At 37.6% G+C, this 144,179-nt stretch overlaps 4 protein-coding genes and 1 non-coding gene across 5 annotated transcripts in view; 3 read left to right on the forward strand and 2 right to left on the reverse strand.

The window, feature by feature from the left end:
- Positions 1-549: 549 nt before the first annotated feature.
- LOC149087924 (uncharacterized) lies at positions 550-3,088 on the forward strand. Its single transcript, XM_089252597.1, has 2 exons — positions 550-737; positions 1,432-3,088. The coding sequence occupies exons 1-2, from the start codon at positions 627-629 to the stop codon at positions 1,630-1,632; spliced, it is 312 nt and encodes a 103-aa protein (XP_089108723.1). The 5' UTR covers positions 550-626; the 3' UTR covers positions 1,633-3,088.
- Positions 3,089-9,186: 6,098 nt separating this feature from the next.
- On the reverse strand, positions 9,187-91,274 carry LOC149087925 (QRFP-like peptide receptor). Its single transcript, XM_089242708.1, has 6 exons — positions 90,370-91,274; positions 35,664-35,851; positions 32,831-33,088; positions 23,065-23,175; positions 16,133-16,292; positions 9,187-9,691 (listed from the first exon to the last, which is right to left on the reverse strand). The coding sequence occupies exons 1-6, from the start codon at positions 90,740-90,742 to the stop codon at positions 9,528-9,530; spliced, it is 1,254 nt and encodes a 417-aa protein (XP_089098834.1). The 5' UTR covers positions 90,743-91,274; the 3' UTR covers positions 9,187-9,527.
- A 19,478-nt stretch (positions 91,275-110,752) lies between these two features.
- TRNAV-GAC (transfer RNA valine (anticodon GAC)) lies at positions 110,753-110,826 on the forward strand. The gene has a single exon. It is a non-coding gene; the product is annotated as a tRNA-Val (tRNA).
- A 9,401-nt stretch (positions 110,827-120,227) lies between these two features.
- LOC149087927 (uncharacterized) lies at positions 120,228-121,340 on the reverse strand. Its single transcript, XM_089249387.1, has one exon. It carries the CDS (start codon positions 121,338-121,340, stop codon positions 120,228-120,230), a length of 1,113 nt encoding a protein of 370 aa, XP_089105513.1.
- Positions 121,341-139,585: 18,245 nt separating this feature from the next.
- The window catches only part of LOC149087928 (uncharacterized), a 16,742-nt gene continuing 12,148 nt past the window's right edge, over positions 139,586-144,179 (forward strand). The window contains exon 1 of the mRNA XM_089252602.1: positions 139,586-139,710. Within this exon, the coding sequence (XP_089108728.1) occupies positions 139,687-139,710 (24 nt within the window). The 5' untranslated portion in view covers positions 139,586-139,686. The remainder of the gene's footprint in view (positions 139,711-144,179) is intronic.

Below are 144,179 nucleotides of genomic sequence, written 5' to 3' on the forward strand. Positions count from 1 at the left end.
AGCTGTGAAGAAATCATAGAGCTAAGGGGCCGTTCAAGTATTACGTCATAATCGATGGGGGGAGGGTGGGTTCCGATTTGCTGACTTTTGATGACAAGGAAGGAGGGGGGGGGGTTGCATAATCCGTACGTCATCAACCACCCTTTATGGAAATATGAGTTAGGATTCAGAGGGGCAGAACTGATGGCGAAATTTTGCTGTTAGGGGAGGGCGTCAAAAATGGCTAAAAATTTGCTTACGTAATACATGAATGGCCCCTAAAGAATAAATTATTTATTCTATGCCTATGGGAGAAATAAAACTTTCCATTGAAATATGGTGTGGGAAAAATGTAATTACTTTTTTACAGAATCCAGCAGAGCTGTCTGTAAAACCAGAGACATCTCAACCCATGGGACCCTGGGCGTAGCGGGGGGGGGGGACTTGGGGGTCTGGTCAATACCTTCTAGAGTAGAAGGCCTTCGCCCGCGATATTTTCTATGCTGTGACGTCACCACACTCCGGCTTAAACGAGAAAGAGAATTTCTTCTTCTCGGTATTCTCCCCCGATCCACGCTCTGCTTCTCCCAAGAAATCGCCATTAACGAAGGCACGTGGTCGTCGATTAGATATTTTTTTATAGAAATATGTCTGACCCAAAAGTATCTGTATTTCATTTTCCGAAATGTGAAGATCTGAAGAAGAAGTGGTTGAATTCCATCCAAAGAAAGGACTTCGTACTGAATGATCGCAGTAGTGTAAGTGCTCATTTCGTAAACATTATATTGTTTTATTCTTTAAGAAAAATTAAAGAAAAATACAACGGAATGCAAAAAAATCAACTCCGATATTAAGAAGAAATGGGACAAATAGTGATTCGGCGGAATAACCGAGTACCAAATATTCAGATAATGTTTTGGCCAGATATCAAATATTTCGTGGCCGAATATTAATTCCCTTAAAATTCATCACAATTGTAAATGAAATTAGTGTTTTTAATTAAGAAATGAAATTATTGGTAATTTTAAATATTGAATTTTAAGTATTTATTAATTAATATTTATAATTTTAAGTATTATAACTTAATAATTAATTTTTTTATTTCAATAGATATTGAAAAACTGGTAATTGGGAGATATTGCCATGATACTGACAAAATTTGACAATGATACATCATAGTACATTAATATTACCAAATGATTTTTGTTTTTAATTAATTACAATTTCATATCCAATCAAGGAAATGTAAATCATTATTTACTCCTAACTAGTAATGCACCATATAATTTATGAACTAGTATTTAACTAGTTATAATAATAGTATATTATATATAATTTAGCAGCAGGTTATTTGTCCCATCTCTTATGGAGAACAAGTAATAGTCAGAGACTAAATTAATTTCATGTTATTACCAATAGCCATCAGTCTGATTATGCTTATTTTATGTCTAGGTATGTGAACTGCATTTTCTGGCCACGGATTTGGTAACAAAATCTTCGGCTTTTGATGATAAAAGTGGTAAGACTTTAGCAGCTCTGTTGAAAATTAAGAGAAGAAAGAACGCTGTGCCATGCCTCTTCGAAGGATATCCCTCAACTTCTATGACACTTCCAATTAAACGAAGGTTATCTCCAAACTACAAAAAACACTGAAAGAATGAACGCTTAAAAACGGCCCTTGAGGAAAGTGTGACTGATGCAGCAACATTTTCTCAACAGCAACAAATCAGCAGTATGGAAGATCTACAGTGATGTGTTGAAACATTTGGTCTTGACAATTTTTATGAAGTGTCGAATCAGTGAAAAATTTTGTGTTTATCATTTGGATATACAACCATATCCACAGATTTCGCATTCAGTGGTTGTAAGTAATCTTAATGTTTCTGTTTATCTAAAAAGTATTGCATTGAAAAGAATTTCAAAATTTACCCTCCCATATAAGTTCACAAATTTCAATGACTTAATTGATATATTAGACACACTTAAAAGTATGAATCCTATGTGTGAGGAAAAAATTCCTCTAAAATAGATTTCTTCAATGATGCTCTGTCTTCTTTGAAGACTGGTGAAAATGAATTACTGATAAATTTTATAGAGGAACAAATTAAGATTGGTCGTTGTGCAAAAAACAACTTGAAATACTCTAATGACATCATATATTTGCTACTCTGTTACATTCAATTTCGCCACAAGTGCACAAATTTATAAGATCTAGCAATAAAATAATACTGCCTCATCCATCAACTTTGAGGAAAATTAGTCAGCGACTACCAGTTTCACCAACCGAGGAGGTGAGTCAAAATTTCTTGATGTACATAAAAGCCAGAGCAAAATATATTTCTGATGCAGATAAAGTTATTTTTCTTGTTGACGAAATTTACATAAAACCTTATTTTGAATATAAGGGAGGTTCTGTTGTTGGCATGGCCTTCAACACAGAAGAAGCTGCGAAGAGTGCTTTTGTGTTTATAGTTTCCAGCCTAATGTCCCCTTTTAAAGAAGTTGTGCATATTTTACCTGTGTTCAAGATAAATCATGTATTGTTACGTAATGTTATCCTAAGTTATTTTAGGTTTAGAAAATATTGGTTTCACAGTTATTGGGGTTGTCACTGATAACAATGCTATCAATAGAAAAGCAATGAGCTTGTTCACAAAGCCACATAAGAATTTATATATGTATCCCCAGCCTCAGTGTCCATCGAGACCACTATTTTTTGTTATAGTGTGTATTTGTTAAAAAATATCAGAAATAACTGGTTGAATCAAAGAAATGATGGCAAGTGCTATTTTTACCTGAACTTTGATGTTTCAGTTGACAATTTTTGTACAGCATCTTTTGCATCATTGAAACAACTGTATGACAGACTCTGCAAATGTTGTCTCATATGCAAGAGGGCTAACATGAAAATCTCTGACCTTTTAATTTAGAGAGACGAAACATCAAACTTGTACTCAGTCTTCAATTAGTTTGTTTGCGAGGCTTTAAATATATTGGGTCCAGACAGAAATATCCCTCATTTTACTGATACTGCTGAATTTATCAAAGTAATCACAGTAATCAGATAATCATAGTAATTATCATATCACATATAGTAATAAATGACATATAATAATCAGAGTAAGCATAGAGAAGTTCTTGTAAACACAGCTTTTACCACCTTGGAAGAGTTTGAAATTTTAGGAAATGTATATGAATGTTGTAGTGGTCACAGGGAAGCTGATATTGCTCAAAAAATTTTATGGATTTCATCTAATATTTTACTCAAAAATATGTGTATGAATAAAAATGATTTGGTGACAAAGAAAAAAGGGGAAATTAGGAATGAAAAATGTGCAAAGAGGAAACTTGAGTGTTTTGATCAAGTTCGGTAAATGTATAAGTAATGGGCCATTTAACATTTAATTAGTTAGCTCCCAAACTTGAAATAATATTTACTCAATTACTTTTCAATATCAGTCAAACATTTATCCATCATTATCAGCTCAAAATTTCAAATTCACCTTAAATTCATTTTTTATTTTTAAATCTTTGAAATAAGTGTCTTATTACTGGTACATTTTACACCTCCCTTTTTATCTTTGAAATAAGTGTCTTATTACTGGTACATTTTACACCTCCCTTTTTTTCTTAAAAAAAAGTTATACATAAATGATGGTGGTTATGATTTTAGTCGTTCACAGAAAATTGGCATCAAGTTCTGAATATATATATGTGTTGCTCACATGCTTTCATGAAAAAACTTAAATGCTCAGAGTGGAAAGAGTATCTAAGTACTGAAAAAGAAATGTGTTTATGTGTGAAGATGGAAGTTTCATAATCATACAAAATTTGGTTAAAGGGGTTTGTCGTGTCCAACTCCTGTAGTTGTTAGTTATGTTCTATATAATGACGTTGTGACTGAGAAACTGAAAAATGATGTTGAATTCATGTTTAATGCAAATGTTCAATTAAAGATTGTTTTTCAATTCTAGCAAGTTTTATTTCTTGTGTAATTCCATGTGTGTAGTGAAAAACATTGGATAGAATTTTTGCTCCCCAGCCTAAATAAAATATGAACCTGATGATATTTATAATCTTGAACATAGATCACACTTTGCTTCATAACAAACCTCAAAATTAATCTACGTATTCTTGGTTTGTTTTTTTTCTGGCTTATTTCTAAAGAATCTTCGAATAAAAATGAATTTTTAAGAGAAGTTATAAATAATAAAACAATTTTATGCAATGAAGAAAAAAACTATTTTTGAAATGGATTTTTACTACTTGAATGTTATGAATTTTTGTACGAATGAGAATCATGCAATCTATATCTAATCCATAGTTTCCATTGAAATTTTCTGGAAGGAGCAAAGCATATTTGTTCATTCGTTCTTTTTTCTTCCTTTCAATAAAATACACATTACGTGAAAAGTTTGTATATACTGTATATATTTTTTAAATAAAATATATAGTGAATATTACATATGTCTATCTTAATGAAAAATTAAGGATATTTTATATATACTTAAATTTTGGTATTCAATGGATATTTTTTTGGTTAAAATCAACAGAAATGAAATTCCGAAAAATTCTCTTGGGGAAATTTTGATGTCAAATGGTAATTTCTTCAAAGTTTTCGTAAAAACTCTGGCTCTAATTGATACTAGAAAATAATGTTGAATTATGAGTATAAACTCGTCCATTCGAGTGCTAAATTCTAAGGTAATTCAACCTTTTTTTAATAAGAAAAAAATATATATTACAGCGGGGTGGGTCAAAAAAAAAAATATTTGTATATATAACGGCGTTACAGTGTGTGGTGCTGCTGGAAAACGATCTTACAGGGAAGACGATTCTAGGACGGAATTCGATGACGTCACGAATCTCGGGGTCAGGCCTTCTGCTCTAGAAGGTATTGGTCTGGTCCCCCCCCCCGAAATGTGAGAAAATGACCGAAAAAAGGGAAAAAGATGGCCAAATCCATTGTTCTGTCACTTTGGTCCCCCCCCCCCCCAAAATGAAAGTGGTCCTCCTCCCCGAACGAAATTTCTGGCTACGCCCCTGCTGTGACCCAGGGGCTTATAGCGAAAGCGAGCCTACTTGGTGAGATCTCGTACTATGATTTTCAAATATGTGTATGCAAAAATGTAAGATGCTTCTTCCAGCTAAATATGGGGCCCCAAAATATCACTTTGCCCGGAGATCAATGATGTTGAGACGGCCATGCGTACAACGCCCCAAGAGAGAAGCTTACAGAACTGCAGGCGAGAGTGATGTGTCGGGAGGGCCGATTCATTGTATGGGTCCATTGGATCGTTTGTTGCATTTAACACACACTTATTTTCCCCATATACATGTAATTCGGCTCTTGAGAGGGATGACCATCTGTTCCTTTTTCCCAGGGTTCCGGAGATCGATCTTATTTCTAAAATTTTTGGTCATTATAAATTTAATTTTCATTCATTTCAATTCTATGAGTAGAAAGGATTTCGCTCTTTGATGAGGGTAGGGTATTCCGGGTAAGACTTAAAATGCGCAGCAGGTGTCAGGTATTCTCAAATATGAGTAGGAGGCTTGCATAATTATAGAAATTTTCAAGAGGCTTTCGTACCCCTTGAAATGTGCAGCAGGTCACAGTATTCAAAGAAATTCGTGAAGCTTGCATATACTCTTAGCAATTTTCAAGATGTATTCGACCTTTCAAATGTGCAGCAAGTGTCAATATTCTTAGAAATGCGTAGATAGCTTGCTACTCTTATAGACATTTTCAAGAGGCATTCGCACCCCTTAAAATGCGCAGCAGTTGCCAGTATCCTTAGAACTCCCCAGTGCGACCCAACCCGCAAGGGTAAAAGGCTTATATCCCTGGAGGGACAGAGCCTGGGCCTTGACTGGTTTGTCGGAGTATCCTTAGAAATGCGTAGTGAAGTTAAATATCTCTCTTTGTATATTGTACCATGTACCATAACTGAACTATATTGCACATTTTATCATTTTACTCGTTTTTTTCTGCCATTATTGATCATTTTTTGCTTACCCTTGAATGACCAATCAAGTATCCCCTCTTCCCAAGCGTATGCATACCACATGTGAGAAAGCAGGCTTTATCTGAAAATTTTTAATTAAAAATTACAACTAATAAATCTCCAGGGTATAATTTCTTTAAGGTAAATGGTAATTTTTTTTCACTAGCAAACTTTCCTTTAATGGGTTCTAAGCCAAGCTTCAGCCGTTATTTCCTGTATATCCATGGCACAGCAAAATCGAAATTCTATGTTATCAACGTCTTAAGGATGAAGTGTATACTTTATTCAGGAGAATTAAGAAAAAAAAAATTGGGAAAGGTGGTCGTATATGGGAGAGCGAATATAAGCTTCCACCGATTGGCAAGTAGCCGAAGGGCTATCCTGTAGGATAGGATCTGGAATATAATCAATCACTCCCAAGTGGCTGGGCTGTCTTAAAAGAAACACAACAATGGCCTGCCTGACCTGTTCCCAGAAGGGAAAAAAAAAAGCCTATTTCAGAGCAAGCGAGCGGTCAGTCTTTCAATTCCGTAGAAAATTTTTCATCGGGGGGGGGGGGGGGAGGGGAGTTGAACGCAATTCTTCGCTGTCTTCTTTACTTACCGCCATGATTCACTTCATGAAGGATTCGATTTACTTCCATCTCAATCGGAAGAACAACAAGAATAGAGAAGAATCGATTCTCTGTTTAGTGTGTTTCGGTCAGAGAGTTTGGCCAATCAAAGTGAAAAGGTTTTACCACCGAATTTTCTAGAACGATCGCGGTTCACTTTAAGGATCCCTATTTTTTTTTTGTATCTGCTGATAGAAATTATTTTCATTTACGTTCAGTAAAAAGGCGTAAGTCGAAATTTTGTATTTGTGTGGGGAAATACCTCGTCACAAACACGCCATACATATGGGCATAATATTATGCAGGGTCACAGGCGTACGCAGAATTTTCTCACAAGGGGGGTTTCAATTTTTTTTTCTTCTCGGGGGAGTTTACGTTTTCTCCTGCAAAATAACACTATAATCTCGGCTTGAGGGGGGGGGGGGGTTAGGACCCCAACCCCCCACCTTGCGTACGCCAATGTGCAGGGTGCATGTATCACAGGGAGCATGGAATTTTACTGGCGGACCGTTGATCCTAGAGGCATACTTCCAATTAGAAAAAGTACCCAAATAACGTGTAGTATTCAGGTAAGTCATCCATATTGCAAGGTGTTGTATAGTTAGTAAAATAAAATAAAATATATATATATGGGCACCCTTTTTAATTGACAACCAATCAGAATGGTGTTGCTCTGGCTCTTCCGAGTCTAACAAACAAAAAAAATTCCACGATTTTAAGTGCAATATTCGCTGAGATATTCGAATTCATAAAATGGAGAAAAATTGTGGAAAAACAGCATTTTTTTTAAATACGGGTAAACCGGTTTTATTCGCATTCATGTATATAGGGGAGAGTGGGGTTATACCGAACACCTTTGTCCTCGGTCACTGTTTGAATCTGATTAGTGTTGAAGTCTGACGGCTTCCACCATGAACTCAATATGAGGTAGTATGTATTTCTAGCTGTGTGTTATTGCGAGAGGTATGTAGAAAACAGTTTCTTCGGCACTTTCGTTAGTAAATTAGTGCGAATTTGGAGAAGAGATAAGTAAAATGCGTTCGCGTTTAGAGTAGTGAGTATCATTAGATTCTACGTTTCTTTAGCTATTTATATCGTAGGAAGAAAGTTTGGTTGCTTTGTACATTTTAGGTTAGTTTGAGGAATTGCCACGAAGTGTCGTTTGGGCTGATTCGAACACTTTGTTCGATGGACGCAATTAGAGCGCTGTGGTGCAGGAGACTGCAGGAAATTTTATTTGTGATTTTTGTAGGCAGCGTTAGGTTCTAAGCCAGTTTCAACTCTGATGTTGATGTTGTTTTCGCCATTTTTTAATAACACAGATGCAAATGTTACTTAAATTTTTAGAACATGAAAAATATTCATATCGATTGAAATAATTACTAGCGTTATGCTCGCTTTGGTTGTATATTTTCACGGGAACAATTGATTCTAGAGTTGATTATGCCATTCAAGTGAATGATGCAAAAACTGGAAGAAGTGTCCTCAAAATAGTACCGAAAGTTTCAGACAACGCAAAAAATTTGAGCAGAGAACTTGTATTTTTTACAACCAATCACGCCTTTTTTCCAAATTACCTTCACCGCTTCAAAAAACGAGGAACAGATCATTGCCTTTGTGGTGAATTCGACATCCCCATCCATTACTTGACAACATGTACATTAACTGCACATCTAAAGCACATGGCTGTGCCCGCTACTGAAAATGCCACACTCTGGATCAGAGAGATTTTTAAAAACAAAAGTATAATAAATAAAGTCAAGAAAATAATTAGATGGATAGAAGACAATGAAGACACAAGTGATCCCACGGACGCCATATCAACCAATAGCACAAGTACAAACTGCGCCACCTCGCCGTTCATAAAGAAAACAGAAACTGATCAACTACAGTATAAAGAATACTGACTGATAGCACAAGAACAGTATAATGCCGCGGAAATCGAACGATTTAAATTGAGGATGAAATCGATTATGAATTTTATCTGATGTATTATTGACTTCAATATGTCATTTAGGATTTTATATTCGAATTAAGATTTAATATGGAATATATAGGATTATATGCTTGATTTCCGATTGTATACGTAGATTGTGATCTCGCAACTGATTTCATACTTAGGTTATGATTTTATAGTTGTTATGGTTGTAATGTATATTTTGTAATGTATGCTTTTTTATGAATAAATTGCGTTTGTAATTGTATCCATTCCGTTTGGACAATGAGCCGATATTGCCATATGGCGATGTGGCCCGGGTATTTTTAGGTTTGACGGTACATGCGGGAATGTGCGTGTACGTGTAGTGAAACCTGACGTGAAGTTTGCTTCTGTGTAATGCTTGTTATGTGTAGTGTGTTGCCATCTGCCACCAGTTTTTCTAACTATGAGTGAAGTGTAATGATTGAATAATTAATCATTGTAGGCCTGTTGCTCTCTGTGGTGAGACTTTTTAATGAGGACATCGGCTCTCATTACTAAGATGATTGGAAAGTATGCATAATAACCGATTGATCGAATTCATATTAACGCATATACATAGGAAATTTGGATTTAAAACAATATCAGTCTGGACTTAGAAGTAAAAATTAAGTGTTATGAGATAAAAAATTTATTTCACAACGTGTTTACATACATTGCGACATGCTCAGACGAACGAAACATACGTATATATGCCTAAAAACACCAATTTGAAAATTTCCAAATTTAACAAATCAAGAGAGAAGTCCAGAGAAGCACCTTTTCGAATAGTTCTTATATGAGAGAAAAATTGTTCCTATTTACACAAGACAAGTTAAGCTCAGTAAATGCTTTCTTAAAACACGAGACCGTCACTTACATAAATATTATAGCTCGTAAACACATGAAGTGGGAAGAGATGATCATTTTAATTCGAGATAAGCAAAAAGAACCGTTAATGACGTCGTCATTATAATGTCATCTCGCCTTCGCAGCGGTTACAGCTGACGCTGCTGCCTATAGGCCGTAGTTCGAACGTCTTGGTTGGTGTTGCTGCCATGCCATTTAACCTGCAGCTCGACATCGTTGGTGTGAATCCGGATGTCAGGGTAGCTCGGGATTTGTGTGAGTTCTCTACGAGACAATAAAAAGAAATATATACAGAGTCTTCTAAATATTTGAGTCATTACTTAATTTCATCGACACACCGTTATTTAGAGATTCTAATAAGTTATTTTTTAAATTAAACAAATTTAATCACAGATTTTAGTCCTCATTTTTACAAAACTGATATAACTTTACCGATTCTCCTGCACTGAAAGAAAAATGTTTTATGTTCAGGATGTCCCACAAATTCGTGAATTATTAATATTCATGAAAGTTGAAGGAATTGGTATGTTTTTGAATGAGCGAAAAAATTGTTCTCAAGAAAGGTGATTTGTTTTAGTTCAAAATGTTAAAATTATGTCGATCGAGAGCGTTACACGGAAGTCCTGCGCAGGTGAGTCGACCTGAACATTTCTTCATTCTCTCCTGCATCGGAAACTTTCGTAAAGCTTCAGCCGGTGATTCGTCGCTGAGGTAAAACAACTCTAAGCTATAGTACCCGACGCTGCCCGGGTTTTCTTCAACGAGGCTTTTTGGATCATGTGATATCTCCTTCTTTCTTTGAGGAATTGGATTGGATTTTGAATTTTTTGGCGCAAGGACCAATTTGGCCAAACTGCGCCAAAACATGACACTTTTTTGAGGAAAATACAAACCGTGTCTAAGTTAACCAATACGGCGACTTCTTGTGCGACTCACGAAATAAACAAATCTAGATTTAAAGAAACGTAGAAATGAATATATATATTTTTTTCCTTTTTTCAAGTGGTGCTAGTTATTTCGATTTCTCCCTCCCCTTGAACTTCAAGTTATCGATCTCTGCCTGTTTCTGCTTCAAAAAATGCTTAATTAAAGCTGTGGAATTTCTTCGATGTACTTTTTACGGGCCCATAATCAATTTTAAAGCAACCTAAACTATACGAATTTATGCAGTTGAATATCGAAAGACAATATGGAGACATTAATTTTCATTCTTGACAGGACATAAATAAGAAGTTGAAATCAATGTTATTGCATGGATATTGCGTTGGATTGGCATCCAACTCAATAGTTGGTGCGGCTAATTACTTCATATTTAATATTCTGGGTTTCGTATAGCTCTAAGCGTACTCAATATTTCAAAAATCAAGAATTTAGTACAATTTTTAAAATTATTGATGTGGTGGAAAAGCCCGCTAAATTTCCGCATTTATACAGTGAAATCGGCAATTTTAACACACACACAGAGAGAGAGGGAGACAGAAATCAATTATATATATATATATATATAGATTGAACAATGTCAAATGATTTTTTGAAAATGTCTACATTGGAAGAGCGCAGCTGTCGTGGGGGGATATGATTGAGGTGTTTTTAAAAATTTCTACGGGATGGATTCCATAGAATCAATAGAATGTAATAGAATGTAGATTCCATGGAATGTAATAGAATGTAGATTCCATAGAATGTAATAGTTCGTAGCTAATTAGTGGAAATTAGAGTGTTTTTAATCTTTTTTTCTTTGGGATATATATTTTATTATTACTTAATTTTTCTCTTTTGATAATCCTGATTGTTTCGTGCTCAATGTTTTCTGATGGATTGTTTGCATAGAATGTACATATTTATTTCATTTGTTGAATAAATTAGAAGATGCTCTCCGACACGACCCAGCCTCTCAGGAGATGAAGTTGTCTTGCACAACAGCTCTGGGCGTGAGTAGCAAGCAAGCAAGCAACGTTATGAATAAAATTGATAATGAGTGATTAATACATTGTTAATCAACTGCTTCGACGAGGGAACACCAGTTTCAATTGGTAAGGGGAAATTCTAGGTTGTGATGTTGCAGGGAAATTTTCTCAATTAATGTTGTAAATAAAATAGCTTACCTCCGGGGGTCGGGAAATCAAACTCAATTAGTAAATTTAAAAAGAAATATGTACAATAAACATATTGGGATGAATCGAGTAGCTATATCTATACTTAGATGAGACAAGCACAATTTTTTTTTTGGGCAGTAGGGGCTATATTTATATTTAATCATAATTATTGGTTTTTTATCGCTCTTATTGGGTTGCTGCATTTTTGAAGTTTAGATGTAGGTATATCAGGCAACCATATTGTTATGCGCATCTTCTTCAGACACATCGTTGGGTATTTTGTCAGTTGTGGCCTTTGTATTTGTATTTAATATCAATCCTCACCATAGATGCTGGGACTTTCAACTGCAGGGGTGAATTGACTGATTATGATTAGAGAACGGTGATAGGAATAAGGATTTGCGATCAATAGCAAGTGTTTCAGAATGATGGCACATTTTCATCGCAGACTGCATGTCGAGTTCGCCTATAGTCATTCGAGCAGGTTCAGCTTTGCTACGTTTCGGAATGGGTAGAATAAAGCATGAAAGTTTGATGATAACTGAGTTACGAGAGCTACAGAATATCACGAAGGAGGAAATGCCAACAACAATGAACCATGTGGAAGGTAATTAAAAAAAAGATACAAATGCCACATTTCCAAAACCTTTAAAAATGTGCTAGAAACTCTTCGTGATTACAGTCAACCCCCCCCCCCCGTAATCGCAATTCTTCCCCTTTAATGGGATTCTTTTTTGTTGCAACACTCAGAAATCGTCATTCATGTGTTTTTTTACAAAATTATTTTACTTTGGTACAGTACAGTAGAGCTTCGATAATCCGAGGTGGACGAGACCGAGGACACCTCGGATTATAGAAAAACTTGAATTATCATCCGGAAAAAAAAATGCTGGTTTCACTTCGAAAAAAAAAAAAGACTAGCATACTTACTGAATTTTTATTCTTGAATATATAAGGGGCCATTGAAGTATTACGTCAGCATCGGGGGGGGGGAAGGGGGTTTTGGATTTGCTGACTTTTGATGACAAGGGTGGGGGGAGGGGGGTTTGAAAGTTACTTACGTCATCGACCACCCTTTTTGAAGATATAAAATATTCTAAGCTGCTGACGAAATTTTGCTGACAAGGGGGGGGGGGAAGGGGGTCAGTGTTTTGCTGACTTTTGCTGACAAGGGGGGAGGAGTGGGCCCAAAATGGCTAAAAATCTGCTTACGTAATACTTCAATGGCCCCTAAGATACACAGATGTAACGATCTGTTTCGAAAAATGAAGAAAGTGAAAAGGGCAGGCACATGAGGTGGTGTTCAGGTTGAGTTGTGAGTCGTGGGATTGATGGTGAAAGAGGCTGAGACGCTGGTAGCTTCCACCTACCTTTCCAATGATTTTACGTAAGCAATTAGGTGACAATGCCATTGTCGACCATTAAAAAGGAAACGGTCGAACTAGCTTCTCTTTCACAACAACTCCCCCTAAAAGTTCTGGTGTACGTTTATCCAAGGGAATCTAATATTTTATTCCATTATAAGGCTCGGAGGGGGGGGAGGGGGCTGCCTTTGCACTTTGAAACACAAATTACTGTACAATACGTACGTACTACATAGCATTCCTGGAAAATAAATAAAAAATTTAGACTCTGAAGGGGGAAAATAGAGTGGGGGGGGGGGTCTCAAGAAGGAAATTCGAAAAATTTCAGTGAATCGGGTTATCCGGAAACTCGAATTTTTGTGGCTCGGTTTTTCGAGACTACTTGCATATATCAATTTCCAAACTATATATGTTTAAAGATGTATAAGTGTTTTTTTCCACTCTCATATACGCCTATCTCACTTATAAGTTTTGTTTTGTCTTGTTACTTTGCACCGGCGCATAAGTGAGGAATCACTGTTGTTGAAGACCTTTATTTACAAAAATATTATTATTTTTTTATTAATTATCAAGTTCTGAAATAATTTCTTTCACCAATTCTGAAAATATTTATGATCAATTACTTCTTTTAACTATGCTGAAATTACTCTAAATGATTGTGAAACTATTATTGTGCTAGTGAGTGAGAGACTCTACTGTATTAAAAAAAAATCGCTACCAAGCATATGCCAAAAAAAACGCTATTGCAAAATATCATTAGTATTTCTCAAAATGTCTCCACGTGTATCAAAATACCACCCACGTATCACTCCACCTGTCCACCCATCATGTCACATTAACGAATGAATAGTATGTTGTAAAATATATCTCCGCGTACTTCACATTAATCAATTCTCATATTCTTATGAATCAGAATTAATATCCTTGAAGAATAGTTATCGAACACATTTTTTTGTTAATGAAAAATGTTCTTTATCTCTATAAGCTTCAAATCAATTCAGGATATAATTATTATTTTTTTCCAGGCTCCCAAGTCCAAAACATGCCTCATTTTTATCAGTTTTTTTTGAAACATGAATATAAATAATATTCATATTACATGATGAAAACAAATTCCAGCATCAACAAAAAAAATTAGTATATTAATATGTTCTCATGTCTTTGATCGGTATAATCAAGTTGTTTTGTTTGAAATTTTTTGAAAATTATATGAATGGGAGAATATTTCTCTTGCTTATAGTTGAAGTATTTCCAGCATAATGAACATTTCAACGATGCGTTCATAATTATAGATAATGGAGGGTAGAAAAAGAAGTAAATTCTAAGGAATTATATAGAAAAACAATGAAATGTATCAAGTTTAAATATTATATGATCATCTAAAAAATAATTTTTATCTATGATGTGGGTATAAACTTTCCGTTATTGTTCCTGGGGTTTTCACACACAAAACATGCATAGACATTTTATGTGATGAGCAAACATTTCATACTTTTTCTTATGAACGCATTTTCTCGTGACATTTAACAATATAAAATTAATACAGCGCATTAAATGTGATATGAATACAGAAAAAAAAAGATGTAAATACAGTGAAACCTCGATATAACGATACTCTGCGGAACAAGGAAAAAAACCGTTGTACAGGGATTATCTAGAGCCGCCCTCAGGGATGTGCGACAGGTCACGACCTCCTATATAACACATTCACAGCATTCCTGATCACGTGTGCAGAGGCCGGTTATCTAGGTGGTCGTGGACAGGTGCGGTCGTACCGGCCCCATGTTTGGGGGGGGGGGCGCACTTACGAAGAGAAGTGGAAAAATATACATCTTATACATATAACAAAACAATTTTTTTTTCTCGTAGTAAGCAAGGTGTTTTTGAGAATCAACTGATTTGATTCTGGAATTTAACCAATCCTCAATTTCAATCTATTCTGCAATTATTATTCTGATTGTTTCCAAATTTTCATCAATTCTGGGTTTCTTCCTCTCTAATTAATTCTGAATTTTGATGAATTCTGAAATTTTTTTAAGATTAATTGTGGATTTTCATGGGTGATAGATATTTTTCCCCATTGCTGTATATTCTGTGATAATGAATGAATGTTTAGATGCCCGATTCTCTCCCCCACTCCCACCACGAGATATATGAAGTCGGAGCTAAGAAATCCCGAAATTATTATCGCACCGGGCCTCGCGTCTGACGTGGACTGGCCTGGGATTATCGTTATACCGGGAGGAGGCATTACCATCACGTGACATCAAAGTACCACCAAAAAAATGTGCTCTTATGCATTTATTTGCTGTGAAAAACTGGAAAATTGATAGATTTATTAATAAAACTCATTTGGATGCATTAACTCGTTTATTAGTAGTTTATTGTCCTGTGCACTTTTGTATCTTGCACAGAAATTAGTGATAGCAATAGCTTTCATAGCATTTTCGGTGTTTCTGCGGTGCAAATTACCGATGTTATTAATCGCCTTCAGAAGAACGAAAGTAAGTGACGAAGTAAAAATAAAATCCAAAACATGAATTTGAGCAAAATATAAAAAAATTATCGTTTTACAGCAATAATCTCCTAAAAATATCATTACAGAAGTATTTAGCGAAGTAAAGGTCGTCGTTGTATCGACAGGAGTTTACCATTGGAGGAAAAAATAACGTTGTAGAGGAATCGAGTATCGTTGAATCGAGGTTTCGCTGTATACAAAAAAAGGAAAATATTTCCTTTGAACAATCATTGATGTCTTATCATATTCTTGAATTTTACATTAAGGCATTTATTTCAAGTATAATGGTAATGTGTGAATAAAAGCGCATAGTTAGCGAAATGATCAATTTTGATTTTTTTTACGAAGAATTTATCAGCTGTGCGATAGTAATTTTCTACCCAATCTCAGCCGAAATTGAATATACGTGACGAAAAAAATAAAATTGAAGATAGTTTAATTCTCAAGAGCTTCTGAGTTAATGCTTTAATCATAGAAATTTACATTCGGTAATTATTTCAGTCTGGAAAAGGAAATTTCTTCGTAGATGAATTCCATCACTTGATTGACGTAAGATTAAAAATTTATACGACTTTAATCTTTAGTGATTTAATGGATTATAAGACTACGTTGTTAATTGTCAGGAAAAATGAATTTTGAAGCTTCCGTTTCTGTGAAGTCTCGAATTTATAATGAATTAATTTTTTGAGCTGTGATGACCTGAACTGTAGAGTATGGTTATACTCACGTGGTCTTCTTAAAGAATTATTATAGTCGCACTGCAGAACAGAGAATACGCCTTTCCGGAAATTGGTGTTGAAGCCTCCGTATAATACAGGATTAAGAGCGCTGTTTGAGTAAGCCAAAAATGTTGAAAAGTACGCCAGAGCCTCGAACCATTCCGGGAGCTGTGAGTAACAAATACACACGCAAAACGGTCATTATCATTTTAGATCTCATGCAATCAGGGTGCAATTCATTAGAATAACTCCATACACGAAATAATCGCATTCCATCACGTTTCTTAATTTTTTTTTGATAATGAAATAATGATATGCCGGAAACTACGAGTTTTGAAGTAATGATATCTTGCTTAAAAATTTTTAGAATTCCTAAAAATTCTGTGGGTATTATCAAGCAACGCTTTACAACTTTATATTTATTAAAAATTAAGGAATTGAAAGACAGTCGACGCTCGATGTAACGACCCCCTGCGTCATGTCGAAAACGGGCGTTATATTGGGAGGATCGTTATATCAAAAGTAAAACATTTTCCTCCTTTGCATATGTTTGCGTGTGTAAATATTTTATTGATTTTTTTTTTGAATTTTGAATTTTTCACCTGTGAAGATCCTAATGGCCTTGTACAGGTTTGCATATTAAATGAATTAAATAAATAAATATGATAGTCGCTCTATGAAAACATTTGGAATTTATCCTACCTGTCGTTGTAATGGGATGCTCGCTATAAACGTGTGGTGGTTATAACGAGCGTCGACTGTATGATGAAGTGTTTAACTTGAATAAATTTCTCAGTGGAATAAATGGCAGTAATTATTTACTTTCATGCCTTTCAAAACTCTTATGAGCGTTTTATTTACCGTACTCTCTCTCTCATATTATTCTTTTTCTTTATTCAGTCGCAAAATTTCAAGCAACAGGCAATTGAGACAGGCGTGGCAAAATATCGAAAGACGGAAGTATTTATGAGAAGAAGTATTGAAGAAATGGTTTTCTTTTACTCAAAAAGATCGATTTTGAATATAAAATGTACCTTATAAAAAATTAACGAATATGAGAAGTTATAAGGGATTCAGCTGAAATAAGTATACTTTTTATATACCTGGCTCTTAAACGATTGTCTATTTGAAATGGTCTGGTAAATTATACCAACAGATAAATAAAACGATATTCACGAGAAAGGAATATACATGAAATAAACAGATGTGGGATGGAATAATTATATAAAAATATATTAAAACTTTCATTAACTAATAGAAAGTAGGACAGCGCAAGAAATGTAAAACAGCAAAAATACGATCAAGGCAAAAACATTGTATAAAAAAGAGACGATGTAAACAAAACACCAGATAAAAGCAAAAAAGCGTATAAAAGAAAAACACAATAAGAAAGCATAGTATATAGACGAGAACACCAGAAGGTGGAAACAAGGCAGTCTTAAAAGCATCATGGGCCCCGGGGCCAAGTGATTTCTTTGAGGCCCTAGCTGGCAAATTTTTGAATATTTGAACCGGTTCTCATTTTTGTGACGGCCCCCGGGCCGTGCTGAGGTAGACCCATGCGTTAAGATGGCACTTAGGTGAAATATTATGCAAAAAAAACACTAAAAAAAATGGCAAGAACGAAACATAGGGAACGAAACGCGGCAAAGACGAAAACATTATACAGTGAGAAAAAGGCGAGTTGTGGTAAAGAAAATATAGTAAATAAGAGAGCAATATGAATTAAATGTGGTAGAAGAAAATGGAACATAGTAGAGAAAATATAATGAAAAAGAACTTGTGTAATGTAAAAATAAAATTATAATACAGAAAATATAAAAAATACATATAGAAAATACGATAAAAAAGAAAGTACGTATAGAAAATGTACGTATATAGAAGAGAAAAAAGGAAACACGATAGTGAGAATATGATGGAGAGAAAAAACAAAAAACGTGACGAAAAGAAACGATAATTGAAGAAAAACAAAAGAAAAACATAAAAGAAATAATATATAATCGATAATATTATAATTATTGGGGATTTAAATATAGACATTTTCACAAACAGTATTGACGTCCTTGATTACCTGAATTCTCTAAGCCAATATGGTTTTAAGTGTCTGATAAATAAGCCTACTAGAGTGAGAGATACATCCACTTGCATCGATCATATTTTTTTTAAATCACAAAATAACCCATCCACTATTTCTTCTGGAATAATTATATTAATAATCTAATGATCATTTTCCCATAGTTATGAAACTGAGCCATGATACAGTTCCAAGCTCAAAAATTTCTGACTGTAGGTATTTTACAGTAATCGACAAAAATATGCTTTCTAATTTTCTAAATAGTTATAAATACAATTGGAGGGATAATGTTGATATCGATACGCAATATAAAACTTTTGCATTTGCATTGAATTCTATTAAAAATAATTTCAAATATCGCACTAGGAGAACGCATAAATTTAATAATAACTGGATGACAAACGAATTGTTACGTATGGTTCGTAGAAAAGCAAACAGCCAATGAGCTTAAAATCCGTATTAAATTAGTTAAAAATGAATATTACAAGCAACAGTTTATGAAATGCGATACTAATAAAAAGAAATGGGAATTTATTAACAGTATTGTGGAGAAACAAAATAAAGCTATTGTGTTGCCAGATTCTACTCATACTCTAGAACTTGCAAATCAATTCAACACCCACTTTGATCATATAAGCCACAATACGTCTTTATTTGGTAACAATGATGATTTTAAAAAATACCTTGCGCCTACCATAAATTCCTTTGCCTTTTTTGATGTAGTCGATCTTGAGGTACATAGCACTTTAAATTCTTTTTCTAAAACTAATTTGTATGATTACGATGGAATTAATATTTACTTGATTAAAGAGTTTGCTGCAAATAATGTCGCATTTATCACAAAGTTCATAAATACCTCATTTCAACTTACTGTATTTCCTGAGTAACTGAAACGAGCCACTATCACTCCTGTTTTTAAAGCTGGCGATAAAAATTCTCTGCTGAATTATAGGCCTATCTCAATTGTACAGATTTTTTCTAAACTTATTGAAAAAATTCTTTCAATTAGAATATATAATTTTTTGTATTCTGTGAATTTTTTTGCTAAAAACCAATTTGGTTTTCTAAAGGGACGAGGTGCTGAAAATGCCCTTTTGACCTTTTCGAAATTTATTTATAATGGCATTGACAAGAACAAATTTACTGTTGCAATATTTTTAGATATTTCAAAGGCTTTTCGCAATGTGAACCATTATATTCTCAGTCAAAAATTTAATTCAGCTGGTATTCGGGGTCATATTTTAAATTGGTTCACTTGATATTTATATAATAGAGAACAAAGAGTCAAAATACAGGATAATTTCAGTAATTATGTCCATATAAATAGAGGAGTCCCACAAGGATCTATATTGGATCCTTTACTTTTTCTGATTTTCATTAATGATCTTTGTAATTTAGAATTTGACGGTTCCATGATCACTTATACCGATGATTCTGTTTTAATGTATTCGTGTGATGATCTTGACAGACTTAAGAATCATATTAACCACGATCTAATATTAATTCAAAAATGGTTCTATGCTAATGATTTAAAATTAAATTTACAGAAGACAAAATACGTTAATTTCAATCTTATGCAATCTGATTTACATCTTAATCTAAAATTTCATACCCTCGCTTGTGATTTTCAACCTCATTGTCATTGCGATGCAATTCAAGAAGTAAATAGTATTAAATACTTGGGTTTAAATGTAGACAGCAATTTAAAATGGAAATCTCATGTTCATGAACTACTTAAAAAACACCGTTTTGTTTTATATAATTTTTATTATATAAGTAAGAAAGTTTCCGCTAATTTCTTAAAAGACCTTTACTATGCTTGGTGTTATTCACTTATAAATTATGGTGTAATTATATGGAGTGGTGATTATAAAACTAATTTATTGCCTTTATTTTCAATACAAAAAAGAGTTTTCAAAACTTTGAATCGGGGTCAGCCTCATTCCTCTACAATTTTTAGAAATCTTAATCTACTTCCTTTACGCCATAATGCTATTTTTCGTATTATTCTGTTCTTAAACCGTAATAAAGGCTTATGCAGTTTGAAAGATAATGTTTCCGAGCGTAGACCTCATATGATTTACCGTATTCCTACTTTTAGGAAAGAAATTTTTCGTAAACATTTTTATTATTTAGCTCCGAAATTATATAATTCACTACCGCTAGAAATACAAAATATACCCACACACGCGGCATTTAAAAAATCATTATTCAAATTATTAATTGCAATAGACGATGTAGACTCTTATTTTGACCTTTAGGAGGAGCAATAAAGTTTATTCAATTTAGCTTTGCCACTTTAATTATGTATATTTTTTCAATAAAAAAAAAATTTGTTCTTGTTTGTGTTTGTCTATGTATGTGCGAGTTAAATTTTTTTCCTCATATATTTTTTATCTATAATGTTTTGTTTTATTTTACATTTCTCGCCATGCATTAAGAACTTTGTCTTTTTTTGTGTTGTGTATGTTTTTTCGTTCTTGATTTTTTTTTTAATCTTTACGTATTTTTTTATTTGACAGTGATAATTTTGTCTCTTTTATGTTGTATATCTGTCTCTTTTTTTTTTTTAATGTTTCTGTTCATGTCGTATGTTTTTAGATATTTTATTCATTAATTATGTAAATTTTCAATCATCCGTACATCATCACAGCCTCTGGATGATAAATATGTTTTGTTTTGTTTAAACTAATCTAAATCTCTGTATGTTGTAAATGAATAAATTGATTTGATTTGAAAAAAAAAAAAATATGATAATGAGACAATGTCCAGAAAGATACAAAATGGGGGAAAAAGAATGACAAGATAAAGAAGCGATGATTGAAGGAAACACAAAATGAAAAAAAAAAACTGCAGAAGGGCACGATAAAAAAAAATGACGATTCAGGAAAAAAGAAGAAGAAACCACAAAATGAAACCATAAAGAATAAGAGGACAGGATATGGAATATATCATTTAAAAAACAAAAAGGGAAGAAGACAACGTCCGAAGATGACGTCACTCTCCGCTATCCATACAAAGGTTTTTAACATCTAACTGATGCGAAGATATATTTTGGAAAGAGAGAAAATTCAACTGCCCCTGCAGGGAATCGAACCCACGTCCTTTCACTTTCCAGGTGAACGCCCTAAACAGCTACACTACAGAGGCAACGAACATCACAACCTTTCCTCGGAGCTCGTGTGCACTGAACGGGAACGTACTGAATGGACGAGGAGAGTGAGATCATCCTCGGATGAGTCGCCATCTGGCGGCATTGCCAGCAATTGTCAGCTTTGGCCTGAGTTAAGCCCGACCGTCCATGTACGGTCCCGTTCAGTGAGCTCCAGGGAAAGATTGGGATATTCGTTGCCTCTGTCCGGAAAGTGAAAGGACGTGGATTCGATTCCCTGCAGGGGTAGTTGAAATTTTCTCTCTTTCCAAAATATATCTTCGCATCCGCCAGCTGTTAAAAACCTTTGTAAGAAGACAAAGGTGAAGAAACGATGATTCAGAAAAAAAAAGATGGAAACAATAAAAAAAAAAGAAACAATAATTCAGAAATAGACAAAATGAAATCAATAACGAAGAAAGAAGAATATGATAAAGAAACTAGGGTCGAGGAACAAAAACGCAAAATGAAACCTAAAACAAAACAAAAAAAAAGGAACAGGATAAATAAATGATGAATCAGAAATACACAAAATGAAGGCAAAAACAAGAAAGAGGGACACGATAAAGAAACGAATACTAAAACAATACAAAACAAAAACAAAAAGGGGAGAAGGGCACGGTAAAGAAATATAAAGAAACGATGATTCAGAAATACACAAAATGAAAGAAAAAGAAGGAAACGATAAGGAAACAATGATACAGGAAAAGCATAAAATGAAAACAAAAACAAGAAAAGGAAACACGATAAAGAATAAAACAGGATGAAAAGGTTTCTAGAAACAAAAACCAGACTGTTCTTTTCGTGTTTTGCCATAGACGCGTCAGTTTTGACTCGCATTTTATTGAAATATTTTCGGACAAGTTCGGGAAAATTAAGGAAAGTGCTTCTTTGTCTTGAAGATCGGCCGTTAAATTGGATTATCCTCCGAACGAAATTTCGGAGATCTGAAAACATCTCACGCAAGATGTATATACATGATCAAGTTTTTAAGACTTTGGGCTAACGTTTAAGGTTAAGGAGAGGAACATTCTTTAAAGAATACTCCCGGAGTGTTTTCAATTCGTAAGAGTTTTCACATTCGATCTTTTTAAGCGTAAAAAGGAGTGGTAGCTGCATCACCACTAGCATCCTTAGCTGTGCTGCTATTCGAGCACATGGCAATTAATCAAACAGGAGCTGTTTGCTCATCATAAGACGCGCAAGGGATGAAGTTCTACTATATTTTGCTGCTCCTACTACTCTACTTTCTCTCTTCCTCTCTCTACCTCATTCTTGGGAAGAGAGTTCGAGGTTCTAATGTGAAGGAAAATAGATGTTGACAAGATGTGCTCAAGTACTTGGAAATAAATCATCGCTGTGTTTCCTGCGGTGTTAAGTACGTCCCGGAAACTTCCGAGCTCATAATGTTCTAATGTTTTCTTGATTTTTCCCCCCACCTGTGCTCACGTAAATTACTCGCTGCGAAAGAGCAAAAGTAACTCGTAAAAACAGGAGTTAGCATGGCTAACCCGAGCTATTATAAATTAGAAGATAATAAGTGAAATGAGTCAAGTTTCATTACAGGAGACGTATTTTTCATGCATGTTGTATTGATGGGATACACGTGACAATATTTTCAACCTGAACTCTGCAAAAGAAACCTTTCTCAAGTAATAAGTCATATAAACATATAAACACAAACTTCAAAAGCTAAGAGAGTGTTTGTACATTACCGTGCCGTTGATTTCGTTAGAGTGTCCGTATTGAGAATACAATAGAGTAACTTGCATCGGAGTCCAGCAAACGACGAAACCGAGGAGAACCACGCAAACCATTTTGATAACCTAATAACATTTCGTTTATGAAATAACTGAGTACTTCGAAAATCAACATTAGAAAAAGTATTCAACATCACACACATGTATGCAACAATATTTCATTTTAAAAAGACTACCGCTACTCTTCATAACTGTTTGAAATTATCACTACAGTGGTGGAAGAAATTATAGGGCTGGGGGAAAAATGGTGATTAAAAAAAAGTACGTCAGAATTTCTCGAATATTTTTTTTCAGAGATGACGAGTACAAGGAGAAATGATAATTTGAAAATTTATTCAAAAATTCACAAAAAATTTTCATTAAATATTTTTAAATCTCCTATCATTGCTATGCAAATGGAAAAACCACTATAAGGCCACATCCCTTTATCAGAGGATGATGTCACTCTCCGCTATCCATACAAAGGTTTTCAACAGCTTGCTGCTGCGAAGATATATTTTTGGAAAGAGTGAAAATTCAACTGCCACTGCGGGGAATCGAATCCACGTCCTTTCACTTTCCAGCTGTTCAAAACCTTTGTATGGATAGCGGAGAGTGACGCCATCCTCGGATAAGTCGCTATCTGGTGGCATCGTCAGGAATTGTGTGCTTTGGCCTGAATTGTGTCCGACCGTCCATGTACGGTCCCGTTCAGTGCACACGAGCTCCAAGGAAAGATTGAGATATTCGTTGCCTCTGTAGTCTAGTGGCCTATGGCATTCACGCTGAAAATGAAAGGACGTGGGTTCAATTCCACGCAGGGGAAGTTGAATTTTCGCTTTCCAAAAATATATCTTCGCATCAGCCAGCTGTCAAATACCTTTGCACAACCCTTTTACTTGCGTTAGTTACCTTATTTGCATATTGTTTTCGCTAGGCAAAATTCCTGCAAGTCTCTCGAATGATTCAATGTGCTTGTGTTTTGCAGAGCGCGATTCGTAAAGATGAAACGAGATGGAAGGCAATCCCTTTTTGAAAAAGATAAGATTCTCGTGTTAAAAATGTTTAGATTAATTTCTCGAGAAATTTTTTAGAATATGTCTAAGGCATTGTTTAACAATTTCCTGAAGGACTACGAATTTTATTCTGGGTGTAAAGAACGGTTAGGCCATTTTATTCAACAGATTAGCAGAGAAGAATAGCAATAATCTAAGATGCAAACAAAAAAAAATTGCTTCAGATAAAATTACGAACGTTTTAAAACTTTCTTGGACCAATAGAAATGACCACAATAGAAAATTAAAATGTCCATATACCGTGTTTGAAAGTAAAGGTTTCCCTGATCACCCTTTACGAACACACTCAGTGATGAGATTAGAGTTCGCTAAAAAGGTATTTAATACCGAGAAAATAATCGGTAAAATATTGTCTTTTCAGACTCACATAAAGACTACATGCAATTTCGAAAGTTTATCCCTTATGAAATTGATGCCTTTTAGCGATTTTCAATCACATAACTGTGCGCTCAGGGAAACCTTTAATTTCGAACACACGCTATATGCACATCCTAATTTTCTATTGTGGACTTTTCTACTGGTCCACACAAGAGAATTCTGAAACGTTCGCAATTTTCGCTGAAGAAATTGTTTTTGTTCCCATTTTCAATTATTACTATTCTGCTCTGCTACTCTGTTGAAGAAAACGGCGGTCTAACCGTCCTTTTATACTCTGAATAACATTCGCTGCTGTTCAAGAAATTGTTAATCAGTATCTTAGAAATATTAATATTCTATGCGATTTCCCGAGAAATAAATCTGAACTTCCTCAAGAAGAAATAGCCTTACACCTCGTCTCATCTTTACGAATCGAGCTACGCAGGAAAACAACCACGCCGAATTATTCGAGAAACTCTTAGAAATGATGCCTAGCTAGTCATAACGATACGCAAATAATGTAAGTGACTCAAGATAAGTCCAGTGGAGTTATATATATATATTTCTAATTGCATGCAATGATAAGCGATAACTTTTTCCTTTTTAATCAAAAAAATATTGAGAATTTTTGATGAGTTTTCAAGGTTTCATTTCTGATTACATTCGTCATCTCTGAAAAAAAAAATTTCGAAAACTTCTTACTGTTACTTTTTGTTTAAATCGTTATTTTCCACCTGCCCCTAAAATTTCTTCCATTACTGTACATGTAGTACAACGAAATGACGTGATCTTACTAACAATTACTCTATTTTACTTTTTTTCTCATTATAATTGAAGATTGGCAATATTTTCAGCGACAATTTTACTTTAAGCCAGTTATAAACACTTCTTACTATTCTCACAGCCATAAGGGCAGTTTGTAAGTAGCCAGACCGTGCCCTCGGGCAAGGCAGCGACGAGAAAAATTAAATTCGGTCGGTTCTCTTACTATTCAGCAGGACTAATAGAGAAATCGTATTGAATAATTATTTTGCTAAAACAGTCAAATTGCTCTGCCCGCATTGTGACGATGGTCAAGTATCGTTAATCGTCTATTGATGATTTGAATTACTATATCTATATATATAAAATTGATTTTCTGTGTGTGTGTCTGTGTGTGTGTGTGTATGTTCTCTATACAAATCTACAATTTTAGATCGATCGTCGCCAAATTTTGCATATATACCAAATGGGACCAGACTTGAACGATAGGCTACTTTAAAATTTCGTCAGACCAGGGCAAATGCCCCAAATGGGCAAAAAACCGTAGGGCAACAATGGTTTTTGGGCCTCAACAATCACTTTCCGAACGTTTACTTTGGTTACCGTGGTTCCCTAGCAATGCGTTTCAGACGTGTATGTGCCTTTACAACGGTTTGTCACTTCTTTAATCCTGTTAGTATATGTATAATAGTTTATGCCTTTATAATGGTTTGCCACATTTTCAATATACTCTCAGTAATGAGGCTTTTTGAATAGATGTCATAATCATTATCAGCATCGCTTTGAGAGTCAGGAAAAGGGTGATCCTCATAGAAATCAGTGCTAAAATTGTCGATTTTACTGTAGAAATGCGGAAATTAGTGCTATTTTCCACCCCATCAATAATTTTAAAAATTGTATTGAATTCTCGATTTTTGAAATATTCAGTTCGCTTAGAGATATACGAAGCCCAGGAGATTAAATACGAAGTAATTAGCCAAACCTATACTTTTGAGTTGGATATTCGAGCAATATCATTGATTTCATTTATATCTTCTCAAGTATGAAAATTAATGTCTCCATATTAGGGATCGGTGTTAGGCCCGATCTTATTTACTTTGTACACTTACGATATTACTCAGGCTGTGTCACCCATCTCTCTATTGCAATTCGCTGATGACGTGAAGTTATTCTCTCCAGTGGAAAACACTAGGGGCTTAAGAATTGCATGCCAACAACTTTTCCAGTGGAGTTGTCAGTATAAGCTACCTATTTCATCATCAAAAAGTGGATCAATGCATTTAGGTAGACGCACCGATCCTGAATATTACCAACTAGGTAATGAAACGTTACAGCAATTGGATACACGCGTGGATTTAGGTATTGCAATGAGCCGCATTCTGGATTTCACTGATCATTATCATGGCATAGTCTGCAAAGCTAATAGAATTTCATATATGTTACGTACGGCATACCGTAAGTGTGATGCGCATACGTTGTCATATGCTTTCTGTGTGTACGTTCGCCCGACCCTGGAGTTCTGTTCGCAAGTATGGAGCCCTTACAAAATCAAGGACATACAGCTCCTCGAAAAGCCACAGAGGTCGTTTACTAAACGAATACCTGGCATGAGCGGTCTATCTTATTGCCAGAGACTTCAATTTCTGGGTTTACACTCACTGGAATGGCGTAGAATCGCTGCAGATCTGAAGATGTGCTACAAACTAGTCCACCAAAATGTTTATCTACCATCGAGAGAGCCTTTCTTTGAGATCATAGACAGGCGAGTTAACCTACGTAGGCATCGCTTCCAAATAAGAATACCAATGGCTAGAAGGGATTGTTTTTTCCACGGATATAGATGCCGTGTGGCAAGAATATGGAACAGTCTTCCATCAGAACTTGTATGTGCCTCCTACGCAAGATTTGCTTCCAATATTGGGGATTTCGACCTGGCTCCGTATGCGAAGTGCTTCCCGTACTGACTATTATTATTATTATTATTTTTTTTTTTTTTCTTCCAGTATAAGTGCATTTCATGCCTTCTGGGGTTATTGTAAATAAATAAATAAATATTGTCTCTTTTGATATTTATTTGCATAAATTCATGTGGGTTAGGATATTTTAAAATTAGTTATGAGCCCGTGAAAAGTGCATCGAAAAAATTCCACAGCTTTAACTAAGGATTTTTGGAAGCTGGAACAGACAGATGGATAACTTGAAGTTCAGGGGGGGGGGGGATCGAAATACCTAGCGCCCCTTAAAAAAAGAAAAATATATATTCATTTCTACGTTTCTGTGTAAATCTAGATTCGTTTATTTCATGAATCGCGCAGGTCGCCATATTGGTTAGCTTGGACACGGTTTGTATGTCTCTCAAGAAAAAGAGAGGGAGATATCACGTGATCCAAAAAAGCCTCATTGAAGAAAACCCGGGCAGCGCCGGGTATTATAGCTAGTCTATATATATAAAATTGATTTTCTGTCTGTCTGTCTGTGTGTGTGTCTGTGTGTATGTACGTTCTTTATACAAATCTACAATTTTAGATGGATCGTCGCCAAATTTTGCATATATACCAAATGGGACCCGACTTAAACGATAGGCTACTTTAAATTTTTGTCAGAGCAGGATAAGTGCCCCAAATGGGCAAAAAACTGTAGGGCAACAATGGTTTTCGGGCCTCAACAATCACTTTCCGAACGTTTACTTTGGTTACCGTGGTTCCCCAGCAATGCGTTTCAGACGTGTATATGCCTTTACAATGGTTTGACACTTCTTTAATCCTGTTGGTATATGTATATGTTTAAAATTTTTTGCCTTTATAATGGTTTGCCAATACTTTCAATACTACACAATACTACTATTCAATACAATTACATTTCAATACTCTCAGTAGTGAGGCTTTTTGAATAGACGTCATAATCATCATCAGCATCGCTTTGAGGGTCAGGAAAAGGGTGAGACTCATAGAAATCACTGTTAAAATTGCCGATTTTACTGTAGAAATGCTGAAATTTGGTGGGGTTTTCCGCCACATCAATAATTTTAAAAATTGTATAGAATTCCCGATTTCTGAAATATTGTGTTTGCTTAGAGGTATACTAAGCCCAGGAGATTGAATATGAAGTAATTAGTCAAACCTATACTTTTGAGTTGGGTATTCATGTTATAACATTGATTTCAACTTTTTATTTATATCTTCTCAAGCATGAAAAATTAATGTCTCCGTATTGCCTTTTGATATTCAACTGCATAAATTCATACAGTTTAGGTTGTTTTAAAATTAATTATGGGTCCATAAAAAGTACATCGAAAAAATTTCCACAGCTTTAATTAAGCATTTTTGAAAGCTGAAACAGGCAGATAATTAACATGAAGTTTGGGGGGGGGGGAAGAAAACCCAGGCAGCGCCGGGTATTTATAGCTAGTATGCTATAAATACTATATGTAAGTACTTGGAATCAGACATAGACCGCCTATGCATATATATTCCTAGTCCTCATCACTTATCTATTAGCCTTCCTCTAAGTTGACTGTTGGTTAAGAAAACTGGTTAATAAACAGTGTATACGAAAAATCTAGACATAAATGCAGACATTCCACGAATGTTGCTTGTCCTTTCCGAAATCCATTTCAGTCCCTGGAAACAATCAAATATTTATGTTAGTTTTAGCAAATAGCTCTATTAATTTTAAACTCAATTATGTTTAAGAGCACATAAAACGACTCCAAATACAACTGCTGAAATTCTTTCTTGTTATTTTCAATCCACAAACTGTTGGAAAGTCCGGAAAAGAACTATGAAATGTGACCGTAACTATTATTATATTAAAAAAATGCTAACAAACGCAAGGGTTAAGCCATTTAAATATTTTCCGTGAGATTTTTCCAATTACAAGCTAACGACTGACATTATACGACAGACGTATAGATTAAAATAAATTAGGTATATATATATATATATATATATATACACACCCATTAATGTCGCAATACAAAGGTTGAAATACCCGCTTCTCAAAATGTAATCTCCTCGTGTAATCCTTCGTCGACTTAAGTATAAAGTGTGTCGAAACGTATTCGCCGAATTGTATTTCGAAATGACTGATTGCGATGAAATTTCGCTAAAGGAGTCGTCTAATTACGCCGTTAGATCTCCATTCGTATTGATATATAGGCCAGTATTTCTATAATTGGACATTAAAATGCAGGTTGTGTGTGTGTGCGGTGATATCGGGATGTTTTTAATGAACATTTAAAAAAAAAACCATTTCATACTGTGTGTATGAAATATATATGTGTATTTGTTTGGGATGCTGATTGAGTAGGTTTGATAAACGCATACCTGACTTCACTCTAATTACAAGACAACTTGTCAACAATCACAACATTAATTTATTTACAAAAATTCACACACACACGAAAAGACAGACATGTTATATGTTACCGCTAAAGCTCGAAATCCGTTAATGTGCACCTAGCTAATCTGCCGATTAACTGATTTGATACTTAGATAATCTGTAGAATAACTGATTTCTGCACTTTAGCGGTAAGGGGCCATTCAAGTATTACGTAAGCAGATTTTCAGCCATTTTTGAACCCTCCCCCTTGTCAGCAAAACACTGACCCCCCCTCCCCTCTGTCAGCAAAATTTCATCAGCAGCTTAGAATATTTCATATCTTCAAAAAGGGGTGGTTGATGATGTAAGCAACCTTCAAACCCCCCTTGTCATCCAAAAGTCAGCAAATCCGAAACCACCTCCCCCCACCCTCGATGATGACGTAATACCTTAATGACCCTAACATACACACTGAGACAACAACCGTATATATTTTTTCTTCTTCCGGTCGCTTGGCGCGCGTAATCTGCGTAGTCACTTGCAACGCCAAGCGTTGGCGAAACTCCGCCACATTTATACTATAGTAAATATTTTTAGTTACGATGGTTCCCAATTTTTGTTTTTTTTCAAATGAAAATCAACATTCATATTTTACTTCCCTGAACATGTTAACTACACTGCCCAACACTGATTTTGTTCTTAAAGATATTTTAGTGATTTTAAGGATGATTTTAGGACTCTGATTTCGAACCAGGCATTGGTTTTGTCAGATTTTGGCAATATAAGTGAAAATCATATTTCAGTGGTAAAGGAAAGTTTCCGAAATCCGTTCCCCCTTCTCTAATTTGCATGTACAGAGCTGCTATCTTACGAAAATGCCAGCAAAACTTTTCAGAACCATTCAGTTGACGACTTGCAGTGGCGCACACAGTTGCTTTCCTCTCTTTATTCACGCTTTTCAAAAATAGGTTTTCTTCCTAATTTGTTACAATGCGAAATCGACTTCGAACAGTTACATTTAGCTTTACGAAATGTTTTTTTATTAGTTAGAGATTGATAATTATGGATCATTATGGGTAAGGAATACCCATTACCGGTCTGAGGAAAACTCATCATGCATATTTTTGTGATATATTGCATTTTTTTTCCTGACTACTTAGATTCATTTTGATTATTACATATAATATAACTAATGAATGCAAGCAACTAAAATAAATGCGTAGATAATAGCTGGAAAGGAGGGACAGAATTAGGACATCTCTGATTAAAATCAGAGGTATTAAACCAAATTTGCGTTGTTTGATTATTTATTTTTGGTTAGACAAAATTTATTTAGCACAATCACACTTGTAATTTTAGGTATGAAATCGAGTTATTTAAATTAGTTTTCAAATTAGATAGATAGAACCGCTTACAACTGATGCAAAGCACCTTACTTTCGTTACCTCAAAAGAGGCAGAGTTGTGTCGGAAAAGTTCGCAAAAATTTACAGTGGTGGCTCCTCTATGAGTGAAGTGTAATGTTTGATGATTTTACCGTTGTAGGCCTGTTGCTCTCTGCGGCGAGACTTTTTAATGGGGAGATCGGCTCGCATTCGCACTTCGAAGTTGGTAACCACAGAAAACCAACTTCAGCCGACCACCACTGCGGTGACGGTAGATACTATATTTGACCGAAAAAACAAAGGGACATCGAAATTTCTCGCCAAATATTTTGTTGCCAAAATTGTCACATATTGTTTCAATGACAAATAATTCTTGGCAAGATACAGCACTGCAGCAAGACTGCAGTGATTCAAGATGTGTATTTTAGGAAAAATAAAATATACTGAGTATGGCAGGCATGAGAGATGAATATTTAGTCATATTCATTATAACACAATTTACAATTTCTGCAACTTACTTTCATCCCTGATTCTAGTGAAAATTAAAGTTAATTAAAATCTAGTTAAACTAAAGTAAACTTGGTTAAAAAAAAAAAAGGACATATTTTTTATTTAAAAAAAATCGAGAATGCAAAAGTTCTGAGAAATTATGATAATGCCCCGTACATACAGGTCATGCCAATTAGCAAGTTCATAGTCAAAAATTGTGTTTTTCTCCATTGCACATCAATAGAGCAACACGCAAAATTCCCCTCAATGTGATTAGTTCTAATGCTAGGGAATTTCTTGGAGTAAATGCCTTAAAAACGGCAGCGAAATCAACGAAAAACACGTCGTTATATCAGAGGTCATACAGAGGACATACAATTTATGAATATCAGTCCAAATCTTCAACTACTGATATTTTATAGACGTGGTGTCGTTTAAAAAAAATATCATTGTCATAATCCGAGGTCGTTATAATCGAGTTTGGCTGTAATTTAGACTATTACTTCGCCTAACACCAACTCCGGCCATATCGCTATATTGCAGTGCGCTGCCATTAACGAAACGCGTTTAACTGCCATTAACGATCGCGTCAAGCTCATTAGGGAAAATATCTTATCCATATTCTTCGCCCGGTTCGGACCTGGGACCTGACGGCAACCTTCACTGTGGTAGACGAGCATTTACCACCACTGAAATGTCGTAAAAATCTTATATTACGTTCAGGCCCTGGTGCTGTAAATATGTGGCTAAGTTTCCTCACTACTAAACCACGCATGTTCACACCTAATCCATACTAATCTGTGGAATTTCTAACGAATACAGGTAAATGTTGCAATGTGCGTGTTGTGAAGTTTTTCTCTGTGCATTGCTTGTCATAGAGTTACCATCTATTATTCGAGGTATGAGTGAAGTGTAATGATTGAACATCTGTACTGCTGTAGGCCTGCTGCATTCGCGACTCGAAGTTGGGAACTACAGAACAAAACGAGCACGACCAATCTCTGTCACTTATGCGATTTTAGCTCATTGCGCCGGAGAAAATTTGGGGGAAAAGGATGATAACTACACGGAAACTCAAGTTTGGCCGACCACCAGTGGGGCTCGGACCCGTGTCATTGCGATGCTGGTGGTCACCATGATAACTCGACCACCACAGCAGCAGCTTTTTCTCACTGTAGAATTATTTTTTTTTTTTCTGATCTCAGGGAGATGAAGGATTGTGTATGTTAATATGGGGAATTTGAGTTGTTAATGCATTTTTGTGTATCAAAAATGCAAAAACAATTTGAAAATTTCCGAAAAATCAATGCTCTAGTCTGAAAAGGATACTAAAAAAAAAGAATTAAATACTTGCCTTCTTTTTGGCTCTGTGCTGCACGACTATATTCGCGATGGTCCTCTCACCAGGTGCTTTGGATTTCCAAAGTTTCCAAATGACCAAAAAATACGCTATGGTCATGATGGCGACGGGCAAAAAGTACAACGTCAGTGCGACAAACGTGTAGTATACTTTCTTTGTAGGGTAACGTATGATGCAGGTCTGAAGCTCGGGATTCCATCTCTCTTCTTTTGGCCATTTGTCTGAGCAATGCGTCTCGATGATGTCTCTCCACTGTTTATCAATATGCAACATAATAAAACGAGATTTATAACATTTCTATTGTAGTTATTGCTACAATAAAGTATAGTCCGTCTCAAAAGTTTAATCACAAGATGGAAATGCCGATAAAATCGAAGACACAAATTCAAAATACTATTCCAAGTTAAATAATTAAAGAACAATCTAAATAAATTAAAATAAATACATTTTACTAGATGTTACCCGCGGTTTCGCTAGCGTGGATTTGGTGACCTGGAAACTACTCGGCAATGATTCACCCACATACTATTTGAATCTATCATGATCCCCCTTCGGGGTTGAATTTTCAGAAATCCCATCTGAGTGGGTGACTATATTATAAAATACTAGCTGATACCCGACGACGTTGCCCGCCCCGTAGAAAATTTATATACGTATATATAGCTTATTAATTCTTAATCAAAAATTTTTCTGCATCAAGTAAGAAAAAATTACTTTTATTTCGAAATATTTTAATTAAATACTTCAGGCAATCGCTTGTGGATACACAATATTTTCTGTTTTTCCATCTGGTGTGTATATGTACAAATTTTTGGAATTACTAACACGCGAACAGGTGACGTAAAGCTGTCCGTGTGAAAAACAGGGCTCAAGTAGGTTGATACCTGCCATTACTAACTGGCCTTGCGCTTTGTTGATTGTCATGGCAAAAGTTAAACGAATCGGGAATTGTAATCACTTGAAAATGAATGGTGATATTCAGTGATAATTGGGATGCGTGGAATGAAGACGTCTTGTCCTTTGGCACATGCAGTTAAAATCGTTGCTTCAATAATGTAATTGTGCAATTTCTTCACGCATAGTCTGGTGCCATTGCAGAGTCTCGGTGTCTCCAAATTTCTTAAAAGCATTATAGGTGCTCCGACTTTGAGGGTCTAGTTGTGTGGTGGCACAGCCGGAATATCCAAAGAGTTCAGAAATTCTGCAGGATACAGTCCTGCTGTCTGTCCTGTGTCTGTGACAGTGTCAACCGATTTGTAAGATGTGGAGTCTCCCGGAATAATTTTTAGGATTTTTTTGTTGATCTTGTTCACTGTCATTTTTCGGTGCCAGAATCGCACTCTCACAAAGCCACTCATGGTTTCGGTGATTTTGTTGAATGTTTGGGAAGACTGTCTGCAAGTTCTTGAACTGAGTTTATATATCAACTGGTAAAATCCACTTGGGAATGTAATCAGTCTACGGGAATTCTTTCATTGCCAAGTTTGACCAACTAATGTGAAAATGATAGCAGCGCTGAGTCATTTTGCAGTTGAACTCACATGTTGGTGGATAATGATATTTTTTTAACTTCGTGCTAGAGTTTTGATGACAAGAGTTTGAGGCAAGCATTGAGTTTATCAGCTGGCGTTGAACATATTTATTCTCAGTTTTGTCGTCGTAGTTGTTGTTCTCTGTTGTTAGTGATGTCTTATGTGAATCAGTCAGTCAGTGAATCAGTCAGAACATGCTATTTTATGTACAGGATGTTCTGTAAGTACAAGTACAAGTACAAGTACAACGCCACAACAGGCAAATTGCCCAACGAGGTGGCTGACTTAAGACCCTCATAGATCCCCGAGCCATTTCCCCCCCCCCCCGGAACCCCCAATGAATCGGTCCTGTAAGTGCTTGCACGGACTTTATCTCCTCAACCTTCCGTCGTAGAGGTATGATTCCAATATGAAAAATGCTCAACAGGCGTTCAAAAATTACTTTGTACAAGTTTTGAGAGTGAAAATACAGTGAGTAACAAATTTAAAAAAAAAATTTTAATTTTTATAGGGCACTCTATGCTCTTACTTCCAATTAGAAAGTGGTTTCCCTGTCTCTTCTGATGCTAACAACAACAACAACAAAAAAAATCCATTTTCCAAGTGCAATATTTATAGAGATATTCGAGTTCAAAAAAACGGAAGAAATTCGGAAAGGAACAGCGTTAAATGCGGAAAAACCGTTTTATACGCATCTAACGCTGTTCTTATTGTCCGCTTACAGTCCACGTACTGTCATTTGGCACAGATATCGAAATTCTGTGCGCAGAGAAGAAACACGCCATTGCAGGTGAAATAATAAAAGGATGTGCACTCTCAAGAATATCAGTGGTGGATAAAAAAATTTCCAAAAAATACCATTGTTTTTACAACTTCTAATATTTCCTAATGAAACGAAGATTCTTTTTTGAAAGCACTCCTGGTTCCGGGATTTCTTTGAAAGCACTCCTGGTTCCGGGATTTTTGAGGGTTCCGCAGCATTTGATCATGCGGGATGCCAAAAAGGCTATCACGGAAGCCCAGGGGTCTGCGGTACAATCATTTCAATTCCATGAATTAGAGCTCCCGTTAGACAGAATGTCATTTGACCGGGTCCACTGTCTTACCTATTAAGAAGCTACTACATAAAAAAAAAACCAGGTTATTCACAACAATATTAGGCGGGTCATCCACTGGGAGCTACCACGAGCGAAAACAAGTCGTGTGTATGTGCATGGCTGCTATAGTAGTCCTGCGCATACACGCGGCTTGTTGTCGCTCGCGGTAGCTTCCAGTGGACGACCGGCCTTACTTACCTCAATTATGACCTGCTCGTTGAAGATCAGGAAAGGCAACGCGACCAAAGCGGCTACGATCCAGATGGCCCCGATGATAACACTCGTACGCTGCTTCGTTATACGGACATGGAGGGGAAACATTATGGCCACGAAACGATCACAAGAAATCGCAGACAGCGTCAGCACACTTGACGTCAGGCAGGTCACTGAAAAATACACAAAAAAGGAGAATATATAATAAATTTGCAAAAGAATTAATACAATTTGAAACGATTGATTTGATACATACAGTAGACTCTGGACTATATGGCCTAATGTGGCGGAAGAGTGAACCGATAACAGAAAAGCCGAATAGGCCGACAGAAGTTCTGTATAAATGCCACTTACCATCCTCCCTCACCATCAAAAACACTGTTTTTTTGCCAAAACCCACACTCATTTAAACAGTATTTTCCGACCTCTTAAGGCAACCTCTTAAGGCAAATGCTTGTTATGTGCTGAACTTTACTTTTAAAACAGAATAAATGATCCAAGAATGAAAATATTGGACACATTTTAGGATAAATTCTATTATGTTTAAGGGGGTCCTTCAAGTATTATGTGAGCAGATTTCCAGCCATTTTGGACCCCCCCCCCCTTGTCAGCAAAAGTCAGCAAAACACTGACCACCCCCCCCCCCTTCCCTGTCAGAAAAATTTCGTCAGCAGTTAGAATAATTAATATCTTCAAAAATGGGTAGTTGATGACGTAAGTAACCTTCAACCCCCCCCCCCCTCCCCGTTGTCATCAAAAGTCCGCAAATCCGAAATCCCCTCCCCCCTTCTCGATGCTGACGTAATACTTAAATGACCCCTAACTTGATTACAGGGAACGTAAAATCATATATGTTACTGCCAAAACCCGAAATTGCCCTGCTAGTCACCTAGTTGCGCCCGAGTGGCGTGGTGGTAAGATGCTCGTCTACCACCATGAAGGTTGCTGTCACGGTTCAAATCTGGGGTGAGGATATAGATAAAATATTTTCTCTAATGAGCTTGAGGTGACCACCGATAGACAGCGCCTTCATTTTTAACCCATTTCATTAATGACAGTAAATAGCGATACGGCCACAGTTGGTGTTTAGCGAAGTGACCAGAGTGTGATAAAAGAAGGCATGATTGAGGGGGTCATCGCCAAGTTGGCGTATTTTTTTCGTGAAAATTATGTTCACGTTAGCTGTGGCACCCCTCAAACCACAGTTTTCTTTTCAAAATTTGACAGAGAAACCGTAATGATAATATCAATAAAAACTATGTCTACAGTAAAAAACCATGCATCTATATTATTATATTATTATATTCCCTGTCGAATTTTGCTTTCCCCCCCCCCCCCCGTCACATGGAGCTAATCTAGTACAGCTTACTATATATAGTCATGTAGCACACGTTGACGATGACAAAAATGGATTTGGCGCCTTCCAGACCGTCTTACATCAGCACATCGAACTTTGACCAGGGGAATCTCTGGCGACTTTGCGAATTGGCTGGCCAAAGCCCGAATCATTTCTGTCAATTCGTGAACTGGCCGGCCACTTCGCGAATTAGTCACACTTTGGGCTTTGGCATACACTGCACGGTATGAATAAATACGCTATTAAAATAAACAAAACATTAACACAAACCGTAGGCTTAGTATTTTACTAAGATTATTTAAAGTTATTCCACTGTCCATTCATGAATGATTACGCAAATGACAAAAGGCTTACGTAAAAGGTAGGCCTAAGATGAAAGACTTAGAACTCACAATGTGTAGTTTTTGAAAACGTCCCTGATGTAGATCACTGTTTCCCAACCTTTTTTGTCCCGTCGCCCCCTTCTTCAGAAATTTTTTTCTCCCATCGCCCCCAATGCAATCTAACCCATAGAATCATCCTATGTTATACTCGTAGCTTCTACCGCCTCCCTGGAACATTCCATCCCTGAAGCTTTTCATTAGTTCCAGATAGTATTCGACTGCCATCAATTAATCATTCATGCCTGCATATAACCGAAGTTTTGAAGCAGTCAAAGAACATCACTTACCGAAATTTCCATTCAAATTTTCCACAGAAGTTTCAAGAGAAGTTCCGAATACAACCTAATTATTAATAATGCAATTTCAATGTATGTTTACCTAATAAACAAGAATAACGCAATTTTCCTCGGTGATTTCGAGAGATGTGCTGTAGATATAATTATTACAGTAGAGAAGACCATATCCTTGGCATATTTGTCGGTGATCATACCACTACCGGAGAGGTCATTATGATGAGAAGTAACAATACGCTATTCGACATTATACCATGATGAATAAAATCGGAAAAGAGCAGATTCTATTTAATTAAATAAATTTCAAGTGAGCGCTCATTAGTGATTCGAATCCGCATAATAGTATGTCTATGGTTGGAGAATCGGACTTTTTTGTGGATTTAAAATATTTTTAATGGACAACCTTATTCAAAACTGATAAATTTTTATTCAATAGTTACGTAATTATTATACGGATTATTCCTGATTGTTCTGTAATGCTCCGCATTGTATAAAGTGAAAAGCCCATAAAATGAATTTTCGATGTTTAATGATAGTGATAGGAACCGAGAGACACCCAGGCTCTGTCACATTCGGTGATATAAGCACATTGTCCCTGGGGACTCGGTGCCTCTGGGGAACCTAACCATTTATTGAGCTTGAGAAAGATATGTTACATACATGGGCAGGTGCCATGACACGCACATCGCCAGTAAACAAGTATAAAATTTATGATCGAAATTAAACGATGATGAAAGGATTCAATGTTTAATACACATGGTGTTTGGATTTTGTGTTGTGTATTTTAACTACAGTATAACTTGTCACTTTAGACGCCTCTATATCCTGGGCACCTCCCTATATTAAACGGTTTTGAATGAAACCGGCAATAATCCTATACCAAAGCATGTCCACAGTACTCTGCATCTTGGACATAGGACACCCTTCTGTGTCCTTATCTCGGACAAGCACATCACATCATCTGCTATTTATACGCTGAAGGGGACAACGGACGATCAGAGAATTCATTGAAAAATAACTGCAAAACTGAAATGAGCTACATTTGTCCCCGCTTTTCTTATTTTGAAGAAATCCATTCGTATTTTCAATTCCAAAGTCGTTTTGTTTTTGCTTCCAAAGACGTTTATAAGCATGCATTTTTTTAAACAGACCCTTAAATATGTGTTGAATGCTTGGATAGCGCAATAGAAGTGTTGATGTGAAGGTAGGAGAGTCCCCACCTCTCGAAGGGCATAACAAAACAGGTTTATTGAAGATATTTATTGCTAACCTGCAAAATGATAATCAAAATATGGGGGGTTTTTCCTATAGCTGGTGCATACTTTTATTTTATTTATTTTTATTTCTCTGCTTTCAAAAATTCCATTCAGTTTCCAATAGTGATCTGTGTATGTAGAGTGTCATTTCAAGAAAAAATCAATACGAAACATGGTCTATATTTTCCTCTGTTATCAAAATTTGAACAAAACTTGGATGCATCCATTTGTAGTCGATCTGACGAGACGGGAGAGAGGATTGGAAAACATGTTTGAAGGGCAGGTGTGCTTTGCAAAAAACTTTGGCTTGTGATTGCCAAAATAAGAGGCTTTTAAAGAGGCGAGATATCTCGGCATTGACAATGAAAGGGTTAAATTTACTCGTTGTAAAATATTGTTTGTGACCAAACTAAAAGAAGAGATATATGTACCGTACAAAATTATATTCTAACATCTATTGAAAAGGTTGATGCTTGAAAATATAGTTAATCATTACTCTTTTTTCCAAGTTAGCAATGGCGTAAAATATTCCTTTATACAGTGTACTTCCTCTATAGCAGTGTTTTCCAAAGTGTGCGTCGCGAACCTTTGTCGCGACCAAGCGCGGATCCTGGGGGAGGGGGTGATGGAGGTGTTCGCCCCTCCCAAGAACCAAATAATAATAATAATATAGGGGAAAATTTGTCTATCCAGGAAAATACGGTGTGATTCGATGCACCTGCACAAAAAGTAGCTTCTCCGACACTTCGCCCGGTGCAGGGCCATCCCTTCTTGGGACCCTGGACATTTTCTTGGAGATCCCCTTGAAATGATTATTGTTATGCAAAGCAAGTGTAAATTTTTTGTGTGGGGTGGCTCCATTCATCTCGGGACCCTGAGGCACTGCCCTGTTTATCCCAGCCTAGTTATGCACTATGCCCTGGTTCCACCTTTTTCCGCTTCATTCAGAGCTGAAGATGGCTGCCTCTGCTCATTCACAGCTGAGGATTCCTGGCTTCGCTTCATTCGCAGCTGAAGATGTCTACCTTCACTGCATTCGCAGCTGAAGATGATCAAAGCAACTCACATAATTCGCCCCTCCCGCCACATCGTCTTGCATCAGCGCCTGGTCGCGGCGACGTGGAGATATTTATGCTCTGAAGTGGTTTTCTAATAAGAGAAAATACCTACTATATATAAACTATTCTGGGGAGCTGCAGATGAACCGAGAATTGGGTAAGGGAGCCGTGGGTAACAAAAGTTCTGAGAAAAAGTTTTAGGTTGGTCCATGGCCCCCACATCCCGAAGCGGGGCCCCCAGGCTTTGATCTTTTGCGGGCCACAGGCTAGACTTCCCACGGGCCCTTTCTGTAGTTAATTTATAGCATGAAAAAGCAAAAAATGACGAGAACTGTCCCGGGCTCCAGAGCTAGAGCACTGTCAGCCCCCCCCCCCTTTGTGGGGGCCATGGGTTGGTCACCTCTCTAACTTTCACAAATATCAATGAAACCATAGGTGTCTGACTTAGACAAAATTGTCTTCAATGATAGACGTAAATTGACCACAATGAAAGAAAAAAAAACGAATCATTAAGAAATGCCGTTATCATCAGTAATCATCATTAATAAATGACGTAAAATTGACCTCGGTGACCGCAATAAATGACCTAACATCGACCACAATAAACACAGTCAACGTCATTTCCAGTGTCAGCTGTATTTTTATCGTCTTTCCTACGTCGACATCGTAGCGATTTCTGAATCTGATTTTCCTTTGCCATATAGAAAATTTCCCGTCCGTGCTGACAACACTCTGACACTCCCACTACACCTCAATAGGATGTTATGTTGAATTGTCAAAATTCATCATAACATTACATTAACTTAATCTTAAAATAGTTTTAATTGTAGAGATAAGAAAAGATTATTATATTGAATAGATTTTTGCCTTATGTTTTATTTGTACAGCGGAATCTTGCATAATTAATCATTTGATTGTACCTATATTTAATTGTATATATTATGGTACATATAATAATAATAATAGTGGAAAGAAAAATCTACTCAATAAAAAGTTTAGGCCTTAAGATACAGTTATACACGGTACCGCTGCCTTGGGGCCCCAGATGAGAAACACGGATCGAATTACAAAGGGTTGTAAGAGAGTGAAGGAGATGGTCATCGAGCCATATAAGGTAATGTTTGTTTTTCAGGGGGTGTGATTAAGGGTCCTTGGCAAGAAGAATTTTCTCCGAAGGTCTTAACGGTCCCCTTAAGATTTTCCCCTTTCTCTGTTGTACCTCAATTCCCCCTCTCTCTCCCTTCTCCGCCAACGCTAAATTAAAACGCCGAATAGTGAGTTAGTTCCCTTCAGGACCTGTACTCAGTACATTTTCATATAGTTTTGGATCGCCAAGGGGTCTTTTTAACATACCCTCTGGGAAAATTCGCTCGCAGTCTCTTGAGATAATTTCTACGCTACTGTCGGTGGAGAGTTTTTGCTCTCGCTTGCAATCAACGACGTGAACTACTTTTCATACTATGAGCGAGTTGTATGTTCGCTCGCTGATAATTCGAATTATAAATGTGCTAGTTGATTATTTTTGCCTACCGGAAATGTACGATGTACACGTTTTCGCTCTCCGGTGTCGCGAAAACAGTATGATGTGAAATGTCGTAAAGTTGTGAAATGTGTACATTGCGGAGCGACCACATGACAGCTGACAGCTTCCCGAGGGTTCGTCCACGGGCCAGCACACTGGCTTCTAATAGAGACCCACCACGAATTCACTGTGAACGACCACCGGAGTAAAGACAGAGGGCTTCTTACAAATGTGCAATTCATTCTCGCTCAGCTGCCATCTCATCCTACATTCACTCCAAATTCGTCTATCGACTGGTCACCGTCTTCATTATGGACAAACCTCCATGTTACCCCCTTCGAGCTTCAAACGTAGTCTGCATAAATAGACATGGAATCTTCTGCGGGTCGTCATCTCTTCGAGAGGGATTGATTGCTCACCCGTTAACGACGGACTCCTACAAACGATGATATATAAGTTTTTATTTAAATCATTGTAAAGCGATGTTTTTTTTTTGTCTCGGAAAATCTAACCTTCATTTGGTAGATGTTTACATTTATCTGTATAACCCTTTTAATTGTTAAAAGGTAGCTACCTACACCTATTATTTTTTAATTGTTAAAATTAAATATTTTCTTTTTCCTTAAAATTTGACTCTGATTTACTTGTTCGCGAAAGTGTTGTGTTGTTTTCTTTCATCTTATGGATTGCTTAACCCCGTGTCTTGATCCTGTAATATTTATTTGAACCTGGGTGAATGGATTCCAATTTTGAATCAAAGTAAAATACAAATTAAAGAAGAAAAGGATCAAGACAAGGATAATAGTTATGAGAAATTAATTTTTATCCTTACGAAAAATTATTTCTCCATTTTCGTATGAACTTCCTGCACGTCGTGTACTGCATTATTCCATTGAAACTGCGACAACACGCGAAATACGGATTAAAAGACGTGAGATAAAGACAATTTACCAATTTTATTTCCTAATACCGATCTTATCAGAAAACATTCCCTCGACTTACAGACAATTTAAATTTCCTTTCAGTTTCACGCACACGAATATAAGAAAGCAATTTCGCATTACAAATGACTTTTTAAATCTTGAATACGTGGTCTTTTCATTCTAGGCCTTAAGGGAATGCTTAATCAAGAGAGTGATTGTGAATGGGAAAAAAGAATTTATTTTCTTCAGTTTAAGATATTCATCAAAATCTTATTTTATACGATTTATTTTGAAATGAGTTCCGTATCATGATACGATTTTAGTTTTAGGAAACGCAAGGATTTATATATCATGTCACGCAGCACTTACATGGTATTCATATTTGAATAGTAACACCACTGAAATTTAAATCAAATTTTCTAAACTCAAATCTGAAGAGAACTCAACGTTCTTATGACAATGTATCTCTGGAATGAAATTTTTTAGAATTTTTGAAAATTCAAACTTTATCACGACATTTTAAATTAGCAGTGTCTTCTGTACATTGAAAAATAGTCATATAATCGGTATTATCTTAAAGCAAAGATGCTACGAATATAGCAATGCGTGGATAATTTAATGTTTAAGAAAGTCGTGGAATTATTAATTTTTGTTTTAAGAAAAAATGGTTTATCTTTAAAATTTTATTTCCCTTGAATCTTCTTGTTTTCCCTACTTTGCAAGTAAATCGAAATCCGATTTTTTGATACTCGTATACGTATACGCCTGAGATTACACATGATGGATCATTCAGAGGTATGAGACAGATAATCAGCAATGGCGGAAGAAACTCAGTGAAGTTATAAGAAAAAAGTGCCTAATAACTTGGTCTATGAAGGCCATCAACTCATTTCTTGGAATATCCGAGCTTCCCAGACACGTTTCGGGGGAATAAACATGCTTTCCACTCATCTGTTGAGGGTAAGGAAGGCCTACTACATATTTCAAGTGATTTACATGCTTCTACACTAATGAAAGTTCTACTAAGACCAGTATTAGAACTGGTCTTAGTAGAAAAAAACTTATAAAAGTTTGGTAACAGATCGTTTACAAAACTGGAAAAACATGTCGGTTACATTCGAGCGAATTTAATCTATAAGCTTATGGAGTTTTTTGTATCTTTTGTAAAATATCTTTTATCAGATTTTTTTAGTGTGATCCCGGTCTACGAAAGCCTTCATGACTGCTTTCTTAAGCAACGTCTTACGAACAGACACATCAGTATAGAGTGGGTCAAGGCTAATAACGTCGGCAATGCAAGGGCCGACCTGCTTGCGAAGGAGGCCACGTAACTGCAACATGAGGATAGCTCCATTTTGCCGCCCAGGTCATGGGCCAAACGAATCCTCCAGCAAGACCTGTTCTCGACACGACAGGAGAGATGGACACACACACACAATTACTGGAAGATCCACCTACGCTGTACGACAAAGTGTAAATCTAAAAAAAAAACCATCCGTTGAGACGAAGCAACACTTTGATCGTAATTGAGCATGGGCCTTTCAGGCGTACCTACACCGATTCTGCATTGTACCCACTATAACGTGTGTATGTGGAAGAAAGGGGGAGACCTCAGACACTACATGACGGAGTGCGTGACTACACCGCTCAGGAAGTTGGAAAAAAGTACTCCTCAATAATCCCATCGACTGCAACGAAATACATGATATGATGATTTTTTTAGAACAACACGACGACCTTCTCATCAAAAGGCAGAGTAAGAGTGACCTGCTGGAGGGACTCGCTTGAGGATTCCGAAGACCAGCCCTACGACGCCGAACCACGTCAAGCGAGATATTATGCACGACTCAGTGATGGTAACCTCGTCAAACGAAATTTCCCTCGAAAAAATTTCCCTTTTGACTAAATTTTTCCCCACACATTCCGAAATTTGTGCTGCCATCTATCGGTGGGAAATATGTAGTAAATTATTTTACACTCTAGAAAAGCAGAGTGAGAGAGAGAGTTTTGCATTTATATATTTTTTTCAACAAGAATTCTTTTGTTTCATGACCTCTCAAAATTTCCCACAAATGCCAAGAAATTTCCCATGTGTAGACCAATTTTGTCCAATTTTTCGAACGAATATGGGAAATTTCCCACGAGTTACCATCACTGACACGACTGCAGCGAAGAAAGAAAGCTGAAAATATGGCAGGCACACCCGTGGGGGACAGTGATCTGTGCTGTGACTTTTCGCACGCGTGTGCATATTGATATACTGTGATATAACGCCCTGCTCTGGTGAATGCTAGCTGGATTCTGTTTTTGATTCAACTGAGTCTGGCATTTTTTTTTTTTTCTTTGCAATCGAAAGTGTATGCAAAAGGCACATGTAATATACGTATATAATGTACATAAACTGAAATATAAGAATATCCGTATGTATTTATATCAACGTGTCAATATTTGAGAGCTTGTGGGTCGAGGTATGATGGACTTGACTGATTTGCGCGCCAGTATTTTCCAGCCAGTGAATGTAATACTGAAAAGTTGTAGAATACTGTATTGTTGTTGTTATTATTATTGTTATTATGTTTTTCATATGCAAGAATGTAAACCTCAGGGGCACTAAATGTCTTTTTTTTTTCTTTTCAAGCCGAGCACAACTCAGGTCTATCGCCATGGGGAATTTACTACCTAGTGAGTTGTGCCGGAAGTGTAAGTATGTGTACCTAATAGACTGAGTGCGTGTCTAGTGTTTTGTATAATTTTTTAGTGCTGTCATCAATATCTCAGAAGTGAAGTGTAATGACTGAATATTTGTAATGTTTGTAGGACTGTTGTTCTCTGTGGCGGGTCTTTTTAACGGAGAGATCGGCGGCACTAAATGTCTGCTCGCGAAATGTTAATGCTGCTTCCTGGAGTAAAAAACAGGTGTTTATTTTTCTCCACAATCGAGTCTGACATCAGGCTCTCCGAGACCTTCCATCCCTTTGGGAAAGAGCGCAAACCATCCCAAGATGGTCTCTCTGGGCGGTCATGTCTGTCTGTCTGTATACGGATCGATACAAAGGGGCCGGATAAAGCCCGCATTCCAGCCATTAGCCGGGTCAACTGGGCTGTCTCTATCATGAATTGGCCAACTTCGGGCTTTAGCAATAACACATATAACCTATTTTCGGGTTCCAGGAGATCTGGTGGAACCGGTGGATTCGAGGGACACACTGACACTTACGGCACAACTCAATTGGAAGTAAACTGCCTATGGCGATAAACCGGAGTTGGACTCAGTTTTAATGAATGAATGAATGGCGAAACGTCCATCTGTACCTCTGCATAGTAATCCAGAAACCGTCGTGGGATGATATCAAAGCGTGACTGCAAATAATGCACAAAATTGTAGGGAATATATACATTCAAATTCTCCGTATTAATAACACCAGTTTCACATTCACTCTCAAGATACATTTCGACGTTGCTCAATTTCCCACTAAATGTACGCTAATGAGCTGGAAGCAATATTCGATATCGTAGAACTTAATGAACCCTTCAATTGGATATTTGATTACTGTAAGCGAATGCCAAGTTCAAAGAGGGTTCTGGGGGGTCCACAGCAGTCAATTATGCGCGACTGTTTGTGATAGTTCAATAATACAGTACTACGTTATATTATCCGAAAACATACTCCTATCACGGGCACTCTTGTATTGTCTAAGTTCTATTGTTACTCCCCGGTGTGTGTCAGTCCATTCAGTCACCTGCCGAGGTTTGAAATTACTTGGTTGAACCATATAACGGTTGGCAACAGTCCTGTCAAAGGATTGTTAGGCTGTCACAACGATATACAGTAAGTTGTGAATCGAGGAGGAGGAGGAGGATGACTTATTGTAGTGTTAAGATTTTAAAATGTCACATGAGTCCCATACTTAACGGGACAAAACTATCCCCTCCCTCCATATTATCGAACCACCCCGTTGATTTTGTAAAAATGGGGATTTTTTAGAGATCAAGTCAATGTCAGTAAATCTTCAAGGGATGGAAGAAAAGAAGATTAAGGAATGAATGTTAATGACCAACCGCCGCTATTTCATTTTAACGTTAACAGGAGGCGTCCATCATGGGAGGACCTACTGTACTGCAATTTACTGCCATTACAGAGTTGGGTTGGAAATGAAGGCGCCATCTATTGGTGGTCGCCTCAAGATGATTAGGGAAAATTTCTTGTTATTTAAATTCTTCCCCCGCTTCGAACGTGGGACTTGGCAGTGCAACCTTAACGGTAGTAGACGGGCATCTTGCCATCACGCCACTGGGGTACTACTATTAACGACTAGACCGAAGCTAGAATTTCACAAGGACTGGCAGAGTAACACTCGCCTCTGTCTCAGTTAAGGATCCTATAAAGACGAGCGTGCTCGGGTATGTGTTTGAGCTAACAGGTTTTGCGACTAATCGGAGGTCACTCAAAAAAAGGGGAATAGGGAACAGCGAATGGCAGGAAGCGATATTACTGACGTCACACTTATGTTCAAAGATGGTGCATAAGTAAGCTTGCCCTGTCTAGTAGCTCTAGTTAGTGTCAGTCATCTCTCAACAGTACAAACGGTTTTTCTCTAGCCAACTCCGCTTCCTTCTTCTTCTAAACAAGTGTTTCCCAAACCTTTTTTTCGCCATGCCCCACCTAAGCATCTTGTAAAAGATCCTGATGTCACTCTCCCCCATACAAGACCCCCCCCCCCACTTTCAAGGGGGAGTCTATTATGCAGAAAGTGTGTGTGCACCTACAAGTGGTCTACATAGTCTCACTCACCCTAACACATCCGGTTCGCCGTGGTTTTGCTCGGAAAATTCGCCATACTACGCATACGCCATACTACCCTTTAATGAATACATAATCTGGGGGAGGGGGGTGTCCTCCCAAGATTTACGTTTGTCTAGTGCGCGCTGCTTTGCCCCAGCAAATCCACCAAAGACATGTGCATGTGGACATACCTTTACCGTCTATATGCATATCTAATAGTGTGTGGTGCTGGTACATATACTTCAAATTGTAAGTGAAGTGGATTGAACATTTGTACAGTTTCAAAGTCTGTGTAATGGGTGGAGGGGGGAGGCGAGTCCGAATCTTTTCGTATTCGCTCCTTGAAGTTGGGAGACCGCAGAAAAACAACTTCAACTGACCACTATCGTGCCGCCATGGGGTTGGAATTCGGGAACTCCATTTCCGCTTATACTGGGATATCTATCGCGGACGTGGACGAAATGCTTCGGACTCATGGACATAAACTTGCAGTGAGCCTAAGAAATCCAAGCCCAAAATCGTGATAATATTCAATGTATCTATTGAAATATTCAGCTCAAGAGTAGGTCCTCTTAGCAGCACCATGTCCCCCCCACCCCTGGGAAAGCGATGTTCTTCCACCGAGAAGATGAAAGTACCGGCCTGCCAATTCACATAACTACTGGCGAAAATTGTAGTTAGTGCAGTTAGTGTAGTGGTACTTAAAAGTGTAATAGTACTTAATCTAATTACAGTCGAATCCCGTTATAACAAACTCCAAGAGACTGGAGAAATCATTTCGTTATAACGAAATTTTGTTATAAAGGAATTACAGGTTTCTGCACTGTTCCTATGTAAACTTATCTGGGAGAATAGAAAAGTGTTCTTTAAAACGAGATTTTCGCTATAACGGTATTCGTTAAAACGGGATTTGACTGTATCAGACCGACGCTTCTATGCACGAATACGCAAGAGTGGGTCCCACTCGCCACTGGCTCGACACTCTCCGGACCCCGATGTTTTCAAGACTTTCAATAAGAAACTGATGCCTTTGTATGTAGTCATTTGAAATTCTTCATGAGACATAAAGCGTAATTGTGAAATAATTATCACGCCTGAGGGAAAAAAGGGGTCTTATTACATCCTAAAAACAATTCGATGCATTTTCATACGCGTTATAAATTCTAATTTCTACAATTTTAAAATTCCAATTAAACTTGGTTATAATGATATTCGAGAGACTGAAAAAGTTTGACATAATCGCGATTGAGGTTTTTTTATGCAGAAAAATTCCTTGAAACTACAGCAAAAGTGCTAAAGTGTGTCGTTATATCCGAGCGCGTCACTTTTCTTTGCCTATAATGTGAGGTCCGTTAACATTAATCTCTGTGGAAAATCTTCGGCTTATTATCATTGTATATGGCTGGAACTAGTGGAGGGGCGAATTTGACAACTTCCCACTTTTTAGGAAAATAACTAAAATATTGCTATAAAATTTAACGAATTTTAGAGTGGCAGTGGTGGCAAAATCATTTCGGCCATCCTCACAGAAATCCCAGTTACAGCCCTGTCGTTATAGCCCAAGTGTGTTAAATATCAGTCATTATAACCGAGTTTGATTGTGTCTAGAAAAAGGAATTATATCATATTTCATGAATACCGAAATTTCCGATATGTTCCTCAACAAAATTGCAATTTTTATTTCCGATGTGTAGCAGAAATCGAATTTCATATTACGTACTGAACTCAACGCGAATAATCGATATTATGCTTTATTCGGGAATCTCATTTATTTTCGAGTGTTAGGGTGCTGATATTCTCTACATAAAAAAAAAGTGAATATCTGGATATATTTCGCGAATGTTCTCGTAAAAGCGGAAATTAGAAATTTCACTGAGGCGTATGAGTTGAACAGTAATATCTCAAAGCAATCAGTTTTCTCCCATAAACAGCGCGTATACAATTTCTGTAAAAAAGTGAATGAATTGGTGCAATAAGAAAGAAAAAAGATGTTTACGAAAATTGTATACAAAAATGAAGATATTATTTTTCTCCGAGAAGAAATAGTGAACATTTTCATCATCAGAGGGCAATAAAATCAAGGAATTCTACGAGAAACTAAAGTCCATCTCAAAAGTTTAGACACAGATTTTTTAACTGCGGCATGGATCAGCACCTGCATGGATTACAGTTTCGAATTTTGATTTCATTCTTTCGGATTGTGATCCGAATGCAAAAACCTAATTTAAATTTCGGTCATTGGTCGAGGAAAATGAGTTTTGAATTTTTTAAACTCAAAATTTTGAAAAGTAGCTGTCTCAAACGTCTCTCTAGAAAACTCCCGATTATATATGCAAAATAGTGTAAAAGTAGAAAGCTATCCCAAATTGGTTTTCATTAAAAACAAAAAAAATCCGAATTCATCGCATAATATTGTACGACGAAATCATTCGAGTACTTCATTAGAAAGTGAAAACAAAGATATTGCTATTGCTTTGAGTAGGTAGAAATGAAGTGTCTGACGTGTATTGACTGAACGTGTGTGTGTCGCAAAAGCCAAAACCTGGTTGTGGTAGGCAACGCAGTATAAGTTGAAGCGAAAATAAAACCGTTGGAAGATTCGTTTCAACGCAAAAAGAAATTACCTCGTACGAAAATATTCATTTATTTATTCAATATTGTTTGGCCGAGGCCTATACAAGGGAATGCGGTGGTGAAGTTTGACAGAGAAGATTGATGTTACAAAGGAAATCAGAAACTTTCGTACAATCAATAACGTTCGATGGGAGGCTATTGTTCGAGGAAAGAAACTAAATTTGGAGCAATCTGTGGATGCAAAAGATGGGTTTCAATTTTTTGTGAATGGTTGATTCTTTTTTAAAAGTATGAAGCTGGAGTTAGAAAATTCGAAGTGTCGATATGAAAATGGCCGTGAAGGATTTTGAAGAGGAAAGATAATCGGAAGAGATATATCTACGAGTGAAAATGTTCAGTTGGCGCTTGAGTTCAGTGACGGAGGCAGAGGATGACCAACAGTTAAGAATGAAGCGGGCGGATTTATTTTGAATACATTCTAATATTTGTCTAAATTGGAGAGAGTGTGAGGATTCCAGATTTCACAGACATATGAGAGTACAGGAAGGATGTAGGTTTGGAAGCAGAGATGTCTGAGGTGACGGGTGGAGTTTTAGAGGTTCCGACGGAGAAAAAAAGATTTTTTGGAGACACCTATGAAAGACGTAATCAACATGAAGATTCCAACGGAGGTCGGGAGAAATAATTACACCCAGATATTTATAATTAGAAACTTCGGTGATCAAGGAGTTATTGATAGTGTAAGAAGAATCGAGGGGAAGTCTTGTTTTTGAAGAATTAAGGAGTGATTGCCAGAACGAGCACCATTCAGAGACAATGTTGAGGTTATTTTCGAGAGATGTTTGGTGTCAGATTCGTTGTGCAATGTTTCGTAGACGACGCAATCATCTGCAAAGAGTCTGATATGGCAATTGATGGAATTTGGGAGATCGTTAATATAAATCTATTATAAATAAATATGAAAGATTCTGGAGAGAAAATTTCAACAGGTACAGTTCATAGACAGATCAGAGAAACTGGTATTTGATTCATAAAATAGTGCTTAGGAAATTGCCCGTTACAAGGAAGCACCAAAGAGAGGTGGAGAAGAGGGACTAGAATAATCAGGAAATCATACGCTTTATATAGAAACAAATAGCTTGGTTTGATACATAGTGGTGCAAGAAAGTGGAATTCACATATCCCAGATGGATTTTTCCAGCAGACTGTAAGGTGGAGCGTCGATAATGATACGGGCAGCATCTGCTTCCAATGGTCAGGCTTAACTTTTGAAATTGGTCTTGAAAACTCTGATACTCATAGCAGATCCTCGAGAACAATTTGCTACTGATTGGAGGAGATTTAGGAGGACCGAACTTGACATTTCAACATTATAACGTGTCTATTCAAAGAAGCTGCCACAAAAAAGACCTTTGATCACGAAAATATATCGGTTTTAGACTGAGTGAGTGACTGACGATGAGTTTTGACTCTACTCTTATTAGAAATACGTCGGGCATATCTAAAATATAAATATCTTTGCAAAAATGAAATATAAAGTAACTTTTTCCCCGACTGTTGATGAGTTGACGAGCTCTATTGGGGGAAGCATGTTACAGTTTTGATGTTGAAACCTGCGGAATTTAATTTAATCTCTGGAGAATAGTGTGTTTGAAGTTTTGGAAAATAAATGAAAATCTATTAGCTGTTAAAAGCCTGGAGGTTTTGAAAATCTGAATTTTCTCTAAATTTTTGAGGCGGCCATTTTTTGTATTTTCGATACTAAATATATTCTGAATGGTCTTTCGTAGAAATGTTTTTCTTTCTTTCTGTAAATATAGAAACACTTCAGGTATTACCCATTAAAATGTGCTAATTTTACTCTCCGTATTTTTCTGATCATTTTAAGAAATGTACATTATCTAAACTTTTGAGATGGACTGTACGTTTATTTTACATTCACGCAAATGCTTATGTTTACCTTATTAATAGGTATATTACTGGACTATTGTTATTGTGTCCGTCAGGCTTAGCGTTGTGAGGTAGCGTGTACAGACCCTAGTAAACAGCAATATAACCAATCTTTTTCAACGTTTCGCCCACTCGAAATATTTAGCATACATTCGTAACCATGTTACATCAGTTGTTCTCAACCGCGGTCCCTCTTTTGCGTCCCTGGGACATTTTAAGAGGGGTACAAGCATAGGTGGAGATATGCTAACGCCCTCCCATGCTTCCCCCGTATCACCGCCCATGGGTACAGGTGTCGAAAGTGAAAGGGGATGTGGGCGTAGTAGGTTATTTATGGAACCGCAAGTGAAAAACGAGAAGAGCCGTAATAGAAGATTCGAGGGGGGGGGGCATAAAATCAAGTGAAAGGGGAGCTGCAGCAGGTGATTGAAAAGGAGCAGGTTAAAATTAAAGGGAACCGTAGCAAGTGATTCAGGGTGAACCAATCCGTATCGATCTCCTACCCGAAAATTATGACTTTAGTAGTCTAAACCACTTCAGTGAATGCCACTTTGTGGAAGCCACGAGTGAAAATCGAGTGAAAGAGGAGTCGTAGGAGGTGATTGATAGGGATTGGGGCGCGGTAGCCCATGTCGATAAGATACTCGCATAAAGTATCAAAGGATGTTGAGAGGTGTCGCGAGTTCGATACTTGGTTCGTCTTTGTCAGAAACTTTCCTGACACAGGAACGGTGATAAGAGCCACAGGAAAAGATTGCTACGCACATCAAATGATTAGTGCACAACCTCTCGGTGAGTATAAAAAAAGAAAGCTGCCGTTCGGATTCGGCAATAAATGGTAGGTCCCGGTCTAATTAGCCCTCGTGTGCAGAAAATGACCGTGGTGCGACAAAAACGATCAAATGATAGGGTTAACGGGCTTTGAGTAAAAATCGAGTAAAAAGGAGCTACAGTTGTCTGATCATACTGGTATTTCTATCTTTGTTATTGTTATTTTTGATTTTTTTTTATTTAATTTATTTAGTAATTTTTTTTCAGTTTTCTTCTTTGTTATACCATATGATTATTATTCTCTATTAATTAATAATCTGCTTTATAACATTCTTACAGAGAAACCGTAGCAGATGATTAGGGGACACATAAGAAAATCAAGTGCAAGGAGAGCAGTAGTAGGTGATTAAGGAAGCCACAATTGGGAAATCGAGTAAAAGAGGAGCCGTGGCTGTTCGAGACACACATGGGGGTACCTCATCAAAATCGAATAAAGGAACAGCTGAAAATTAGGGAGGGGGGGGCCCTCATGAGAAAATTAAGTAAAAAAGGGGAGCCGTAGCAGGTGATTAAGGAGGCCTAAGTGGAAAATCAAGCGAAAAATAGAGCCGTAGAAAGCAAAGGGATTAAGGGGGAGGGTGCCACGAGTAAAGACCTTTGAAGACCGGACACATCCCACTTCCCATCTCAGAGAGATATCTAAGCGTTCCCAAAGGATGGGTGTATTCGGAAAGTTTTATTGGAAACAACAAACACCAATAGACAATCAAAATCATAAACAAGATTATACGATGATGGCATCATGTGATGACATTCTCATAAAGAGAAACGGGTAAAGACCGAGTAAAAGAGGCCGGTGATTAATGGGGGGCCAAAATGACCACTGCACAGACATGAAGCGTTTAACCGAAATGCAGTGGAAGAAAAGGTAGACGACTATAATTTACTAGAACAAACCCCATGGAATCCTCCACATAAAGGAGGCCGATGGGTACTTAGCGCAAAAAAACGGAGATCCACCTCATTTATAAATTTTTCGTACGCTATGAATTCATTCCGAAATCAATTTAATGAACAGAAGTCGTCTCACTGAGGATTATCTGATGTGGCCTGCCCTCCTCAAATCTAATTTTGTAAAAATGAACTAAACGGCACATTTACAGATCGCTTAAATGATACAGTTCTAGAACACTTAAGCGATCAGTGACACATTTAGAGATCCCTTGAGTGACACGTGACGTAGTTTTAGAGCACTCAAGTGGCCCCCAGTGCGGTTCTACATCATTCAAGTTACCCGCGGCGCATTCCCATATTATTTAAGTCATGGGCGGAGATACGGGGGGGGGGCGTGAGGGGCATTGCCCCCCCCCCCAACGTCAAAGGTGGAGTCGACTGATCTAATGTACATATGTATATATGAATTGTCATCATCGTCATCTTGTCCCCCCCCAACAATAATGACAGTGCCCCCCCCCAGACTTCCAAGTCTATTTTTAAGTGATCCGCCCATGATTTAAGTGATCCCGGCATATAATTACGGATCACTTGAGAAGTGTGGATCACTTTATGTGTGGCACAGTTCCAGTGCACTTAAGCGGCCCGGACACATTTCCAGATCACTTGGTTCCGCGAAACATTTAGAGATCACTAAACTGGCTCTGTAGGACACTTATTAATAGGGAGGGGGGAATGTTACTTCAAGTGCCTACAAACTATCGAAAGGTTTTTCCTCGTTTTTGGCGCACCCAGTAAGATGTCATTAAGAAAATTTCATATTTCCATTAAACGTGGTTGATGACGTAAACATTATCCAATCCATTCCCCCCTCCTCCCTTGTCATCATAAGTCAGTAAATCGGAACCCCCCCCCCCATCGATGCTGACGTAATACTTGAATGGCCCCCTAATAAGCTTGATGTTTTGAGCGAGCTGGTGCACAATGAAAGAAGGACTGGGGAACCAACATTTCGACCCCCATTGAACCACCCCCTTTTCACGGGACTAAAACTATTACCACTAATCGGGGTTCATGGCCTCTCGTAAACATTCTTCTGAGGAATTCCTTGCGAACTGGTTCGTGTCAAAATTTATATTCATTGCCTAGCGTTTCATGATGCCAGAGTTCTAGGTTTCCTGATCGAGAAGTGCTGCTATCTGTTGTAATGATTGATAGTGAAATCAATCGTACCCTGAATTTTTATATATTTCAAGTATTATTATGTTGTAGGCTTTTGCTTGTAAAAATCGTCCCAAATATAAATAAATGCAACTTTTCGCAAAAATAACTATAATTTATATCAATAATCACTTTTGATGACAGATATTTAAACTAATTTCTTTCAAGTTTACTGAAATTATTAAATTTTTAACTACGTTTTTAACATTTTTGACAATGTGTAGTATGAGGGGTTGCTCTATAAAATGATTAGAATGGCCCTACCCTTTGGCATACTTGAAATTATACGTCATTATCTAGCAGCAAGAACTTTTGATGTAAAAATGAATGACACAATATCTACTACTAGACGAATTAGATCATCTATAGTGCAAGGCAGTGTTATATGACCTTGCCTCCACAATTATCACATGAATGACTTTCCAGTGGCAATTAAGGGTATTACTGCGCTGTACGCAGACGATTCAATGATAATTTGTACAGATAGAAAACCACAGAAGAGGCATTAAGTAATTTACAAGAATTAATTGATCAAGTCGAAACATGGTGCGAAAACAGCAGAGTTAAACTTAATGCAGACAAGACAGTATTTATGTGGATCACAGGAAACTAGATCTACCCACAGATGCCGGAATAGTGGTTGGGGGGAAATTCATTGAACCTGTTATAAGTACTAAATACCTGGGAATAATAATTGACAAACGATTGACATTTGTGCAACAACGCAATGATGTAATAAAAAGAGCTGACGTACCAAAACACACTTTGAAACGCATACTTGCAAGCAGATCAACATTGACTATCAAGAACAAATTAAATGTATACAAAATGGCTATCAGATATCCATACTTTTATATGCTGCACCAGTGTGGCTTTACTCAAGCAATCAACACATGGTTAAATTAGAACAATATCAAAACAATAAGAGCTATGCTGGGAGCCAATTGGTTCATCAGGAATAGAAGTATAAGAAACGAGATAGGAATGCCTTCGCTCGAAAGCTGGCTAATAATCTCTTCCAAAATACCAATAATACCAGAATACCAATATCTTAGGGAAATATCTACTTACCCAATAGATCAGTATCAGCTTTCTCGAGACCCAAAAACTTTTTGGTTATGGAAAGGCCGGAGGTACCGGGATTGTGGAAAATGTATATAAACAAATATAAGCAACTATATTTAGTGTTAATAATTAGATCAACTACAAAATATCAAATTTTTGTAGATAGTATAAATTTAATCAAATAATCATAAGGGGTCATTCAAGTTTTACGTCATCATCGATGGGGGGGGGGGTGTTTCCGATTTGCTGACAATATTCATTTTGATGACAAGGGGGGAAGGGGGGGTTTGGATAATGCATACGTCATCGACCACCCTTTATGAAAATATGAGTTAGGATTCAGGGGGGCAGAGATGATGACGAAATTTTACTGACAAGAGGGGGTCAGAGTTTTGCTGACAAGGGGAGGGAGGGGGCCAAAAATGGCTAAAAATTTGCTTACGTAATACTTGAACGGCCCCTAACTAACCTCTATTAATAAGAAATAATCGCACTTACTAATACAGTTTACGCTAGATTTAAAAATGAGGATGGGTAATATATATATATATGCAATATGATGAATAAGTAATGGTAGAAAAACCTCATTAATTATAACTGAATGACGACTGATAACAGGCTGATGAAGTGACGTTCTGTCACAGCCCCTGTTAAGTGACTTTATGTTTTTCTTTTGATTTTCCTGCCTGCTTAAGCTTTCTTTTCCCATAGATTAATAACCCAATATGGGTAACATTAAACTCTAAAAAAATAATAAAATATACACCCATGGCGAAAATCGCACTACTAGTCCAGGATGGCTAAGAAATGATTCAGGGGCATGCACTGTTTGCCAATTTCAGTCGGAATCCACAGGCCACTATGACATATTTAGGATTTTTAACTACCCACTGGAACCCTGTTTCACCAATTGTGGTTCTCGGTTTTTGCATTCATTTCTACATAGTATATCAAAACCGGTTCAGTGAATGAATTGTATAGTTTTCGAAGGGGACACAAAAATATGCGAATGATATTAATATCCCCGTGTTATTAATAGCCCGAAGTCAAATTTTTCACGGTGCCTTGAAAAACGTCGGGTATTTCTAATTTTTGCATATGTTGAAGGGGTCACAGCCACTAGTAGAAAACCAAGTTTGCAGAAACGAAAGCCCTGTAAAGCTGAAATTATATTTTCGGGTTTTGCTTAATATCTCTGTTCCTGTACATCAGAGAGCAAAAGTGTAAGTTACAATATTGTTGACAAATACAATTTGCTATAACTTTTGCTTTATTGTTTTTATCGGGCTATAGTTATCGAACTACAGAGCATTCAAAGTGCTATAAGTTTTGCAAAATTACGAAACATGCACATATTGCAGAAATATTGATGCAGAATTTCACTGGATATTGGTGATTAAATACTAGTGATTTATTGCACATTAATTAAACATTGATTATTAATAAATTGTCAACAAAGTTCAAAAGAATGTAAATACAGATATAAAAAAAATATTAAAAGCTATTACATAAGGATGTAAAAATCGCCTGTTAAAAAGTGAAATTTTTCAAACAAATTTTTTTATTGATTGCCGTTCTTTAATTTAGCTCACTTTGAAGGTCCTGGTAATGAATGATTCTCGTCGTCACTCATTATGCTTACTGTAATGGGAGTGAGCGGAGGAATGATGGCAAGTCCCTGAGTTTGCTCTAGGAACATCCAGAGCCTCATCTTCACCTATGTCGCTGTCTTCCAAAATAGGAGTAGGAGCGTTTTGCCACAAGTGCAAAGACCTGAACACTTTAGGTCTTTTTTTTCTTGAAACCGAGCACAACTCAGGTCTATCGCCATAGGCAATTTACTACCTAGTGAGTTGTGCCGGAAGTGTAAGTGTGGGTGTACCTAACAGTCTGAGTGCGTATCTAGTGTTGTGTATGATTTTTCAGTGCTGCCATCTATATCTCAGAAGTGAAGTGAGTGATGTGTAGTGACTGAATATTTGTACTGTTTGTAGGACTGTTGCTCTCTGTGGCGAGACTTTTTAACTGGTAGATCGGCTCGTATTTGCGCCTCGAAGTTGAGAACCACAGAAAACCAACTTCAGCCGACCACCACTGTGGTGACGGTGGGGCTCGAACCCGCGTCACTATGACCACTCGACCACCACAGCGGCAACACTTTAGGTCTGCTATTTGGCAAGCCCCACTGCACTGTTTCTTGCAGTGACATGATATAAATTTCAACAAGCATTGAGATGCAGGATCCTTACTGGCTTGAATTGGTGCAAGCCATTGGTCTGTGCGCACCCAACCCCAGTCTGTAGGTTGACTTTCAAACCCCAACCACTTCGGACTGTGTGGTATGTTCGGAAAGAATGGTATCTGGCCGCGTGTCGGTGGGAGTCGTGAAAGACTTGACTTGCAGCAGTCTTGATGAGAAGCAAATAACGGAAGTGATCCGAATTTTGTGTGTTCACGTCACCCTATTTTGTATACATTATGTATTTAGACCATACTCAAATCTCTCCCACTTCAACATGCCAGCTTCTTCTTGCCCACAAGTCTTTTCTACACTACTTCTTTTGAAATCCCAAGCTGCGGTCTCCGGCCCTTATGTGCCACTGGGCACACGTGTAATTTTTCTCTCTAGTCATTGAGTTCAGCTATACATTTTAGTCAAATGGCTTGCACGTTATATCCAGTTGATAGCTGTCTTCATGGGGGTAACGACGCGAGTGATTCGATACTTACGAGCACTGGGCAAGGGGAGCCACTACTGTAAATCTTTGCTAACTTTTCCGACACAATTCTGTCTCTTTTGAGGTAACGGAAGTAAGGTCCTTTGCATCAGTCCACCACAGCGGTCCTTTGCCCGCTGTGGTGGTCGAGTGGTTATAGTGACGGACTCGCGATGCGAGGATCCGGGTTCGAACCCCACAGTGGTGGTCGGCTGAAGTTGGTTTTCTGTGGTTCCCAATTTCAAGGCGCAAATGCGAGCCGATCTCCCTGTTAAAAAGTCTCGCCACAGAGAGCAACAGTCCTACAACGATAAATCATTCAATCATAACACTTTACTCATAGTTAGAAAAAAAACTGGTGGCAGATGGCAGCACTACACATAACAAACATTACACAGAAACAAACTTTACGTCAGGTTGCACTACACGTACACGCACATTCCCGCATATACGGGTTCGTTGGGGGGTTCCGTGGGGGGGGTGCATTTGGGGTGTAGCAGTAGTAGATAGGGCCTCCAAAAAATGGCTCGGGGATCCATGATGTTCTTAAGTCAGCCACCTCGTTGGGCAATTTGCCTGTTGTGGCGTTGTATTTGTATTTGTATCAGTCTGGGGTTGTGAGCGGTTCTATCTATCTATGTGTCTATCTATCATGTCAGAGCGGCTCTATCTATCATGTCACTCTTATACGAAGTGACGAGATACTTCATCCCTGCGTTGGCTATCTCCTCTGCCATCTCGCAGGGTTTATAACTGTGCAACATTCGCTAAGATATTTTAATTTAAAAATTAGAGAAAAATGTGGAAAGAACAGTACATATAAATAAAGGAAAGAAGAGGGGTCCGTTAGTTAATGTTGTTTTTTTCCCTCTAACTTTTCTCTGAATTTTGAATTCAAATATCTCAGTGAATATTGCACACTTATAAACTTGGAATTTTTGTGATGGCCTTAGAAAAGACAGGGCAACAACTTTCTAATTGGGTTTTTCAGGACATTTGACGAAATAAAAATTCAGGTTTTCCTATTTTGTGACACACATTGTAGGGTGATTTCTGGGCATATTTTGTGCCTTTTTAAAACTGAAATCATATCTCTACGATGAATGATTGATAAGATAAAGGCAGCATTAGGACTACAGGAAACCGTGTATAATGTAGTATAATGACAAGATTATAACTGCCATTAATTTTGACAGTGGTCCTCAACCTTACATGTGACAAGTAAATCTAAGAATAAGCAGAAAGTTTACGTACCCCTGGAAACCCATAGAAAACTTGTCGACTCTCAGAAATCCGTCGAAGACACGCTATTACTTGAAATGCGTCGTTGGAGGCTTCCGTATTCCTAGATATGATGGAATGGTCCAGGGGCAGTGATAAAAGCTATGAATTTAACATGGGATCCTATGGGTTCACTTTAGTTAGGGGGTGATAAGAGAAAGAAATTTCTGAAGAAGGGGGCGATGGAACAAAAAATTTGGGAAACTATGATTTACACTTAAAACTGCCATCAGTTGTTAAACTTGAAAGTAATTATCAAACATAAAACGAGAAAAATTTCGATGCTTCCAATTCTAACACCGTTGACAAATAATTATTTATTTATACATGCCTATATATACATTATGATGAAGAAGACAAATATGTGTTCAATGGAGCCCACAGAAAAGGTAATTATAGTTAAAGAAAGTACACACATGATCCTACCGTGGTTTGCTATGAATAATGAAGATGAGTTATTCGTGATGCTTTTAAATTTACTGTTGCCGCCAGGTGTGTCAGATTGGAGCAATGCCAAATTACACTTCATGAAGTGCTGTTATTTGACTAACCGAATTTTCTGGAATCAACTAATGTTTGTTTTTCATTTGAGATTTCTTACATAAAACGTATACTTCGAGCTTTATGAGAAATAAAAATTACGTATAGAGGAATGTAAAAAATAGCAGCATTATATATCACCTGCTGAAAGAAAAATACTGGTCAGAGAGAACGGTAAATACATCAAATAAATTGAGCTCGACAAACGCCAGTTTCAGTGATGTATTACACACAAAAAGCTAAATTTCTCCTGAACCAGAAAACCGATATGGTTTACTATAAGCACTTTCGGAAGCTGATGGAATGGACAAGTTTTTGTCAAACTCAAATGATTTTAGTTAGAAGGGTGTTTGAAGAATTCACGATTGAAATTTTGGCGACAACTCGATTTTGAACTTTACCAACGATTTTGAACTTTCAACAATTGTGAAGCTCGTCGTTAAACCAGATATTTCGATGAAATTAGTGTCACCTCTTATAGCATTTTTTCTGCTCTTTCCAAACCCGTGCTTAGTTTGCGTATATGTCTTTCAGAAACATCACAAATTCTTTTTTTCAAACTTGACGCATTTGTTTTGCACAACCGATTATCCGCTATAACTCGAAAATGGTTTGAGATAGGATAGGGTTGGTTGTTTCATGATCCCCTTGGGTTCGTCTATCATCCCTACCTCCGTTTGGCAGAATTGGTCGGATTCACCCCGTATAATATGCATTTGAATATATGTACTGACCAATTAGACCATTCGCAAATCTCTTCCACTTCAACATGCCAGCTCCTTTTTCTTCTTTCTTGCCCACAAGTCTTTTAAATATTTCTTTCGAAATCCCAAGCTTTTTTATTTTTTCAAACCGAGAACAACTCAGGTCTATCGCCATAGGCAATTTACTACCTAGTGAGTTGTGCCGGAAGTGTAAGTGTGGGTGTACCTAACACTCTGAGTGCGTATCTAGTGTTGTGTATGATTTTTCAGTGCTGCCATCTATATCTCAGAAGTGAAGTTAGTGATGTGTAGTGACTGAATATTTGTACTGTTTGTAGGACGAAATCCCTACGGACGGAGGGGGGGGGGGTGTTTGGATAATGCTTACGTCATCAACCACCCTTTATGAGTTAGGATTCAGAGGGGCAGAGCTGATGGCGAAATTTTGATGGCTTTTGCTGACAGGGGGGGGGGGGGGTGTCAAAAATGGCTAAAAATTTGTTTACGTAATACTTGAACGGCCCCAAAGTATATTCCGAGGCAATCAAATATTTTAATGAAGTTTTCATTTCCTCATACACATCTCCTCATCCTAACCTAAACATGGCACGGCGCTCTGTATTTTTGGGAAAAAAATACGGGAAACTAGGTTGAGATTAACATCACAAACATCGACGATTCTCACCAAACATGTTGCCAAATGTGTACGAAATCACCAAATATTGTTAATAGAAAACCGTTGGCGAGAGAGAAAATGCTACAGTAAGCCTGCTAAAATGTATTTCACGGGAGGGAGGGGGAAATAAAGGAACTTGGCAAATTTGGCAAATATATGAGATGAATATTTATAGTCATATTCATTGTGAAACAATTTATATAAATTATGCAAATTACTTTTATTCCGATTGTAGTAAAAAAAAAAAAAAAAATGGAATTAGAGTAAACTTCGTTGAAAAAAGCGAATCTTGCTTTATTATTACTATTATTCCCCGGACATCTTGAGGATCTCTTGGAAATACGTGAGCATCACGTTTTTTTTAAAAAACGGGACAATTTTATATCAGGTAGTCGAGAATGACAAAATACGGAAATGTTTCGTATAGGTGTCATATAAACAGACATGACCGCCCAGAGAGACCATCTTGGGATGGTTTGAATTCTTTTCCAAAGGGTTGGATGGTCTCGGAGAGCCTGGTGATGGCTGACTCGATCGATCATTCGAACTCTCTCTCTAGCAGCGTCTATATATATATAGGTTTTGAGATTGAAAATACAGTGCGTAACAAAATGAAAAAAATCTGAATTTTCATACGGCCCCCCGTACTCCAACCTCCAAGTAGAAAGTTGCTGCCCTGTCTCCACCGATGCCAACAAAAAAATAAATCCATGTTTCTAAGTGAAATATTCACTGAGATATTCGAATTAGAAAAACGGAGGGAAATTCTCGGATTTTCCCTATTTTTAACGCGGTTAATTTCCAAATTTCTTCCGATTCGAATATCTCTGTGAATATTGAACTTAGAAACCATATAATTTTTGCTATTGGATTCGGGAGATACAGGGCATCAAAATTCTAATTGGAAGTTAGAGCACAGAGGGACCTTTGAAAAAATTAAAATATTTTATTTTGTTACACCTTTGATTTTCACTCTGAAAATTTTCGAACGTCTGTTCAGCATATTTTAAAATTGGCATCATACTTCTGCGACGGACGGTTGATGGGATAAAGGCCGCGTTACCACTTACAGGACACCCTGCACATATATATATATAACACACCACAACAACAACACTCACACAAACACACACGAAAAGTCACAGCACAGATCACTGTCCCCAGCGAGTGGTCATAAACATGTAATAAATCTTTTTTTCAACGTTGTGTGTGAATAGAACTAACGAACATTTCCTAGATGATCTGCCGCTTTGCATCAACGTTATAAGTAAGGTTCGTCAACCCTTTCAGAAACCAAACATTAATTTTTTGGAATTTTCAAAATATTTTTGCTAATCAAAAAATGCAATAAAAAGCATAAATGTCTCAGAAAATCTTCATTTTTTTTCAAATTTCAAATTATTATAATTTTTGGTAAAGAAGTAATTCACTTCGTTCAGAGATTTTCATCCAAGAAGATGCAGAGGTTTCACATACAATTTTCTCCAGAATGTTGTTTCTAAATTTTATGCACAATAAATCCCTTTTTTCTCCCTATTTTTCCCCCGAAAAAGTCGAGTTCTCTTAATCTTTATTTGATTTAAATTACAATTGCGTTACACATTAAATATGAATACCCCCGTAGGTAACTGCATGGCATGATACAAATATTTGCGTTTCCCTAAAGAAATTACATCATGTTAAAAATTAAATACATACGCAACGGAACTCATTTCTAAATAAAACGAGAGTTTAAGAGAAAAAAATATCGTATAAAATGGAATTTTGATGAATATCTTAAAGAAAAGAAGTTCTTCCCATCTACAATATCACTCTCTTGATTAAGCATTCTTTTGAGGCTCAGAATGAAAAGACCACATGTTCAGGATTTAAAAAGTCATTTACAATGTAAAATGAGTTCGTAAAACTATTAGATTTTTTTTCAAACTAGTTTGTAAGTCGAGATATTTCTCCGATGAGATGAGTATAATGAAATAAAATTAGTAAAATGTCTCTCGAGATATAGATATATATATATATACACGGGGTGAATCAGAAAAGATGGGAAAAGCTTTAAGAGGTCATAGTACACACATACAATACAAATAATTGTCATCAAAGAATGCGTGGTCTAACATGAAACTGCCGCACTGCAAACGTTGAAATGGCATTCCTGTTTGAATTTATCAGGAGGAAAAGAACACCATGCATGCAAGTGTAACCTGGGGGAAGAAGAAGAAGAAATCGTATGCGCAAATCTGCGTAACAGTGAATAAAAGGCGGGGATGCCAGCCCTGTGTGAAGTTATTCCAACGTGCAACCGTTCTAACAATTGTAATGGTATGGGATACGGGGCGAACTTTAGTAATACCGAAAAAGCAGATATACATTTCATTTGCGGAGCTGCAAACGGAAGTACCATAAAGGTAGCACGAATGTACGGTGACCGTTTTCCCCCGGAGGCGGTTGCCCGATACGAAAACATTTGCGCGCTTGCGCCGGAAGCTGTGGTGAACGGGATCCTTTCTTGCTTCCCGGTCTGATACACTGTGACGCAGATGCGCATATGGTTTCTTCTTCTACACCAGGTTACATTTGAATTCATGGGATTCTTTTTCTCCCGATCAATTTCAATGCCGTTTTAACGTTTGCGGAGCGGCTGTTTCGAAATGCGCTAGCGCGTTTGCCTCTCATATTAGACCATGCATTGTTGGATGATAATTTTTTGTATTACAAGATATACGGAAGACTGGATGTTGTGAAGATATTTATTATTTTAGATGTTAATTTTTCAAGGAAGGAAAAAACTCATCTCTGCCTCTACCGGGAGTCGAACCCGGGTCCCTCGATTGCCGGACGAGTGCTCTGGCCACTAAGCTACAGAGGAGATAGAGATTTTCCTTCGCTAGAGCGTATATATGCCGAACGGAACCGTGCAATGGACGGTGAAACCGATCAGCTAATAGCTCATGGACGACGAGCCACCAGAGGGCTATATATATGACATGAATGTCGCTCTCCACTTGTTAATACAAGATATACGGAAGACTGGATGTTGTGAAGATATTTATTATTTTAGATGTTAATTTTTCAAGGAAGGAAAAAACTCATCTCTGCCTCTACCGGGAGTCGAACCCGGGTCCCTCGATTGCCGGACGAGTGCTCTGGCCACTAAGCTACAGAGGAGATAGAGATTTTCCTTCGCTAGAGCGTATATATGCCGAACGGAACCGTGCAATGGACGGTGAAACCGATCAGCTAATAGCTCATGGACGACGAGCCACCAGAGGGCTATATATATGACATGAATGTCGCTCTCCACTTGTTAATACAAGATATACGGAAGACTGGATGTTGTGAAGATATTTATTATTTTAGATGTTAATTTTTCAAGGAAGGAAAAAACTCATCTCTGCCTCTACCGGGAGTCGAACCCGGGTCCCTCGATTGCCGGACGAGTGCTCTGGCCACTAAGCTACAGAGGAGATAGAGATTTTCCTTCGCTAGAGCGTATATATGTATTTTTGTATTGTGTGTGTACTATCACCTCTTAGAGTTTTCCTGAATCATCCTGTATAACGTCTTTTAATCCGTATCTCGCGTGTTATCGCAGTTTCAATGTATAAAATATTATCCCTTTCAGACCAGAGCATTCATTTTTGGGAATTTTCAAATTTTTTTTGCATTTTTGAAACTCAAAAAATGCATTATAAACATAAACATCAATAATTTTGAGTGTGTGTGTGTGTGTGGGGGGGGGGGGGCATAGAGATGATCCAATGCGATCAAATTTTTTTTCAGTCAAGATGGTGAAAAAATTTAGCTGATCATGAATATTCAAAAGTTGACAGTTTGGGGCCGTTCAAGTAGTATTACGTAAGGAAATTTTTAGCCATTTTTGACCCCCTCCCGTCAGCAAAATTTCATTATCAGCTCTGCCCATCTGAATCCTAACGCATATTGGTGGGATCAGAAAAGTATACAGGTGGGGGGGGGATAGAGTAGCTAGTGCCCCCTTCCCCCGACGATCAAAAATTTATTTTTTAATGCAAAAAAATATATTTTTTTAATTGAAATTTCGGAAGAAAATATCGTTATATGTTATCATACTCAATTTCTGTTAATTTCATTGTTATTTGAAGGCTATGAACTCAAAATTTATCTTGAATAAATTCATTGCGACCCACGCTGTAAGCCATATAATGATGAATCGCATAAAGGCCCTTGGCCTAAGTGTCCCGTGGTACGATTCCAGAACATTTAAGCGGTCCGTGTCACATTTTCAGATCACTTAAATTATACGGGACACAGTTCCAGAACACTTAAGCGATCCGTGACACATTTAGAGATCCCTGAACTGGCATGTGACGTAGTTTTACAGCACATAAGTGGCCCCCAGAGCGGTTCTACATCACTTAAGTTATCCGTGGCACATTGTCAGATTATTTAAGTGATCCACGGTGTATAATTATGAATCACTTGAGTGACGCGTGGCACAGTTATAGAGCACTTACGCGGCCCGGACACATTTCCAGATCAATTGGATCCACGAAACATTTAGAGATCACTGAAGTGGCTCTGTAGGGCACTTATCAATAGGAGAGAATGTTACTTCAAGTGCCCACAAACTATATTATTAAAAGTTTTTATTATTATTAACAATAAATAACAATTACATATTTCGGCGGTTACAGAATTTTCACATTGAATTTAATTTGTGGACAACCCCATCAATAATAATAATTGCCGCCTGGCAGTCGAGTGGTTAGGGAACTAGGTTCGAATCCCGGTTCAGGCATGGATGTTTACCAACACTAACAAATTCCCTGGACGGATCATGCTGATCCCTTGGGAATACGTGGGGATCACGTTATTATTATTAAATACTGAAAATCAGTTCAACGTCATATAGCTCCGTTAATATTGCATTTAAAGAAACGTCAATTTTTTGTATTTACGTCTCACTAACTGGAAGGTTTAGCACACAGGGTCCACGCGAAAAGTTAATTTTTATATATTTTCTATGGGGTCGACCCCTTGGAAAATTTAAGACATTTCGAGTGGCAGCGCGTCACTCGAAAAAACTTTTCGTAACTCAAATTATTTTTCTAAAGTCAACGATTGCAGAGATATCCCGTGTGCGAACAATTTGGGGCAGCCTGTGTTACAATAAGCAACAAAAAAAGTAGCCGAAATATTTTTCGTTTTTCCTCCAAATTCGAAGACCGTAGAATCGAGGTGCGTTGTGAATCAAGGGCTTACTGTGATGACAATAATAATCCTGTTAGACAAACCCACTCACGACGTCCTCCTTTTATTGATGTATTATTATATCCTATCGCGAAAAGCTAACGATCCATTCTTCCAGCTGTTTTGTTTCTTTCAAGATTGTCGTACCGTATAATGTTACGTAATTGACTGTATTGTTCAACTGACAACGGATTGTTTGCTGTACCAGCTAATACCAGATACATTCGATGATTTTCCCTCCAATATATTGACAACACTCAGTCAGTCAGAAATCCCATCTTTTCGGAGAAGAATCCGAGTAAACACTATGTTTTTCCTCCGAATATACGGCTCGTGACGATTAATTAGATGTTATATGCTATTTTTGGCGTTTACTGTGTCAAAACTGAAGTAAAAATAACAAAATTAGTTCTACTGAACAAACAATGGGATTCTCCAAACGCATGACCTTTTTTTATGCTGATCGAATAGTGTTCGAACACAGAGCCACCCTTAGGGATATGTAATAGGTGCGGTCTGGGGAGAGGTCGCACTTACCGTAATGGAAGTATGAATATACATGTTTCAAACATATTTTCAATTCTAGGATTTTTCCTCTCATTATATAATTGCGGTTTCATCAATTCTGGGGTTTTTTCTTTCATTAATTTAAAATTTTTATCCAGAGAGATTTTGGGATCTTTTCCCCCTCATAATTCTGAATTTTCATCAATTTTGGGATTTCCTTCTTTGATTAATTCTCAATTTTCATTGTAAATAAGTATTTTTCAGCATTCCTGTATATTTTGCGGTGATATATGATATATCTCTTTGGATGCCAATTCCCCTTCCCTACATAAGATATATAAAATCGGGGATAAGAAGCCCCGATATTATTTTCGCACCTATCCCTGCGTCTGATAACGGCGGCCCTGTTGGAACGCATGGACGGGGTTTTCTACGAAGAGTATCCGAAAGGAATGGAAATTTCAGGGTTGATTATAAAGCCGAATTAAGAAGCTCTTTAACAAAGCTTTCGTTAATCAAAAAATTTCAAAATTCAGCTGTGAAAGTGGCGCTTGCGTGAAATAATTATCGAGGATGACATCAAAGTTTAAATTTTTTGTACAGTCCTTGATCGAAGCAATGTAAATTGGAAGAATTTGCACCAGTATTTATTCAAAAAACATTCACGCCGTAGCAATTCAATAAACATTCATTGGACGTATGGGAATGTTGTATATACCCTTGTACGTATTTGGGAATGTTGCGGGCCACCTACGTGATATGTAGAACTGCACTACGGGGACAGTTCAGTAATCTGGAAATGTGTGTCGTAGGAAGCTTAAGTAGCATATTTACAGACAATGTTTTTAGTTAATGTTTCAGGTATTATGTAATTTACTGGCAATGTGCCTCTTAGTTCGTTTTTACAAAATTCGATTGAGGCCGTGGTACACATCAAATGACACCGAGGGCCGCAACTGACCCGCGGGATATGTGATTACAATTTTTGATTCGTGTGAATGCATGTTAAAATGACCAGGAAAACCACCATAAAAAATGACAAAAATCAATAATTTCAGACTTAGTCTCAGACAGTTTTCCGAGGAAAAAAAATGCAACGGGGTACAATTTTTTTTGTTGCAAATTTTTCTCTCTATAATTTGCATTCTATTATTTGAAAGTTCGTACAAGAACACATTTGCATTTCCCTCTTCATTCCCCCATTTTTACGGGGAATATCTATTATAGCCCAATTTCACTTTTCCGGCATTTCTTTTCTCACTTTCTTTTTTCATATTTTATTTTAATTTTAGAGAATTAACCATAATTTTTTTTTTTTTGGATAGTCTTCGTGAAGCAAACATCACCTTTCGTCATAATTTTTGCTAAATTTGTCAATTTTATTAGATACGCAATTTTTGAAGAACCTGACAATGATAACACGAACAACTCCATTGCAAACACTGACAAATATCACGAACAGAAATTCTGTAGATAATTCTCATTTTATGCTAATTATAACAGTTGAAGAAACGTTGTGTTTCTCGGAAAGATGATTACATCTGGATAATTTCCGTGTTATTAAACTTTAGAAGTCTTTTCTGCTTGAAATGTTTACACAGAGATAATAAATTTACATCCACGTAACTTTCGAACTCAATGCATCGCAATTACTGCCCTTACCAGCCATAGTAAAGAGTAGGCAGACGAGTTCCTCGAGAAAATAAAGGATTAAGATGTTATGCAGAAAGAAAACGTAAAACATGCAAATGTTTGCGATAAATACTTATAGCCATAATTATCTATAACAAAATATACCAGCCGTTAAAATTGTCTATATCAAGAGTGCTCAATAGAGAGTTCGGGCCCACTTCGTTGGTTTGGAAACGCGATGAGGGCAACTTCAGTTATCGGGAAATGTGTCACGGACAATTTAGGCCTCCTCACACGAGAATACTCTAATCGAACTCGAGTAGCGTCAACTTGAGAGAGTCGAGTGACCCTTTCTCGCTCACACACACATGCTACTAAAATAAAATCTCAAAGCTCAGGATAATGAGCAAAAAACAAGGCAGTGTTTGGTGTTCGCCTCCTTATCTCCCTAAACATTATGAACCGGGATAGGAGAAATAAAAAATCAAATTTTTAGCGATTCTAGCAGTGATGAAGTTGCTATTTTTTATTATAAACAATAGTTATCATCTCCTACACTATTATTTCAGTAAAAAAAGGATAAATGGAGACGAAAATTTTGGGTATATCCCTCCCTACATTGAAAATTACATTAAATCGTACACTATTTGTTACGGTCAACGGGAATCAGATTCCTTTCATTAGGGGCCATTCAATTATTACGTAAGCAGATTTTCAGCCATTTTTGACCCCCTCCCCCTTGTCAGCAAAACACTGACCCCCCCCCCTCCCCCCTGTCAGCAAAATTTGGTCAGCAGCTTAGAATATTTCATATCTTCAAAAAGGGGTGGTTGATAACGTGAGCAACCTTAAAACTCCCCTCCCCCTTGGTATCAAAAGTCAGCAAATCCTAAACCCCCTCCCCCTCTCGATGCTGACGTAATAATTTAATGACCCCTTATGCGGAATCATAAAAGAGACACTTGGAATTTATAAATCAGCTGATTATCGGCCAGATATGATGAGAGTGTGACTGCTAATGATCCTTAATCAACTTTAGTGAAATCCATGTTGTAAATATCCAATATTTGCAGGGAGTTGTAGTTCTATTAACATGAAGATTTCTTTCTTTCTAAGAGCTGGCTATGTTACTACCGTACCGAGAGGAAAAATGTATAACCATGTTTATCTTGGAGGGGTGCGCGGTTTTCCCATATACTCCCACACGCACGTGTGTGTGCTTTGAGTGACCTATATTTATATTACCCATTAGAGAGGCAGCGGCGTAGCCAGAAATTTAGTTCGGGGGGACCACTTTCATTTCGAGGTGGGGGGCAAAGTCATAGAAGAATAGTTCTGGCCAACTTTTTCCCTTTTTTTGGTCATTTTATCACATTTCGGGGGGGGGGGGACAGACCCCCAAGTCCCCCTTCCCTCGCAACGCCCTTGTAGAGAGGGATTTGGATTTCACTAGTGATCATTTCTGTTGGAAATAAAAGTTACATATGTAACAGTGTAACAGTTTTTTTTTTTTATCTTGTTTCAAAATTCAGCGTCGGGCACCTCTCGTACAATCTTAACTGACGAAGATATGAAGGGATATTGCGAGTCGCGTTACTTTTGTTGCGTTCGACTTAGCATTCAAGTCGCCGAGCGACTCTGTTGCGTAGAATATTTCGTTGCCAATAGCCTCGTGTGAGGAGCTTCATAGAAATATACATGTTCGATCTTCTGGATATGGAATATTCTATCATTCGGCAGACTTCAGTATACAAAGGCATTTTGACATATGTCTAGCACAGACATTATGAGTTGGAGGGCCTGGGCCGCAACTTCATGCTAGGTCAGCCGAGGCAAGCACACATTTCGGCGCTGTAATATTGAAAAAGAGCTGAAAGGATAAAATTCGCGTACCCTTCTGGTTTGGAGTCCAGCGCTATAGGCCCGCCCACTCCTTCCATGTCCTGAGAAAAAATCCTAAAAAAAAACAAAAAAAACTGGGAACCTGAAAAAAGGAGGACAAAATGATGAATTTTCCAAAAACGTAGGAGGACGCTCCGAATAACAGAAGCTACGGGTATAACATAGGATTCTATGAGTACGTTGGGAACTACCATGTTCGCCACGGGCGAAACACTTCAAAAATGCGCTATGATAAATACGAAAACTCGACAATTAATAACAAAATTAGTTTTTTTATATAAATTTTTACTTTAAGAAAAGTTCATATTATTTGAAGTTCAACTGCATTGCCTTCTAGGATTTATAACATATAAACTTTGTAATTATTTTTATGATTTCATTTCCAGTGGAGAAAAATTTTGCTAACTTTCAATAATTAATCATAATATTGTTCACCTTTAAAGTCGATAACAGATGGCAGCACAATATCCTTCACTTTGTAATGCGTCGTTGCTCGAAATCGCTTTATAGCCGGGATTGCACTATAAAAGTTTTAGAAAAATTCTTTGGTGAACTTTTTTTTTGACAAAGAACTTTTCTGAAACTTGCATGTAACCGATGTCTTATTGGTTGTTTTTTCTCAAGTTTTGTAAAAGATCTTTCATCAAACTTTTATAGTGTAATCCCTGCCTATGACAGGGCCGTCTTAAGAACATGGGCTTTCGGATCAAAAGAGTTTTTTGACATCCTATACCTGGAAAATTCTCTACTTCTTCCCATTTTTGAGGCCTCCACTTCTCTTGAAGCCCCCGGTAGGGCCCAAGACCACACTGCCTATGACCTATCGCACGCTGCTTTTCAATCTTACCAAAATTTTATTTTTTGTGATTTACATAGTAAACAAAAATTGAATACATATCGTTCCCCACTCCCCTCCTTCTCATGCCAGAAGCATGAATGTACAAATTTTCAAAACTTGGGAAATGGCGTTTGAATGTTTACGCTACGTCTACCCATGTATTAGTCTAAGGGAAAATTACTCATAGACTAATACATGGGTAGACGTAGCGTAAACATTCATAGTAATTTGAATGAAAATTTTATAGTGTAATCCCAGATTTAGGGAAAATTACTCAAAGTCTGGGATTACACTATAAAAGTTGCATAAAAGTTCATGCATTTGCTAGAATGTTACCAATGATATTATTGGTTACATTTTCAACTTTTATAAAAGTACTTTTATAAAATCTTTACAGTGTAATGCCGGCCTACGACTGGTTGTACACAAAATAGCTAGTTACTATATATCACCGATTTATCCCATTTACCGTAACATATTCAGTACAAGCTTCGTAATATATGTTTCGTGAATATGATAAATATGTTATTATACATAATTACCGGTTATTATGTAGATAGATAGATAGAACCGCTCACAACCCCGGACTGATGCAAAGCACCTTACTTCCGTTCCCTCAAAAGAGGCAGAGTTGTGTCGGAAAAGTAAGCAAAGATTTATAGTGGTGGCTTCCCTTGCCCCGTGCTCGCAAGTTTCGAATTACTCGCGTCGTTCTCCCCATGAAGACAGCCATCAACTCAATGCAACATATAAGCCATTTGACAAAAATGGGTGACTGAATCCAATGACTAGGGAGAAAAATTGCACGTGCGCCCAGTGGCACATAAGGGCCGGAGACCGCAGCCTGGGATTCCGAAAGAAATGTGGAAAAGACTTGTGGGCAAGAAAGAAGAGGAAGAAGCTGGCAAGTTGAAGTGGGAGAGCTTTGAGAATGATCAAAATACACAATACACAATGTATACAAATTACATATATACCATGCCTCGACTGTGACGGGAAACGAAGAAACAAAGCCTCCGTTCACAGTGCTGAGCAGTTTTGCCTGACCTATTGCAGAATATGCAATATACACACACACACACACAGAATTCACACAGAGCCTGCACTGCAACGGGAATAATCAAACAGAGCCTCCGTTGACAGTGCTGGACATTCACATTTGAATTACATGCATATATTATTTACTTTACAAAAATTTCCCTTTTTTTATACCATTGGGAATGCACAAAAACATTACTGTATGAAGGTAGTATTGGGTACAAATATCACCATAAACTCATACAAATATATATTCAAGGTTACAAATTACTATCATACTAAAAAGTGCGGCTGGAACAATCAAATACAGCCCCTGTTCACAGTGCTGGGTGGCAGCGATCACATTTGACGGTTATTATGTAGATATTCGTCAATCATCTCGGTATGTTTGATAAATTTATCACTTTTACCGGTGATTATGATAATATTCCCAGTGATGTGTCGATAAATTTGATAAATGCTAAAAAAAAAAAAAAAATATCACTTACTGTGATTTTACATAATACCCGAGAGCCATCGTCATTGGTAATAGTTGAGGTTGTTAAATGAGAGTTCATGATATCCGGGTACCATCGTAAAATTTGTCAAATAGGACGTTAATTATTTCGGGGCCGACTGTAGAATTCGTTAAATAGGAATTTGTTATTTTAGGGTCATCATATTATCATTCATCTGATTGTATGTGCATAAAAACTTGTATAGGAAATCCGATAAATCAAAGAACTTGGTAAAAAGATGAGGGTTCTTTATATCAGGGTACGAAAATAAAATTTGTTGAATGGCAAACCATTACTTTGGTGTGTGGGTAATAAAAATTTGTTAAATGAGAGTTCGTTATTTCGTTATTACATCACTCTACCGTACAGTGAAAGAGTCTGTAAAATACAAGTTCGTTATACCGAGGTCCGATTTCAAAATTCTTCGAATATGAATTATCTCGTGGATGTTCAGAACAAATTCGTAAAATCAGAGCTCATGAAATCTGACAGAGGCTATGGCTCACACAAGAACGGTCATCTGAAAAAATAAACGTATCATGTCAATGGGACTTATCATATTTACGAATACGAAATGGCGATTACGAATAATAACCAGCAAATATGATAAATATAGTAAGATTCATCATGTTTACTAAGGACACTTGGGTATTATGTATGCATAATCTCCGGTAAAAGTGATAAAGTTAGGAGAATTTATCAAATTCGCCAACGTAAATTCGCCGGCGATTATGCATAATAACCGGATTTATCACATTACGTAATTAATATACAGGGTGATTACCCAACTCCCCTAGCCGCATTTTACAGGTGAAATCTTGATCCCAAAGGCATAATTCTAATAACAAAAATCATCCAAATAACTAATTAATAATTTAAAACTAATATTTGTCATTCATATTGCAAGTATTAGAATAAAAACAAAATGTCTTTCTTATACGGACACACTGTTCTCAAAAACCCAATTGCAAAACTTGTTGCCCTCTCTCTCCCCTGAATGAATATAGATATTTGAATTCAAACATCATAGGAAAGTGGAAATAAGGGAAAGAAATATTGTTCTTTAGTTTTTTCTCCAAATATTTTTGAATTCAAATATCTCAGTGCATATTGCACGTGGAAACGTGGACGTTCTTTCTGTTGGCGTCAGAAGGGACAGCGCAACAATTTTCTCATTGTGTTCTTGAGGACAAGGTGTTAGTATAAAAAGTTATTTTTTTATCACCCTTTCGGTAAATGCAGTGGGTAGTTATTCACTGTGCATAATTTGTCTAACGTTAAGTTTGTGCCTGAAAATCGGCAACATATTCAATCAGTCCGTTATACTGATTGTTGTTAATTCCCACTCCTGAACCTCCCCAACAGTTATTACTCTATGCCGTGCTGTGCTCTTTTTATGTTATCGTTTTAGGTGGATGATGCAACTGCTCGATGTGAAGAGACTCCAGAATAGGATTAGACTGGTTACTTGACCAGCAACTAGGGATTGAGTGCAATTATGATAATGGTTCAATATGTGCCGCTGGATGAGGAACGGACGTACACGGTTCTTCCCCGTTGATCCGATGGACGGGGAGTGACGGATGGTGCCGTCCTGCTGTAGGTCCGGTGGGACCATGGGCTGCCAGGGTGTTCTTACTGGTCATTTGCGTGGGTCGGAAGTCCGGTGATGCGATGCCGGCCGGCGTTCGACCTGTGGTCTTGGTGGCTGGCGGGGCTTTCCTTTTTCCAACATGGCCCAGCCGTAAGGTGACCTGCTTATATCCCACAAGGGACAGGGCGGAGGCCATATTTGGTGTTTAAGCATATTCAATCAGTAAACAACGTTCACTAAGTTCGTAATTATTCCCAGCATATTGCATTTACACTTCACTGCAGGTTGTTGCTAATTATTTGAAAAAGACCAGACCAGACCAGAATTGAACTTTAAGCCGATTCCCAGCCCGCGAGGGCCAACTGCCGGCATAAAAACTGGCCAAGAAGGCCTGTGAAGAAGAAAATGTGTACATGTTTGTAGATAGATATGTGTTTGCATGAATGTGTAGTGTATGTAAAAAGAACTGGTCAAATTGGTGAAAAGTCATGATCTGGCTATAAGCAGGCAAATGTCATCACAGTTCACAGAAGCAGTCAATTGTCATCACATTTCACAGAAGCAGGCAAATGTCATCACAGTTCACAGAAGCAGGTCACACAATCTGCAGCTAGCAGCATCTATTCGAAGTGGAATGGGGGAAAAAACATCACATGGGAGTCGTGACGCAAAAACCCCAGCTGTAACATCAAAAATGCAATACAGGTAATAAAGTTCTGTTTCAACTCAATGCATCAGAAATTAATGGGGATTTACTATTGACAAATTTTATGTAAGCAAAACAATCCAAAGTTCAGAAAGAGTCTTCTCGCTCTTTTTTTTTTTTTACACCTTTTCCAAATGTACATCATATGCAGGTCAAGTTCAATATGCAAGTTCAATTGGGAAATATATGTGTATATACAAAATTCAATAATGAGAAGATACAAATCGAATAGATGCGAATAAACGTCAAAAGTGGATAGATACATAGTATGCAAGTAATGTGAGTATATACAATTGAATGAGAGAATTTATGTATTAAAATAGTATGTATACAATGAGATTTGTAGAAGAAAGCATCTTAATTATTTGAAAAAAATAAACAGTAAACAAAACAATTATTTTTTCTTTGACTAGACAGTGTATGTTATAAAAGGAAGTGAATTTTTTTTTAAATAATGCATTTTAAAATTTGAAACACATGTTGATGTATTTTTATTTACATTTTGGTTCCTCAACTTTTTTTTCCCAGCAACAAAGACTAAAATTAATTTGAAGTTTAACAGATGGCGTTATTTCTGCAACATCATTTTAGAAATGGTATTATAACGTTATCTGCCTACACCGTCATTAAGCAAAGGAAGTTCCACAGTCAAGGAGAATACTTTCAGTTTCGTCGGCTGGCGGTCGAGTGGTTGGGAATCTATCTTCTGACTGCGCATGTCTGAGTTCGAATCCCGGTTCGGATATGGATGTTTACTATCACTAACAAATTCCCTGGACAGAATCGTAAAGGTCTCTTGGGAATAAGTGGTCATCACACATGTTGTTAAAAACTTTGAAGTCCTTAAAAGTCCTCGCATGCAAAACAGAAAATAATGATCTAGGGGGTTTTTTTTGGATGGAAAAGCTCTGGTTAAAGACGATTTGCGTAATCATGCTTTTGTTGTGGAAGAAAGGCCTAGGATGCCATTTTGACCTTAATCTATGAATTTACACGAAAATAATTTCTTCATATTTTATGATTTTTTTCCGAGATATCTACTGATTTTTGGTTTACTTTTCACATGTTATAAGTCAATGTCCGAAGTCTGATTGATTCGCGAGTTATTCATAAATTTGGCGGTCCATGTTTGGATTCTAGACACTTCGTGTAGTGGAAAGTATTTGAAGTCTAGGTAATATGTAGTGACCAGCGAATTCACGGAGTGTTCGAGATTTCGGACATTAACTAAAACATATCGTCCCCCACTCATGCCAGAATCATGAATGTGTGAATTTTAAGAACGTGAGAAATTACGTTTGAATGTTTACTCTACCCAATGTTACTAGGCCAATGAGTGTCAGCTCTGAGTGTGAGCGGTTATCAACCAATCAATCAATCTACGTATGTGAGTGTCATTTCCCCTAAAATGTTTTGTAATCAGCGTTTCAATAGGTGTTAAACATTCTAGTTTTTGACAAAAAACTCGGATAGAAAGATAAAAAATCCAACCAATCGATAAATTCAAAAAGTGAAAGATTGGCACATTCTTGCTTCCCGTATGACGGGGACGATATACTCAATTATTTCCCCCATTTTATTTACTTTTTGAAGATCCAATGGAGGCGTGTTAAAATACAGGAGAGTTTGGAAAATGGAACATAATCAATTTTTACCTGGTGCGATTATGCATACTAACCAAGTGTCGTTGGTAAATTTGATAAATACTTGAAACTTATCGCCTTTATCTGCGATTATGCATAATACCCGAGTGTAAATGGTGAATTTGATAAATATGAAAAGAATCCTAATGTGCTAAATATAGTCAGACCTCGATATAATGATAATAAATTTTACGACTGCACCCCGAAAATTATGCATGTATGAATTATCATGTATATTATGTTATATAGTTCGATTCATCATGTCTACCAACGACGCAACGCTTCTGCAATATGCATAATCGCCGGTAAAAGTGATAAATTTAGGGAAATTCATCAATCTTACGAAAATGCTTGGCAATTACGCATAATAACCAGTTTTTATGTATAATAACTGCATTTACTCACATTTGGTTTACCGTAACACGCACAATAACATAAATAATATAAATATTTGGAATCAAAAGACACGGAATTCAATAAAATAGTGAGTTATTTCAATTTAATATATATATATTAGTGACCGCCTTGCTATTTATCTCACTCAACCATACGCCGGCAATTCTTTTGAAAAAAGATCGCTCACGAGAGAGAGACGCGGAGCTTTATTCAAGAACGGTATATTCCACGTGTGTTTATTTATTTAGCGAGAATATCTGTGGCTTTTAAATCGGATTAACTTCGCCATTCCAAATTTATAAAAGATCTTCCGGAAAAGCGATTAACACACAGAATATTCTTATTTCAACAATAGGCGAAAAATCGACGCCATCACTCGTAATTGAAATTGAAAGAATCCAATCATATATTCCTTTTGAGTGTCTAACCGTAAAACAGTTTTTCCTCGACTGATGCCTCTGCTGATTATAATAGTCATTAATATTGCCTGAATAACCCTATTCCTTTATTCGTGATTAATATTATTGATGAATAAAGTGGATTCAAATTGAGAAAAGAGTGATTAATTCATGTTAAATTTGTTATTCTGTTGTGAATAATTGTTCTTTCACTCCTTTCTGAAATCTTGGAATTTGGAGCACGGATATATACGCGTTACTTCTCCAGTCACGTGACAGGAATTATTTTCAAACAAGAGAATGAATCGGATCATTTAATAATTGAAAGTGCTCATTCGAGCAGAAAAATACCTCATTTACATGCGCCATTGATCTTTTGAGCCTAATCGATCATACGCAAAAATCTGGATTGCCTAAAATCTCACGAATTTGGATATGAATATTAATACTCTATTGCAATTATATATGGTAATGACAAATGGCTCGGATGGATTAAAATTGTATGGAAGTATGGACTCACTGGATAAAAAAAGGAGGCCAAAACCCCCTAAATGTCGCAAATTCTACATAATATACAGTTACTGCACCCATTGGATGCTGATGGGAGGGGTTCTTGATTGAAAATTTGCATTTTCGGGGAGTTGAGAAGTGTTTCCTACTCGTTGCATGCCATACTGATTGACGATATTTGTTTGACCGCAATTTACACGTCTGTTTGATGATGAATGCGTTTTGTTCTTCACTGCTATTCAACGCGTTTGGTAAAGGGTGTGAGATCAAGTTGAGGCATTTTGAATTTTAATTTTAAAATGTACAAGGCAGATGGCAGCATCAGTTAAACACGGAGAACGTATAACTCTGAAGACCTGAGAAACGTTCGGGCCTGAAATAAACTGAGACTTAAATAGACCGCAACATCACCAACAGGTACTCAAATCTAGTAAAGTTGTTATTTATAGTCAAAAAAGAACTGCCAATGGCCAGCAAAGTTGTAAATTACTGGGTGGAAAATTATCAAGGGCAAGAAAAATTGACAACTATCACTGAAATAGGTGAAAAATTGCCATTCACGGAAAATGATGGGTTCGAAGTCAATTTGTAACTCGCCAAAAGAAACAAATGTTTGGGATATATGTGAAATGAATATATATACTATATATATATATATACAGGTGTTCTGTTACTGGACCGATTGTTGTTAGTAGGCATGAAGAGGAACAGAAATTGCAATGGAACATGATGTCACAAACCCCGTTGAGAGGGTGAAAATCGCGAAACACGCATGCAGGCTCCAAGTCCAGAGGAGACCAAAGATGGATGTCAGTTGATCACTGTATGCGTTCGTGGGTTCGCTCACCATATCTGACGTAAGCAGCGTCCGAAAACGCATGCGCTGGAGTAGGACCACACGCTGCGGACTACGCAAATTAGCGCTATTGCGGTAGTAAGCACGTGTAGCAGTTGGTAGTCTGTTTCAATGAGTATCGTGATGGCTGACAACACAAACGAGGAATACGCTGATATGCATCTGATTAACGGTCGAGCAGATGGCAACGGGCGCTTAGCACAGTGGATGAACCAACAGAATATCCGATGAGCGTTGTCCGTATTATTGTACTTTTTGTCATTCCGGATTGACGTTGAAACTTGCAGCGTTTTTCGCGATTTTCACCCTCATCGTGGTTTGAGACACCATGTTCCGTTGCAATTTTTGTTCTTCTCTCTTGATACCTACCAACAACCCTCTGAGTTTGTCGGTCCATACATGACAACAATTGAGATAATTAGTTATAATTGTCATAATATAATATTATATGTAATGAAATTTAACTTAATTTTTGATTTGAAAAATTAAACTAGGCCTCTTTGAAAATAAGGGTAAACATGGGCAGTGCCGCAACTAGACACTTCATCGGCCGAGTCAAGAAAACATTTTGTCGCCCCCGAGTGATGTAGAGAGAGCAGTTGAAAGGGGAATTCCGTGCCCCCTCTAGTCCAGCGCCCGGAGCACCGGACCAACCTGCGTCCCTCAACAGGGGACAGTTTTATAAACAAAAAGTCGAGACCGCCAAAATTACAAGAATTTCCCGTAACATACAAGTCATATGGCCACCCTTTATATATAGGCTACGGTAAATGTGATAAACCGGTAATTATTCGTACTTACCAATCGTCTTGTCTTGATAAATTTATTACTGTTACTGATGATTATGCATGATACCGAAACATACTACTAATTCTTAAGTAAATGTGATAAATAGAGTGACATTGCTGCATTTACCGGCGATTGTGCATAAAAACCAACTGTCGTTGATAAATACTTGAGATTTATCGCCTTTACCTGGGATTATGCACAATACCCCAGTATAATTGGGGAATTTGGTAAAAATTGGGGGAAAAAAATCCAAATTAGTCTAGAGTGCATGTGATGAATATGGTCGGACCCTGTATGATACAATACATGTATAAATTACCATATATAGTATATCGTAGAATGTGGTTTATCTCATGTTTACTAACGATCAGACTCTTGGGAATTATGCATAATCACCGGTAAAAGTGATACATTTTAGAAAATTTATCAAACTTACCGAAACGCTCAGCGATTTTACATATAACTGGTCATTATGTATGATAACCGGATTTATCACATTGACCATGTTCATCATAGATGGCTTTTTCTCAGCCCAAGATATCAAGGAAACAATTACTTTCCGGATAATATGCTGAGGTGAACTTGGAAAGAAAAGTCATCTTGTCCCACCTTTTGTTTCCAAGTTCACCTCAGCATAATGTCCGGAAAGTAACTATTTCCTTCATCTTTATCATGTTTACCAACGACGAGACTGTTTTGAAATTATGCATAATCGCCAGTAAAAGGGATAAATTTTTTTTTAAAGGAAATTTATCAAACTTACGGAAACGCTCAGCAATTTTGCATATAACCGGTCATTATGTATGATAACCGGATTTATCACATTCACCGTAATATATACAGGTTCCTGGTTCACGAGCAGCAAAAATACCGCATATCCGGCCCGCGGACTGAAAATGTTGCGCACCCGCAGGTGTAAACAATTTACATCAGGGTTGCAGTCTGCAAAAAAACTTCGAGAGTTACATTTGGCCAGCGGGGACAAGCGTTGAAGACCCCCTACTCTATAAGCAGTAAAAACTCTTCGGAACTGATGTACTGAATGTATTAGGTTTCGTGGATTCCGGGGAAAGTTATTCTCTCTCAGGAATGCATTTTCGAAAATCATAAAAAAAAAAAAGAACAGCGTAGCAATAACACTATGTTTTCGGGAAAAACACTTCGAGACAACTGCGATCAGTTTCTCAGAACAAGAAGATTTGAACAATCATAGACCATGGTACGCATCCTAGGGGAAGAATAATAAACATTGAATTCAAGAGAGAAATTCGTGAATTTTCCAATAACAAAAATTCTCAGGAAAATCTATTTCTGTTGGTTTTTTTTGGAATCATCGTATGGAAATCTCGTGAACGAGATTCCACGAGACATGGGGAAAAGGCACCGGTAAGTGAAAACGAAAAAACAAAAAAACCACCTTCCACAAACATGAATTGGAATTTCGTGAACATCACTTGAACGCGACGATTGAAAATTTTATGAAATTGAATTTTATTTTGTTTTCGTCACAGGAATTTCACTCGTATCCACATTTTGCTTTATTTGATTTCCCCAGTACTGAGTAAAACGAAAAGGTTGTGGCTACGTATTCGAATACATCCAATTTTTGGAGTTTTCAAGTATGTGAAAATTGAATAGAGTAAATATAGGGTAGAACCTCTCTCGATAACGGACATTCACGGGACCAAAATATTTGTCTACTAATGGATAGGTACGATTTACAGTGTAACCTCGTTCATACGACTTTCACATTTATACGACGTTTGATTTCGGTCGCAATTGGTTCTTATGCATTTTAACGCAAAAATGTATATGATACTGTGAAAATGATACACTGGTGGTGTATACATAATCACCAATCATCTCGATAAAGAAAGTTTGATTAAATTTCACGACATTTATATCAGTTATACCGGCGATTATGCATAATTTCCCAAATAAGGGGATAAATATTGCGAAAATTTTTCTCGTACCTGTACGATTTCGCCCGAGCTCGACTGTATTGAAAAAACAGATGTAGCCCTGGATCTGCTTCGGTAATGGTTGTAAGCCTATTATCTCGAAAGGTTGGACCGTACTGGCTTTACCGTTCTATAAGCGATATTTTTTGATCCGAGTAATCACACAAAATTTACCAGCCATAGTTGGGTTTTCTGCTTCTTTCGCTTGGTCGCTGTGTGATCATGTTGGCATCGTGCTGGACTCTGATCGTGGGGATCCAGGTTCGAACCCTGTTGATGCACAGTGGTGGTTTGCTTAAGTCATTATTTTTATTCTTGCGCTTTTCCAACTTCGAGGCGGGAAAATGCGAGCCGGTCCCCCATTTAAAAGAAGTCTCTCCGCAGAGAGTAGGGATACAGACAACTTGGCAATACAAGTATATTTTTCCATCTTTGCTACAAATTATTGAAGACAGATGGCACATTAGAACAAGAAACAAGTACAAATTTAAGGGCATAAATACATTAGGAAGGGGCACATATACACTCAAGCCCTGTTCTCATTCCAAATAGATAAAGCTGGTTTAAAACCCGCTTCCAGAATTTTCACCAATGACTGCTCTCCATTTCTTTCCTTACGGAGGAAAAAAAGTCGTCAAAAGCGCGTACTAGAACTCCCAGAACTACCGCAATGTTTGGACATATGAACGGGGCTTCAGGTCCCACATTCCGCTGGGGACCGGTTTATTAGATATTCCGCAGAGGTATGTGTACGAGGTGCATGTACAGTTAAATATCAGTAGTGGAAGTTGTAGGCTCTTGCCGTATCCACAATGCGCGAGGAGCCTTATAACCGGTTTCAATAAAGAGGAACGCGGCGCAAAGTAAGCCGTATTTGAAAAAAAGAAGAAGAGCAAAACATGCATAAGCAATAACGTACATGAACACGTCTCTGACACACCAATTTCTGAACTATACATGCAGATCGACTACAAACTGTCCCAAATTGTTTGCGCAGTGGATATGTCTGCAACTGTCGACTTTAGAAACACTTTCAACTACGAAAAGTTTTCAAATGGACCGCGGTTAATCAAAATCTCAAGATTTGTTTGAGGGGTCGTATTCGTAAAAAATGTGAAGAAATTAACCTTTTATATGTACCCCTGCGTGCTACAAGTTCTAGTTTCCGTTTTGAAAAGCCATTTGCAAAGCATTTCGTATTTTTGAATGCAATATTCATAGACATACTAAGCATATAAAATCACTATGCTTTTGCAACTTATCACTGGTTACAATTTTTCATTGGCTCGAAGTTGCCATTTTTTTGGGACTGCACACAAATATGTGATGAACTCAACCCTTTTATTTTCTTAATCACAATAAATAGCAATTGCATTCTTTATCAAATACATAATTTTCAGAACTTTTCATTCGCCGCTGTGGTGGTCGAGTGGTTATAGTGCCGGACTCGTGATGCGAGGATCCGGGTTCGAACCCCACAGTGGTGGTCGGCTGAAGTTGGTTTTCTGTGGTTCCCAACTTCAAGGCGCAAATGCGAGCCGATCTCCCCGTTAAAAAGTCTCGCCACAGAGAGCAACAGTCCTACAACGGTAAATCATTCAACCATAACACTTCACTCATAGTTAGTAAAACTGGGGGCAGATGACAGCACTACACATAACAAGCATTACACAGAAACAAACATTACGTCAGGTTGCACTATACGTACACGCACATTCCCGCATGTACCGATTCGTTGGGGGGTTCCGCGGGGGGGGCATGTGTGGTGTAGCAGTAGTAGGTAGGGGCTCGGGGATCCATGATGTTCTTAAGTCAGCCACCTCGTTGGGCAATTTGCCTGTTGTGGCGTTGTATTTGTATTTATTGTACAAATTTCTGAACGACACAACCATTAATGACAAATGCTGGAAACTTCAAATATCTCCGTTAATATTGCATTTCAAAAAATTGAATTTTTTGAAAAAATTACTTCTCAGAGCCGCATTTGCATTAATTGAACGTTTTAGCAACTAGGGTCTGCATAAAAAGTTAGTTTTTCTATTTTATTATGTATACCATCCATTGGGAAATTTAGGGCATTTTAAGTAACCGCAATCATATGAAGGTTTTTAACAGCTGTCTGATGGGAATATATATTTTTGGAAAGAGAGAAAATTCAACTGCTCTTGCTGAGAATCGAACCCACGTCCCCTCTCTCTCTCTCTTGCCGGGAGATCGCTCAAGACCACTAGACTACAAAGGCAACGAATATCTCAATCTTTCTTTGGAGCTTGTGAGCGCTGAACGGGACCGTACATGGACAATGTTGCCTTTGTAGTCTAGTGGTCTAGGACGTTCACCCGGAAAGAGAAAAGACGTGGGTTCGATCAGCACCTCCTAGAGATAGAAGGTCTCTGCAGTCTGCTTGTGACATCAGTAAGTAGTCAATTTCCCTCAGAATATTCAGGGGGAAAAATTCCCTGCTCGTGCCAGTATCATCGTTGTGAGGAAAATAAATGATCGGGCTCAGAATTGGAGATTTGTGTGCCCCACATCCAATCACTATGCGGTATTTGGGAGCCAATCAGAAAGATTCTACGCCAAAATAAGAAGAAACGAAATAGGATGCTGTGTTTCAAAATGTGGCAAACTTGTTAGGTAGTCGGAATGACGTTTATGGCAGTCCGTGTCGAGGCATTCCATCTCTAGGAGGTGCTGGTTCGATTCCCCGCAAAGGCAGCTGAATATTTTCTCTCTTTCCTAAATATACAACTTGTATCTTCGCATTACCAGCTGTTAAAACCTTCGTATGGATAGAGGAGTGTGACATCCTCGGATAAGTCGCCATCTGGTAGCAGTGTCAGCCATTGTGAGCTTTGGCCTGAGTTAGGTCCGACCGTCCATGAACTGTCCTCTTCAATGCATACGAGCTCCAAGGAAAGATTGAGATATTCGCTGGGTTTGAAGTCTGGTGTTTTCACTCGGAAAGTGAAAGGACGTTTGTTCGATTCTCCGCAAGGGCAGTTGAAAATTCTCTGTCTTTCCAAAAAATATATCTTCGCATCAGCCAGCTGTTAAAAACCTTCGTATGGATAGCGGAGAGTGACATCATCCTCGAACCGCACGTCACTTTAAAACTTTCTGTAATATAAAGTATGTATTCAAAGCCAACTGTTGCAGAGCTATCCGCTATAAAATCTATTTGGGACAACTTGTTCACCAATTCAGTTCAAATTTTCCACAATCAGATTTAAATTGCCTCTTCAACGATAAACTGGTGATATTGGTGGCTCACACACCATCTGCTTTGTCTGACGTTAAATCATCATAGGAACTAATTACAAGTCACGTATTTATAACCAATCATAACAAGGACCGCCTTTACGAGACGCGGGGCCCGGGGCGAAAAGAAAGAGTGGGACCAGGTGAATCTCTACATTTTCGGAGCACCAAAATTGTTTAGAACTTCTCTTCGCCTTAAAATTATGTTTTCACATCTATTATTTCAGAATATACAAGAATATATATATCCACACAAAAACTTCTGAACACACAATTAAATGTAAATTATCACAAAAATTGACGAAAATTTAACACTGGAGGTAACTTTGAACTGATGAGGGATACAATTCTCGAAACTAATGAAATTTCATGAACTGATGAATTAAAAATAATCGAAATAAATAATTCCAGCACTAATGACAATTCAGAACTATTAAACGCAGTAATTCTCATCCACATCGTTGGGCATTTTGCCTGTTATGGAGTTGTATTTGTATAATTGAAGAAAGAAATAGGGATCCACAGTTGAGATGAAAATTCAGAATTAACAAAAGATAATTATATTGGAAATTAAAAAACAATGAAAAAATTGATGAAAGAAATAATTCCAGAATTGATGAGGGAAATAATTCTAGAATTGATGAGGGAAATAATTCTAGAATTGATGAGGGAAATAATTCTAGAATTGATGAGGGAAATAATTCCAGAATTGATGAGGGAAATAATTCTAGAATTGATGAAAACTCATGAGTTAAAATAAATAATTCCATAATTCATGAAAATTCGTCACAATTCATGAGTTAGTGAAATTAATAATTCCGCAGCTTATGAAAATTCAAGAGAATTCGTAAAAAACGCCACAGATATTTTACGGTGAGTGCCGCCCCGAAGTGACAGCACCTGTCGCACCCCCTCCCCATAAGGGCGGCTCTGATTATAAACGATAACAATTTCCGCGGCATTTTTCACACATTCGAAATCGAAAGGTTATCAAGAATCATTAAAGCCGGGATTACACTGTAGAAGTTTTATAAAACTACCTTCATAAAACTTGGAAAACGCAACCATTAAACGAACCAGTTACATTTGAGCGAATTTTAATCGATAGGCCATTATTTATGTGTTTTTTGTTTTGTTTTTTCAAGTTTCGTAGAAGATCTTTTATCGAACTTTTATAGTGTAATCCCGACCTTAAACACAAAAAGATTAGAAATACCCTTTTATGACACTCTTATTTCGTAGGCTGGCTTTAATATGTGCCAAAGGCCGGGATTATATCATAAAAGTCTGATAAAATGTCTTTTACAAAACTTGAAAAAACCCTGTAAGCCAATAACCCTGTTGCCGATACACTTTATTGGTAATAAAATACATTATACGCTTAATGGTATAAAATCCATAGAAAACCATCTGGCCATAGCTTCGTGTTCGTAAGGATCGAAACCTATTTTTAGCGATGCTATCCGCGCCAGTTTATTAGGGTTGTGCCAAGAAAACCTGTTTCATCATTTCCAAGTTATTAGTCTAACTTATAAGAATAAAGGTTCCAGTGCAGATCCGAATAATTATCGCCCGGTATCGTTAACCGATATGTCCTGCAAAATATTCGAGAGATGCATCGCCAATAAGTTACTTCCATTTGCCGTCAAGATGAGTCTAATCCCTTCAGTCCAGTTTGGCTTCATTCTTGGCCGCTCCTTGCCAGCGTCGCAGTTGATATGACATGATATATGAGAGAATGCTATCGATTCAGGATAACAGATTGATGTTATCTACGTCTACTCCCAAAAGACATTTGATGAAGTAGACAGATTGCTACTACTGAAGAAGCGCTGACATGGGTGTTCTTGACAGAGCTCATCAGGTTCGCTTAGCGAGCATCATGTCCAGAGAATGTTATTTACTTTTTACAATTATGAATCGCTCACGCTGTATCACCCATCCCTCTATTGCAATTCACTGATGACGTGAAGCTATTATCTGTAGTAGAAAATACTAGGGTCTTAAGAACTGCATGCCAATAACTTTTCCGGTGGAGTGTGTGTTGTCAGTATAAACACCCTATTTCAACATCGAAAAGCGGATCAATGCATTTAGGTTCCGATCCTGAATATTATCAACTATGTAATAAAACGTTAAAGCAATTAGATACATGCGTGGATTTAGGTATTGCAATGAGGGGCATCCTGGATTGTACTGATCATCATCATGGCATAGCTTGCAAAGCTAACGGAATTTCATACATCTTATGTACGGCACACCGCAAGTGTGATGCGTATACGCTTTCTGAGTGTATATGTTCACCGGACTCTGGAGTTCTGTTCGTAAATATGGGGTACTTACAAAATTAAGGACATGGAGCTCCTCAAAAAACCACAGAGGTCCTTTACTAAATGAATAGCTGGCATGAGTGGCTGGTCTTATTATGAGAGGCTTCAATTTCTGGGCTTGCACTCACTGGAATGGCGTAGAATCGCTGCACATCAGATGTTCTATAAACTTGTCCACCAAATGGTTTAACATGTTAGCTACCATCGGGAGCAACTTTCTTAGAGATCATGGACAGACGAGTTAACCTACGGAGGCATCACTTCTAAATAAGAATACCAACGGCCTTAAAAGATTGCTTTTTCTATGGATACAGAAGGCGTGTAGCGAGAATATGGGATAGTCTGCCATCATAACTTGTATACGTCGCCTATGCAAGATTTGCTTCCCCCTATTGAGGATTTTGACCTAGCTCCGTATGCGGAGAATGCTTTACCTGCTGACTCTATTTTATTTCAGACTATTTTTATTCATTATTATTTAATTATTATTACTTTTCCAGTGTAAATACATTCCATGTCTTCTAGGGTTATTGTAAATAAATAATTTCACAATACTTTTGTGTGAGTGCAACATTCAAATGTTGCTAGTCGAAAACAAGCGTTTTTGGTTATTATTTGTGGATTTTTTTGGTGTTCAGAATTTCAAACTGGTCACCCCTTTTAGCCGATAATCTAGAAACCGGTCAATGAGAATAAAATTATGAATTAAACATCAAGGCAGGTGATACATCATTTTCGAATTGTAGCCCATAAAAATATGGTCGTATGTTCGAATGGTCGCCCACAAGAATCTAAAAATAAACTATATTTGGTATACATGTTACGGTGAATGTGATACTTACAAATTATTGCGCATACTTTATACCAATCGTTTTGGTAAGTTTGATAAATTTATAATTTTTACCGGCGATTATGGATAATAACCAAGCGTTGTTGGTAAATTTGATAAATACTTGAAATTTATCGCCTCTATCTGTGATTGAAGCTCCCTTATTATAAGGGACCCCTTATTTTAAAAAAATCACATCTACCACAGATTATGCATAATAACCAAGTGTCGTTGGTAAATATAATAAATACCTGAAATTTAGCACCATTATCTGCGATTATGCACAACACACTAGTGTGATTGGTGAATTTGATAAATAGGGGAAAAAAATCCGAATGAGTCCAGTATGTGTGTGATAAATATAATCAGAAAATTTTACGATCGCACCCCGATATAATGATGTAATACATGTATGAATTATCATGGACACTATGTCATATACTACGATTTATCATGTTACGCATCCGTTAGGATCTTTTGCATAATCACCGGTAAAAAAGTGATAATTTTTTAGTACTTATTAAAATCACCAACGGCGCTTGGGTACTGTGCATTATCGACGGTAAAACTGATAAATTTAGGGAAGTTTATAAAACTTACCGAAATCCTCAACGACTATACACAATCAACAGGTTTATTATGTATAATAATCGAATTTTTTCACATTTACCGTAACATATACAATAAACATTTGTTAACAACAGACACCAACGCGAGTAAAAATTTTGTCCGCTAACCAGGAGTGTCCGCTTATGGGTAAGTACGATATAGAGTGGAATCTCGTTTATACGACTTTCACATTTATGCAATGTATAACTTCGGTCGCAATATTGGTTCCCATACATTTTATAATTTGCCAATTCCTTTACATGTTATGCTACTTTAAAAATGATACACCGGTGGCTACGCGCATAATCACCAATCGTCTAGATAAAGTCTGATTAAATTTCACTACATTTATATAACTTTTACCGGCGATTATGCATAATTCTCAAATAAAGTCTGATAAATATAGAAAAATTTGTCCGTATAACTTTTCTTCTCTTCATTAAACCAATTTACTATTTTTACCCGTACACGATATGTGAACTGCACACATTTTTCAATAAACATTAAAATAAAATAGGTGTGAAGAAGATAAAAACATTCTTAAAAACATCATCAGTCTTGTAATGTTAGCTTTTTTCACAAACGTCAACAAACAAAACCCATCATTAGCATTCGAATTCACCATCCTGGACACTAATTATGTTCAATTAATTAATTCATTGACGATTTGTTATTATATTTAGCAACTCGAGCTTGGAATTAAACATGATCTTATTTGAATATGATAAACTCTTTGTTTATGATAAAAAACTAATAAATTAGAACTTGAAAAAAAAATTCTGTTTGCCTAATTTTACCGTACGCTATCGAGAGAGTCCGCTAATGGGGGAGTGAAATATATTGAAGTACTTTTCACGTGACCGGGAATCAGAAAAGTGTCCGTTAATGGGGAATGTCCGTTAAGAGAGGTTACATTGTATATCTTATTGTACACATTTGTACATGTTCCAATTTGTATATTCTGTTCGACGTGAAAAGCTTCGTGCTTAAAAACTGCTTTCTGACTTTAATTTCGGTACCATAAATATGCATTACGCGGATGCAAAATGTATTTTGAGCTGACGATAGTAATTGATATAAATGTCAAATGAATTAACCAATTAAAATTAAATGAATGAAGCGGTAACCATGCGCTTACTTTGTGAATATGGGTTGAACTTGCACATGAAGGCTCCGAGGACGAACATCGGCGTTGTCAAACTGTTCACGAGCGGCACCCACATGCAAAACACACAAATGAGCAAATCGGCGACTGCAAGGTTCACGAGATAGATGTTGATGGTCGTTCTCATGCTCCGATTCAAGAGAACGGTCAGTATGACGCTGATGTTACCGGTCAGGGCCAGGAACAATATAGCGAAGTACAAGCTGATCTTTAGATAGTCGTAACTAGTCAGAGGCCTCACCAACTCCTGAGGACTCGGAAAATCGTAGGCACTCAAGTTCGAGATGAAATTACCGAAACCGCATCCCATAGCTTCATCAATCGCGATCTCTTCTACGATTTCCATGATGTAATTTTTGTTACAAGAAATTCCAAGCACCAGCTAAAACTCCTGAGTAAGTTCCAAGTTCATAAACAGTCAAATGAAAACTCCAGAAGATTTTTCATCCCTCTTCATCTTTCCACTAAACTGACATTAACTTCTAAGTAATTACTTGAGACATTATTACCTGCTGATATTTAGAACTTTAGGAATTTTTGTCTCTGTTAATCCGTCAAAAACCGATGATAGAAAATGTTCAGTTGAAAACGTTCTGAAGAATATTCCATTTACATTTTTAAGACATCAAGTAACTTTGAAGATGGGAAATATTCATCTTTACGAACTTACAAAAACTCAAGACGAATAATCAATCGTATGAACTAAATTAGAATTTTTAAACTGAAAATTAAGTTACTACGTATATTGATTGACATCACCGAGAAAACAAGTCTTGTTCACGGTTAAGAAAGACATGATAGAGATAATAATTATAATGAATGATAACATATCCCTGGGGAAGTTTGTTCGCAAGAAGATTATCCTACAGTCAGAGAAGTCGGATGGACTGTGCACTCGCAGCGCCGTGAAGTTGCTTTCCGTGGGATGTCAAAGGCGCGCGAGAGATACTTTCTTACGCATGCTCACGGGGATCGACAAAACACAGCCAATGAACGATCTTCTCTTCTTATTACCCTTATAACAAAATTCTTCAGGTTGCTATTTAAAAGATCGGAAAAATGGAACAGTTTTCTTATTTTAAATGATTTTTATAATCCGATTTTTATAATTTCTTCGAGACTTTTCTAAGGAAATAATTCAATCTGTATGATTGCGTTTTTTCTGTATTACATGAAGTGGTTATACTTTTTGGTTAATATGTAGTTTCACGGTGTTATATTGCATTATACGCTGGACAGGAAAGGAAATTGTACACCATTTTGTTCCGTTATCATCACGTTATAAAATAATGGAATTCCGTTATTTTAAATGTAGCGTTTGTTTGATGAGCTGCGATGGTTTCTGGGCTATTAGGCCATGGTCTAAGCGTCTAAGGGTCGCATTCACCGACATGGTTTAAACTGTAATCACAATTTTTGGATAAAAGATCAACATAGATTGGTTAAAAATCTGAATTTAACCAATCCGTGTCGATCTCTCATCAAAAAATTGTGACTATAGTTTAAACCATGTTGGTGAATACCGCCCTAAGGCACTTTCTTCCTTGAAGACAGAAAGAAGAAAATGCTTTAGACCCTGGCCCTAATATTCCGGTAACCGCTTGCAACTAACTCATTGAACACCTGTCAGGAAACCTCGTTACTAAACCATAGTAACGTTTAATTTCACGTTTTTGCTATAACAGCAAGTGTTTTTTACTGTAGTTGATTTGGTTAGCTACTACTACTACTAAACCACACATGAACCTCGTCCAAATTCCTCTGCAAAATCAATTAAAAAAGAAGTGCTTCTTTCCACAACTTATTACTACGGTCCTGGTAATGTATCAAATGGACAGCGTTAATGATACTGAATGAAGACTCTACCGATATATATATTTTTGAATTTGTTGTCGTCTTTAAATGTTTTTTTAGTAATTTCGTAAAAACGGCAGGTGCTCCAATGTGAAGAGGTCCATGATTGGCTCAAGGACCATGCTTTGAAGACCCCTGGTCTAATTGATCTCCTAAAGTTCTAAGCTGTGAGATTATCGTGATCAGCTGGATTCATTCTTAGAGATCACACAAGTGCAAGCGTGCTTTGTGCAAGTTGTAAAGCACGTTTGCAGTGTTTCTCAATCTGACCCTTGTGGTACTAAAATAATTCCAGGGGCGCCATGGGTAAAGGGTAAGAGATACTAACCCCCGGCGTGGCAAACATAGTTCGCCATACGGGGTTCCCCGAAGGGAGAATTTATTTTCTCCATTAAAAAAAAATCGACTTTACATCTTACACCAGGGAGCAACCATTAACAACTCGCGAGCAGCAATTTAGTGTCGCTGGAGATTATAATAATTACTTAATTTAAGTATTACATTTTACATTGTAATTATCACACTGTAGATATACATTGACATATCATCATATGAGTTCGACAACCATTTGATGTATCAACAAAAACACCCCATACATATCGGGTCAGCTGAAATATACAAAAGCAAATCAGTCCGTCAATGACCCAACATTCCACGAGATCGAAGAAAACTGTGATACAAGTTATATTTGAGTCAATTTATGCATTATAACTTACACTTTAGATATTAACATATATTTCACATGTACTGCAATACACATGTTATCACGAGCTAGAAGATTACATATTTTAGTAAAAAAATCTGTATATGACATAAATTTAAAAAAAAAATGTAGTGCACATTACTTAAAATTCACAGTATAACTCAGCAACACAAAAGATTCTCAAGTGAGAACTTTACATTTAAAAAATGGTATAAGCTAATCCAGTCTAAATCAGCAAATCCTGATACGAGAAGTACATTGATACATTCCAACATGTACCAGTTCGTAAGAGGTTCCGCAGAGGTATATGGACGAGGTGCACGTGTGGTTTAGTAGTAGTAGTAATACTTTTTTCCCTCTTAATCGAATTTTACGCTTCACGATAGGGACTTATGTTATTCCAACACGGAAACTGCTGATACGCATCAACCACTAGACACATAATGTTTTTATTGAACGAAACATTTTGCAATTAATGGATAATATGTTACGCTAGGATAAGAAAATACATTTGAAAGTAGACACGTGCCTCCAAGTGTTGTCTTCAATACTTAGTAACAAATATGTATATATTCGGCAGTATGTAGCCGATACTGCTGAACCTTTCAGGGATTGCAGCACATAAATGGGGTCACGAGGGATTCAGATGTTATTGGAAAGAAACATCGCCAAGCAATTTTCAGATAATCAAATCCACGCGAGCGAAGCAGCGGTAAATAGCTCCTTCTTTTATATTTGTTCTCTGTTGATCCAGTAGAAGGCGCTAACTTTCTAATGAGAAGTAAAGATGTCAGGTATTGTGCTCAGTATAATTAAATATAATTTTCGTTTCATTTTTTACGTCTGATTTATTCGAGAAGCTTTATTGATATATGATCATTCAGCAGTTTTTGTACATACAAACTAAACTAACATTGTGAAATGTCAATTGGATTGTTTCCCGCATAATCTGATGTTGTGCGTTGGAATCGATGACATCCGATTAAGCGGAGTCGACTGTATTCGTCTCATCCCACTCTATCAACTGACGGATTGCCTCGTCGGAAATACACTTCAATTGCACGCTCTATCTGAACAATGTCTTCGTGTCAATTACACGCTGCAATGTCTTCGTGCTAATTAAACGCTGCAATGCCTGCATTTCGGGGGGGGAAAAAACGAATAGAAAACGCAGTCGAATCCCGTTTTAACGAATACCGTTATAGCGAAAATCTCGTTTTAACGACCACTTTTGAAATCCCCCCCAGATAAGTTTGCATAGGAACAATGCAAAAACCTGGAATACCTTTGTAACAAAATTTCGTTATAACAAAGTGATTCAGCAGGTCTCTTGGAGTTCGTTATACCGGGATTCGACTGTACCTGAAATTTGCATATACAAACTGATGTAAAACTGAAAATATGTAAAACTGAATACTCTATCACGTTTTTCGCTATGGATTTGCGCCAGCGTCGATTTCATAGACATAAGACGATTTCTAGACCAGACCAGGACAAGCTGACATTCTGGAATCGACGCATCATCAGAAGTCCCATATGAAAGCAAATCGCATATTAAAACCTACTAAACATCTTGAAACATGCAAAACAAAATTCAGACGTCCAATTCACCGGACCGACGATTCCAACGACTCCGAATATACCGCTTCAGAACCAAGACCAAAAAATTCCTAGCCAGCATCCCAATGATCACAAGACTCAGTCAGGAGTAAAGAAAGATCAATCCAGGCAGTCCTTCCCCTCCCTCGGAGATACCCTCTACATCCCAATTACAGCATCCAGATTTTTTTACATTAAATTTACATTGTTAAGTAATGTAAATAAGTGCGTTTAATATTTTTCTTCATTTGGTATATATATTTTATTATTACTTCATTTTTCTCCTTGGGTCCATTCAAGTATTACGCAAGCAGATTTTCAGCCTTTTTTTGAGCCCCTGTCAGCAAAATTTCGTCAGCAGCTTAGAATATGTCATATCTTCAAAAACGGGTGGCTGATGACGTAAGCAACCTTCAAACCCCCCTCCCCCCTTGTCATCCAGGAGTCAGCAAATCCGAAACCCCCTCCTCCCCTCGATGCTGACGTAATACTTGAATGACCCCTTTTGTTAATCCTGATTGTTTCGTGCTCAATGTTTTCTGATGGATTGTTTTCATAGAATGTATATAATTATTTTATTTGTTGAATAAATAGAAGATGCTCTCTCCGACACGATCCAGCCTCCCAGGAGGTGAATTGAGGAAGTTGTCTTGCAATGCACAACAACTCTGGGCGTGAGCGGTCATCAATCAATCAATCTGGACTCGTCGTGACTCCAGAAAAATTATGCTACCGGAGAGAATATATAAAATGTGCAAATAACGGCCATTAACTTCGCGGATGTGACATGATGGCGAGGAAAATTTCACATGAGAAATGTATTCGAACGTAACTCGATCGAATTTATGGTTGGGTCTACTGACGGTCTCATTTAATAAAAGGAAAAGACAAATCTGCTAGTTTCGAGTCGGAATAAAATCTCGTTTTGTGTCAATTACAGAATGCGCGAACCCTCCCCAAGATAAGACTAGATATACTACTCTCTCGTACATTCCGCGACGAAATTGGTTTTATTTTCTTTCCTCGTTATCACCGCAGGTGTTTTATTGAAAATCGCTTCCAGTAATCGGAAAGCTTTTCCAAGAAATCCTCGGTCGTACATTGCACATCGGTTATAATGCCTGGAATGAGATCCGTGCCCATTTATCTAGGACCCGCGATCTTATCTGTCTTACGTTCGTTGCAGCCACCGAAAACCCCAGGCCGACTCATCCTTCGTTTGTGTACAAATTGTGACGTCAATATTACCGCTACACCCAATAGCTATTTTCCCTATGAAGCCGTTCAAGTATTACGTAAGCAAGTTTTTAGCCATTTTTGACACCCCCCCCCTTGTCTGCAAAATTTCGTCATCAGGTCTGCCCCTCTGAATCCTAACTCATATTTTCATAAAGGGTGGTTGATGACGTAAGCATTATCCAAACACCCCCCCTCCCTCCTTGCTATCAAAAGTCAGCAAATAGGAAACCCCCTCCCCCCCCCCCATCCATGACTTGAACGGCCCCTATGCCACCTTTTTTTTCCTATCGATTTGGCGTCACTTTGAACAAAGAATGAAATGTTTTTTCCACTTTAATACCGAGGATGATGAGTCCGCTAGTTATTTCACGGTAGCCTTATCCGCGGCTGTTATAGTTGATTGTATGAATTCGATTCTCAAGGATGAATGTGCGATTATCTACATAGAGACAATGGTACGATTACGGAGTGATTAACTATGGACGATGTGTGTTGTGTGTGATCATAATTTTTATTCCAGATTCCTTATTGAATGCAGAGTGTTGAGAAATCAAGTGTGAGTCCAGATTGAGTTGATGTGTATTTAGTTACATAAAATGACTAAGAATTTTGATACTCAGAAATGAAGTGGTGCAAGTTGAAGCTGATGAAATAGCCTACAGATGGAAACAATATAATTTTCCTGATATGATAATTGCTAGTAATTTCAAATGAAAATTTCTTTGTCTGGAAAAAAGTTTTCAAAGTGACTTACATCACTTGATTTCTCAACCCCAGCCCCCCGCACTAAAACGTTCAAGAATTTTCACCAATGACTGCTCTTCATTTCTTCCCTTACGAAGGAGAAAAGTCATCAAGCGGGTTCTAGAACTCCCAATGCTACCACAATAAGTGCACATGTGAACGGGGCTAGAGAGATATCGAATTGTTCCCGGTGGATGGGTGTATCTGGAAATTTATTAATTTATGTGAAAATGAGAAACAATGTTATTTCATATTAACATGTATGATATTCATTTAATCCATTTCCTTTTACTGTCGGAACGTATAACAGCATTCCAAATTTCGACGGTACGGCCCAATCAAATTTGACAGTAGCTGAATTTTTCACTCGCATAATTTTTCGACAGAGCAGCGGAGTTGACGGGATGGGCTGACGATGCTAAGAAAAAGGTTGTTATGCAGAAATGTACAGGGACTATACTCGCGCATATTCAGTCGTCTGCACATGTTATTGATCCCATGTCGTACACACAATTTAGGGCACATTTGAATAGATTTGCATCACCGAGATCCATTTGTCACAACTTACAACTACGAGCCAACTTCAAAGGTTAGGGATTTTGCAGATTGTTTAGAATCACTTTCCAGGCGAGCCATACCGGTGACCCCAAATGAGAATATGTAGTCGAAACCCGTTTTAACGAACACGTTTCTAATCCCCAAATAAGTTTACGTAGGAACAACGCAAAAAAACTGGAATTCCTTTATAATGAAATTTCGTTATAACGAAGTGATTTCTCCGGTCTCTTGGAGTTCGTTATAACGAGATTCGACTGTAGCTATTACACAATACAGGCACTCTGCTTTTGTCTAGATTTAAGGCCGGGTATTGTCATACATGGACATTAATGGCGGTTCAGGGCCAGAGACATTTCAGGCGGCAGTGGGTTAGGTTTATCGCATTGAACAGACAAGTTCTAAACCTGCGAGGGTTGCGTCTTCCTCGTCTGGCCATAACGCACACACAAAAATCTCTTGCTATCACTCAAGTAACTGCCTTCACAACTTCAGAGCATTTAAACGGCCTTCGGTCCACATCATTTATTTTATCTGTAGCACATTTACAGATCACATAAGGCAGTGGTTCTCAATCTTTTTTGACTCGCGGAGCCCTTTTTTTTTGGTATAGTATTTCTAAGGTGAAGCCCCTTAGGCCTCATGTTTTCTTTATTCATAAAATTTACTCATTCATTCTAATTTCTCCGAGTGCCTGCGGAGTGTCTGGGAAGCGCACATGGAGCCCCGATGACTTTGCGAAGCACCAGTTGAGAACCGCTGACGTAAGGGACCTGTGGTGCTGTTCCAGATCACTGAAGTGCCTCGCGACAGGTTTTCAAACGAATGAAGAGCCGTACTCTTGACTTGTCTAATATAAATTTCACATTCATTGAGTACAGTGAAATTTGGTTATAACGACTTTGACTATAACGTCAAAAATTGGCGTTCATGACCGATTCCCATAGAGCAAGGATGCATGTTACGGTAAATGTGATAAATCCGGTTATAACCGGTTGCGCATAAAAGCCGAGCATTTTGGTAAGTTTGATAAATTTTTCTAAATTCATCACTTTTACCCGCGATTATGCGTAGTACGCAACTTTGATGAATTTCCATAATCCAATCACCGAGTTTACCGAGTCTATGCTTAGTATCCACCCACGCGCAAGCGTCGTTGGAAAATTTAGTACTAAAACTTTTCCCTTCTAACTGGAATTATGCATAATAATACCCAAACATCGCGTCGTTGGTAAACGTACTTTATGATGTACACTATAATCCATGTATTGTATCATTATATCGGGGGAACGATCGTAAAATTTGCTATTTTTATATCGGGGTCCGACTATATTCGACACACATACTAGACTAATTATTCTTCTGAAATTATCATATTTATCCAATTCACCGATTACACTAGGGTGTAATGCATAATCACAGATAAAGGCGATAAATTTCAAGTACATGTGTTCATGAAATTTACCACCGAGAGAGGGAGAGAAAAATAAAACATTTGGTATATATATATAAGTATCACACCAGTAAAAGTAAATAATGCTTTCAGTATTTACCAAATTTCCCAACGACCGTTGCGGGTATTACGCATAATCTCCGGAAAAATAAAATGATCAAATTCACCAGGTCGCTTGTATAATGTATATTTACCGGTGAAGCGGTAAATTTATCAAACTTACGAGACGATTTGTGATTATGTATAATAACCGATTTATCACGGAACAAATTGATTCTCAGAGAGGAAACTGAGGAACAGAGAGGAAACAATTTATTAACCAATAAATTGTAGAGAAAGAAAATATGGAGGCTAAACACAAGTGTCCGAAAAATAAAATATCGATCTTTAATCGATCGTAAATCGTAGCCAAAATAAACGTCTTTGTACTTAATAAAGGATTTTTTCTCCGTAAAAAAATCTGTATTTATACATTTTTTTTGTCCTTCTCTAAAAGATGAGCATCGCCTTGGAATGTTCCGTATCTCGTAGGGGGACGAAGGGGTAGAGTTGCTTCACAGTTTCTTGTAGGATTTCCCAGATCGAGTGGTCAAGACGTTGTAAAGTGGTGCCAAAACAACGGACGGAGGAAATGAATCCGTGGATCCGCGGGAATTGAACGGGCGATTGACCATCTGTCTACTGTCGGTTTGGCAAAGTCCCTTTATTTCTTGACATATGAAGAACGCTTTCCGCAGCACGTTGACCAGGGCTTGCTTCCACATCGGCCTGAAATTACAACATTCAGAAATATTCACGTGATTGTTTCAAATACAGGGTGGGCCAAAAAGTCCGTAGAAACTTTAAAAATTCATAAAAACCAGAAAAATAACCGAAATAAACAACGATTTGCAGGGTTAGCATTTTTAGGTCAAGGTAAATTTTTAAGACAATAAAAAAAATGACTTAAAACAGCCGATAGGTGGCACTGACGTACGCAAGTCAAAGAAAGGATACGCAAATAATGAACAGAATGCCTCCAAATAGTTTATTACAGCAGTGTCTTCCACATGACCACCGCCACAGGGGATGACACATTGCAGGCAGGCGAGTCACAATTCCAGTAACGGCAGAGTGCAGCAGGTCGGTATATATATACATGACACCTCTCGGCGGATCGCATCTTTCAGTTCCGACAGATTGAATGGACCGGATCGATACACCTGGGATTTCAAATATCCCCATAACCAGAAGCCTGCCGGTGTCAAATCTGGAGACCGAGGAGGCTAATGATTTTGTCTTCCCCGAACATCTATATTACCAATGCTTTGACCGGAGTAGCAGTGTGACTAGTTGCTCCATCTTTCGTAAACGTGACGGTAGAAAGTGCATCTCTTTCACGCAAACATGGCACGACCTTCTCGCGCAGAAGCGTTAAATAACGCTGCACATTCACCGTAGCCGTTTTCCACCCATTTAACAGGCACTGCGTTTCAAAGAAGAACGGTCCTATGATGAAAGAACCTGTGAACCCACACCACACTGTCACTTTTGGGGAATGCAATGGTTTCTGCGTGTACTCACGGGGATTAGACGTCGCCCAGATGAGACAGTAATGGGTATTAACGTCGCCATGAAGAGAAAAATGAGCTTCATCTGTCCACAAGATGTTAAAGACCCATATGGGATTCTGTTTCATTTTGGAGAAAGCCCACCTCGCAAAGCAAATGCTTCCCTCTGTACGGTATCCGCTGGTAAAAGTTCGTGGCACGACTGCAATCTGTATGGGTACAGATCACGGATTCCATGAAGAATATTGCGTATCGAGGATAGTGGTAAGCCCAATCGTCTGGCAGCTAAACGAGCACTGCTGGTCGCTGCAGCTGATTCGGACGATAACGCTTCCATTTCGGCTGCAGCACTCTGTGAACCCGCCTTCCTTAAACATGGTCGTCAGCCTCATACACGATCCTCCAGCGTTCCAGTTTCCTCAAACCGCTGAACAAGCTTTATTAGGCCTGTTGTTAAAGGCCCTTTTCCAGTCATTACATTATTCGGAACTCGGAATTTACGCAAGGCAATGGTCGCTGATTCCTGGTTCACGTAAAACCACTTCACCAACAAAGCTTTATCCTTCGCACTCAGCATCCTTGTTCAAGATTTACAACGGGGAACTAGTTGTGTATTGGGAGCGCAAGTTCTTACAACCGTCTCATTTGCATATTTCCACCGAAGTCGCTCGTACCAGTGCCACCTTTCGGCTGTTTTTGAGGTTTTTTTCTTTTCCGATCTTAAATAAGTTCACGTGACCTAGCGATGCTAACCCCTGCGCAAACCGTTTTTTATTTCGGTTACTTTTCCGGTTTTTAAAGTTTCTACGAACTTTTTGCCCACCCTGTATTTTTTATGGCATACAGTAAAGTGAGCGGGTGAGTGTTAGTTACTGAATGGGTGAATGAGTTCAACTGAATGACCAGTTGAAAGTGACCGTATGAGTGACCGAGGGAGTGTGTGAATGATAGATTGTGAGTATCTTATATTATGTTAATTAAGACTATCGAAATTGGTTACATTATAACGTTACATCCGCGGCGTGCGGAAAAGACACGTCGCCGGTGGGTCAAATAATTATGCCGTAAAAGGGAGGTGACCGTAAATCAAGGGTTTGAAATGCATGCTTTTATTATACAAGAGGAAATAATTATTCGGCCGTAAAAGAGAGGTAACCGCATCTGAGGAATGTCTGTTAAAAGGAATGTCTGTACTGTATACTCAAATACAGTAAAACCTCTCTTTTGCAGACACCAGTGGGACAAAAAATGTCATCCGTAAAAGAGGAGATTTGCATTTAGATCCATTTTGATTTGAAGTAGCTCTCTATTTCTCAAATTTGGTGATTTTTCCGCAATTTCAGCGACAGCGTTTTACTTCTCTTTGGCAACTTTTTCAAGTATAATTGGCGACGTCTCGTATTTTTATGAAGGAAATGTGGTCAGTTTTACACTACTGATCGTTTATACGGGAGCACATGGCTTTCATGATAATGTGATCTGATACCATGATTTTTTTTCTTCGTTAATTTGAATTGGCGGGCTGGTATTTCCGCCCAGAAAGGGGGTTTCGGACTGCCATTTTGCGAGGAGTATCATTTTGTTGTTGAGACAGTTCGCCCTTCCCTGGTGGGAATCTTCATGGCCCTAGAGGAGCTGCATAATGACATCCAGTGATATGATTTTTGTGTTTAAGTATGTATATAGGCAACATTACCAGTTACTCTACCAGCCAATGGGCTTCCAGATAATTCTGGGGTTCCATGGAAAACTATTTTGCCTGAGGCCAATGATGTTGACGTCTAACATCCTGTGGATGGGGCTAAAAAAATCATATTTCATCTTTGGGCCGAACTATCCGAATATAATGAACTGAATGAAATCCATGAATTTTACCCAGTAGGAAGTTCGTTGCCATCGTTCGCTTCGTTCCAGATCTCCCCAAAGATATTCAGAGGAACAACTACCCACGAATGTCGCTGAGCACCCGCTGGACCGAATACATACGCCCTGCAAATGTCATATACAGTGTCAATGAAGTCTTTGAGATAAGCACATTTCCTGATTAAATCACATGCAATCTGTGTGTACCATCATTAAAATAATCCTGAAGGCTTATACAAAAAGTCACATCATATCTAAATTCAGCCAATCGAAACAATCACTGAACTGATTGCGAGTAATGCAGCTATCATCTTTATTATGCTGTCGGACATCAATTAACATTCATATTAACCCCCTTCCCGGCTTTAATATATCCCCTCATGGTCAATGATTATTTTGTCTCACCATGGTACTGCACACGAGGGCTAATTAGACCGGACCGACAATTTATTGCTTATTACGAAGATCGGTCTTTCTTTTATATATACTCACCGATGAGGCTTGTGGTAGCAATCTTTTTCTGTGGTAATGTCGCCGTTTCTGTTGTACCCCTGGGTCAGTACTGTTTCTGGCAATGGCGAACCGGGTATAGAATTCGCGACACCCTTTGCTAAACATCCTTTGATACTTTAGTCGAGTATGAAAGTATTTTATCGATCTGGGTTAAACCGCCCATATCCCTTTATAATTGAATATTTTGTACCCCAAAGATTTCTTTCTCAGATCCCCTTCTATGCAACATTGGTTAGTACCCCATCGGATATACTTAAGGCGCCTGTAAAAAAGAGCAGCGTCCATTTTTGCGCAAAGTACAGGTTTTGTCAGAATGTCTCAGAAATGTTAAAAGAAAAAACAAACAGGATAGAGAACAGCGATTGGGTAGAGCTCCTGGATATCCCAAGCTGGCTCATCCGCCATATTTGTGCGAAATGTGACGTCAGTATTACTGCTAAGACCCTATGCCGTTTTTTCTCATAGTTCATTATCAGGAAATAACGTTTACTCGCTTGTTACAACGGCCTTTACGACAATGAGGAGATTCCTGTGAATTCGGCTTCTTAGCAGAAGAAAGCAGAAGGTTTCTTCTCATAAGCTATGTAAAAACTGCACCTTACTCATTGTGGGGGGAGCTGTAAAGTACGAACTGTACTAACGAAGTGCCGAAAAAACCTCAGGACCTCAAAGTGTTAACAATCAGACGCAACCTTGAACAGAAATGTGTAGCCACTGGAATATAAGGTCGATTTATCCGCAATTTTTATGAAAAGGTGACGTCAATATTATCACTACAGCCAATAGCTGTTCCCTATGACGGTTTTTTTTTAGGATTAGACGTCACTTTGAATAGAAAACTGGTCTTTTCATACAAAAATGAAGAACGGTGAGTCCGCTAGGTATTTCAAGGTCACGTCACGGTTTTCTGTAGCGATGGTATCAAATCAACTTTTTGTGCTCAAAGATGGTGGATGAGTCAGCCTAGTAGTTAAAAGAGCTCCACATCGGAGGGTCCTAATTAACCTTTGGTGTTTAGACAGTTTGTGCCAATAAGTTGAAGGCCAGGGACCGTTCACACATAAACAATTAATTGCTAATTGCTTTCTCATTTAAGAAATTGTCAAAAAAGAATTACCCTTGTGAGAAACACAGTACGCAGCATTTCACGGGCAGGGGGAAGTTGACATGACAAATAAGTGAGATCAATATTTACAGTCATGTTCGTTTCTACGCAATTCACAAATAATGCAAAATACCTTCATATCTGATACTACTGATATAAAATGGGACAACGGCAATTTTTTTTTGTTACGGAAATAGTCGGAAAGAGGGAGAATTAGGGGGGCGTAATGTCCCTTATACAGGTCATGACAATTAGTAGCACGTCACAGTGTCAAATTTCTTAAAAATACCCCCCCCCCCCTCCCATCGTTAGGTATCAAAAACACCATAAAATGTCGGAAAACGTGTCGTTACATCTGAATACAAATACAACGCCACAGCAGGCAAATTGCCCAACGAGGTGGCTGACTTAAGAACGTCATGGATCCCCGAGCCATTTTTTGGAGGCCCTACCTACTACTGCTACACCACAAATGCACCCCGCCTAACCCCCCAACGAATCAGTACATGCGGGAATGTGCGTGTGCACGTGTAGTGCAACCTGACGTAAAGTTTGTTTCTGTGTAATGTTTGTTATGTGTAGTGCTGCCATCTGCCACCAGTTTTTCTAACAATGAGTGAAGTGTTATGATTGAATGATTTATCGTTGTAGGACTGTTGCTCTCTGTGGCGAGACTTTTTAACGGGGAGATCGGCTCGCATTTGCGCCTGGAAGTTGGGAACCACAGAAAACCAACTTCAGCCGGCCACCACTGTGGGGTTCGAACCCGGATCCTCGTATCGCGAGTCCGTCACTATAACCACTCGACCACCACAGCAGTGGTCGAGTGCGACGATATAGACGTTACAAGCAAAGTTCATTAACAATATTTCTCTATGATGGGGGGGATCAGCTCAGAAATATTAGTTTTTGACATTATAACAGAGTTGTCGTTATAACCGAGTTTAACTGTATTTGAAAGATAAATTGAGGCAAACACTTTACCTTCAATGACGTGCATTTTCCTGCTACTAGAGCGCGTTTTTGAAAACGGACTGACATAAATAAGGGGAATATCAGAGAAGAAGTCACTCACCGCTGGAGCTTCCGGAGCATCGCCACAAACGCATGTACAGCGTACTGGCAAACGACAAGTATCAGCAACACTAGGTGCGACCTATCGTCTCCTACAACGCATTGGACGAAGTACAGCAGCATTTCCCAGATCTTGTATCCCAAGAAAATGGAAAAACCCTGGAATAATATTTTACAAACGGTATCAGAGAAAACTAAGATATCCGAATGCTTTCATTTACATTTTCTGATAGAAAGAGTCTCAAAAATGGTGAAAACGATGGTAAAATTTGAACAACCTTATGTCATTTCCTATAAAAAAGTAATTTTTATGTAAATTTTAAGCAAAATTCTAAAAACGATTACGAGAAATTCTACTAATACAATATTTTGTTATTTTCACAGTACATTCAGATAGTGATGATGGAGGTCAGGAACCAAAATTTAACGGATTGCACGATATTCTCATAAATTTAACTCAGATCTGTTGAAGTACGTTAAAATTTTTCGAAATTTCATTGTACATGTCGTGTGTATAAAACGCTGTAATTAGACAAATCTACGTGATAGACTTCAGATTTTGGTTCCAATTTGGTTCTAACATACAGGGTGTCCTGTAAGTGCTAGCGCGGCCTTTATTTCCTCAACCATCCGTCGTAGAGGCAGTTCTAATTTAAAAATTTCTTAAAAGGCGTTCAAAAAATACCCTGCTCCAGTTTTAACAGTAAAAGTACAGTGTGTCACGGAATAAAAAAAAAATCAAAATTTTTACACGGTCCCCTCCCTCTCTAACTTCCAATTAGGAAGTTGTTGCGCTGTATTTTCTAAGTACATCAAAAAAGATCCTGTTTTTCACTAGTATTCGCAGAGACATTCGAATTCAAAAATCGGAGAGAAAGTTGGCAAAAGAGAGCATTAATGAGTGAAAGGAGCGTTGTCCGTTAGTTTTAGCTGTTATTTCCCAAGTGTTCTCGGGTTTTTGAACAGAAATATCTCGGCGAATATTGCGGTTAAAAACGTGGAATTTCTTCTGTTGGTCGCAGGAGATAAATGGCATCAACTCTCCTTTAACTGGAAAATGTACCGAATGCACAGCATTACTATTGAATCTGGAAACCATCTCACAGAGTTCTAAATACAGCAATACAGATTTCAATGGCCAGAGTTCTTCTCTTAAACGATTTTTTTTGGCGTTTTTCTATGTGAAGTATCTATTTTCTAATAATTGTCGGTGGGCCTACCACAGCAAAAAGCTCGGAGGGAAACATTTGACTCTCTGGTCATGAGTTGAAGACCCTTGTCCTACAGTTAAATTGAAGACTAGAAGACAATACTCACCGCGAATACCGACAGTTGATGCCAAGGAATGCGCTGCATGTTCTCGAGCCACCCTAACCTCACCCACAGGTGGAACCAGATGAAAGTGACGATTTTCGGTAGCAGCAGAAGTACCACCAAGATGCTGCTAGTGAAATCCAGAGTGCTCAAGATGTATCGGTAGTCATCATCCGGAAGCTCATAACTCATCATCTGTTCATTCACAACGCTACTGTTACCCATGGTCGTGCTCACGAATGGTATGAAGGAAATTAAAACGGTGATTCCCTACTTTTCTGTGGACATTCCCTGCGCTAAATTTTTCGTGAGTTCATCGAGGAGGAGAAATGAATTACATTGAACACTCGATCTCTCGAAGTTGGTAGTCGGGAAGAGGTTATTCCTTTGTTGGAGGCGATAATCCTTTGAGAAAATGGCAAGCAACAATGAAACTGTGCAACGATTAATTTCGTGGGTTTTGTTCTGAATTATTTTTCACTGGATTATGCGAATGAAATTAAGCTTGATTGAAATCACAATGATAATAATAAATTGTTAAATTTCCATTTTATGCATTCAAAAGGCTTATGCCGACTACTAAACCACACATGCACCTCGTTCATATTCCTCTGCGGAACCTTTAACGAATTGGTACATGCGGGAATTGGCGTGTACGTGAAGCTTGTTATGGGTAGTGCTGTCATCTAGCACCAGTTTTTATAATTATGAGTGAAGTGTAATAATTGAATAATTTATCGTTGTAGGCCTGTTGCTCTCTGTGAGAGACTTTTTAATGTGGAGATCTCTCGGCTCGCATTTGCGCCTCGAAGTTGGGAACCACAGGAAACCAACTTCAGCCGACCACAGCGGCGCTTATGTCAACTGGCAACTACATATCAAAGCTCATTCTACATAGCTAGGCTAGAAAAAAAAAAAGACGACTTTTATGAATCCAAATCATCTGTTTAATGGGCCGGCGTTGCAGCATGTTGAAATGCTGTGATATATACAGCATGAAAACTTCTGTCTTTTAATCATTTAAGAGGCATAGGAGAAATAACTAAACCCCCTTCAAAAAAATATATACCATATATATATATATATATATATATATATACGGGGTGATTATAAAAAAACTATCCCGACATATGGGCCCCTAACTATCATACCATTCACAGAAACTGAATGAAATTTTGGCATAAGGTATTTTGTGGTATGCGCTCAAGAATGATATGGAAAACAACAGTGTCACTCTAACAGTTACGGTTACAGTGAGAAAATTTCGAAAATATCAAATGGCAACACCAAGTTTTTTGTATTGGAATGTGATCTCCATTGTGAATAACACTAAATAGCGTTGGAATGGCACCTGTAGCACGAAAATCCCAGGAGCTAGGCAAGGAAAAAGTAAAAAGGACTTTTCCGTGCACCACAGCATTAATGTTCGTTTCATTCGTCACACCGTCGTTTCTTCGGCTGAGATCCCAGCCTGATTAGTCCTCCACAAGGTCACGTGGAAAATTTGTGAAACACAATAAAATGCTTTATTTTATGCTGCTTCTCTGTCCTTATTGGTTGTCCTCACTTTTAGCCTATCTACCGCCGGTGATTTTCATGCTACAGTTGCCGTTCGAACGCTATTTAGGGTTTTCCACAATGGAGATCATATTCCAATACAAAAAAACTTGGTGTTGCCATTTGATATTTTCTCACTGTAACTGTAACTGTTAGAGTGACGCTGTTGTTTTCCATATCATTCTTGAGCGCATACATCAAAATACCTTATGCCAAAATTTCATTCAGTTTCTGTGAATGGTATGATAGTTAGGGGCCCATATGTCGGGATAGTTTTTTTATAATGACCCTGCATATATATATATATATATATATAACACACAGGCATAACACAGCAAAAGCTCTATTGCGTTGTTTGTATCTATGTATATGCATAGATACAAACATATAAACTTAAAAACATACACTTTGTGAACTCGAGGGATTTGAAGGTCCTTCCAGCAAATCTACGGGGTTAGAATGTGGAACTGTTTCGATGTATGTGTGTTTTGACAAATCTATGACAAAGAAAAGAATTTATAGTTCTAAAAGAATTGTACACAAATTAACTTATATAATAAAAAAATTGTTTAAAAAAGCATTGAAAGGTTTAATGCAAGAAATATGCCTGAGAGAAAAAAATTCATTTACGTATTATGCAAATTGAATACAATAAGAAAGAATGGTATTTGAAAAATTGAAAATAAAACAAATTGAAACGAAATTAAAAACAATAGACAAACAAAATTTACAAAATTGATTGGTTTATCTACAATTGACATCGAGTTTGAAACAGAATGAAAATTTAATGTTAAACAATTTTGCAAGAAATTATAAACACAAACAGTAATTAACATAAATAAAATATAATAATAATAATAATGAAGCCTACATTTAATTTTCAATTCCTTAAAACTTTAATGCATTTTATTTTTAAAATGCAAAAAAGAAAAAAATTCATTTTTGATAAGTAATCATTTACAAATAATTTGATGATTAGTGATTTAAACACCAAAATAATTATATTCCAGGTTATGTAGCAAATAATAAGCAAGTATCCGACTAATGTAATAAGAACTACCAATAGTCATTTCTGTTCTAAGTCAAATCTCGAGAAAAAATAAACAGAACTAAGAGTAGCTCCGTACAGCTGAATGTCCGTAGCGTGTGTGTGAAAGGAACTTAATCTTTGCTGTTTTTCATAACTTTCTCTGATTTTTTCAATTCAAATATCTTAGCGAATATTGCCGTAAAAACATGGAATTTTTCCGTTGGCCTTATGAGATACACGGAAACAACTTTCTAACTGGCAGTTAGAGGACAAGGAGACCGTATAAAAATTTAGAATTTTTATTTTATGACACACTGTATTTTCATTTTCAAAACTGGCACAGAGTAAATTTTTAACTCATTTTCAGCATTTTTTTAACTGGAATAATACCTATACGTCGGACGTTTGATGAAATAAAGGCCGCATTAGCACTCACAGGACACCCTGTATGTATACATTCATTAAATTCTATACAATTCTTCCTTTTTTGTGTTTTTTTATATCCAATTACGATGCATTTATCACAATCGTTACCATTAGGCTTTATCAAGTGAATTTAATTGTTCTCTCAGCAATACAGTTCTTCATAAGCCTCTCTCAGATCTTGTAATCCTGATCCTTGGTGGATATTTCCTGTTTTATCAGGATGAGTTCGAGGAGTCATTCGAATCTTTTCGTATCCATCTCATAGATCTTCATGATACGTAGACGCAAATCTGGATAAAATTTTTGAAACCTCATAAAATTAATGCCTCAACGAATATAATATATTTTGCTATAGGAAATGCAGCAAAGCGTTGGAAAAGCCGACAGTCTTGTCTCCCAAAAAAGGCAGTGTATTCGCGGTCACTAATACACTCCCAGCAAATAAATTTCCAAGTCAAATTTGAAGTTTGATTTTCCCAGTCATTATTGAAGTTTCTAACGAGAAAACTTCAATCACAGCGAACAAACCCAATTCTAGGGAATGAAAAGCAGTCCGTAATCAAAGTTCAATGCATACGTGAATTAAAAAAAATTTGTTCCGAAATCTTAATGAATTTTCTCCTGAGTAGGAGAGTTTGTCTTTCAGCCCACGGGGCTAGTGAATCCGTAACCATGATGTATAATATAAATATCCGATAAGAGCTACGTGAAGAGTACTCGAGAGCATGTGCATGTGTACTCTTATGTTACCAATATCAGTATCCATCGAATTTACCGTTATATACGCGGAGATTCGAATATATCTCTCTCTCCCTCTTGCCATTGAAAACTGCTTAAAGAGATACTTATTGCGAAATTTATGGTAACTATGAGAAAGTTCTTCCAGACACACACACAATTTTTATAAGATAAATAGAAGGGTGCGATAGCCCAGGTCGATAAGATGCTCGCCCAAAGTACCAAAGGATGTTTAGAGGTGTCAGTTCGACACCCGGTTCGTCCTTGTCAGAAAAATTTCCTGACACAGGGATACAACAAAAATGGAGACATAAACCGCAGGAAAAAATTGCTACCGCAAGGAGTCCCCCATCGAGGGGTTGATGCGCTAACCCGTCGTATAAAAACAAGATTGCCATTCGGAATCGACAATAAACTGTATGTCCCGGTCTAAAATTAGCCCTCGGGTGGCCGAAAAAATGATTGTTGTGCAACAAAAATGATCAATGAAATGATAAATAGAAAAAAAAAAGACAATTTTTAATTCTCTGGCATGAGTTAAGAAAGGAGCGCATGACCTTTTCAGTCCGTGGGCCAGATATGCAACATTTGCACAGCTCCCGGGCATGAAACATAGTGTATATTATGGTAAATTCGGTTATTATAGATAATAACCTTATATTTTGCACACTTACCAATCATTTTGGTAAATTGGATGAATTTCCATAAATTTATCACATTTACCAATGATTATGTACATTACCCAAGCGTCGTTTGTAAATTTTATAAATTTCTCTAAATTTATCACTTTTACCGGTGATTACATATAGTAACGAAGGCTTTTGATAGCTGGCCTGATGCGAAGAAGATGAACTCATCTTCCCATCAGCCAGCCAGTATGTTAAAAACTTCCGTAATGATAGCGGAGAGTCACATCATCCTTGGATAAGTCGCCATCAGGTGGCATGCCAGCAACTGTGAGCTTTGGCCTGAGTTTGGTCCGACCGTCTATGAACGGTCCCGTTCAATGTACACGAGAGGAAAGATTGAGATGTTTGTTGCCTATGTAGTCTAATGGTCTAGGACGCTCACCTGACAAGTGAGAGGTCCTGGGTTCGATTCCCCGCATGGACAGTTGGATTTATTTCCTCTTTCCCAAAATACATCTTCGCATCAGTCAGCTATTATAAACTTTCCTATGGATGGCGGAGAGTGACATTTTCTGATTATGCGTAGTATCCAAGCGTCATTGGTAAATGTAATAAGTACTAAAAAAATTATCATTTTACCAGTAATTATACATAATACCCAAGTGTCGCTCTGTTTGTAAACATGATAAATCGTACTATATGATATACTATACAGTCGCCCCCCCCCCCCGAATTCGCGGGGGTTACATTCCAGGGGTGACCGCGAATAACCGAAACCATAGGTTTTTTTTTAAATATATCTTGCTTATATACTTAGAACATCATGAGAAAGAGCAGGGTGACACAGAGGTAGAAGGGAATGTAAAAGAGGGTGCCGCAATTGTTGTGCGATGTTTTCTGAAACATTGTGATTTCTGTTTGCAATTTCTTCTTCTTCATATCATATGTATTTAGACCATCCTCAAATCTCTCCCACTTCAACATGGCGACTTCTTCTTCTTACTTGTCCCACAAGTCCTTTGAACACTTCTTTTGAAATCCGAGGCAGCAGTGTCCGGCCCTTATGTGCCACTGGGCGCACGATTTGATACTTGCCTGCACGGGGCACTGCTATAAATCTTTGCTAACTTTTTCCGACACAACCCTGTCTTTTTTTGAACGGAAGTAAGTTGCTTTGCATCAGTCCAGGGTTGTTAGCGGTTCTATCTATCTATCTATGAAACCACTTTTTACGTGCATAAAATTCTAATGAAATAGACGTTTCACCTGCCATTTCCTTTATAGAACAGTATATGTTTCTCGCCTTTTCCGTTATAATATTACAATCAATTGGAATACCTTTTTTGTAGCAATCTTGTACCTGCAAGAAAAAAACCAACATTTTTTGTACGACAAACACGTGGATTCCGCAGGCGATGCGAAGTTTTCGCTGACAAAGGTGCAGCTACAGCCACGGTAGCTCGAATTTCAGATTCCTTTTTTTCTTGATGTATCTCATCGTAGAGTCGTTCATTCCGTAATGGCGGACCACAGCAACAATTGAGTTGCTTTCGCCAAGCATAGTCAATATTTCCAACTTTTTTTGTAAAGTTTTCACCTTTTTTTTTTGCCTTTTCGAAGCATTATCAGTAGCACTAGTAAAATGAGCCATCCTAAACACGCACAACTGAAATTTTGTAAGCAAAACACGTGAATGACGATTTCTGAGTGTTGCCAAAAGAAATTGTCCAATAAAGGGAAAAAATACAGCGAATACGAGGGGGGGGGGGGGTGACTGTGCATGATAACTCATGCGTGTCCTGTATCATACTATCGAAGTACGACCGTAAAATTTATTATCATAATATCGGGGTACGATTACAAAATTTGTTGTCATTATATCGGGGTACTATCGCTAAATTTGTTATTATATCGAAGTCCGACTATATATTCATCACACATATTAGACACACTTGGAATTTTTTTCTTATCTAATAATTCTTATCTATAAATTCACTAATTACACTAAGGTATTATGCATAATCACAACTGAAGGCGAGAAATTTCAAATAGTTATTTTTATTATGTATTTGAGAGATTTCAGAGATCCGTCAAAGCCCCACCCCCCCCCCCGGAAATGAAATCCTTTAACTTCCCAACGAAAGTATATGTGCAGTGCCACTCCCTGGGTACCCCGAGACCCTGTGTGTTGCGAGCACTAGTGATATATGTATACTATACATAAATATGCCTCTCGGCATGGCCCATACAAGGGCAGGGCTGACAAGGGCCGGAACGACTATTACCCACTCTTCTTTTTGAGATTTTTCAAACCGTAAATTAACCACAGAGGAGGTCCGCTAATAAACTGGTTTGGGGGGGGGGGTCAGCCAACTATCCCAGCCTAGGGGTCCTGCTGCGGGATAGGGGGGGCCCACGCCTCCCGGTACATACACATAATTAGGTCCCGATGGGTCAAACGGTTTCCGATTGAAAACTTCACCAAAAAACGTAACCCATTTCCTTCGCATAGAAACGGTCCCTTCTCGAATTTGTGATTTTACATTATGGAATCGATATATTATTTTCAAATGATCAAATGCATTAGCGAAAAATAATACTGGGTACTTGTACTTTTGTCGGCGCCATTTGCTTTCACAATCTTCTACTCTAGTTGATCGCGTCATTAGTTAAGTACAAGAGAGAGGAGGAAAAAGAGATGCCTCGAAGTATCCAGTACACAATACCGAGAAACATTTGTTTCCAAAAAGCTTTTGTTTCTTAAGCATCTGTTTCTAAGAATTCGCTCATTATAGAGATGTACTTTCTCCATTATACGGAAAAGCCATCAGACTTACGTTCATTTTCGAAACTTTATTTTTGTCATTTCGTCATCGAAATGTATATACAGGGTGTCCTGTAAGTGCTAATGCGGCCTTTATATCATCAACCGTCTGTCGTAGAAGTATGAATCCAATTCCAAGAAATGCGCAAGAGGCGTTAATAAATTACCCTGTGCCAGCTTTGATAGTGAAAATACAGTGTATAACGAAATAAGAAATCTAACCTTTAATCAGAAAATTATTACTCTGTATCTCCTGAAGCGAACAAAAAAGAAGAATGTAATGCTTTTATTTGTAATATTCGCTAAGATATTTGAATTCGAAAATCGGAGGAAAAATTATGAAATAACAGCAAAAACTAACGGACAACGCTTCTCGACTCCCCCCCCCCCATCTCATTTTTGCTGTCCTTTCCCAATTTTTCTCCAATTTTTGAATTCGAATATCTGTGCAAAATATTGCACTTAGAAACATGGTTTTTCTTTTCTATTTTTATTGGACTCGGGAGAGAGATAGGGCAACGAATTTCTAATTGGAAGTTAGAGGACAAGGGGGGACCGTCTAAAAATTAAGTTTTTAAAATTTTGTTACAGCGTTAGACACTGTATTTTCACTCTCATAACTGGTACAGGGTTTGAACGCCTTTTGAGCATTGTTTTAAGTTAAACTATACCTCTACGACGGACGGTTGATGAGATAAAGGCCACATTAGCACTTACAGGACACCCTGTATAGTACATTCGGTTAAATAGAATACCCTTTATTTTTTTCGATTTTTTCAGTTTTAAAAATGGTAGAGGGAAACCCGAAACCTGCATTCCAATAAAATTTGGTTTCTTGTCTTTGCATTGGTAAGTATACCGTACTTAAAAATGAATATTATAACTATGGGGGAAAAGGTACTTGAAAAACAAGAAAAAAAATTTCCATGGGGCAATGTGGGATAGAGGCGTTCAAAATAAAGAAAACTAATTCGGATCAAAAACAAGATTTAACCACTTCATGTACAGGCGTTTCGAAAGAAATCCGGATAACCCCTATTTAGCAAATTGGCGATAAATATGGTAACCTTGTCCTAACCTAACCGCACGTTACAAAAACGAAGAAGGAAAAAGTATAATAGATAAGAGGTAGATAAGAGAGTATTTTTATAGAGTGCTCTTTCAATCTTCACCCTACGTGTTCTCTTTCGCTCTTACATATATATAGGAGAAACATGCATTACATGTGTGAAAAAAAAAATCGTCCGTAGATAACAGGGTTGCTTTTAAAGCTTCGCGATGGCGGAGAGAGTGGAAAGAAAACACAGATAATTTGTTTAGATTTATTCCAGTGGAGTATGGACATAATATTACACGCGTGATCTTAAAGAGGTTAATGAGTCTACGACAATGAAATATTCCAGAATATTGGATTATATTTGGAATATTGGAATTATATATATAGGATGAATGAACTTCATCCTATGTTTCTGGCAGTTGATGATCCGGTGGCGTCATAGTCTATTTACAATAGGAACAAATGCAATATGCTTGATCTGCCCCAAAAACCGTCAAAGTGAGTCCCCACAAAGAAAGGAAAACACATTATTTCTAGACAAACTTCTTTCGTATTTCATCTTACTAAACTTTACATTTTAAAGATATATTCTAGGCTAACTCACATAATACTTAAAAAGTTCCATGTTATCCGACACACCCCATTATGTGAAAAAATCGCGTTCCATCTAGCCAGAGATAATCGTTAGCTAAAAATGAGCACAACGCAATGAAATAAAACACTTGTGATGTACATTGCGCTTAGTTTCAAATTAAATCGGCACATGCCAATAATTGATAAGCAAGTTTGTAGACTTCCCTGAGTAAATTTTCCCTGAGTAAATTTCACACATGAAGTAGGGAAAACAAATTTTCTCTTATAGTAGCCGTGGTGAAATTACCACGGCTACTATAGTACCTACTCACCAAACAGTTGTCACTCGGTTTGTTGACAACCGAGAGACACTCACTTTATAGCAGTGGTTCTCAACAAGGGGTGACAGATGGGAAAAAAAATTACGTGCTGACTGATAATTCAGGAGAATTGAATTGATTTTTCAATTCCTAAAAAATATTATAAGATTCATATTTCTTGTGCATGCATTATTATTATTCATGTACTGGGTAGAATATTCCCAGTATTGAATAGTCCTATGTACTAGGGACATATGCCCAGTATTGAATAGTCCTATGTACTAGGGACATATTCCCAGTATTGAATAGTCCTATGTATTAGGGACATATTCCCGGTATTATTATTCATGGATTACTGGGGTGTGCCTTCAGTTTGCCAAAAGTTTATTTTTCCGATTATCGATCGTACTTGTTTTACATTTTTCGGTTGAGAAAGAATACCACCCCCCACCCCCTCGTATCTCCGCCCATGGTGCTGGGTTTAATTCCTGGTGGAAAAAACCGCACTTTTTCCCAAAAAATAGTTATCCATGCGCAGTATTTGTCAAAAAATCTTTCTAGAGTACAGATTACTTTTAAATTTTAATAAAGAATTATAAGACTCCTCACGCTTCAGATTTAAAAAAGTTTACGAATTCTAACACATTGATATTAGCAATTACGTGTAGTTTTAAATTGAAATTGATCGGTAGTTGGATATTTAGATTTATGAGTTTAAACTAAATTTTGGTAGTTTGAGAAAATATTTTCAAAAGACAATTCCAAAAGCGTTTCGGATTTTGTTTAAAGAAATATCGAATTGCCTCGCGGTATATTATTTCAAAAACTTTCTTTAATTCCAAAAAATATTTTCTCGGAGAAAAACTCTCAAAAAATAGAACTAAAATACCATATACTAGTACTAAAGTGAACCATATTTTTCTTTTATTAAAAAACGATATTATGGTTGAGGAAACAGAAACGTAAATAGCGAGTGCACGCACATGTAAGACGACGCAGTTACTTTGGAAACGAGTGTCATTTAAATGATAGTAATCGAATTGATGGGAGTTGTTATCGAAAAACGTTTTTACAAAGACGTTCTTTTCGGAAACTAGAAATATCCCATAAAACAAAAGATCTATATTTCGCCAACTGTTATTATGGATTATTGTTTTTGTTCTTTATTTACCTTTTCGTTTGTGAGTAACGGTATTTCCACATATGTATATTTGTTTTATGCCATTGATTCTAAGTCCAAAGCATATGAGAAGATACGAATAAAAGTTTGGAAGGGAGAGAGAAAGAGTACAGATAAACTTTCCTCAATAATATTCAGAAATCCCCAACGGATATGGCAAATGTACGGATATACAAAACTCCTAATGCATTTGGACACACGGTGGGTGCCATCTCCAGAGAGAAGATAGCTAATTAGTGGTTTATGTATCTTCCCTCTGAAGACGACACCCACTGTGTGTCGAAATGCATTTGGAGTTTTACATATTCCTAATACAGTCGACGCCGCTTATTACAATCATGGATAATGTTATCATTCGGGTAATGGTATCTATATTGCAAATAACAGAAAGGACCAATATCATAAAATGGGAAAAAATTCGTCCATAGTTATCGAGACCTTGGATAATGTTATCATTTATTTTTTCGTTGAAAGTTTTTTTTTTTTTTTTGCGCATTCTGCAGCTAAAGTTATCGCTATCAGGCTGCAAGATTACGTAGGACACGCTGGCAGGGAACAATCCTACTTTCCTTAGAGTGTCAACATAGTGCGTCCGTATTTCCGATTCTGGAAACCCTCGTCGTCTCCGATTGGTTTAAAAAACGAATTTCAACTTTTTTTAGCTTTAAATTCGGGTTTTTAACTAATCGGAGAAGACGCGGGTTTCCAGAATCGGAAATACGGACGCACTATATTCACACCCTTATACTGCATAACGCCCGTTCAGCGCTTGTCAGGAACGTTCCAATGAAAATTCCTCAAGTCGCACTCTCCCATTTGCCTTGAGCATTGCTTTATGATCACGTGACGGATTACGGAGGAAAAAACCGGTCATTCACTTTTATTGTTGCATTTATTGTTTCGAATTTTAGGTTGTATTTAGGTTCAAAGATATTACTTGGCAATGTTATACCAGGACACGTAGTGAAAATGGGGCAACTTCGCCACCCTAGAATTTGGTGATTTGCTCAGATTTTTGCATATTTTTTCAAATCGTGTATTTTTCGTGTTTGTTTTAGAGGTCGATTAGATGCCAAGATGCATTAGTACCAAGTTGGGAGGCCGCATGTGTAAAAATTATGATGATATTATGCTGCAGCCAGATTCTACAAAAGAGAAGACGACGGCGAATTGATGTAGCGCCGGAAGGAGCCATTGACGAACCACACTTGATGGAGAAGCACCAATCCCTCCCGAGTACCTCTACAACGAATCAGATTGAAGGGATTCGTAAAAGTAAGAACGATTAGATGAACGGAGATCACAGTAGCGATGCGTGTTTTCTTTACATGGCAGATCTGAATCAGAACCCGAGCAAGATACGTAACTGAAGAGCTTTGACAGGGGTTAGTAGCTCCTGCTGTTCCCGATTCTTCGATGTGAAGAGGGGACATGATTCAACCATCGACGAACATGATGAAATAATGAATGTTAACGTGGTAAAGGAGATTGGTGTGCGGTTCTTAAACCAACTACAGCTTGAAATGTTTGTTGTGGTAACGTTTTTGTCGAAAAAAAAGTGTCAAGCATAATGTTGAAACTCACTCGATTTCATGGATACGGGTAGTTCGCGAGTTGTCATATCTTCATGCAACTGATGGAGGGGAAGTTTTTGCTTCGCTTGGCATCCTAGACATATCACTAATTAAGTATACACCAGAGCCAACGAGAATTACTTATAATCATCTTTATTTACACAGATGCCTAAACCAGAGCGTCCGACATCTCTCATGTCCAACAGTCAACAACAACCTTGTATCTCTTCGGCCCCATGGCCTTTTCACCCGATCCGATTATTATACATCACTTCATTTCACTTCCGACACATCCCCCCTTTTATGTTTATTTTTCTCATAAAAATGACTCTAGTTTATAGTGTCAGTGAGCGGATAGTGCTGGGGCTTCCGCACCACACGACCGTATCGTGTTGCTCTGATGGGGACGGATGTTTGCTCTCCTGACGTCTCCCCAGTTGGCCTTCTCGGCTTGGTGTCGTCATCCGGAACTGTCGCACCAACGGGTGGAAGCTCGTTGGAATTAGTGGACCATGCCTGTTGCTCCTATTCTGACAACACACAGCGCACTTCTTGATCCTGTCTTCAATTTGCGTTGACAGACCGGGCCACCAAACACACTCTCTCGCAAGTTCACGACACTTGTTCACTCCCAAGTGACCACAGTGAAGTCGTTCTGGAATGTCTTGCTGTAAGACTGGTGGTATCACAAGGCGACTGTTTCGTAGCAGTAAGTCATCCTCGATGAACAGCTCTTCCTTGACGTAGAAGTATGGTAATTCTGCTCGGCTCAATGTCTTCTTATCTGGCCAGGTGCCAGCGATGAAAGAAATTATTTTTGAGATCGTGACATCTTTTTTCTGTCCATCTTTGATCTCTAATAGCCTAGCCTCCGAAGCAGGAAGTGTAGAGATGACAAGTCTCACGTAGGCCTTAGTCTCTTCCTCCAATTCACCGGAGTTGTCACTTTCAAGAGGAGCTCTTGAGAGGGCGTCTGCTGCTAAGAGCTGTTTACCTGGAGTGTATGAGATTGTGAATGAATATCTCATCATCCTTAGCCTGAAGCGGTGTAAACGAGGTGTTAATTCATCCAGTAGCTTCGTTGAAAATATGGGCACGAGTGGTTTGTGATCGGTCTTAAGACGCACTTCCAGTCCCATAATGAAGTCTTCAAATTTCTCACAAGCCCAAGTGAGTGCTAACGCTTCTTTTTCGATTTGAGCATATCTTTTTTTCTGCAATGGACATAGTTCTTGACGCGTAGGCCACAGGGTGCACCGTACCGTCCTTGTGTTCTTGAAGCAACACATTTCCCAAGCCGTAAGACGATGCATCCGCGGAGACGATGACCGGTAGCTTAGAATCAAACCGTGCAAGGACTGGTGCCGACGTAAGCAAGCGTTTGATTTCCCTGAAGCATCGAGCTTGCTCGGAGTCCCACATGTCCAAATTCATTGGCTGTTTTCAGTAGGGCTTGAATTGGAGCCAAAATTTCGCTCAAATTCGGTATGAACTTGGCCAAATATTTCACCATTCCAATGAAACGTTGCGCTTCACGTAGATCTTTTGGTGGTTGAAGATTTTCTATGGCTTCTACTTTCATCGGGTCAGGCCGGATTCTTTTGTGGTCTATCAGATGACCCAAGAAATTTACTTCAGTGACGCCGAAGACACACTTGTCCTTGTTGAGGGTGACGTTCGCATCATGCAACCGTCGAAGAACTTCTCTGAGACGTCTGTCGTGTTCTTCTTGAGTGACGCCCCACACTAAAGTGTCGTCTGTCAGGTTCGTCACGGCTGGCATACCCTGTAGAAGGTCTGCAATGTCTCGTTGAAAAACTTCTGGAGCTGAAGAAATTCCGAACGGAAGTCTCAAGAAACGGAACCTTCCGAAAGGCGTGATGAAAGTCGTCAGCCATCGGGACTTCTCTGCCAATTTCTTCTGCCAAAATCCTGTTTTGGCATCCAGCTTGGAAAAGATCCGGGCCTCTGGGGGTATCTGGCCCAACAGATGATCAACTGAAGGTAACGGAAAGTTCTCACGTTGAACGCTGCTGTTCAACTTGGTCAGATCGACGCAGAGCCTGATGTCTCCATTCGGTTTTGCGGCTAATACAAGCGGAGCACACCATTCACTCGGTTCTGTCACTGATTCGATTATTCCGTCCTTCAACATCGCATCGAGATGCTGTTTTACTTTATCCATTAATGGGATAGGAACTCGCCTTGGAACGTGAACTGCAAAGGGCACGGCACCGGGCTTCACTTGATTTCGTATTCTCCCTTCAGTTCTCCAAGCCCATCGAAAATTCGTGGAAATTATTTTTCCAGGTCGACTTGAGTTATGCTGTGAGCCGTCACTTCATTGAGTCGTTGAATCAACTTAAGTTGGATGCAATGTTCTCTTGACAATAATGGACGATCGGGTCGTTCGCTGCACCGGGACTCGAAAGATTCCGGTCAGGAGGCTTGAGTTTCGGAAATCTGCTTTTATTCCGTTTGTAGAGACTGTCTGGGATGACTGTCACATCTGCTCCTGAATCCAGCAGAAAGTTGACTCGGACATCTCCGACTAAGACGTCTTCTTCCCAAGTCTCTTTGTGCGATGACGCGGATGATACTAAGTAGCCAAGGAATGTCCTCGACTTCTTCTCCCCGATTTTACGCACTGACGAAATGTTCGCAGCTACCCTTGACTTGCAAACCCTAGCGAAGTGGATTTTCTTACCGCACTTACGGCACGAGGCGTCCTTGGCCGGGCAGGAATTCTTGTCATGAAACTTTGCTCGTCCGCACCAAAAGCAAGATGAAGCTTCATTCTTACTGCGAGCCTGGCCCTGCTTTTCCTTCGTTGATTGTTCTTGTTTCTTGAACTCTGAGGCATGGCTACCCCGTGGATTGCTGTGACCCTGGCCGGGTTCCTGGTTAGCTCTGAGCTGGTTTAACGCAGGGTTATGTAACTCCTCTTGCTGCTTCTTGACCAATTCGTATTGTCTTGCCATGGTCGTAGCTTTCTCCAGCGTCAGACCTTGCTCCAGCTGAAGCTTCTCGGACAATCTTCGGTCGCTGACACCCACGACGATGTGGTCGCGAATCACCTCTTCTCGGAGAGCTTGATACTCGCATGACTCCGCTAGCACACGGAGAGCAGAGATGAACTCCTCCACTGGTTCTCCGGAGTGTTGGACACGGTTATTGAACTTGGCCCGCTCGTATATGATATTTTTCCTGGCCAAGAAATGTCCGTCGAATGCCGCTATTACCAAATCGTACTTCTCCTGGTCCGCTGATGGCAGGTGAAATGAGGTGAAAATGTCCCCCGCTTGATCACTCAACAGGTAGAGAAGCGTGTTGACCTGGTCTTTCTCGCCCTTCTTCGCTAGCCCTGACGCGTCGCGAAATCTTTCGAAACGTTTCTTCCATTTCGGCCATTCGGATGGCGTTGCAAATGAAAACGGTTCGGGACACGGCACTTGAAACGTCGACGACATGTTCTTAGCCCTAACCATAGACTTATGTAAAGCGACGATTTAGGCTTAGTTATTCGAACGTTAGTAATCAAGCTAAGACTTACTCAACGACGTTCGAAAACTGGATCGGCGGATCTTTCTGGATCCCACCGCTGCCACCATGCTTCGCTTGGCCTCCTAGACATATCACTAATTAAGTATACACCAGAGCCAACGAGAATAACTTATTTATAATCATCTTTATTTACACAGATGCCTAAGCCAGAGCGTCCGACATCTCTCATGTCCAACAGTCAACAACAACCTTGTATCTCTTCGGCCCCATGGCCTTTTCACCCGATCCGATTGTTATACATCACTTCATTTCACTTCCGACACAGTTTTTACTCCCCAAACCTACGGCCGAATTCGCTTATAACGTATCCTTCGGTGATTTGAGTAGTGTATGTTATATCCGACGGGTATGCAATAAGCAAAATCTTGCAATTAGCTTATACAGCAGTTGTATGTATGCATAAAGGGCATTATTTCGATTGCCCTGGACAACCGTATGCAACACGTAATTAAATTTAATATACAAATACAAATACAAATACAAATACAACGCCACAACAGGCAAAATGCCCAACGAGGTGGCTGATAAAAAGATGCCCATAAAAATATGGTTGTCATATGTTTCAAAAAAACGGATATATTTTTTTGATTGAAATCACCTGAGGAATATTGAAAATTTATTGAATCTTCGAAGTACATATAAACCAAAGATACTTACAGCATATACACTCAGTGACCAAAAAATTAGGAACACCCCTTACTCATACTACGAAAAGTCCGTGCAGCAGGTGCGTTGACGTAATAAACCGGATTTGCTGATAAGAAGCTTTCTCCTGGTCAGAAACACTAGTTAACGTTGCAATTTTCCTTTTCATAGGAAAACAAGAGATTTGAGTGAGTTTGAAACACGGCATCATTGTGGGCGCCAGAACGGGCGGTTCCGGTATCTCAAAAGCTGATGATCTTCTTGGCTTTTCTCGTACAACAGTATCTCGAGTCTTCAAAGAATAGCAACTAAGCCATCAAAGTTCGAGCGGAATAGTGGGTGGAAATCGCTTGTGAACGAGAGAAGAGCTAGGCGACTGACACGCAGTGTGTGCAGCAACAGATGAGCTACAACGATACAAATTGCAGCGCAATACAACTCAGGATCATCGTTAAGTATATCCGTGCGCTCTACAAGACGGATTTTAAAAGGTAATTTGCTCTAAGTTGCCATCTGGCATGCCGGATGCATTACTTCGCGCTGCCTGCGCCACACACGGATCCTGCCATCAACGTCATAGAGAAGATATCTTGACTCGTGAGACCAGACAACCTTCTTCCATTCATCATCTTTGACGAACATGATTCAGAGTTTCTAATGCTTCAATGGTCCCCTCAGTTACTCGATCTTAACCCAATTGAGCATTTGTGGGACGAGGTCGAAAGGTCTGCCAAAAGCTCCGAAACACCACCTTTTCATCTGAGGGAATTAAGAGCTGGCATTTCGTTATCAGGGGATAATATTCCTCCACAACGGTTACAGCAACTTGTAGAGAACCCATGCCTAGAAGAATACGTGCTGTCATAAAAGCCAGAGGTGGTCCCACGCAATATTAGCGGCGAATAGCTGGGTGTTCCTAATTTTTTGGCCACTGTGTGTATAGAACATACATTTCTTTTGTAATTTAATTGATTTTACATACATTATTCGTTTGTACTAATGGTTTTTATTCAGCATCGATATAATAAAAAAAAGCAACTAATCCTTCTCAATTTTACTTGTCGTCAATCAACATGCTTTTGCAAAGCCTTTCAATAGGTAGAGATGTTTGAGATGCTATTAAAAATGTGGATTTCTATGCTTTTACCGGTCACAACATTCGTTTATCACTGCCATCTACCAAGTGATCCAAAATTTCAAAAAATTAAGCATTCAATAATTTCAAGTGCATATTGCATGAATTTTTCACAGAAAAGCATAAAATCTCTTTTTAAATAACACATAATTTTACTATAACAATAATTATATTTTTTACTAACAGGGGACGCTTTTTCATCTGTGGACCACTGCAGTGAAAATCACCTATAATTATTTCGGTAATTAATTTTTCATTATTATTAAAATTCTTCTGTGAAAAAAATAACATCAAGATATCATCTGCAAGCAATGCATGCTATACAAATACGTCAGTTTTTGGGCTTCATTTTTCCAGGTTTTTGTTTGCAGTATGTTGTATCCGAATTATTTTCTACGTTAGGAGATTGGATCATGACCTCTATTTTTCGAACGTGATTCTTTTTTTCCTCTGACAATCCCGAAAATATTGATAAAAGCAGAAATTGTAAAGAAATCCATAATCGGATTTGAAAAGTTGGTTCCAATCTCATAAGAAATGCAAATAACTTATATAACTTAAATAGAAGTTACAGTAAAAAATAGCTTGAGCTCGGCATCGTACGCCAAACTCGGTCTTTGTTAAGCGAAAAACCTCATTAAATAGTTCTCTAGTTGAGTTTGTAAGCCGAACCCTGCTTTAAAAACATTGATATTTCAGAAAGTATGTGGCATAGATTAGAATTATAATGGTGTTTACGGATATAGATTTTGTTGACGGAAAATCCAACGATATACCATTATTATGAATGTTACTTCAAGTTTGGGTATTTTATCGACCGTCATGTGCACTAATGAGCTCCAAAAGACGTATTTACTCTCGAATTCAGAAACTTGCGGCCACGTTTCCCATTTTATTTCTGATATGCGCTGCGGTCTACTAAGTCTTTTTTAACAACTGTCACATTGGTACATTCGTAGAAATTATAGTAATTTGGAAACGCTGATGAAATTTTATTTTCAAACAGTTAAAATTCTTACATAATCCCGACAAGTGAAATTTCGACGAGACGAAATCCTGAAATTCAGACTAGTTGAAAAATTCAAGAACATTCTCTCGTAATTAAAAATTAATTGCACTCCGTGAATTGAAGATATTGCTCAAGATAACGTGCCACGCAAGTCCTTGAAATGAGTAAAGGACGCAACAAAATGCAGGATGTTGCAGATTTATTTAGAATAGCTATTTACATGTTTATTCACAAGCAGAGATTTGACTATATACGCGCTAAACACAGTCTCTGAATCTACCTATTGGTTAGTATTCTAGGGCTGGATGAAACACGTGTATACAATGTGTTATCTAAATTTAGCTCCCACAAATTATAGAGCTGTGTAGAGCGTTCTTCGTGTCTTCATATGAAAGCAAACCCCGACAAGAGATATTTCAAATGATGCCCTGAACATTTATGAGATTAAAATCGTAATCAAATCAACTGACGGATGACACTGATGCATCACAAATCTTTTCCGAAACACGCCTCTTAGTTTTCATTCATCTGTTAATTCTAAAACCCGTGCATTTTCAAGCACGAACCCAACTTATGTATAGCGGAACAGCGTTTCTCAACCCATGCTCCGCAGACCATAGGTAGTCCGGAACACGAGGGCACTGGTGGTCTGCGGGCAGATTTGATAACTTACTTCGAACTACTAAATGGAAAGTTATTCAATTGCTGTAATTGATATCAATAATATTGTATATATCATGTGTTTTCAAATAAAAATTAGACCTTCACGTAGGGTCTAACACGCATCTCATCGAGAAAAGTGAAGGAAATTGTGATCTTAAATACGGGGTATTATCGCTAAATTTAGCGAAAATAAGATGTAAATTATTGCTAAAATCGCTGAAGGGGGAGTGAACAAGGAGAGAGCGTTCATTGAGAAAAATAATACTAGGGCATTGTGTGCGTGAGTGAGTGAGAACTGAAATACTGCAAAATACGGGACACCATCCATTGCCACAAAAAATGTTGCCATTAGTTGAGCAAAATCACCCATTGTTGCTGAAATTGCTGAGAAATTATCAATATCCGGCAAATAAAGGGCTTTTGGAAATAACAGCGTGAGCTGAAATGAGTTCAATTAAAAAACACTGAATATTATAAATATGTGCGATGAATATTTATAATCATAATCATTATTATCATAAATATAATTTAGAATTTATGAATTATTAACGAAGAATAAGAATTAGAATTATGACTGAAAATTACCTTTATAAACGGATTTAGTAAAGATTACAAATTCAAATGAACTTCGTTGAAAAAACGGGACAATGATATGAAAAAGTTTTTACGGCCAAAAGTGCATCCCATATAATGACCAATAGTTTACGGGTTACATGCACAACTCATGCGGTAAGTCTGTGACCCATCGAATTGTTTTGGACATTTTAATGGGACATGGGTTTGAGAAACGCTGCTCTAGAACATACTGACACACGTTGTCTCCTACTGTTTAACATCTCCTATATGTTAAACAGTAATACCACTTTTTGAGATTTATCTCTGTTGGTTCAACTGCACGTAAAGTGTTTATAACCAAGTGGGACGTATATCTATAGAACGTATTGTCTGAGGCTTTGATGGCCAGCATTCAATCGGTTTCCGGGCTATTAGGCCATGGTCTAGGACATTTTATTCCTAGAACATATTAGAAGATGCCTGCCACAGATGTGGGCGAAACGTTAGGAATAAAATATCCTAGACTATGGTCTAATAGCCCAGAAACTGCTTGCGAGTCATCTGTAGAATGATTCTCCAAGTAGCAGTGCCACTTATCAGGGAATTGTTACGTTATTTTTATTTGAAGAATGTATTCACTTATATTATTTGAAATGTCCGAACTCGGTGTCATTCGAACAAGTAGAACGTCCTCCAACAACTGTGTGAGTTGGAGAAGTATGGTTTCGGTAATCCTGTATATCTATATATACTTTCAGAAACGCCGTAGTATACGTTAGAGTGATATGACGAGAGAAAGTGACAGAAAGAGGTTACCCAAGCATTATAATGAACATCAAAAGAACAAAATTCGACTTGACGTTCATAGTCGAGGAGACATTCAGTGTCCGTATCTTGCCAAGCAGATAAGAAACAAACAAAAAAAATTATTCTATTTTCTTCCGGACAAATAACAAATCCATATGTTACGCAGAGATATATTTGCTGAAAAATTTCCGACATTCGACATTTTACGTTTAAAATTCAGAGAGAGTCGGAATCCATCGAATTGTCGAGAAATGTTCCATTGGTTGGCAGCGAACAGAGTGAATAACTGCTGCGAAAAGAATAAACATAGTTTTTTTTTTGTTTTTTTTTCCCGTACGATTCTGAATAATGGGATTTCAAGAGGCTTTTATACAGAGTGGGAGGAATATTTGGCTGCTGTTCGGTATTGTCGGCTTTTTTTACCGAATATTCGGTCTGGCCAAATAATGCTTAGGTATTTGGCTGAACATCTGCGTAAATCAAAGCACAACCATGGACGGAGATACGGGGGGGAGGCGTGGGCCCCCCCCCTCCAGAGTCAAACGTGGAGTCGACTGATCTAATGTATATATACGGGGTGATTATAAAAAAACTATCCCGACATATGGGCCCCTAACTATCATACCATTCACAGAAACTGAATGAAATTTTGGCATAAGGTATTTTGAGGTATGCGCTCAAGAATGATATGGAAAACAACAGTGTCACTCTAACAGTTACGGTTACAGTGAGAAAATTTCGAAAATATCAAATGACAACACCAAGTTTTTTGTATAGGAATGCGATCTCCATACTGAAAAACACTAAATAGCGTTGGAATGTAGCACGAAAATCCCCGGAGCTAGGCAAGGAAAAAGTAAAAAGGACTTTGCCGTGCACCAGAGCATTAATGTTCGTTTCATTCGTCACACCGTTTCTTCGGCTGAGATCCCAGCCTGATTAGTCCTCCACGAGGTCATGTGGAAAATTTGTGAAACACAATAAAATGCTTTATTTTATGCTGCTTCTTTGTCCTTATTGGTTGTCCTTGCTTTTAGCCTATCTACCGCCGGTGATTTTCATGCTACAGTTGCCGTTCGAACGCTATTTAGGGTTTTTCACAATGGAGATCACATTCCAATACAAAAAACTTGGTGTTGCCATTTGATATTTTCGAAATTTTCTCACTGTAACCGTAACTGTTAGAGTGACACTGTTGTTTTCCATATCATTCTTGAGCGCATACATCAAAATACCTTATGCCAAAATTTCATTCAGTTTCTGTGAATGGTATGATAGTTAGGGGCCCATATGTCGGGATAGTTTTTTTATAATCACCCTGTATATATATGAATTGACATCATCATCATCGTGCCCCCCCAGCAATAATGACCTTGCCCCCCCCCAGACTTCCAAGTCAATCTCGGCCTATGAGCACAACAAACCAATTTAGAAGAATTGTATAGAAATTGGAATTTTTCCCCATAAATGAAAAAATTATTGATTATATTATATTTTGTGGTGTACATATCTTTCTATGAAAAAGGTTTCGTCAAGGTGCATTTCTAGGATAAGGAAAATATGAAACTAAAAATACAATCGTACTGCAGTAAGGTGGAAGTGAGCATGAATTACACAATGGACTAACTGAAGGATGTACCTACATAAGATAAATATTCCGCTCAGTAGAGTCGGAGCCCTGGGGTCCAATTAGTGGCACGGGTCTAACCCAAGAATTGATTGAGAAATCTAAATTTCCAATATGAAGTTCAAGACGACCACCCACAGGTTCGAAACACATCCCACGCCATTATAAATCGTACATGCACATCACACACATTCCTCTACAGAATTTCTAATGAATTGGTGCATTCCGGGAAATGTGTGTGTACGTGTTGTGAATATAACATAAAGTGTGTTGCTGTGCAATGCTTTTGATGTGCAGTGCTGCCATCTGCAGTCAATTTGTTTAACCACGAGTGAAATGTAATGCTTGATTAATTGCAACGTTGCAGGCCTGTTCTCTCTGTACTGGAGACTTATAAATTCGATGTCTGATGAAAGAAATCCATGGTCAAAGAAAAGAATTGCCACAGTACCATGAAATTGTGATATATCTCCACGTGTTTTCTCATACTTTCCAAGCAAATGTACGCGTTATTTTCAGTTTGCAGAAATGATCCGTTTTTTACCCGTAATAAGATGATTGAACTATTCAAAGTTTACATACATATAACCAGGGAAGACTCACACACAAATCATGAATTCGATCAAGTTGATGTAAATTGGCATGAAAATATTCATGTGATAATCTGTTTTCAGTCAGATATTCTAATTTTTTGAAACAAGTGAAAATGCAAATTGCTGTCATGTTCAAAATTTGAATTTTCTGATTTGAGTGACTCATGAATTAAACACGTAAATTTCTGAGACTTTCTAATTTTTTTTTTTTTGAAACAAACGTGTATTATGGACCGCATTTCTATCAGTTTGGCGGGATCTGCGCCAACTCGCAGCAGGTTACTCATAATACAGTGTGTAAGATTCAGGAGAAAAGAGTTGGAAGAAGGCCCGGAAGAAAAAGAAGTGTCGCGAGAGAAAGAAAAGAAAACGGAAAGCGACATTCGAAAAGAGAAAGTAGTGAAAAAGTTTGTACCGAAGAGACATGACGGTTTCGTTGGGGATGTTGGATAATAAATGAAATAAATTGTTGTTTTCTTCTTTTGTGGAAGATGAGAACCCAGTTATTTCGCCTTGAAATCGCCGGGGAAGTACAGCCGAGGACCTATGACCGAAAGTCCGGGGAAAGTTTACTCAGTGTTTCCCAACCTGTGGCTCGCGGAGCCCATGGGTGTCTATGGGTGTTTTGGAAGGGGTCCTCGGTGGGGGGGGGGGGGTCCGCATCATAAAAGCAGTTGATAACGAAACACTGGCATAATGCATCCCCGACCTACCCCTATGGGGCATACGGGAGAGACTATGAGGATCTTGGTTATGAGGGCAAAAGTGTTGAGCGAAGATGCAATTCGCATCTTTATTTTAAAAGAATTTACACGGGGCTGGTCACAAGGGCGCTAAGGTTGGATTGACTAACCCCTAGGATGAGAGTTAATTATTTAAGAAGGGATCGCGTAAGGGTCGAAATTATAATGTGCCCCAAACACAACCAAGTCAAAACGCACCCTTCTTAGTTTTGGCCCAAACCAAGAAGGGTGCGTTTTGACTTGGCATTTTTATTGCATCTCTGATTCCACTAATTTCGAGAAAAAAAAATAGTCTCATGGGTCGCAAAGCAAATCTTGTTTTTTGATTCTGGGGTCGCTGCTGAAGAAAGGTTAAGAACCCCCTTCACTAACCGATGAGTGAACGCACCGGCAACAGACGATCACATGCCGATGATGTGATCGTCGGCAACAGATGTGAAACAGAAAAGAAAAATGTTGAATGTTGCCGTTCAAAACCTACTGTTGATCGAGGCCAGATTGGCCCTAGCGTCCAGAAAATAGCCATAGTGCAACATAAATGATTATTATTATTTATTTTCTGTTCAAGTATTACTGCTATGAAGACGAATTTCGATTCTATTTCTTAAGTAGAAGGAGAAAAGAAAGAGCTACCACGCTCACACACACACACATTATAAGCTTCGATGTCTCCGACGAAATAACTTCATGTATCCGTGTAATTGCTTTTTTCCGATACCTATTACGATTTTCTTAATTAGTCATCCAATATCTCTCGGTTATATATACAGTATTACAACCACAAGCTACGAAGAAGAAAAAAATACTGTTACCGAGATACCACGGATCGTTTATTAAGGTAAATATGGAAAAGATACGTTAACGCATACGAAAGATTTAGTTGATCGTAATTTATCAAGTAATTAAAAACTGAGTTTTCCTCTCTCTTATTACCAGAGACCCCCGTTCGTAATTAAGGGAAATCATCGCAGTTATTGATGACGAAAATGTAGAAATATTTGCGATTGTTTTCGTCGGCAATTTATTTCATGTCGGAAGCCAATTATTTCCGGAGAAAATTCTTTGAAAAAAAAAATAAAAGATAAATAAATCTTCGAAGGAAATATAATTGTTTATTCCATCATCAAAATAAACAGATGTTTATTTGTTTTTTCACAGAGAAAATAACATATTTTATAGCTTTATTATAGTATCGTTTTGGGCCGAAGAAGGGTTATTGGGTCAAAGTAGTCCATGTTTACGGTAGGTATTGGAATTTCTTTTATGAAAAATATTAGAATTCAAGCAATCCGACTACGTTGAAAACGTCATTTTGGAAGATAATGTCAATTTTCAAATTTTTTCGAATTTCTCCAAAACAGACCTTGCTTTGTTTATATGACGCTTAGAATGACAGTTATATTCACTTTTTAGTGTTGCATTTTCACATACAAGTAACCCGTGAATAAAAACTTTAAAAGTGTTTTACGAGAAATGCCATTTTTTTGACATTTTACTTGAGTTTGAAACATGATTTCAAAAAATCTATTCATTACATCAATTCAAAATTTTCTTACAAATTTTTGCTATATATTGTTGAAGTTATGAAGCAAAATCTATAAGCTTTATCGCATATATTTGTCCAATTAATATTTTATAGACGATATGCAGGATGAAATTCCAAAAGATTCACACGTACATTAACAGATTTGAGTGTAACTTGTGAGAACAACATAGAATCCTTGAAATTTAAGTTCATAGCCTTCACCATTAATATCTGAATGCATTGTAAAAATAACAAAACATATTCCATTCGCAGAACTTTTTGAAATCATGTTTCGAGTATTACTTGAATTTTGCTTAAAATTTGACATAAAAATGACTTTTCAACGGCATAGGTAGTCCAAAATTTATTATTATTTTATTTATTATCCTTTAAAAATTATTATTAAATTTATTATCCTTTTCATCCGTTTGAGACACTGTCTATTAAAAAATGTCATTAAAGTTCACTCCAGAATCATTTTATAGAAAAGTAATTTCCAACGTAGTCGGATACCTTAATACAGAAAATGACGTTTCTTACACATAATATACAGGGCGATTCAGAAAAGGTGGGAAAAACTTTAAGAAGTACTTAAAATTTACTTAAAACTTTAAACTTAAAGTACTTAAAACCTAAGAATACACACCAACACAAATAATTGTCATCAAAGAATGTTAGACATGTGTCCCGTATTACTGGACATACGCGTACTTTTCGTTGTTGTAATTTTTTTTATGTATGTGTCCCGTGTTTTCAACGATACTAGTTTGAATTAGTAATAATTACTAAAGTCGTAATATACTGCGTTTCCATAATATGAATTATATGATAATAGCAAAAATTATAAATATTCATCTCACATATTTGTCAGGTTTAACGTATTTCCGCAATTTTTCTCGAGTTGAATTACGATCGGTGATTGTGCCCACTTTTGGCATTGGTGTTTGATGACAATTGGCGATGTCCCGCATTTTACGGTTTATTATTACTCAAGATCCAAGTTTACCACATTTGTATCAACAATTATATAAAAAGGGAAATTTATATTATGCAAATAGCGTATATTATACAAATATTATGTAAATACGTGTGGGTAATTTAAATGTGATCGCTACCACTCAGCACTGTCAACGGAGGATCTGTTTGAGTATTCCCGTCGCAGTGCAGGCTCTGTGTGCATATATTGCATATTCTGTAAAAGGAAAGGGAAACAAAACTGCCCAGTACTGTGGACAGAAGCTTTGTCTCTTCGTTTCCCGTCACAGTCGAGGTTCTCAAATCTCTCCCATTTTAACACGCCTGCTTCTTCTTTCTTGCCCACAAGTCTTTTCTACACCACTTCTTTCGGAATCCTAGGCTGCGGTCTCCGGCCCTTATGTGCCACTGGGAGCAATTTTTCTCCCTAGTCATTTGGTTCAGCAGTCCATTTCAGTCAAATGTCTTGTGCGTTGCACCGAGTTGATGGCTGTCTTCATGGGGAGAACGACGCGAGTGATTCGAAACTTGCGAGCACGGGGCAAGGAGAACCACCATTATAAATGTTTGCTAACTTTTCCAACACAACTCTGCCTCTTTTGAGGTAACGGAAGTAAGGTGCTTTGCATCAGTCCGGGGTTGTGAGCGGTTCTATCTATCTATCTACACTGTGGCAACGGTGGGGCTGAAAAGCATCAGTAGGAACCGAATGCAAAAAAAATACATTCCAATACAGCACAATTGATTTTTGGCAATTAATTTTCTTTCGTAATATAAATGTTAGTCAAACATTAGAAACCATATTTGACTTAGGAAAGAATCAATTTTTCACTGGAACTAATCAAAGTAATGGAACCAACCAATCAAATCGTTTTATTTAAGCTCCGATACGTTGTATATTCAAGTATATTTCACTTGTAACATCGCCAATAAATCCTTACAGCACACATCTGCGGCCCGCGTTCCTTCTCCTGGCGGTGGTGGTAAAAATGGTAATAAAATAGCGTTTGTGCGGACGAGAGAATAAAAGGTCACACACGTTTGCGGCCATTTCTCTTTCTCTTGAAGCAGTCGTGAAAAGAATTCTCCGTGGAGAAATGGGTTCTTTTCGAATTCTTTCGCGTGTGAGAGATCCGAAGCCACCACAATAACAACAACGCCGAAACAAGAAAACACCGTTTCCTGGATGATTTGGTCACGCAAAGGTGTGTTGGGCGAATATTCATTCGCCCTTTTTTTCTTCTTCTGTCCCTTTGGGAAATCTCTTAATCGTGTTTTTATTTCTGAGAAATACGCACATTATACATTTGGTGCCATTCACCACAACACCGAAAGCAGCGTGACCATTTTCCCATCCTCAATGTGTTGCCGCGCTTCTTTATCCTATTTTGTCTATCGAATTACTTATTCATAGAAATGCCAGGTTACTGCCTTTTTTCTGTCTCCACAACTCGGCATTTTCATCACAATGGATCGGAGAGGAACGGAATTTTTCACGATAATATTGTTATTGTTCTGAATGATCGGGTAATAATGGTTATGACGCTATTACTATTAACAATTTAAGATACAGCGGCAGTGAACATGCATCATGCATTCATTCACAGCTGATCCTACACATAGAATATGGATCGAAGAATTTTCAATTATAATATTTGTTTATACATATAACAAATTACTCTGAATATTTTCAATTCACAGTAAATCTTTCATTCCTGAACCTTTACAATTTTATCAGTCAAATGTCTGTATTTTAGAGTTGGTATATTCAGAAAATCTGAAAATACACACGGGACATCTTTTCTCAACGACGTGTTTTCACTTGAAAAGATAGGTGGCAGCACCAACCAATATACATAGTATTTGGGTTCTGAGTATTTTGGCCTAAAACAAGGGTGGGCAACTTTTTTCTGTTCGAGGCAAACATAATGGCCAGCTAGTTTCGCGGACGGCACCACAGGTGCTCCTGCAGTGAATAGCCGCATATGTAAACTGATTGGGAAACCCGCAGATTTATGTACGACATACGTAATGTGGTAGAAACACACGGTTAATTTATAACGTTTTCACCATGAGCCGATGTCCTCGTACAATCACCTGTATTACTCCACTTACTTGTTAATTAAACTGATGCATATTCAATATATATACCGGATCGGTTCTCAACAAGATACAGAGCATCAAAAAATCAGTTTCTTCTGCAAATTATTCCATCCAATATTATTTGAATTTTCTGACAAAATGGTTTCCAAATGTTTCTACAACTATTCTCCCTCCTAAACCTGAATTGGTGCACCTCCTATAGCGCTACCCTCACCCTGCAGGCTGCACGAGTCGCACAGCCCCTCAGCTGCGCACATTAAGACGGAATTCCATTAAAATAAAATTCGGCGTTTTTCAAATATTATATGTACACTCAGTCAGTGAATTGTTTTATCACCCGAGTGGCGTAGTGGTAAGGTGCTCGTCTTCCACTATGAATGTTACTGCCAAGGTCTACGGGTTCGAATGCGATAAAGAACATCAAAAACAATTTCTTTACCTACCGAGCCAGTAGCGACCACCGATAGATGGAGCCGTCATTCCCAACTCCATTGGTTGGAAATTGCCATATGGCGATATATCACCGGAGTTGGTGTGTGGTAAAGTAGTAGCTAGTGAAATTTGTAAAATGAATGTAGGAAATAGATGCAATTATGAAATCACTAGAAGAGGGAGTGTTAACATGTGAGGGATCATTCAAGCATTTCGTCAGCATGGATGGGGGGAAGGGGTTTCCGATTTTCTCCCTTTTGATGACAGGGGGGGGGGGCATTTGGATGATGCTTACGTCATCAACCACCCTGTATGAAAATATGAAATATTCTTAATGTCACCTTATTCGGTGCACCAGAAACGTATAAAAAAACTTTCGATAGTTATTGGGCACCTGAACTAACATTCTGCCTATGATAAGTCCCCTTCAGAGCCACTTTAGTGATCTCTGAATGTTTCACGGATCCTTTAAGTGTTCTGGAAATATGTCCGGACCGGTTAAGTACTCTAGAACTGTGCCACGTATCACTCAAGTAATCCGGAATTATAACACGAATCACTTAAGTAATCTGGGAATGTTCCGCGGGTAACTTGAGTGATGTAGAACAGCACTGGGAGAACGCTTAAGTGCTCTAAAATTGTGTCACATGTCAATCAAGGGATTTCGGGATTTCTAAATGTGCCACGGATCGTTTAAGTGTTCTGGAACTAAGTCGCGGGTTACTCAAGTGATCTTTGAATGTGCCACGGGACTACTTCAGTGATTTGAAAATGTGTCACGGTCACTTAAATGCTCTGGAATTGCGCCACGGGTCATTTAAGCGATCTGTAAATGTGCCGCTTAGTTAATTTTTACGAAATTGGATTAGGAGGCAAGATAACCTTCAGATAACCCCCCATCAGATAACCTTCAGGGCCACATTTTGTCCGCGGGTCGAGGATTTACCATATATGACCTAAAGGTTGGGTCGCAATAAATTTCTTAAAGAGAAATTTTGAGTTCTTGCCCTTCAAATAGCATTTAAATCACCAGAAATCGATTATAATAACACATAAAGGTATTTTATTTCGAAATTTTAATTTTTTTTTTTTACATTAAAAAATATTTTTTTCGTCTGGGGGGGGGCACACGAGCTCCCCTATGCCCCCTACCGCGTAAGTTTCTGATCCCACCAATATGCATTAGGAGGTGGGTGCAGAGCTGACAACGGTCGGTTAGAGTTTTGCTGACGGGGGGGTCAAAAATGGCTAAAAATTTGCTGCCGTAATACTTGAACGGCCCCTTAAAATCTGTCAAAACTTCGATCATTGTATGCTAATGCTCGAAGTTTGGTGTACCGTTGATTGCTACGAGGACGAGACGACAAGAAAATAATACAATACATATGAACCCTTCGGAAAGATAAATGTCTAAATGGCGATAGACCGAGACCTTATACGTGACCAAAAATAAAAGTAATTGCGGAGCTATAGTCTAAAATCGCCAATTAGTGAAGCTAACCACAAGTGCTTCGGGTTCAGCCCCACAATCATCTATTATGTCCGACACCAGTACGCATGCCGGTATCCAAAACATATTTGCATAACGACGTGGATTTGTGCAACTCAATTAGCGATTTGTGTGTTCAGTAAGGTTATATGGTGTGAACATTAATTTTTTTTTTCTTTTGCCATTAAAAAAATATGCACTTTGTTAATCAGGAAGTCATATACCGTAACCAGCAGCTCAAATAATGATCGTAAATTTAATTTATTACACAGTATTCTCACCTTGTCGGGGGCAGCACAAAATCAAACCCGCTGTGGTAGTCATAGTGAAGGTCTAGCGTCGCGAGGACAAGGGTTCGAACAAAGCCGTCGCCACAGTGTTGGTCTGCTGAAGTTGGTTTTCTGCGATTCCTAACTTCGAGGCGCAAATGCGCACCGATTTCCCCATTAAAAAGTCTCGTCACAGAGAGCAACAGGCCTACAACGTCAAGCATTCTAATTCATTCACAGTTGGGAAAACGGAGGGCAGATGGCAGCACTACACATAACAAGCATTTCACAGAAACAAACTTTACGTTGGATTCCCTACACGTACACGAAAAATTCCAACATGTACCAATTCATTAGAAATTCCACAGAGAAATATCGGCGTGTGTGGTTTAGTGGTCTAAATACAATCGTGCCCAAATACAAGTCGATCGTAAATGGAAAGGAAAAAAACTAAATTTTGAAATCGTATGACACAAAGTTAAAAGAGAATCTTTGTTATTATACCCATGAATATAATATAATTATTATAACAATCTTATTATTTACTAACAAATGTCATACGCGCCACAAACCTAGGGGCTTTGGCCCTTTGAGCCCTTCCCCGCCCCCAATATTTTCTTCATGTCGGTGCCTGTGACTAATGTGTTCTTCTTTCTATGATTATAACACAGGAATCTTTGTCAACGTTTTCTCATTCAAATATCTAAGATGGAATACCCCGATTTTTACAAGGTATCTCAATAATTTGCAATGTAATAATGTAATAATAATGTCATCTTGATACAAAAGCCAACGTGCCCTAGTTAAATAAATAGGGGCTGAAATAATTGGACTTTTTTATTTATTTCCAAATTGTTTATTTAAAGTTAAATAAACAACTATAAATTCGACTTAAACATTTCCGAATTTTTTTTTTATATTTATGTCTTATAATTATCTATAAGTTCATTATTAATCGAATATAAATGCGATGAATCGAAACAAATTAATCATAAACTTCGATTAGTTTTGAAATAATTTCTTTGACCAATTCTGAAGGTTTTCGATTATTATTAAGTTTAAATGATTCTGTAATTATTTATTTAATTCTGAAACCATTTCCCTCTCAAAAAATAAATTTCTCCTTGCAATAAACCTTGAAATTATTCGTTTCAATAATTATACATATGCAGTTACTTTTTTATTAATCATGTAATTATAATTACTACACCAATCTATCACTAGTTACGAAATGATTTCTCCCATTCATTTCTTACGTTATTTTTTTGAAATTTTTATCAATTACGAAACAAGTTAAAGTATCCGAATACGTTGAAATCGTCATTATGGAAGAAAATATCGATTTTTATTTATTTATATATTTTTTTATGAAAGCTCCGCTGTCATTCCGAAACAGGGCAAAACCTAAGTGCGGCCTGTTCCGCACTTAGGGTGGTCCGGACCCGCATGAACACTTCGAAGTTGCGGGCGAATTTCGATTCGTCTGAAAGGCTCCGTTCATACCAATTGTCAAAACTTCTTCCGGACCCGCGTCCGCATCCGCTCCGTGTAAAAGGCGCCTTAGTGTGGTGTTTTTACATGCAAGCAATTCGTGAATGAAACCTGCGAACGTGTTTTACGAAGAATGCTATTTTTTTTCACATTTCACTTGAGTTCGAAACATGATTTCTGAAAACCTATTGATTGCATCATTAAGAAATACAGGCTGGGCAAAAAAAAGGCCTTAATTTCAAAAGTCCATAGAAACTTTGAAAATAAATAAAATAAATGAATAAAAACGGATAAATAACAGAAATAAAAAATGGTTTGCAGGGTTAGCATAGCTAGGTCACGGGAATTTTTTTGACAGAAAAAAAAATAACTAAAAACAGCCGATAGGTGGCGCTGGTACGAGTGACTTCGATGGAAATATGCAAATGAGACGGTAAAATAAGGTTATAAGAACTTGCACTCCTAATCCACAACCACTTCAACGTTGTAAACCGTGTATGTGGACCTGCTGCACTCTGCCGTTACTGGATTTGTGATTCATGTGCAATGTGTTATCCCTCTGTGGCGGTGGTGCTCATGTGGAACACATACTGCTTTAATAAACCATTTGAAGGCTTCTGTTCGTTAATTTGCGTATATTTTCTTTGACTTCTGTAAGTCAGCGCCAGCTACCGGCTGTTTTTGAGTTATTCTTCTCCTGTCTTAAAACAATTCCCGTGACCTAGCGATGCTAACCCTGCAAACCGTTTTTATTTCGGTTATTTTTCCGGTTTTTATGAATTTTTCAAGTTTCTACGGAATTTTTGCCCGCCCTGTATTTAATATGATATTCTGCTATACATTGTTGAGATTACATGAACCAAAATCTAAGGTCTGACACATGTATTTGTCTAATTACAGTGTTTTATAGGCAATATGTGCAATGAAGTTTCAAAAAATTCACAAGTACACTCACAGATTTAACTGTAACTTGAAAGCATATCGCGCAATCTTTCAAATTTTCATTCATTACCTGAATGTACTGTAAAAATTGAACAAAAAACCGTTCGATTTATATAATTTTTTGCAATCGTGCTTGGAATGTCGCATGAATTTTGCTTTACATTTGACATAAATATAACATTTTTATAGAAAATGACACAAGTAGTCCAAAATGTATTATAGTTTTCAGCATTTTGAGACATTTCTATCAAAAAAATGCCATTAAAGTTCACTCCAGAACCATTTTATAGGAAACTGCTCTGGAACGTGGTCGAATACCTTAAGAAATTCTTCTTATATTTTTAAAATGCTTTTAAAATTTTCTAAAAGTTTTCGGTGGGCAAGGGTAAAGAAAAAAAAAAGCTCCGAGGGCCCTATGCGTACCGCGGGTAATGCTTCGAAATCTTCTTATATCATAACTTAGCCGGATCCCACGGTTTTGATTCTGAATGAAATATCAGCCATGTGTCTGTACTTGATAAATTTAAAATCTGTCATCTCCCCTATCCAACGTCAATACTCCACCAAAGACTCGATCGATTTCCCGTCCCGTACAATAGGCTTTCAATTGATCTGATTTATATCCTCCCGACTGATGTGGTCAAGTGATTTGATCGCTGCTGAGTCATATCCGGTATCCAGATTTGATTGGTCAGCTTTTCCGGTTGTCATCGGATCCGTTTTAGTTTTATCTATATCAAATAAAATGAGGGTTCGCAAATCCTCTATCACGAAAAATAGCTATTCAGCGAATTTCACATGATATAAGGTATTACATGTCGAAATTATCCGTCATTTCTTTTTTTTTTTGGATTCTTCTTGGTTTCAGGTGCCCCGTGAATAAATTGCTGTCATCAATTCGGTTGCGAGAAATGCATCAAAAGTGACATTCGAAGCGCATCACACTTATGTCAATGACCCCACTGTCACCTTTTGAGCAACACAATGCAATACAAAAGCGTAAAGCTTAAACTTGAACGTAATAAAATAATAAAAAGAATTCGGCTACTGAATGAGTTCCACGTGAAGGTCTCTGACAATGCTCTAGTGCGTTTTTTTATTGCGTAATACGCTCTACTGAGGGTCATACAGAGGGCATATAAGCACCACCCACTGACTACAGTAATTGAAAAAAAAAATAAGAAAATTATATTCAGTTGTGTTCTCAGTCGAAATCTTCACAACTTTTTAGGATTACTGAGAAAACGAGATGCTGCTCCTGGTCTATGCTCAGGTATTGGAGTAATTCATAAATTTATGTTACTTGGTAATTAATAATGTTTCTAGTTCACATATTAATGCATAATTCTATTCTTCCCTACAATAAATTATTTTAAGATGGTGGGTGCACGCAAATTTTCCAAAAATACATTTTCCAATTTTTTAATTTTTGAATACTATGAAATTTTCTGCGTTTAACCATGTTAAAATTTTTGTTCTACCTGTATTAGAAACATCTTTAAAATATTTTAATATAAACTGCTGGCAGGCATTATACATGCTAATGTTTTTCACTAAAATGCTTTTCTATCAAAACTAAGTTTTTTGTTAGATAATGAAAATTTTTTTGAACACCACTCATTCAAATGTCTTTTCTTTTTAAAACTTTGTGTGTGTCTCTCAACACTATGATGTTATACACTTTAACAAGAGGATTTTTTTTTTGTAGAAACTATTTAAAAATTTTTTTATTGCACAAAATATGGTAAAATATTGGTGATTTTGGAAAATTTGCATGTTATCGAAGTTAAAATTAAAGAAAAAAAAAACCAACTGTTAAAATCCTAAAAGCTCGTGTTAAGTGAAACTTAAGACATAATGGCATGTGACTCTTTAGAATTACACAGTTTTTGCCAAAAGTGTTCCATCCAATCCTGATCCTTCCGTTTATTTCATTAATGATTCCGTTGTCCATGGTAATTAACTTTTTACTCCTTCTATCTCGGTGTTGTTGAGCGAGATCGTCTTCTTCAACGTAAAGGAGTTGAACATAACTTTTGTCTTTTGCAGATTCATTTTCAATCCCACCTGAATACTTGCCTTCACAAAAAGTTCTTGTATCATTCATTTCTTCTAGTTTTTCTAGATAACTGTTGATAATAACAATGTCGTCGGCAAAACGCAAATGGATGAGAAATTCTACATTTATTTTAATTTCTTTCTCACCCCAATCCAGTTTTCTGAATACCTCTTATAAAACAGCATTAAAGAGTTTTGGTAAGATAGTATCACCATGTATTACTCCTTTTCCAAGTTGAATCTTTGCTTTTCCTTTATCCAAACGAATCGTTGCAGTTGCTTTGCCATATATTTTCTTCATGATATCGATGTGTAAGTCTTCTCTACCCCCTAATTACATTTAAAACTTTAACAACAGCAGATGTGAAGACAGAATCAAACGCTTTCTCAAAATCAATGAATGCCATACAAAATGGTAATTCGTATTCCTTGTATCTCTATAAGTTCTCAGATTCTTTGGACGTGATCCTTTGTACTGAATCCACTTCAAAATCCTGCCTGTTTGCTTGGTTCAGCTTCGTCCAGTTTGGATTCAAGCCCATATATTAACGATAAGTTAAAACTAAATGATGATTTAAAACATAATAATCTATATTTATGTTATTTTTACTAATAATTTTACTAATATTCATTTAACCATCCATTTTTGCTCGTCAGACTTTATCAAATATTGAATATTCATTTTATTCATAGAAATTCACGAAATATCAAATATAAACACTTTTTAGTTATCAAATATCGAATAATTATTTCATTCATCACAATTCATAAGTTTTCGAAAAATAATTTATCCGTCAATTATCGAAGATAATTTTCATTATAATTTATCGGATATTATTATATTTATATATACATCGAATACTATTCATTTCATCCAATAATTTTCATAATTCATTTCATTCATATCCATGATTCATTATTATCCATCCAAATTTATTAAATACGGAATTTTTACTTCATTAATTGAAATTTAAGAAATAGGGAATATACATTTTTACAAATCGATGCTCATCAAAATTTATTAAATATCGAATAATTACTGCATTTTTCAAATTTTATCAATCATTGAATATTAATTCAAGCATCGAATATTAATATTCATTTTCCTAATAAAAAATTATCAAGCATAAAATATTTTGCTTACTCATGAAAGTTTTTTTGATTGTCGAATATTATATTTAAATTATTTACACATATAATATTTTTATATATAATATTTGTTTACCCCCGTATGGGGAATTATAATCACCGTGCCGTGGATAATTACTCATATAATATTCGCTTGTAAAGATTTAGCAAAGAAAAACAAACAGTTCATCCTTGTATTTCAGTTTTCTCGATTTTCATTGCGACTATCGCAGAAACGAAGACTATGAAAATAATTCTTTAATCCTCGAGAAAATAATTATTCTACGAAAAAAAGCATTGATATTTATAATTGTTTTCATTCCAGGCTAATAAATCCTTCTCCGACTTCTAATGAAGTATTAATTCTCTGCGGAACAACAAAATCTTATTCTATCACATCCTGGCGAAATATTTCGATTGAATTAGGCCTATATATCGCAAATATGATAAATCGTTTACAAAAATGATAAATTAATATTATGCATACTTACCATTTGTTTTGATAAGTTTGATAAATTTATCACTTTTACCGGGGAATATCCATAACAACCAAGCGTCGTTAGTAGTTTTGATACTTGAAACATTATCAATTTTGCCGGCGGATATGCATAATAACCAAGTGTCGTTGGTAAATATGATAAATACTAAAACAAAAATTATCACTTTTATTGAAGATTATGCATAATAAAAAAGTGTTATTGTTAAATTTTATAAAAATTTGAAATTTATCGCCCTTATATGTGGTTATACATAATACCTTAGTATTATTGGTGAATTTGATAAATATGCAAAAATATACCAGAAGGTCTAACATGTGCGATGAATATAGTCGGATCCCGATACGATGATAACAAATATTACGATCGTAACCCGATATAATGATGCAATGGATGTATGAATTACCAATGTATAGTATATCATATAGAACGATTCATCATGTTTACCAACTCCGCGACGCCTGGATATTATGAATAACCACCGTTGAAAGTGGTAATTTTTCTGGTACTTGTTAAATTTACTAACGACGTTGCTTTGGTCATCCGTCTTAACGAAACCCAGAAACTTTTCCCCAACTCCCAACCCCATCTCGTCTGAATCAAGACGAAATTTGTTAATCGTGACAGTACCCAATTGTCCGCGGAAAATATGCTGTAAAAATTTTGTATGTTATTTTCTTTTCTTTTTGACACAAAATAAAGTGTTCCAGACTCTGCCAGACTGAAGCTGGACACGAAAAGATCTCGGCAACGGGTGGCAAAGTTCTGGCGTTCGTTCATTCATTCACATGCTTTAGTACTACACATAATCGCAGCAGATAAAAGTGATAAATTCAGGGGAAATGGATAAATCTTACGAAAAAATGCTCGTGGATTATGCATAATATCCGAATTTATCACATTTACAGTAACATATGCATGCGGAATTATTATTTCCAACACATTCACGCGAAATTCAGCCCTGATAAAACTGCTTAATGTGATCATAATGGAGAAGAAATGACACCATAATTGGACGTAGAGGGAATGAATCTCTCGACGAAAATATCTATCGGATCCGATCTGATCAGATTCCAGTCGTTGCATTCTTTGTGTATAAGGATATTTATTCGTTGCTAAAAGAAGTTCACGGGCTCCAGAGAGCCTCAGTATGATAAATGTTTAAGCAAACTCGACATGCCTTCAAAGAAAATTTACTAACGGCGAACACACATTTTACCACGTGAAGATCTTTCGCCCTTCGGGAATCCCTCAAAGGAGAACAATTTTCAGGAGGAGAAAACATTAAAAGCTTTTCGGATAAACACGAATATTTCATGAGGGTTTAACTGCCACGAACAAAAACACAAAATTGTTGGGGAAACATTTTTGTTTGTACTTTACATCGATGTTATGTTTTCCTACCGTTTAATGAATAAATGGCTATTGGTTTTTACCTCCGACTAAAGTATAAATACCATTTGAAAATTCGAAAATATTTATTCCGTCTTGAATAAGATATAGCGAATATACTACCAGGTAGAAAGGAAAATACAGATTTTCTCAGATTCAATGACAAAATACTCTTTGATCTGAGATATTCATTATTTGTATTGAATGAAAAACGTATTTTCAAGGCGAATGAGAAAATATACTCGGATCTCTGGGATTTTTCTGATCCGATTTGTTTATGAAAGCGGTATATAATAGGGACTTTCAAGCGCTTCATGTTCACGGCAACCCTGCGTAATTCCGATGGTAATATGAACGTGATGCACTGGATAAAAATCGCTATTGAAAATTTACGTTAAAGTAATTTTTTCCCCAAATATCTCCCGTAGGGGTGGATTGAGAATAACACACACACAGTTATACATTAAAGAATTCAGCCGAAAGGCTGATCAAAAATGTCTGAATCTGAAGATGTTAAATTCAATAATTTCTCAACATCTCATTTATTACACTTTTCATTTATTTATTTACACAATATTGTTGGCTCTGGGGGCCTATACAAGAGGATGCGATTGAAAATATATTGTTTGATATTGGAAAAAAACTAGTGATAGAGTGACAATAGTGC

This window comes from Pholcus phalangioides, unplaced genomic scaffold (assembly GCF_987345545.1).
Source record: "Pholcus phalangioides strain wild (caught in Gottingen) unplaced genomic scaffold, Ppha-v1.0 ptg000003l_1, whole genome shotgun sequence".
Taxonomy (NCBI): Eukaryota; Metazoa; Arthropoda; class Arachnida; order Araneae; family Pholcidae; genus Pholcus; species Pholcus phalangioides.

Excerpts from the sequence above, each read along its gene's own strand:
- LOC149087925 (XM_089242708.1), bottom strand. The coding sequence starts at position 90,742 with ATGGAAATCGTAGAAGAGATCGCGATTGATGAAGCTATGGGATGCGGT. Across the intron at positions 35,852-90,369 it reads GTTCAACCCATATTCACAAA|TGACCTGCCTGACGTCAAGT; the intron begins GTAAGCGCATGG and ends TGTATTTTTCAG. Across the intron at positions 23,176-32,830 it reads AGCACAGAGCCAAAAAGAAG|GTTATCAAAATGGTTTGCGT; the intron begins GCAAGTATTTAA and ends AAATGTTATTAG.
- LOC149087927 (XM_089249387.1), bottom strand. The coding sequence starts at position 121,340 with ATGTCGTCGACGTTTCAAGTGCCGTGTCCCGAACCGTTTTCATTTGCA.
- LOC149087924 (XM_089252597.1), top strand. The coding sequence starts at position 627 with ATGTCTGACCCAAAAGTATCTGTATTTCATTTTCCGAAATGTGAAGAT. Across the intron at positions 738-1,431 it reads TACTGAATGATCGCAGTAGT|GTATGTGAACTGCATTTTCT; the intron begins GTAAGTGCTCAT and ends TTTTATGTCTAG.